This window comes from Rhododendron vialii, chromosome 13a (assembly GCF_030253575.1).
Source record: "Rhododendron vialii isolate Sample 1 chromosome 13a, ASM3025357v1".
In the NCBI taxonomy this organism is placed as follows: Eukaryota; Viridiplantae; Streptophyta; class Magnoliopsida; order Ericales; family Ericaceae; genus Rhododendron; species Rhododendron vialii.
Window position 1 is genome coordinate 21,511,602 of NC_080569.1, and position 106,640 is coordinate 21,618,241.

General features: G+C 38.1%; 8 protein-coding genes, 1 long non-coding RNA gene, 2 other non-coding genes and 1 pseudogene across 15 annotated transcripts; 6 read left to right on the forward strand and 6 right to left on the reverse strand.

The window, feature by feature from the left end:
- Nucleotides 1-7,005: 7,005 nt before the first annotated feature.
- On the forward strand, nucleotides 7,006-20,283 carry LOC131315207 (phosphatidate cytidylyltransferase 1-like). Of its 2 annotated transcripts, none has more exons than XM_058344331.1 (13): nucleotides 7,006-7,166; nucleotides 7,268-7,312; nucleotides 9,563-9,704; nucleotides 10,061-10,314; nucleotides 10,757-10,908; nucleotides 11,163-11,304; nucleotides 12,243-12,399; nucleotides 13,144-13,191; nucleotides 13,297-13,383; nucleotides 17,078-17,206; nucleotides 17,321-17,377; nucleotides 19,606-19,689; nucleotides 19,799-20,283. In XM_058344331.1, exons 3-13 carry the CDS (start codon nucleotides 9,633-9,635, stop codon nucleotides 19,886-19,888), a joined length of 1,272 nt encoding a protein of 423 aa, XP_058200314.1. In that variant the 5' UTR covers nucleotides 7,006-7,166; nucleotides 7,268-7,312; nucleotides 9,563-9,632; the 3' UTR covers nucleotides 19,889-20,283. The 2 variants fall into 2 exon arrangements, with proteins under 2 accessions (XP_058200314.1, XP_058200316.1); XM_058344333.1 differs by having other exon boundaries at nucleotides 7,020-7,096.
- A 1,818-nt stretch (nucleotides 20,284-22,101) lies between these two features.
- Nucleotides 22,102-27,887, reverse strand: LOC131315211 (alkaline ceramidase). Of its 3 annotated transcripts, XM_058344343.1 has the most exons (4): nucleotides 27,698-27,855; nucleotides 25,926-25,983; nucleotides 25,443-25,792; nucleotides 22,102-22,930 (listed from the first exon to the last, which is right to left on the reverse strand). In XM_058344343.1, the coding sequence occupies exons 3-4, from the start codon at nucleotides 25,694-25,696 to the stop codon at nucleotides 22,417-22,419; spliced, it is 768 nt and encodes a 255-aa protein (XP_058200326.1). In that variant the 5' UTR covers nucleotides 25,697-25,792; nucleotides 25,926-25,983; nucleotides 27,698-27,855; the 3' UTR covers nucleotides 22,102-22,416. The 3 variants fall into 3 exon arrangements, with proteins under 3 accessions (XP_058200326.1, XP_058200325.1, XP_058200327.1); XM_058344342.1 differs by lacking the exon at nucleotides 25,926-25,983 and having other exon boundaries at nucleotides 27,698-27,887; XM_058344344.1 differs by lacking the exon at nucleotides 25,926-25,983 and having other exon boundaries at nucleotides 25,443-25,806; nucleotides 27,698-27,856.
- An 11,233-nt stretch (nucleotides 27,888-39,120) lies between these two features.
- LOC131315212 (uncharacterized) lies at nucleotides 39,121-41,099 on the forward strand. Its single transcript, XM_058344345.1, has 2 exons — nucleotides 39,121-39,717; nucleotides 40,405-41,099. The coding sequence occupies exons 1-2, from the start codon at nucleotides 39,330-39,332 to the stop codon at nucleotides 40,917-40,919; spliced, it is 903 nt and encodes a 300-aa protein (XP_058200328.1). The 5' UTR covers nucleotides 39,121-39,329; the 3' UTR covers nucleotides 40,920-41,099.
- A 696-nt stretch (nucleotides 41,100-41,795) lies between these two features.
- On the reverse strand, nucleotides 41,796-41,982 carry LOC131315383 (U2 spliceosomal RNA; annotated as a pseudogene).
- Nucleotides 41,983-44,411: 2,429 nt separating this feature from the next.
- LOC131315394 (U2 spliceosomal RNA) lies at nucleotides 44,412-44,607 on the reverse strand. The gene has a single exon (XR_009196728.1). It is a non-coding gene; the product is annotated as a U2 spliceosomal RNA (small nuclear RNA).
- Nucleotides 44,608-46,833: 2,226 nt separating this feature from the next.
- On the reverse strand, nucleotides 46,834-46,931 carry LOC131315445 (small nucleolar RNA snoR109). The gene has a single exon (XR_009196771.1). It is a non-coding gene; the product is annotated as a small nucleolar RNA snoR109 (small nucleolar RNA).
- Nucleotides 46,932-54,562: 7,631 nt separating this feature from the next.
- On the reverse strand, nucleotides 54,563-63,385 carry LOC131315213 (mitochondrial pyruvate carrier 4-like). The gene is made up of 5 exons (XM_058344346.1): nucleotides 63,103-63,385; nucleotides 61,592-61,690; nucleotides 57,919-57,971; nucleotides 55,068-55,141; nucleotides 54,563-54,807 (listed from the first exon to the last, which is right to left on the reverse strand). Exons 1-5 carry the CDS (start codon nucleotides 63,155-63,157, stop codon nucleotides 54,762-54,764), a joined length of 327 nt encoding a protein of 108 aa, XP_058200329.1. The 5' UTR covers nucleotides 63,158-63,385; the 3' UTR covers nucleotides 54,563-54,761.
- A 1,352-nt stretch (nucleotides 63,386-64,737) lies between these two features.
- LOC131315214 (mediator of RNA polymerase II transcription subunit 11) lies at nucleotides 64,738-71,298 on the forward strand. Its single transcript, XM_058344347.1, has 3 exons — nucleotides 64,738-64,954; nucleotides 65,085-65,201; nucleotides 70,652-71,298. Exons 1-3 carry the CDS (start codon nucleotides 64,901-64,903, stop codon nucleotides 70,826-70,828), a joined length of 348 nt encoding a protein of 115 aa, XP_058200330.1. The 5' UTR covers nucleotides 64,738-64,900; the 3' UTR covers nucleotides 70,829-71,298.
- A 2,500-nt stretch (nucleotides 71,299-73,798) lies between these two features.
- On the forward strand, nucleotides 73,799-83,541 carry LOC131315215 (carboxylesterase SOBER1-like). Its single transcript, XM_058344348.1, has 6 exons — nucleotides 73,799-74,153; nucleotides 81,592-81,644; nucleotides 82,150-82,273; nucleotides 82,383-82,504; nucleotides 83,104-83,211; nucleotides 83,312-83,541. The coding sequence occupies exons 1-6, from the start codon at nucleotides 73,850-73,852 to the stop codon at nucleotides 83,399-83,401; spliced, it is 801 nt and encodes a 266-aa protein (XP_058200331.1). The 5' UTR covers nucleotides 73,799-73,849; the 3' UTR covers nucleotides 83,402-83,541.
- A 5,235-nt stretch (nucleotides 83,542-88,776) lies between these two features.
- On the forward strand, nucleotides 88,777-89,672 carry LOC131315217 (uncharacterized). Its single transcript, XM_058344349.1, has one exon. It carries the CDS (start codon nucleotides 88,865-88,867, stop codon nucleotides 89,465-89,467), a length of 603 nt encoding a protein of 200 aa, XP_058200332.1. The 5' UTR covers nucleotides 88,777-88,864; the 3' UTR covers nucleotides 89,468-89,672.
- Nucleotides 89,673-92,863: 3,191 nt separating this feature from the next.
- LOC131315218 (uncharacterized) lies at nucleotides 92,864-95,401 on the forward strand. Its single transcript, XR_009196631.1, has 3 exons — nucleotides 92,864-93,070; nucleotides 93,344-94,444; nucleotides 94,714-95,401. It is a non-coding gene; the product is annotated as an uncharacterized LOC131315218 (long non-coding RNA).
- Nucleotides 95,402-96,962: 1,561 nt separating this feature from the next.
- On the reverse strand, nucleotides 96,963-101,721 carry LOC131315219 (putative F-box/LRR-repeat protein At5g02930). 2 transcript variants are annotated; one of them, XM_058344351.1, is made up of 4 exons: nucleotides 101,201-101,721; nucleotides 99,591-100,084; nucleotides 98,029-98,205; nucleotides 96,963-97,882 (listed from the first exon to the last, which is right to left on the reverse strand). In XM_058344351.1, exons 2-4 carry the CDS (start codon nucleotides 99,774-99,776, stop codon nucleotides 97,772-97,774), a joined length of 474 nt encoding a protein of 157 aa, XP_058200334.1. In that variant the 5' UTR covers nucleotides 99,777-100,084; nucleotides 101,201-101,721; the 3' UTR covers nucleotides 96,963-97,771. The 2 variants fall into 2 exon arrangements, with proteins under 2 accessions (XP_058200334.1, XP_058200333.1); XM_058344350.1 differs by lacking the exon at nucleotides 99,591-100,084 and having other exon boundaries at nucleotides 101,201-101,720.
- Between the last annotated feature and the right edge of the window lie 4,919 nt (nucleotides 101,722-106,640).

Consider the following 106,640-nt stretch of genomic DNA (forward strand, 5'->3'; position numbering starts at 1 on the left):
AAAACGAAAAAAACAAAGATGAACTAGAGATGAAGGGAGGGTAAAAACAAAAATAGAGATTAAGAGAGACAAGGTATTAACATGCTTTTGAAATCATGCAAGATTAGATCTTTTATGGGGGTTTTTCATCTTGAATACATGCATTTGTGCGTTTTTAAAAAGTTCAATTGTGCCTCCGAAATGTCAAAGTCCAATTTTCGATGTCCGTCTTAGGCTCTCAAAATGTTAGGGCCAATCTTGCATGAGCTTTGTGTACTGATGATCACCCACTGTGTACATATATTTATATGTGTGCACGCATATTGATTTGATACTCGTAATCACATGATTTCTTGAATTTTGTCATTCAAAATCCACTGGATTTTTCGTACCAAACATGGAATTAGGTTCCGATTTCTCTTTGGGACTGATTATTTTATCAGAAAGTCTACTGGTACAGACAAAAAATCTGTACCAGTGGGTATAAATCCCTTTTTGGGTAGAGCTGGGCAACGGATACGAGACACGATAACACGACACGAACCGGACACGAAGTTAGCGGGTTAGGGTTGAACATTTCTGACACGAAAATGACACGACTCGAGAACACGAATTCTAAAAGGGTTGGTTTCGGGTTAAACACGTGAGACACAAAATTGACACGATTAACACGGTTACTAATCTGTGTCACCCATTAACACAAACGTATATACATAATATATGGTATATCTGTAATTCTATATAGAGTTGGGCAACAGACACGATAACACGGCACGAACCGGACACGAAGTTAACGGGTTAGGGTTGAGCATTTCTGACACGAAATACGAAAATGACACGACTCGAGAAACACGAATTCTAAATGGGTTGGGTTCGGGTTGGGTGATTTATGACACGAACCCGACTAACACGATACGAACACGACCCGACACGACCTATTACCCAGGTCTAATTTTGGGTCTAAAAAAAATGATCGGAGTCGCTCATTTTGTTTAAAATACTTTGCTTATGGTCCCTACAAAAAATAAGATTAATCCAATATCGGTAAGAGTATTTACGAAACATCCAAACTTTACTCTAGAATTCAATAGAGCAAAGTTTGGATGTTTCGTAAATACTTTTATCGATACCGGATTAAGCTTATTTTTTGTAGGGACCATAAGTAAAGTATTTTAAACAAAATGAGCGACTCCGATCATTTTTTTGGGACCCAAAATGGAACAAAAAAGGAATTTGTACCCACTGGTACAGATTTTTTGTCTGTACCAGTAGCACAATTTATGCAAGTCAAAACACAGTTTTCTTCACTTTCAAGTTTGGTCACATACTCACGTGTCTAATCCTGTAAATCCAATCGCCCATCAACCAATTGGGATAATTCAGTTGGCTAGAAATCCTAGCCGCCGCCGCCGTCGCTCGGGGGAGGAGGTTTCCGCCCCCCTCTCCTCCTCCTCCCCCCTTTTCGTCCCCCCTCCTCGCCTCGTTGTCTCTCGCCGTTTGGTTCTCGTGCTCATAGTTTGGGGCGTTCATTTCGTTGGTCTAGCTTGGTTCCCCCTTGCAACCGGTGGTGTCCAAGAGTCCGATGGCCCGTACGGCAGTTTCAGATCTATTCTGCTCGGGGTTGTCGACATGGTAATAAGGTGTGCGGTTGGGCCGGGGTGGGTTTCTTTTTCTTCTGGTCTTAGTTTGCCGGCGTCAATTTGGTAGTCTTCTGGTCTAGGTTCCTTTAGATCTGGCCTATGCTGGTCTGGGTTTCCCCCAGGTTCGGCGGTTTAGGTGGTGGGCGTAATAAGGTAGTTAGGGTTTGGTGGGTGGTCGGAGTGAGGAATGCGATGGTCGATGGTTGTGTCAGTGGTGCTTCTTGGGGGTTTCCGGTAGTGGTAGTAGCAGTGGCACCGTTGTTTGGAGTGTTCTGGTAGCAGCTCGGGCCCTGTTTGTTTACCGACGTTGTTTCCTTGTTCTGGGCTGTCAACAACAGTTTTAGGCGCGAAGCAGTGTTTGATCTCCGGCAAGGGATTAGATTTCTTTTTTCGCTCGTGTGTTGTTTGTTGTTTTGATTACATTTGTTATTATTGTGTACTGGTTTGTACTGGGATTTCATTTGATTTCTCTTTGCCTAGTCCCGGATGGGATTCTCATATCGGCACGTAGTGTTGATTTGCTTTTGCAGGGTGTTCTATAATCCCGAAGTAGGTAGTTTGGTGCATTCCTGTATTTTGCGAAGTAATCTTTGCCTTCGGGCTTGAATGAATTGACTGATTCAAAAACAAAAAAAAAAAAAAGGTTGGCCAGGACTCTTGCGTTTCACTAGAAGGTTAGGAGGTCGAGTCTCCCTACCTGCGTGTGGGTGTTCTTCCCTTACAACGTTTTTCCTTTATTTCGTTGTCTCTACCCTGTATGGGCTTGTTTATTATATTGGTTCAATTGTTGAACTTGGTTGTCTCGTAAACTCTCACAATTGATGTAGTGTTTCAAGTTTGTACTTTGTACTTCATATCTAATGTAAAATGATCTCTTCTATTGATTGACAAAAAAAATAATCCAATCACCCATTCTTTCTTGTGTTGTTGCTTTGGAATAGGCCTACCAATGACTGAATTCGATCCGGAAAATCCGATAACATCAATCCGATAATCTGGTAATCCAAATACAGATTGGATCGGATTAAATCCATTGTCAATCCGATCCAAACTTTTATTTTTTTAATTTTTAATTTTTAAAAAAAACTGTAAATTTTTTATTTTGAAAAAAAAAATGTTTAAGAAGTTGTATTTTTATTTTAAATTTTTTTTGGAAAATATATATTTATTTTTGCTAAATTTGAAGTAAAAAAGTTTTCGGATCCGATTCGGATTTTCGGATTCGGATTCGGGTTCGAATTACCACTATCGAATTCAAGTCTTATCGGATTCCATTTAACGGATCGAATCCGGTTCATTGACTTTGAAATTCGAATAACGGGTCACAAAAGGTTAACTACTGTATTTCACCTGTTACTACTAATAATTAAGTCACGGTGTCAGTATGTTTCGAAAACTTCTGAGATTTCAAGATCATCAATAAAACGCTCTCTCTGTTCCTCGAGGATTTCTAGGGACCTTTCTCTTTTATACAAGAGAAAAAAAAAAAAAAGTAGTCCACTTAAAAGTCGCGGCCATTTAGTTGGACCAATCGGCCGAGAATCACCGGTTACCTCTCCTGAGCTATAATATAAGTTCAGTGATTTAGAACGAACTAGACTGCGGTACCATTCTCTAAAAATCCAATAATCCTCCCAAGTGCTTTTGAATTCCCCTTATTCTTCTGAGTTTTTAATACGGCTTTGAATACCTATTTCGTAGAGGTTAGGTATTCATAGTGGCTGTGTTTGGATTATGGAGATGTAAAACCTCTTATAAATTTAAAGAGAAAAAAAGTGATTACTGAGTGAGCACAGCCGGGTGATGGGCTGTCAAGGGATCTTTCCAACTATACATTGCTGCAAGAGCCAGAGCCACACAACTCACAATTATGTGTGATAGGGAAGGACACTAAAGTACCACGTGCCAGTGCTCGATGAGTAATTGATAATTTTCCTATTACCCCGCGGAATGGAGTAGCATAGGGTTGGGCAAGTGGGCAACCTTTCTTTGTGTAACGTCACAGACTCGCATGCCATTGAACGTGGGCACTAGTAATGGTGTACAATGTTGATTGTGTAGGATAGGGTCTGAATGTGACAAGACAAATATCTGTGCTAGATAGGTTAGGATAATCAATGGAAAGGGGATGAGAAGAGTGATATAGAAAGGTAAAGAAGAGAGCAGCGGTGAACAGTAGGGATAAGGCAATGGGGTCCTTAATCTAAGATCTTTAAGAGGAAAGACAATAGGGCACTAATTAGGGAATGTTCTCCCCTTGGAAATCAGTGCTCACCAACTTTCTTTCTCTGGGACCGTGCCAATGTTGGTCTCTTGGGCTACCTCTCCTTTTCTGAGGATTTGCAGGACCGCGCACCTTATCAGGCATTGCGATCCTTTAGATATCGCGGAGGTAGCGCAGGGTTACCTACACGGCACTCATCGTGTCGTGTCAGCCTTGCGCCACGTGGTGAGTTAGGGTTGGTTGGTCAAAGAGTCAACCCCACGACGGTGACTACACATGTCACTCGTTGGTTAGTTGGTCAACAAGTCAAGTAGTCAAGTCGTCACGCTCATTGACTTTTCCTACAGATTTCAACTGTTTTTCTCTTGTATACTGTTTCCACTAACAAAAAACACTAAAAAATTAACGCATTCTACTATCTTGTTTTCAATAACAAAAAAAAAATTCAACATTTTACCATCTCGTTTTCACTAACAAAAAAGTTGTCAAAAAAATTATTTTTGCTACAATAACTCTACTCACAAATCTATCAACAACTTATTCATTACCGGAAATAACTTGGCATTTCTCAACAACTTATTCACTACTAAAAACACTTAACAACTTCTCAACCACAAATGAAAATCTATAAATTTTTCACTACCGAAAACACCTTAAAAGAGAAAAGAAAATCTTGATTATAGCGTTCGGTAGCACACAATGTCCTTTTCCACTACATGGTTTGATCCCATTGCGGCCTGGAGTAGTCGAGTAGGGTTCATTACTCACATTGGTGTTCTTCTGGAACCTTTTTTCCTATGAAATCTTGCATATAGAAATTTTGTGTCCCCCACTGCCTAACCCAAAAAGAAAAAGGGTTGCTCTACCCTATGCTAACTGCCTAACACATTTGAGCATAGTAATGGGAATTTTCAAAATTTTTGTATACTAGCCCACAAGCCAGGGTAACCCCACATTTGGAGAAATTACTAGTTGAGCTAGGAATTTCTCGTGCCAACAACCAAATGAATTTAGGACGAGTTCACGCTATTAACTAAATGGTATTTTAGGGATTGTGAGTTAATTTTTTTTTGATTATTCAAGATAACTCATTCCGTCTAACTAAATGGTAGTTTTGGTATCATTAGGGGAAACAAATGGTATTTTTTGCCTTAGCTTGAAGATTAAAAAAAAAATGTTGCATGAACTCACCATTTTGTTAGTATTTAAGCACCATTACTGTATTACTATAGTTTTAATCTTAGGGTCACTGAAAGTTTTCGCATTTGTTAATTTATGGCCTGATAATGTATGTGTGAGTATATAAGTTGACCCGCACGCATACCAAATTATAGAAAACAAATGTAAAATTCTTCCACTTGAAATCTTTAACCAGTTATAAACTGATCCTTATTGGTTAATGTTGTTTGGCTAATTGATTGTTTGGCAAGCACAAGCGCATTGAAAGAGAAACAAGAGAGATTCCAAGGGTGTGATGCTGGCAAAGCACCTAAACAAAGAGACCTCGCTTGGTTGATTCCAAAAGAAACGGATCCTCATCAGTGTCGCCCGGTCAAGTACGTAGCCACATCTATTGAAAATTTGAAACACTTTAGTTCAAAAAAAATTTAATCTCAAATCATAAACTCTTTTTATCTCCTATTTGTCGTCTCAACTTTCAGAAATGCAAGCGAGCGCAGAGTAAGAAAGTTTAGGGTGTGTTCCACTAACTAAAATAAGTACTTATTTTTTGAATTAAATGTAATATATTATGAGAGAATGACATGTCTCTTAAAGCGAAAAATAAGTATTTAAAATATAAGAACATGAGCGGACTCTAAGAATAAAAAAATAAAAAAAGAGTGCAAACAGACTATCTAAAATAAATAAATTAATATTTTAATTAAAGAGAGCTAAAATAGATTGCCTTATTGGAGTGGTCTTTATAAAATAAATAAATTGCCACAAAATTTTAATATTGGGTAGCCATTTGAAGGGCAACACCGTGCTGTCCTGCGAGTGGGTCCGCTCCGGTCTCACTTCGATTGATTGAAAATGTTCTCTTTGTAGAGCTCGTCGATTATAATTTGAAAATAATCGGTTTCAATGGGTTTGATCTAATATTTCGGATCCATTCTTTCAAGATAAATATGTTTTGTTCAGGCATTTCGTGATATCCGATCGAGCTCGAGCTGATTTTTTGCTTGTTTATTCTACTCGACAAACTCTACAAAGTGAACGTCTTAGATCAATCGGAGTATAATCGAAGCAAATCCCACTTGGCGGGACAGTACGGTGTTACCCTTTTGAGGAGGCTTCACGCACCCAGATCCCCATTTTACTTTTCATTATTGTACATGTCCATATAGAAGTAATAACATTTTGAGCTTCACATTTTAGAATTAAGTTACTATAAAAGTTACTCCCAATAAAACACATGTAACACATGAGGTTGGACCAATGGGTTTGTAGCACAGTTGGTAACTCTTGGCTCTTTCTTGTGGGAGACTAAGGTTCGAGCCCTGCTGCAGGCGGTTTGTAGGTTTAGGGCTACTGATAGCTTCTGAACTCCTGTGGACTAACTCACAAATTTTCCCTACTGACCCTTGCTAATGTATACAATATTAAAAAAAAAGAAGGAAGGTTGGGCCCGCCTGGTTATCTCATGTTTCACATCTTATTTATTTTTAGTCTTATATTCGTTGCCGTGAGTGTTGATTAGACACTCGCCTTTTGAGGTGACATATCATACATTTTTAAATTCATAGATCTTATTTGATGTTACTTAAGAAACTCCTCTCAATTAGTACAAATATTTGATTACGACAAGCATTGTTATACACATACACATTTCTTATTCTTAATCACATGAATATATAAAATCAATAACAAACTTAAATTTTCTCACGTGTAAAAGGGTGAATTTAGGGAATAAATATTTGTTTCCTTCAAATTAATTATGTTACTTCATGCCACCATGTTCTATTTATTGGAATCACTAGTTTGACAATATGGTGCAATATAATTGATTTGAAAAAATAAATATTTACACTACCAGTATATATAATTTATTTTCTATTGTTTTATAGTATGAGAATATGGAAAATAAATCGATTTGAAATAAAAGTAGGGTAAAATTATATTCCGAAATGATATTCTATCACCGATGAGACTTTCAAAAGATTTTCCAAAATGGAATATATTCGTCTAAATAGGATTTCTCCAGGGAATCAGTAACTAGACTCTTCTCCTTTTGCCTCTTCTCTCCATCTTCGTAATTATTCGCCTCTCTCTCTCTCTCTCTCTCTCTAAAGTGTGCGCCCTCCTGAGTTCGACCGAAGCTGGTCTGTCTCTCTCTATTTATACCTCTGTAAATGTCTACTTACACAATTTCTATGCTATACATCGATTTGTGTGTAAATGCTGTTGTGGTTTCAATCTTCAGGTTACGAATTAGGGGAAGCGAGGCTGCAGCAGTTCAGATTTGACTGTAAGAACGCTTTGGCTCCTCACATTCAAGTTTTAATTTAGCTTTCGGATGTGTTTATAAGTTATCCGCTTCAAATGTTAATTTCGAGATTCATTTTGTGTCACGTCCATTTGCAAAATTATATATTTAGTGTCGGAAATTGTCTTTTGTGCTCCTTTCGAATTAAGATTGTGATTGAACTTGTGATTTTGTAGTATAATGTGAGCAAACCTAAAAAACAGCCAAGCAGGTACTACCCTACGCCAAACAAACCTAAGCCTTGTGTTCCAATTGATTGGGATATAAATGAATCATTTTTCACTGGTCCGCTTTATTAGATTATTAACCTCAACTCGTCTAAAAGCTTAAGCTGTTAGAGGGAGTGGCAACTTTATTATTTATATTCTCAACACGCCCCCTCACGTGTAGCTATTTTCTCCATCATAAGCGGGCTAAACACATGCAAATATTTAATCAATTAGGTAGGCGGTAAGGTTTGAACACTTGCCAGCTCTGATACCATATTAGATTGTTAACTACCAACTCTTCTAAAAGCTTAAGCTATTAGAGAGAGGGGCAACTTTATTATTTATGTTATCAACACGCTTTGTTAATGGATATAGGTTCAGTTGAATATAAGGAGTAGTGTTACTTGTAATGGAAATGCTAAGGTAGGTTATGTATGTCACGTGCTTGATATTAGTTCTCAGAATATGGGATTTTGTTACTGAATATGGAGAAATGGGAGTTGGATATCTTATCCTCTATTGCACTTTGATTGTTGATATCACTGATTTATTCGAGTGAAGAGTGTGGAGTTAGCCTTGTGGATGCTCAAGATCATCACTTGCAAATGAATTTCATTGGCTAACAATAGGGAGCTTCCAACATTTGATTTCTAGTTCTTCCTAAGCTGTCATCTTCTCCTATAGGTGTTTTTTCCTGCCTTTCGAGAGGAATTAATCCTTGATAAGATGCATTAAGGCTTCCGTAAGAATGAATTGAATTAGCCAAAGTTAGGCTAATTGCTTGAAGTTCTTGAATCTGTATCTTGTTTGCTGATGCTCAGTGTTTTGCAAAAAGAAATGGCTTTGGTGACATTGGTGTCCATTACAATGGATAATCCTAATAGTTTTCTTAGAATTGATAGTAGGTTTCAATAAAATGTGGAGTTATATTCTTCATGTGATTTGGCCACATTTTACACCGGGAATGGGACGTGACGACATGGCTTAGATTCTTTTGCGCTTTATGTAGTGATTTGGAACTTTGGCCTTAGGTCAGCATCGAATGCTATACTCACTTGAACTGCTTGCTATTTTTCATCAAATCTCACTCAAGGGGTGCTGAGTTGGAATCCCATTCTAACTAAGGATCGTTATGGTTCCTGAGGATCCAGCTACAGGAGAACCAGGAACGGAGAGCTTTCCCCCCCTTTCCGCCCGACTCTTTGGTCTTAAGAACGTTGGTTTTAAGAATGAGTGATTGCCCTTCTCTGACCCTTACTGCCCAACCTGAGAGCGGAATGCAGTAAGTAACTAACTGACATCATTCGGTTGAAGAAGAGGGCTCACTGCATTTAAGATAGGACTGGGAGACATCGTTTATTGCGGTTCATGTGTGGCTGCTCGCTCTTAAGTTTCTAGATAGCCAGTCTTTTCTTAACACGACAACTCACTACTGGGTATCACAGCCTCATGGGTTCCATAGAGCCCCTCATGAAAGACAAAACCATCTCTTCCACTTCCTACTATCTGGTCTGAACCTTTTGCCTTTTGGTAAGCTCTACATGATCAGCAACAATAACTGCGTGCATACTATTCAGAAAAGGGGAGAAACATTATGTCCTATATGTCTTCTCTAAATCAGTAAGCGAAAATTGTGAAATGAGTTATAGTCCTTAGTTATCTCCAGTTTCTTTCGCGCTTGCACCGCCTGTGGGACATTGTTGCGTGCTTTTTTAGGGGAATGATTCCCCTGCTACTTTTTTCTCAGCTGCTGTTATCTCCTCCATACAAAATTTGTGATAAGTTGCACCTCTGGTGTCCACATTAAGTGTGGGTCTACAATTACTTGAATTTATACTGTTTGCTCTTTGCTACTTGCCATGTAAAGTTGGGTTCTATAAAAGAGAGGAATTCCTCGATGGCGTTGAGCATTATCATCTGCTTTACATGACCTTTTTTCCCAGTAAAAGTATGTATTTATGCTTTGTAGACAGAATATCATCTGCCTTCTTCATGTTTATCATAGATTGTCTTGATGTTTCAGGGCCTCTGCGTGTAGAATTTCTCTATGCTTGTGTTTGTTGTCAATTGAGAAAAAGTTAAATCAAAGAGCCATGCAGAAGGATCATGGCAATGCCCCAGCAACACCTACTGGACGGCTTCGGCACCGTAGACGCTCAACTGAGGTAGGTTAGCTGCAGTGTTTGTTTATTTTTGGCAATCTCTTATGTAGAACTGCAGTTGTGCTAATTGGTAACAGATACCTATTAGATATTATTGCTGCCTCACTGGTTTACCTTGTGAAACTTGAGTACTAGCACTTTCCTCAACAACTCACATACATCATTGTTGGTGCTTGAGGCCTCATGAAGCCATCAGCATGGTTTTTTTGAACTTACTGAGTGTGAATGGCAGTTTATCATAGTACTTTTTTTTGTACCTTCTAGGATAAGAAGATGCAGAAACTCTTGAAAATTGTGTATTGGTTCTTCTGAATGCTAGATTTATTGTTTTCTTTTTCTGTTTCCTCTTTTGCGTTCAGGTTCTTCCAGACGTTGGCAAAGAAAATGGAAGTTCTTTACTTGTTAATGATCAAAACAAATACAGATCAATGCTAACTCGCATATATTCATCAATTTGGATGATTGGGGGCTTCGTACTTATACTATACCTGGGTCATCTCTATATTTGGGCCATGGTGGTGGTTATCCAAATTTTTATGGCAAGAGAGCTGTTCAGTCTTCTCAGGAAATCCCATGAAGATAGACAGCTACCAGGATTTCGGCAAATGAATTGGTATGTAAAACCATATTGTTGTCATATTTAACTGTAAACAGAAGGTTTTTCTGTAGAACTGGGAAAGCTACTCTTGAAGAAAGCTCATTAGTTGAATGCCAACGAATGGGCTGTTCTTAATTCTAAGGTGGATCAGTCATGCCTTATGCAGCTTTGTCTATCTTCTTTAGAAAATCTAATGTTTGGGTAGTTTATGCCTTAGTTCTTATCTTTGTCACAAATATACCATGGCTAGCAAACATGATGTGGAGATCTGATATCTGTGTAATAACGTTTTTTTTTTCTTTTTTTTCTTCTCTAAGTGGATTCTTGTCTTCTTGGTTTTTTTTTTCCTTTAAGTGGGCAACTTGTCCTTGTCTGACCTGTTTTTGGGGTCTCCCCAACGTCCACTAAAGTTCTATCATGGTCTTCGTTCTGTTCAACTTCGACTTCTTGTTTTCAGGCACTTTTTCTTTACCGCCGTGCTGTTCGTATATGGCCGTTTTCTCAACCAACAGCTTGTCAACACTGTTACTTCTGGCCAACCCTTATATCAGCTTGTGAGCACTTTTATCAAGTATCACATGGTTACCTGCTATTTCTTGTATATTGCAGGTGAGTTTATGATTATAATTATCTCCTGCAATGAATTGGAGTCGTCTTTGCATTAAGCTTTCTCTTTTAGAACAGTATCTGGATTATAGCTAATGTCAATTATTTTAACTCAAATGTGCATTCCTTTATGCATGGATTTTCATCCATGTCTGGTGTTTTATTCATGTATGCTTGATTGTTATGTTACTGATTCATTGCTCTTAGTATACTGCAGCCCTGACATATCATTTGCAATGCCTTGCTACTGAACACAGGTTTTATGTGGTTCATTCTTACGCTAAAGAAGAAGATGTACAAGTATCAATTTGGCCAATATGCGTGGACACACATGATTCTAATTGTGGTGTTCACACAATCCTCCTTCACCGTCGCCAACATTTTCGAGGGGATTTTCTGGTAACACATGTTTCAAATCATGGTTTTGGAATTAATCGTACTCAAAACATGCAAACCGTCTCTATTGTTGGTCTATGACTCTATTGTTATTTATACTGTCAACTCTCCATATAAAAGACATTAGGGGGGCTTCTTTACGCTCCTTTACATGTTCTTGTTATGATGAGTCACCATGATAAAAAAGAAAATCGGAGCAATCGCACAAATACTAAGGATTTACGTGGTTCAGCACTTCAGCTTGAAGCCTAATCCATTTCACAAAGATCGGCACCGGGGAATTAACAATGGTAGAGGAGAATGTAATTAGCTGGCAACATCCCTAACTCCCACCCTCAAACTCTAGAGCCCCTAAATACCCCTTATGTAGGAAAACCATATGATAAGGGTCAGGTTGGAAGGCACCGCCTCGCTATTTGCCCACTAATCTGGGTGGAGAATGAGCCACGAACATAATGTAGGTAGAATTCTGAGACACCACTGCTAGCTGGTCTTCTGGTCTTTCTGGCTTTATATAACCATGGGAGTAGCAAAATGATCATCCTTGTTCTGTGCACTGTCGGGTCAGACGTGAGGAGTTTTGTTATTAGGGTAACGCATGCAAACAAACAAAAGGGAAAAAGGGAACAAAAAGAATTGTAAAAACGGAGGACTAGGAACTTTTGGGAATCTTCTTTGACTGTGAAATGAGGCAATAACAACAGTCATGTTTGTCCCCTTGGAATTTTGGTAATTATTAGCACTATATTTCAATTGCTTTGGTGTTTGTCATGAGTTATGCACCATACCTGCTTGTAATTCAATTTGAATTCTTTGTGTGACCTCAAGGTTTTTGTATTTTATGTTGTTTCTTTATTTCTTCTTTCATGTCCTCCACTTTTTCAATATGAATGTATTAAACTTGAATGTGAATTGATCAAGAACATTTGCTTTTAACACAGGTTCCTCCTGCCAGCATCACTTATTGTTATCAATGATTGTGCTGCTTATTTCTTTGGATTCTTCTTTGGGAGAACCCCTTTGATCAAGTTATCTCCAAAGAAAACTTGGGAGGGTTTCATTGGAGCGTCCGTTACAACTATTATCTCCGCATTTGTGGTGAGCATTTTTGTATGTTCCGTTGGAGTTGACAATGAGAATTGAGAAGCACTTTATTTTCCAATTTACATGATAGTGCGTGGTACTCCTTGAAGGTACACTGCCCTTGAGTATTTTTGGAGGATGGTTGTAAATTCTATTGGGTTCTATTAGAGCTTGTCTCACAGCGGTTGATTATCTCCTCCAAGAATAGGTTTTAAGTTGGATGCTTCAACATGATATCACTGATAGGCTCGGTGATTTTTAGACATTACTTGATTGATTGTCCCTTTGTTTGTGCCTTAAGTGCACCTTATTTCGCATATGCGGAAAAGTGTCGGAGCTTGTCCCACATTGGTTATATATCGCCTCCAAAACTAGTATGTGAACCTGGGCAGCCTCTACATTCACTGGCAATTGATGATGAGTTCGATGCTTTAACATTTCCAACTCTCATATGATAAACCTAATCTTAAATTTCTCTCTGGAAAAAATAAAAAAAGAAGGCACTGCATTGCATTGGTCTCACGGATATTGTGCTAGTACTGAAGTCTAACCTTAAATAATGTGCTACTGTGTTGCTTGTTAGTATAGCAGTCACAATTGATTAATGTAGAATCTTTTATATATACACACTTTAGCGCTTGTATTTTCACTGATTAACTAAGGGCATACTCACTTGATGATATATGTCAAATAAGAGTCATTCGTTGTACTTGTGCTTTTGGGATTTCCCATATGTGAATGATGTGTAATTTTTGACAGCTTGCGAATGTCCTGGGCCGCTATGAGTGGTTAACATGTCCGAGGAAGGTAAACTCTATAATTTAGTATTTTAGCATTTTTTCTTTTACTATAAAGCTCTGTGTCCAAATTGAAAGAAACTTCTCTATTCATGCATTCTGATAATTCATACAGGATTTGTCAACTGGTTGGCTTCATTGTGATCCTGGTCCATTGTTTAAACCCGAGTACTTCACTTTACCAGCATGGATTCCAAAATGGGTAAGTGGACATGAATTTATACGAACTCGAGCCCAAAAGATCTTCGTTGACTGATATTTTAGTTGATTTCTGGCTCTAGTTGACAGTACACTTTTAATCATTGTGAATTAACTGGTAAAAGTGGTGTTTTTGTCGTTTAGAGTTTGCTTTAAACATCTAATAGTGATTGTTGACTTGAAGCATTTTCTAGGAACTCCAAGTACAACTATAGTAAGAAATTGGGATCATTGTCTTCTTTTTATTGATTTTTGTTTATTTTGCTTGTTAGAATAGGAATTTTGTAAAAGAACAGAGGCAAAGAACATTAGGAGCGTTGAATGCTTCTTTACCGGCTATAGTAAGAAAACTGAGCCGCTGAGCTCCAAGTTCCAATTCTAACATGTCTCCAGCTAATGTAGAATGGTTCCCCCAAAACTCAGTCCATGCATCGCCTGGTTTAAGAGCAACAGTCTGATATATATGCTATGCCAGGCGGCAATGGGCAACTTCCATATATGGTTTGAAACAAGATTTCCTTCCATTTCAAGCTCAAACAGTCAATAAATTGGTCCAATATTCCATAATGTGGCATTTATCAAGAATCCGTTGAACCCTTGTTCTTTTGAAAAGCTATGACAAATGAGCAAATAATGTGAGATTCAACCACCCTATTGCAGAACACATAGCTACCTCGGGAGCGTAATGTTATCTTGCAGAGCTGACCTAAAATAACCAGCCATAAGGTAATAGGGCATTTCAGCATTGATGTTTGAAACCGTAGCAGATGGAATGACTTTGATAGATGCATTCCGGGAACTATTCAAATTAGGCGAACGATCTTGTCTTGTCACTCTTACTAAGGGTCATCTGATTAGTCATGAACTAGTTCTGCCGAGTTTTAGGCAGGCTGAGAATTGTCATGTGACTCATTATCACAAGCTTCTTTATCAGGTCCCTCATTGCAGGTTTCTCTATCTGTGATTCATTGATATGCTTGGAAAAGGATGCAAACGAGAAAGAGCTGTGCAGTCCCTACCAATGGATCGGTAGGTTCCAACTTAGGTCCCGATGCCCCGGGGGAGAGTACGTGTCGCACTGTTGGACTTCTATTTTGGATCTCTTAGGACACCTGCCAAACTTGGGTATGGACTATGGATAGATCCAGGAGGTGTACTTTGTTTATCTATATTTGAGCATATCCATGTTCTGGGGAAAAAAAAATTACAATAGATCCAGCAGTTTAGGCACCTGCAATTCGTTAACTGGCAAACTACTTGGTGATATGTGGGATAAACCACCGAATTGGTTTTATTCCTTGCGATACAATTTTGAACTGACCTGCCAACCTAGGAGAATAATTTAGAATGAAACTTAGTGATCATGTTGTTGTACATTGAGAATGAAACTTAGTGAATATACTGTTGCACATCTGTGCATAACTGACGTAGAGTATATGATGTTGGATAGCTATAAGTCTTTTCTAACTCAGAAATCTGTTTAAATTTCCCAACCGTGGATGAAATGTGAATTAGGACCGCTTTGTAATAAAAGGAGAATTGCTTAAACCGAGAACATTATCATTACAGGCAAGATTGACTCTGATGCACGCAATGGAGATATCATTAAAATGGAGCTAAAGGTGATGAACAGTAAGATTCTGATAATACTTTTTAGAATCTAAAGATGTTTTCTGAGAGTCATTGGGAAATGATCAGGCTGTAGAGAATGGTAGTCATTCCACCTCATCCTGTTCATTGCTTGGAAAGGCTGTTAGTGAACATGGTATCAGGGGTTGCAATCTGCCCGGAGAGGTTGTGGACCCTACCCACCCTGCTTCTGATGTGATGGGTATGGGAGACATGGACTTGGGGTTTTGAGGGGTTTGGGAGTTAACAAATGTATGATGACTCATTCTGGAGAAGGCTGGTTATGGCCAATCGTGAATTGCCGTAAATGTACTTATCTAGGAGGGCTCTGACGTAGGAAACCCCCCTATGTGCGTCTACAGATGTTTGATAGGGGATGATGTTTCTTCTAGGATTTGCCTCTTCATAATTTCTGCATGGATGATTTGTGGCATCTTTCAGTGGCCGTAGAAGTTGTAAGGTTTTTTTTGGCAATAATGATAAATATGTTATGTATCACAGCACTAGCTAAATATTTAGTTCCAAGTTTCATGTGCTATTTGAAGAATACATTACAACTAAAGAATGCATTACAAATGTCTTGTGAATTTTCACTTTGTCCTGTCTTACGGTTGGGTCATCACACTGTTGGGACAGATCTTGAGGGAGTTTTAAGTACTGAGGCTGGGCTTGATATGGGGATTCCAATCAAACCTCCACCCTGTTGCTGATGTGGTATAGAACAGGATTTTGAATTTTGTTCATAGTTCTCTCATCTCTGTAGTTTATTTCTCATATGCCATTTGACAAAGCATATAAGTTTTCAGCAGTAATCTTGTTATGTCTTGTTAATTGTTACTCTATTGGAAGCCACACTTCTTCTCAAAGCATAAAGTTTTCCTCCCTTCACTCCCCTTCACATTTTCCGGTGCTAATGTATACTATGAAGGGAGGAGATTTTTTATCAAAGCATTTAAGCTTTCGTGTTGGGGCTGGCAGGGGAGTGTGGGGATAGATTTAGAGGGTGATGCTTGGTGTGGGGCTTTAAACAAGAAATCTGCTGAGAGGACGGAGAACTAATTTGGAGGAGGATCTAGTTGGCTAGGTTTCTAGTTATGGAGTAGGTCCTATCCAGTGCCGGATGCAGTATACAAATAGTAAGGGGCACCGCCCCCACTTTACTTTCCAATAATTTCAGTTTTACCCCTAAATAATGAAGGTCATGATAATTTGTATTCCGAAAATTAGACACATTTTCCCTTCTAGATCACTTACATCCCCTAGTATCTTTTTCAAGTTTCCAAAAAAGTTTGTCCTAACTTATCTGTTTTACCTAAAGACCAGTTACATATATTGTAGCAAATTTTACGTTTTAAGTTCATTTCTTTTATATGATGGTTGGTTACTATAAGTAAAAGTTTATGGCTACGCCACTGGTCCTATCAGTGTATTTAGTTGGACGGTGTCAAGGAAGTTGCTGATCTGATGACAGGGAGACGGTGACGAGAACTCCATCGCTCTTTCCTAGGTTAACGGTCAATGTACCTCGACTTACTTGAGCTTCAAAGCATTGAGTCTATATAAGTATTTACATTTTCGTGCTTGGTCAGCTTCTTGGGATGCTGAGGAAAAGTCCTCATGGCTTGGTATCATATGTTGGGGAGGACAAGAGAGTTTCGTTATATATACGGCATGGGGATGGGATCCACTGGTATTTCTTTCCGAGGTTGCTTGGATGGTGCTAAAATGATGGATAATTTGTTCGCTTTGTGGGATCAAGGTTAGGAGTGCTGTGAGGGAAAATCTCGACAGTGGCTGCTAGTGCTATGCAGTGGCAGCTGGCAAAGGAATATAAGATATTTTTTAGTGTTGGAGGTTTCAGCTCATAAGCCGTTGGGAGTTTGGCTGTCCTCATGGTATTCTTGGCTTTTGTATGCTTGTCTTTTCATTGGACAATTGGAGTTATTTTTTCATGCATTCCTCTGTTGAGCTTCCTTCTCCATACTACCTGTAAAATTATTTTCTCTCTTTTGTAACTTAAAGTTACTTATGGCAACCGAGGGTTTAGCATTTATCATTTTCCTCTGCAGTTTCCTTGGAGAGAAGTTCAGATTTTGCCCGTTCAATGGCATGCAATTTGGCTTGGTCTTTTCGCATCAATAATTGCACCTTTTGGAGGTTTTTTTGCAAGTGGTTTTAAGAGAGCTTTTAAGATTAAGGTAAGTCTTTCTTTCGATACTATACATATCTAAGGTACCCCTGTGTGGTGTAGACTATAGATACCATTAAAGCACAGATGTCGATTCATTTTGGCCTTTTCTTTCTTGTTTCAGGATTTTGGTGATAGTATTCCTGGGCATGGTGGAATTACAGATAGAATGGATTGCCAGGTAAGCTGTATAAAAATGTTAGATTCTGTGCCTTTTGAGGATTAAGTGTAATGCAAGACGAAAAAGAAGAAAGAAAAGAAAAGCAGGGGGGAAAAGAAATACATGGCTTTTATTTCTCGAGTCGAGGATGAACAAAAACATAAATGTAACCAGTACAAAAGGGGAAGTTATTTTCCTTGGGCTGAAAAGAGTTAACAAGAATAAAGCACAATGAAATTCACAATATTTGCTTCTCAAGTCCAACTAAAGGGACAGGATGGAGTCTCATTATTGTAACCTCAATTTCAATTACTCCTTTTCCTAGAATAATATGACCAATGCGCATGCTTCACATTTGCTACTTCTAGTTGGTAAGATATTGTGCTGCTCAATCAATGTTCCAGCTATGAAAGAATGCCAAATTGTTCCTTTTTGATCACCCTGTGAACTTTTTTTGCCGTGTCCATGAGATCCTTTGCTTCATACATGCGGCTATCCTATGTTGTTCCGGGGTTGTGATAGGATCGCTGCTCCCACAATTTTCCAATTATGAAGGAACACATGAGAATTAGCGCCATTAGTTTTCATTGTCAAGGTTATGCAGTGGGTTTGTGGTACTTGAGTTTCAAAACTTTGTTGTATCTGTATACGCTTGATGAGTTTCAAAACTTTGTGGTACTTGAGTTTTCTTCAACATGAATCAGGGGAATGAGAAATACATTGAATTTTAAATAAATTTGACTGACGTGGACGATTGAGGGTGAGTTAAGTAGTTAACTGGTTGTCTAGTTCTTAGAGATGTTTGGTCGGCAGTTAGAGGTCAGGTGATGGAACGAGCACCTTGAACTTGGAGATCTCTCAACCCTATCTAACACCATTGCCAGAGGTCTCTTGAAGAATCATGTGGTTGCCTGAGTGCCTTTTTGTCACCCTCACCAACCACCATGGTCCCTAGGCTATGCTCTCGACCTTGGGTGGCATGAGAGCACTAGGGTACCATTAGAGATGACATTTGAGATGTGAATTTGAGTTTGAGTCGTAGGAGGGATGCACTTGGTGGAGGGTCAATCCATTTGGTTATGGGTACTGTAATTGGAAATTTTGAATAGGCAACATGCTCAAGTAGAGATTTGCTCATTGAGTGGGCAAGTGTATTTGGAGATGCCTCCAAGTCCAAGGTCATCCCTGAATCAAGGCCAAGGCACCACTTAATTTAGCTACAACTTTTGTACAGACAGACACGCTAGTGTCACTTAAATGAGTTGTCAGTATCATGCATGTCATTGATAACAGGAGGTGATGTACTTCTCTAGGTAAAGCCAGGACATGTCTTTCTGATTGTCCCAGAGCGCCTATCACTTGAGGCTTAGGCGTCGCTTAAGGGAGCCTCGTCCAATGTGACTAGACCCTGGAGTGCTAAGAAGCACAGTCCCATTACTGACCTTGTGTATACTCATTCGGTTGGGCACGTTCAATACATGTGTCATCCATACATGTGTCAGGTGCATCTAGGGTGTGTGGGAAATGATAGGGACATACTATACTCTTTGGGGACACGCTAGAGACATGTGAAGAAGCCAGAATGCAATTTTAATAGGTCATAGAAGGTTCAAAATTGCACTAGATGATTAGTTCTGGAATACTTTTTTGTGAGATTTTTTTAATCTTGATGTATGTTACTGTGTTAGTACCTAATAATGATGTCTTCCCGGTTGATATTTGTGAATGTAAATAGATGCCAGTGACATATGGTATATATTATTGCATGTTCAGTGTGTGCCCAAAGTCTCCGTGTTCCAATTTGGAAGAGATTACTGTTTGTGCTGTGTTCCGTGCCCCGTGTTCCTAATAGTGCGCGCAAGGCACATTGTGGTTGTTGATTGGCCCACTGGTTCTCTCCTGAGAATGGCACATAGCTTCCAACTTTCAAGTTCATGAAAGATGATGACGAGGTATCCTTATTAGAGACCTGAACCCATGTACCCTGGACCGTAAAACTTCTTTCCAGAGTTAGATTGGGTGGCTTGGCCTCCATTTTGTGCCAAAAACATTTATCATGAGAATGAAATGGCACTACTACTGGCATAAAATGTTGGTTGAATTAGTGTACATTTAGGTTTGTCTAGTGCCTTTTTAATCTCTTTTTATGAGAATGTTGTTGAACTGGTATCTAAAGCACATGTCAATGGAGTCAGTAATGTACATATTTTTTTCCCTAGTGCTGTGCTAAGTTTAGCCTATTTGTGCAGATGGTGATGGCAGTTTTCGCATACATCTATCATCAGTCATTTATTGCGCCACAAAGTTTATCAGTTGATAGGATTTTGGACCAGGTAAGATTGTCTACTCCCATGTTCATTTGCTCATGGAAGTAGTGTTTCTGTTCGGATTCAATCTATAAGTATAAACACGGAGTTCCATCGTGTTATTTCTATGATGTAGATAATGATGAACCTTACATTTGAGGAGCAACAAGCATTGTTCACGAAGCTTGGGCAGATCATCCAGCGTAGGCTGCTTGAAGAGTCTTGATTAAATCCACAAGAACTGCACCTTCTTCTGTAATTTATGGACGTCTCTCTCCGGCATGCTGCGTACACGGAGCTGACAATGTCACAATTTCCTCATGTGCAACAAACGTTATTTAGGTTGAGGTGTCCACTGCAGTGCACATTCTGTAGTGTACGCCACACATTATGCTGTATATTTTGCCTTGGACAGTTTAATTGCACTCGATCTCTCTCGAGTTTGATTGCATGTCATGAGATTGGTAGTTATTGTTAATTTAATTTAGTCGATGCTTATGCTGATTCAATCCAAATCCCTGCGTGGAAGGGTATTGTATTTCTTTTTTTGAGGACGTGGGATTCACAAGATGTACAGGAAAGCCAATTGGATCAATAAGGATTAGTTTTTGATGTTTGAAATCTACTGAATTGATCAAGTACTCTCCCAGTCCAATTGCATCTGGCGTTTTTTGTTTGCTGATGAATGACATCTGGAATGAAACTTAAGACACCCTTTTTTTTTTAATCTTCGTTTGGTCAATTGAAGTAGTCCTTAGTCCTACGTTTACTCACATAATCCTTCAAAATGGACTTTGCTCGCGCACTCAATCCTCGCTCTGTCCTTGCACTCTCAATTCTAACACTTGCGAATTTTAGTTGCTTGCAATGTTTTTGAAACATGCTTTCATGCTCTTGCTCCATCCGTGCATTATGTGACTTAGGTTGTATGTCAATTTGAGCTACCAAGTTAACAAGTGTCCACTGTACAATTACAACGATGAATATTTCTTTCATCCACCAGCGATGATAAACTTCAATATCAAGCTTCACTCGCGATAAACAAGTTACATTATTCAAGGATGATATAGCCAACTGCTAGGAGCTCACCCTCGTGTGTTCCGGGCAAAACAAAAAGAAATCAGCGAGCGCAAAATTAAAAATTAAAAATTTGGGGAAAATGAAGGCCCATGACATGTTTTGATAATTAATATCCGTCAATGACATGCTGAGAACATTTATTAATGCTGAAAATGTCCTTGACGGGTATTAATTATCAAAACATGTTCTTGGCCGTCATTTTCCCTAAAAATTTCATTATGCCTACTGATGTAGTGCCAAAAAAAAATAAAAATAAATGATCGCACTTATTTTGAATCCCAAGTCACCAATTTCATGTCACGGTGCCATTAGAATTACGGAAACACTGCCGACACAGATTTTTTGTGGAGCTCATTTTTGGGTCCCACACAAATAAACCGATCTGTTCATTAATTTTAAAATATTTTTTTGAGTAACCCCGTAAAAAATCAGCTCACTAGGATACATGTAAGTACTTGATCCAATCTCACAACTTTGATTTCATATGGAATTCTAAATGAAAAGTTGTGAGATTGGATCAAGTATTTACATGTATCCCAGTGAGCTGATTTTCAACGGACTCCCTCAAAAAATATTTTAAAATTAATGAACGAATCGGATCATTTGTGTGGGACCCAAAACTGGATCCTACAAAAAATCTGTGCACAAATCTGTGCATTATTGCCTGTGTCATTAGCACGGTTCTTAGAATTAGAATAAATACATTTGAAGCACGTCTTTATAAAATACCTACAGATCCCTGTGGACATTACCCCTTCCTTGCTGCTGTGCAAGTGCTCATTGGATTACGGCTAGGGAGAACTGACAACTTCAGATTTGCAATATGAACCCAACTCAAGAAGGTATCAATAATCAATAGTCTCGTAACGGCTGGTTCAGATACCTGAGTTATCAAAAGAAAATTTCAAAAAAGGCATCAATTCAAGAAAATGTAGCATGGATTGGAGATACGGGCTGAGAGCCTGAGGGCGAGTTACCAAAAGAAAATTTCAAAAAGGCATAAATTCAAGAAAATGTAGCATGGATTTGGAGATACGGGCTGAGAGCCTGGGAGCCATATTAACCGGTCCCATAAATTAAATAAAACCCTTTATGTATTTTGTAATAACTGCGAAAACCTGCAAATAAATCTTCACAATCCCTGTGGAATAAGTTTTCCCATCACCTCAGAGAAGGCAGTCAACACGCCCAGCACCATTGAAATCCAACACGCTTGGAACCCTCAACGAGTTAAAAGGCAGGGATGAAGTGCATCCATGAGCTCCAATACAAGACATATCAAACACATGAACCCCAAAACAGGCTTCAGATGCAACAACAGAATTTGCAAATAAACTTCTAATGTAAAATCCGTAACACTAAACCGAACACTATCAAATTAATAGGAACTCCTGCTGGTTCAGGTTCCATAACAAATTCAAGGTAGCTTTTTCGTCCGTCTTCTCTAAAATCCCAAATCCAAAAAAAAAAAAACTAACAAAACAAATTTCACTATCCTAATACCGCCAAAACAAGCATATAAGATATGGTACAATGCACGGTACTTCCACACCCGCACATGGGAAAAAATATGTGGTCCAAACTAACCACATCAATAAACGTAATTGGAAATTCATCTCAACATGAAAATGAAAAAAGTTGATTGTCTGCTAGCTTTTTTGCCCCGAAAACGTCTCACTGGGATTTTGGTTTCTTGATCTTCACATAAGGAAGGACCCCCATGAGATGGACAATCTTTGGGTTCCATCCCCGTTGCTGAGCGCGGCAAAACATCAAGAATGTGTTTGCAAAGTAAGAGTTAAAACCCATTAAGACATGCCACAAGGCATGGCCCTGTGGGTTGAAGGGCCCACTTGATATCTCCTTGCACATTAAACGATCAAACAGCCAACACAAACTACCAACAAATAGGGTAGCCGCATACAACTTTGCAACCCGCTTAGCAGAGACATCTTGAGTGTAGATATAATACTTGTACATCCTGGGGATGCATAGGAGGCACAAGATTATGTAGTGAACCTGGAATCCAATGCGAAAACGGATCTGGGAATGGGCAACAGCAAAAGCGGCACCATAGAGAAAAAGGAAGGTGGGCATCGTACTGCGATAGTGCCAATCTGGGGAGTAGAGGATGTAAAGGTAGAGGAGCATTTCCCATACCATTGGAGTTTCATCGCTTTGTTGTTGCCTGTGAAAAAATTTGAATATCACACTCCGGTGTAAATGAACGTCAAACATAACTAATCAGATTAGAGTAACAAAGAATAATTATTTTTATGAAGTTAGACAAATGTGGTGCCACCTTCCAAAAACGAAACAAATGTTGAGCATTTGTGCAGACACAACGGTTTCATTCACCCAGCTGTTTCAAGGCTTTACTAAACTAATGATGACAGAGGTCCATGAAAGGTGCAAAAGGAATGAAAAGCACAAACACAGAAAGAAGGTGCAAAAGGAATGAAAAAGCACAAACACAGAAAGCCTAGTAATGATTTTAATGCAACTACTGTGACTTCTATACCAAACTTCACAGCATATTATTACTATAAAACAATCCACATTAGCTGAAGCCTACAGGCATGGACACGCCTTGATCAGCCTAATGTTTGTGAAAAGTAACCCACAAGCACAAGATAACAATGGTTCGAGTGCAGAATATTAGCACCACTGTCAAGAATACTTGGTTCAATGAAACTACATTTCCGCCCTCACTTCTATCCAACATCATCACAACAAAGTGTAATGGTTGCAATATGCTATTTACATTAGCGAATGGGATGTATCAAAAAATTTACTTTTTATTTTAATTCTTTGAGAGAATCTACCAAAATTCATGATCACAAAAAAAAAAAAAAAAGTGTATATGATATATATACGGGGCGGTTCCGGGGACCCTTAAAAAAACCCCCCAAAGTTCCGGATCGAATTTTGATGATCCAAGCCGCTCAATGTAATCAGAACGTGATTTTAAGGGTGCCCGTGAGAAATCAGCAAAAAATATGACCGGAAAAGGCTTCATCCGAACAGTTTTTTATTGAACTTTATTAAATGGTTCAATAAAAAACTAATCAAATCAAGCCCTTCCAGGTTAGTTTTTTTGCCAGTTATTCGCGAGCACCCTTAAAATCACGTTCTGAACACATTGAGCGGCTCGGATCATCAAAATTTGATCGGGAACTATGAGATTAAGATTTGGCCGGATCAAATTTTGATGATCCAAGCCGCTTAATGTAATCAGAACGTGATTTTAAGAGTGCCCATAAGAAATCAGCAAAAAAAATGACCGGGAAGGGTTTCATCCGAACAGTTTTTTATTGAACTTTTCAATAAAAAACTGCTCAAATCAAGCCCTCCCCGGTTACTTTTTTTGTTAGTTTCTCGCGAGCACCCTTAAATCACGTTCTGAACATATTAAGCGGCTGAGATTAAGATTTGGAAGGTTTTTTTATATCTATATCGGGGCGGTTCCGGGGACACCCAAAAAAACACCTCATAGTTTCCGATCAAATTTTGATGATCCGAGCCGCTCAATGTGATCAGAATGTGATTTTAAGAGTACCTGCGAGAAATCAGTAAAAAAAATGACCAGAAAGGGCTTAATCCGAATAGTTTCGAACAATTTTTTATTGAACGGTTCAAATAAAAACTGCTCAAATCAAGCCTTTCCTAGTCATTTTTTTGCTAAATACTCACGGGTACCCTTATAATCACATTCTGCACACATTGAACGGTTTGGATCATCAAAATTTGATCGGGAACTATGAGATTGAGATTTGGGGTGTTTTTTTAGGTGTTTTTTTAAACCGTCCCATATATATATATATATATAAGAGAGAGAGAGAGAGAGAGAGAGTTAGGTTCCGGTGAGGGATCCCTCATTTTATTAAAATGCGGGACTCCCCTTCCTGATTGAATTTCGATGATCCGAGCCGCACAAAGTTATTAGAACGTGATTTTAAGGGTCCCCGTGAGAAATCAGCAAAAAAAATGACCGGGAAGGGCTTCATCCGAGCAGTTTTTATTGAACGGTTCAAAAAAAACTGCTCGGATGATGCCCTTCCCGGTCATTTTTTTTGGTGATTTCTCGCGAGGACCCTTAAAATTACGTTCTGCACACATTGAACGGTTCGGATTTTCAAAATTTGATCGGGATATGAAAGTCCCTCATTTTTAAAATGAGGGATCCCTCACTTGAAAATTCCTCTCTCTCTATATATATATATACACACACACACACACACACACACAAATTCAGCTTCTCAAGCGAAGCCTCTTGTGACGCAGTGTTCTGCAACTATCTCCACAGAATGCACAAGTTGAGAGGGATACGAAATCCTAGTATATATCAAAAACCACAATTCACGCACCTCTCAAAATATATTTTCAATACTAAACCATACAATTTCAAAAAAATATTTGTCACTTCAAAGCCTCGTTGTAATGAGAATGACAAACATATTAAAATCGCAATGTGCAGGAGGACGAATTTGGCGTAAAACGAGTCCCCAACAGACACTAATGAAACTAGAAAGTAAGCGTGCCAAGGTTTTTTTTTATTGAGTATTCATGATGTAAGAGCTGGTCACACTCCAACACCTTTCAGAGAATCAAAAAAAAGGGGGAAAAGGAATTATGACAAGAAATCAGTTCCATGGAAAAAAAAAAAAAAAAGCCAATGACAATGACAGAAAGATACTTACACATGCTGCAATGTGGCATGGAATAACATGCTCCCAATGGCTAGTATCATATTTGATATGTGAAGAACAGTAAATCTCTTCTCAAAACGTTGTCTTAAGGCATTTATTAAGCCTATTAGTGCCAAAAGAATGCATGGGATATTGGATATAGTGTTGTAGAATTCTGCAATGTAGGAAGAGTAGACGTAATTAGTTTCACACCACTCGGTGGTGGACGTGACAGGACCCCAGAAGCTTGACATTCCATCTGCCATTCTCCTAAATAAATACAGCCCAACTGTGAAGTATATTCAACCACCTCCCTTGTGTTACAATGTGGCAGTATTCGCAGAAACCAATGATTTGTGTACCTGCATTAAATATGCTAAATTTTATCAAGCCAACTAAGGAAGAAGAAAAATGGAACAACACATTTACATATTGCTCTTCAAAAAACATATTCAATATTGGCAGGCAGGTAGGAAATAATCATTGAAAACATACTTGATATTGGCACGTTGAAACCTGAAAATTTTCAGCCCAGAGGCGAATGCCTGTAGACCTGATGATTAAGGAACATTCCTCTGATTAAACTAATCAGATTACCAAAAAACGGTAATAGGAGGAACATTCCTCATATTACCAACGAGGAAATATCTAGATTACCAAAAAATAGTTCAATAGTAGTATTCTTGCACCTCAGTAGGAGGTCGATAATCAATTCTTTCTTCCTGCATGAAGGCTTTGTCTCTTTATTTAGAGTTTTATTTGTGATAGTTGGACTTATTATAGTGCTTATGAAAGATTGAATGATTTTCTCATTGTTTGAAATATCTAGATTGATGTAATTGTCATGAACTTATCACTAATGATCAAAAAAGAAGAAGGTAGACAGTGAACCTGAATATAATGATTTAACAAATTACACTTGTACAATAGAGTCACAGATGTTGGAACCTATGTTAAGTACATGTAATAAAAAGTCAAACATGAAACAATTAGGAAAACAACTTGGCCATTGGCCAGCAGACCGTAATCACCACATCTGTTTCAATCCCATAATCTTAAGAGAGGAAGCGCCGAAAACTATCATTCAAGTGCATTTTCTTCATCACCACCTAACACTCGGCTAAAATAAAGTTCATTGTTTCTAGACAATTTGTCTTTTTAGATATTTTCCCTTGACATTATTGTAAATAATCCATGAAATCAGAAGTTGGTGTCATGTAAAACATTAACCAGCATAAGGCATTTCCTCCAAAATTCTACTCAATCAGAGCTACACAATATATATGTGGAAACGTAAATAATGAATGGCTCGACCTCGCAAAAGGTTAACTTTATCACTTGACCTGATTTCTGAGAACCGAACCATAAAATCCCAACCAAAGGTCTCCAAAATAAAGAGTGCCTCTATATGAAGCAAGAGCATAAATTGCTAAGAACCTGAAGCAAGGATTTCACTCAACTAATGAACGTGAAACTCTGGAAGTATCCATCTCGGTTATAATCAAACAAAAGCTCAATCACATTGCCGTAAGAACAACACCCCAAGCGGGCCCAGCCATTACCCATGGAATCACGAAGCTACGATTTCTACCCACAATCCCATCTAAGCCCCTTTTAACATACGGGAAATGCGGACCACAAAGAACCCTCTGCCCATGGTTGTTATCTCTGGCGATTTTCGCAATCAAAATTTTACGGCACAATTCGCATTATTTCTTTCCTCTTTCAAGGCATACATTCCTCAACATCCACTCCTGTGAAACTCCTCTTATTTCACCTAATACGCCGCAACCTCAGTTTGACGAAAAAAGAGACTGTCCCATTCAATACGAAATACCTCAAGTTTAAAGAGAAAGAGCATCAGGTAATGCTACCAATCCTCCTGCACCACATTAACCGCACTAAACCTATCCTTAACAGAAAATTAGAAACAAATTCTACGTTCATTTCCCCGTATCAAAAAACCTTTATGTCAATCAACTATAAGAAAATAAATTTTGTCCTTTGAACCCTAAATCCACTAATAATAAATAAACTCTGGTCAGGTACAAATTAAACAGAAAGAACCACTTCGAGACCCAACCATTTGCGTTCAAAAATTAATGGAGATTCGTTCACGTAACATCCAAATATAGAAATCAGATCAAAGTCCGTATGATATGAACAATATACACACATGTATGAGACAATAATCGAAATGGTTAGAGAATAAAAGAAACCCTAGGGAATGCACAGAAGAGCCATAGATCACGTAGAGAGAAAGATACCTTTCGTAGCGTAAGAGCAAGCATTCTTCGTCGTCGTCTTCTCTCTCTCTCTCTCTCTCTCTCTCTCTCAAGAACAATCGATCGAGAAAGGCATAGCACAGGGTGGATGACGGAGACTCCTGTTTCGACAATCGAGGCGATGACTGGTCTTTTTTTTCCCTTTTCCTTTTGCGATTTCACTGAAAGGGTAAAAGTACACGGCTCTCCTTTGAGTTTCGAATAATTACAGAAACCTCCTGTTGGGATTATGAAATCACAGTACTCCTCCGTCCCTGAATAAATATTCCGACTACAAACCTAGATTTATAAAAAAAATGCATTTTTTCGTTTAAAAAATCAAACTTTTTTCACACATCGATATGTATCGGTGAATTCTTTCAAGTTGTGAAAAATATTTAAATTTTTTAATAAAAATATATATTACATCTTTTTAAAGGCCGAAATTTGCCGGCCAAACATTTATTTAGGATAGATTCAAAGGCATCTTCTGTTTCCAAGATTCGCTAGCGAATGGTTGCAACAGTGTCTATTTATTTTCACTTTTTAACCCGTCAAATTTCCCGTGTTAGTCAAAATACACCAACCCACTATCATTCCATAATATGACACCACGAGAAAGGGAATGGGGTTCATTCCATGATATTTTGAAGTGTTCAGGTACTCCAAAAACGCGTACCTCAACTAAGGAAGGGGACGGAGCTGTGTAAAGGTGTGCGCTCCGAGTTATTAAATTGTGCATTCGACGGCATGGATCTCATTTCGATAATAAATGACTCTCAATCGTTGATTGCATTCGAACCGTCAGATACACGATCTAATAGCTCGGAGGTGCGCAGCACGGTGATGCACACACCATTATACAGAACCAGCTCCAATTCCCTCAACTAATATCTGACAAAATTAATCTTATTGTTTTATATTAAGGGTCCATTTAAAGTTGGAGCAAAGTTTCGTATATATGAATTGGCTCCGTAAAGGTTTATAACACTTGGAGAAAAAACACTCGATTTATGAAGAAAGTCCTGCTTGGAGCACAAACGGAATTTCGGAAGATTCTTTTACACAAGGCATTTTCAGTCAATTGTTTAAATGAGAGACAAGAGGTCGATAAACACGCGATGGATGTGCAGATTTGCTTGACCCATCGATTATAACTGATCGAAGATTCCTGAAATATGAACATATGGCAGGAATCAAACTTTGTGTTGGTGCTGTGTAGAGCCTCAGAGTTGTTAAATCGTGCATCCGACGGCTCAGATCTCATCTCGACAACCAACGATCGAGAATCGCTCATTGCCGAGATGAGATCTGAGCTATCGGATGCACGATCCGACGGCTCGAAGGTGCGCAGCACGGTACTGCGCACACCACTGCATTGCACCATCCCCTAATTCGGCAGGAATCAGTTTAAAACTTTTGAGGATACTATTAAAATTTTAAAAAATTGAGGGGTATAGAACTATATTTAAGAAACAGAACGACGATTGAAGTACGCAAGTATCGTGAGCAGATCACTAATTGAAATTTAGCACAACTCACCAATTGAAAGCGAGTTGATCAATGTAGCACAATATTCTGCCGCGTCAACATCAATGGGAAGATTGCCTCTCACGAAATTTACAGAGAAAAGAAATGAAGAGAATATTGCATGTAGAAAAAGTATCACGCGTGACTTACCCAAAAAAACAAAACAGAAAGTCTAGCCTTAGCGCGCACCTTGTACCGCACGCCGTGTAAGGTTCACTCTAGGTCTTATAAAATTACAAAAAAATATTTATAAAATTTTAAAAATAATGCTTTATGGGGCACAATAATTTTTGCAACAACATGCGGTAAAACAACTTTTTATCGGGTGGGTATTTTTCTTGTTAAAATCCAATCAATAATGAGGCCAGACCACATGCGCATGCCATATATATTATTCGCATAAGTGTCCTATGCATGTTTCTTTAGTTGATTTTTTACATACAAGAAATTGTAGATACACAAATAACACATAGTTTCATCATTAACGTATGAAAAATCACGACTACGATCAGGACTTCAGCATGCTAATTAGTTCATAATTATGGGAACGAATATAGTACATTAACTTGATTCATTAGATTGGACAAAGTCCCAAACACCCTCGTCGATGAAGTTTAATCACCACACGGCCCTGTTCGATTTGAATTTTGAGGGAGATTTAATTTTGAGAGTAATGAGTGGAGAGATAGATTTTTTAGGGCGATGATGCCATCATCCATTTTTCCTTTAATCTTTATAACAACTAGAGGCCGGGGCACACGCGATGCGTGTGTAAGTCGGATTTTCACAACGTTTGTGAAAATTTGATCAAACAATAAATGGGAAGCATTTTTACAAAAACGTTGTGAAAATCCGACTTGCACATGCATCGCATGTGCTCCGGCCTCTAGTATTTGTTATTAGCAAATACGCACGTCATGTAGAAAAGGCATCATTCCAAAGTAAGAACAGGTTCAGCAATTTAAAGATTGTACACTGATGTTTTGCCTTCATTAAAAGCACAAACAATGCAACCGTTAAAAGCATAAACACCATATTGTCTTACAACAGTAATCAATTATGTAAAAAACAGAGCCGAAAGATACCAAATAGTAGATAATCACTTATAACTCCATAAGTGATTATTTGCGGAATAAAGAAAGTGTTCATATGTCAAAGAGCAGTAAGCTGAAAACAAATTTTGACAGAATAACACATTAATACAAACACCTGGTAGTCAATAGAGAGAAAGAGAGAGTACCCTTAATTTCAAAAATCTCTTCACCGCAGGTATGAACTTCCGAATCTAAAATAGGAATAAGAACATCCCGAAGGTCTAAGTAAAACAAAAAAAGGCTTAATTGCAAGAACACCCCTTAAACTATTACTGTTTGGCAACTTCACTCCCTTAAGTTTAAATTCAAGCAACTTCACCTCCTAACTATCAAATTCGAGCAACTACACCCCCTCCCCCATTTTCCGTTAAAAAAATGGATGGAGACCAACAAAATTACGTAGGTACCCTTTTTTTTAAAAAAAATACATTGATATCTCCTCTCTCTTTTCCTTCGATTATTTTCATCTTTTCTTCTCTCTCTTCTCTTCTGCGTCTATCTCTCTCCCTCCTCTCTCACAGAGATGGAAACCCAAACCCACCTAACGTAGTTCTGCTCTCTTCCATCCAGACATCTCCTCCAGATGACGCAGACGCCGACGCACAACGCCGACGCCGACGCCAACCTAATTCCCTAGAGAACGACGACGACGACCTGATTCTTCCCCATCTGTAAGTCCCCTGTTAAGTTAAGTTGGTTTAAGGCAAAAAAAATTGGGTGTTTTGATGTTTATTGTTGTTTATTGACATGCATAAGGGCTAAAAAATTATTTATTGTTGTTTCTTGTTTTCGAATTTAATAAGCCCTAAATTTCTGAGATTTAGGGCTAAAAAATTGAATGTTTTGATGTTTATTGATATGCATCCGGGTAAAAAATTATTTATTGTTTTATGTTATTTTTGAATTTAATAAGCTCTAAATTTTCAAGATATCAATAACAAAATAAAAAAAAATAGATTTCCCTTACAAATCCGCAAGTCTGAGAGATTTGGCGTGAAAGAATCGGGGATTTGGGGATTAGGAATTACGGCTAATATAGTAAATTAGGGCTTACAAAAGTCATATTCAATTGTGGGTTTTAAAAATTCCTGTCTTTTAATAGTAGAATATTGTTGTTAATATAGTAAAGTAGGGTTTAAAAAAGTTGTATTCAGTTAAGGGATTAAAAAAATTCTTGTGTTGTAGTAGTAGAGTAAAATATTGTTGTTCATGGTTGGGATTAAACAGCTACTGACCATTTTCTGCTTGTGTATTGAGCTTTTTTGTAGGCATTTAGAGTTTCACTTTGTTCTCAGAAAAGAAAAAACAAATCCAATGCCATTATGGGCTATAACAATTCTTGGTTAGGATTTTTAGAAAGGAAAAGGGAAACAGTTATTGAATATTTTTCTTCTCATTGTTATTGAGCTATTGTAATCATTTTACTATCTATGATTCTTGGAATATAAGCAATAGTAGAGGAATGGTTTTAGTAGTCAAGTTCCAGATTCCAAAACTAACTTTCATATTGATTGAATTCTATCCCCTTGGCCGTGTTTTCTTTCTAACTTACACCCTCCATTTTTTTCTTTTTCGTTTCTCTAATGGGAATTCCGCAACGATAATTATTTTTTTTCTTAGTTTTTTTCACGATCAAAAGGTTACAAGTCCTTTTCATGGTAGGCAATATTACAAGCCATATTATGAGCCTCACATGCAATTATATCTCTCCTGTTATTAATCTAAGTTAATTGTTGCAGAGAAACCATGGTGGAGCTCAAGTGTACATTGTTCATACGCGTAGGTGGTAGACTAGTAAGGGGTTCGCAGTCTAAATACTTGAATGGGGTTATTGTAGAAACAAAGGTAGATCCAGATTCCTTCAGCATTTGTCAATTGATGGATATAATTAGGCGAATGGGGTATGGACTAACATATAGTAATGGAGTAACAAAACATGTAACTGTGTTTTATAAATTTTCAATGCATGACATGAATGATGGATTAGTTAACTTGACTTCTCATTATGACATGGTTGAAATGTTTGGAGGTATAGGTCAGAGTGAACCAGTGACAACATCTAAAGCCCCAAAGGTTGGTGTGCCATTACCACGGGTATGAATGGGTGGAATAGTTTACAAATTTAGTAGTAGTATTATGTATGAATGAAAATTTGAAAAGGTGCATGTGCATGTACATGTGTGTAGATGTAGGGATGGATGAGATCGACAAGGATAGGGAGTGCTATTTTTTGGAGTCATCCAGCAGGGTCATCTGCAGCATCTTGTGGGAGTGGTAGTACCACTAGCAGTGCAACAATGCCAAGCACTGGCCCCAGACAGTTATCCCAATGAGAATCATCAACCCTAACCAGTACCCAGAAGTCTAACACTTGAAAACCAAATTTAGTAGTATTTTGGAACCTTATTGACTTGTTAGTAGTCTTTTGGAACCTTTATCTTAGTTTGGCAACAGTAGTTGTAACCTTATGTTGACTTATTTGAAAGTACTCATTTAGTATCTACAAATGACACTTCTCTTTTTAATGTAATGAATGGGTACTATGTATTGATCTTTTGTGGGTATTTTTTGTTGACAATCTGTTATGTTTTGGAATCAATGGAATTGTGTCCTTCATTATTTCTGGGGTGCTTTATGGGAATTATGGGCTGAATGTTTTTGATCAATGGAATTGTGTCCTTCATTTGTTCTGAAAATACATTGTGTAATCTGAAAATACATTTGTATAATATGCAAGCTTTGGAGCTTATAAAGAGTAGGGTTTGGTGGTTACAAACACCAAGGTTGTGGTGTTCAAAAAATATAGCTTTTTTAGCTTCAAAACTGCAGGGCATTGTGGTTCATAAAGGATACGGGGTCGGATACGTATAGTTTTTGAAAGGAGACTCTATGAATCGTAAGATACGAATCCCGAATTGTAGGATTTTGACCACCACGGACTGCATAGTACTTTGTAGGCCAAGTTACTCCTTTAGGGGCCTAATGTATAGTGTATGGTTTTCCTAACCAAGCTTTACATGCAATGGTATGGGAATGTGGGAGGCCAATGGCTGAATTACCAAAAAGTAGTATTTTGTTTTAAATTTTTAGTTTGATGTGGTTGAAAAATCTAAGTGAAAAATCAAAAAAAATGGATATTGGGGAGAGAAATGGATGCACGTTACTCGGCGTGCGGATAGTCTTGGTCCGTAGAGCATCAATGGGAATGTGGAACCCTTGTGCCATTGATTGCAGTACGATTGGTGTATAATTTTATAAGTTGCAATGGTAGAATTTGTTGCTTTCAAACAATAAGTATCTAGTTATGGTTTGAATCATCATAGTAGTTTTTTGCAAATTTGGATATATAACTTCATCATTTGGCATGAGTCTATGACTGTTACAGTGTTTCGGAAGGGGTGCTCCAAAATAGAAATTGCCAAGGGATATAAATCTAGGTTGAGTTGACACTTAACACCTAATTGGTAAATATCTTATTGTGCTTAAAAAGAGCAGGTTTTGTTCATGCTTGGATAGTGTAAATATCTTATTTGCATCATTTGGAGTTGTTGGCGTACTTAGGATATGATCCAAGTCCGAGTCTCCATTTATTTTTCGAGCTTAGGGAACCGGATGATTGGAGGGGTGTTGGAAATTGTGTTTTAAATTTTGTGAGGTGGTTTGGGAGTGTTATGGATGTGTTAGAAATGGTTGGAAATGGATCCGGGGGATGCAGAGTAAGAACCATTTTCTACCCAGTTGCTACCCGTAGTGCCAAAAAAGCCCTACCCGGAGCCAGAGATCAGAATCTGTGCAATGTTAAAAATTTGGACAGTTACCTGTAGCCCAAAAAAGGCCCCACCCATAGCCGCTGGAAAATTTTGAAGAAAAAAAAAAACCACGATCCACTCCACTATATAAAAGGAGGGAGGAGGAGGACAAGGTTGAGATCTCGCGGAGGTGTTGAGTGGAGGTAGTGCTGGTGGTGTGGGGTGGTGTGGTGAGAGGGGGTAATTCTGTGGTAGAAGGAGGAGCATAAATGGGTTTAAGGTTTAGGATTTTTCTGGTGATGGGTGTGGAGGTGGGTGTGGAGGAGAGGAGAGAGAGATCATGTACGCAGAGATAGAGAGAGAGAAAGAAAGAAAGTTTTATCTGGTGTAGGAGAGTTTTTATAAAGGGTGTAAAAGGACATTTTTGTAAGTTGATTTACTTTTCCATCCAATTTTGAACTTTCCATCCAAATTTCATAACAGAATTGGACGGAAAAATGGGGGAGGGAGTGAAGTTGCTCAAATTTGATAGTTAGAGGGGTGAAGTTGCTTGAATTTAAACTTAAGGGGGTGAAGTTGCCAAAAAATGATAGTTTAGGGGGTGTTCTTGCAATTAAGCCAAAAAAAATCTACAAAACCTATACTGAAACCGAATTTGAAATAGGAAATAAGAACATCCTGAAGGTCTAAGTAGAACAAAAAAATTTGCAAAACCCATACTCAAAATCTACACAATCTGTAGGAAGGCAGTGAGACATGAACCTGATGGTTCATACATTGAATCGAACAATAGGGGTGCTTATCGATTGAGGCAACGATGGTGGTTTGCGGTGGTGACACGAAACTGAAATCAGCTGCAACAGAAGTAGCAGAGGTGACTTTAGTCGGGATTTATGGGAGAATTGCAAACCAATTTCTGTCCCCCGCAATAACTTTCAGCAGCAATTGGAAGACGAAAGTAGCAGATTTAAGAAGGAGAAAGGGAGGAGTGAAGGAGGAGTTGATGGAGACAGAGGGGGGTGGTGCGGTGATTGGTCTATGAAAGAGAGAGGGAAGAGTGAAGAGAGGAAGTCATAGGTGTTGAGAAAGAGTGAGTGAGAGAGAGGGGTGGGGTGTGGGGAGCGGTTGAGGGAGAGAGAGAGAGAGAGAGAGAGAGAGAGAGAGAGAGAGAGAGAGAGAGAGAGAGAGAGAGAGAGAGAGAGAGAGAGAGAGAGAGAGGGGCCGGACGGTAGTGTGAGAGGGGGAGAAGGTGCTGGTCGTCGGTCGTGGATGAGAAGGGCTTTTTTTTTTTTTTAAGAAAAAAAGGCTGTGAAGGAGTAATAACTGTTTTAGGTGGTTTTTTTGTGCTTAAATGTCCAAAATATCCTCACAATTAACTGTTGTGTGTTTTTTTTTTAAGATGATATTTTTGGGAAAGAGAAATACATGACAGGGGAGATATCAAAATGGTGTTCTTCTTTTATATATCAGAATAGATAGATAGATATCAAAGATTATAATTTTTTTTTTGCTTTTCAAAAAGAAATGCAGGTATTCCTTACCAATTTGCGCGCACTTTAAATTAATCCTTACGGTCCTTCTAGGCTCTAGTTTTTGGAGGCGGGGGGGCTGCTGCAGCAGCATGCTTCTGTCCCGGGTTTCTGGGCCCACTCCGGTCTCGCTCCGATGATCGAAAACGTTCACTTTGTAGAGCTCGTCGAGTAGAATAACTATGCAAAAAATCAACTTAATTGCATATCATTAAGTGTCTGATCGGAGCCCATATAACTCTCACTCCATGGGTTACAGTAGATTTGATCCAGTGTTTCGGATCCATTCTTTTTAAGATAAAAAGGTTTCGATCAGGTACTTAATGATATCCAATTAAACTGATTTTTTGCATAGTTATTTTATTCGACGAGCTCTACAAAGTGAACGTTTTCGATCATCGAAGCGAGACCGGAGTGGGCCCGAAAATCCAAAACAGCAGCACGCAGTAGCCCCCCGCCTCCCTAGTTTTTATACATTCACACATGGGATTGGAATGACCCCAAGAGTTGTAGGTTTGGATAATCGAACCCTAGACCATAGACCATGAGTTACGTTCAATGAATGTAGACACATTGTAGGTTGAATGAACTTCGCCGCATTACTGTTCTATATACTCATGAATTAACTGCGTCTATTCGCAACGTCCACCGACATGGAAAATATCCAACCTGTTATCTCTTTTTCACGCAGAAGCCACGTCGAAATGCAATCGTGAAACCTCCCTTGAATCTAGTCATCAGGAGTGTATAATAGTACTACTGAAAGGGAAGTCCAAGACAGGCCCGCCAAGGCTCCATTCGGCTAAATAAGTTTATTTATTTATTTTTATTTTTATTTTTTTGTATTTGTTAATTTTTTGAGATTATTATATCATCATGACGAGAGGAATTTAAAAAGTAAAAAATTAGGATCGAAATTCATTTTTTTTGAATAAAAAGGAAAAAATTGGCTTATTGGTTTATTTTTGTCTTTATGCAAAAAAATTAGGTTTCGATCGTAATTTTTCACTTTTTAGATTCCTCTTATCATGACGATGCAATAATTTCTAAAAAATTGATGAAAAATTAACAAATAAAAAAAAATTGAATAAGAACAAAAAATAAGACAGTTGGCTTATTTAGCCGAATGGGGCCCGATGGCGCTTTCAAAGTCAATGTTGATGGGGCATCTAATATATGGAAGTCCAAGACAGGCTGCGGCTGGAGGGGTTGTTCGTGATGACGATGGGAATTGGATTAGCGGAATTGGGTTAGCGGTTTTGCTTGCAGAATTGGTAATGTGGATGTTTTTAGGGCTGAACATTGGGGTATTTGGAGAGGTCTCGAACTTATGTGGGATATGAGGCTACGTCATGTTGTGTTAGAAATGGATTCGCAAGTGGCACTTTGGGTAATTTTGGACTAGCATCCCTCTGATCCTAATTACAACTTGATTATGTTGAAATGAGCTACGAAATATGGGCTGGACGTGTGAGTTAAGCTTTGGTTGGAGAAAAGCTAATGGTTGCGCTCATAATCTAGCAAGATTGGGTCTTCAGTTAGATTGATGAGAACAAGTGTTTGATCAAGCCTCATCAACAGTGACGAAGGCTTTGCGCAATGATCGTGATGGTCTTGGAGTTCATCGAGCTACTACGCAAGTGTTTTTGTTTTTTAGGGCCGGCCTAAGCCCTCTTATGTACCAAAAAAGAAAAAAGAGAAAAAAAGTAGACAGAAAAAGATTTTGCTAAAATGAGGAGCATTCCCATGTGACGAATTGCAAATTCTTTTAGTGGATTTGTATTCTCTCCGGTCTAATTTTTGAATTTGATGGAATAGTTCAAATTTGAACCATGCAACAGTAATTTGGACCATACATTTGATAAGAGTCTCCGAGGAAAATCAAATAATTGATTGCAACAATGGAAAATTCAGATCTAAACTTCTAGTCTAAATTAATTAAAGACATCAAATTCCTTTCTTTATTAAAGCATACTCCTAGCTTGCTAGAGAAGTAAACATAATGTCTCATTAATTTCCTTATAAGAATCCAATTTGCAAAATCCCGGTTACAAAATAAAGTATCAAATCTCTTTTGAATCAATTAAGTTAAATTTTCAACATTTGATGAGATCATGAATGTCAAGTTTTCAAAAAAAGTGAGCATGAGAAAGCAATAACTGCTTAACAATGAGATCGCATGTTTGAGTTTTCACGGAGGCGAATCATTCCAAATTTTAAGGTCATTGGAGGTTATGCCAAGTCATTACCTTCATGGTCCAGAATTGATCGAGGTGCGCGTAAACTGGTCCAGACATCTAGTTATAAAAAAAAAAAAAAACTCTAATGGTAATAGAATTTGGTTATTTTGAGGCCATGGATTATAAAATAGCTAGCACTCTAGCAAACTCCACAGTACCCCTCCGTCCAAAAAGTATGATAATTTTTGAAATTTTTATCATTTTTCATTACTTATATTTTCAATCTATAATTTTTTTATGAGTTTGAAAATTTTGTATAATAGAACTAACCAAGAATTTTCAAACAAAATTCATATTACATTTTTTTTGAGATCCATATTGAAAGATATAAGGAATTGAAATTGATACGAATATCAAAAATTGTCATCCAATTTGGGATGAAAGGAGTACAATATAATTTCGGTCTTGCTATTGTCAGCTCACTGAGCTGACGACAAGTATACTAGAAATATGTGTTTTTCTTGTCTTCTAATTTTTAGAGCAAATCTTGTTTATAGAGCAGCTGTAAACAAATATTTACGGAGCTCAATCTCGGTCATCCAAAAGTGTTTTGGATGGTCCGGGTTTTGAAAAAACTATTCGCGCAAATAGTATTTTTAAAATCCGAATCATTAATTATCGAAATAGATGACTGAGATTACACGGCTCCGTAAATGGTCTGTTTGCAATTGCTCCGAAAATAAGTCTCCCTCTAATTTTTATGGAAAATCCTATGTGTAACGACCATTTTTGGACCAAAACCGTACCGACGGCCGCGCGCAGCCGTCTCCGGCCACCGGACGGCCGATCCAAGCCGTCCAAAAATTTTTAAAAAAAAAACCGAGGGGCCTTGCGCGGGAATCAAAGTCATCCGATGTGTGTAGGGTGCTTGATCTAAACACCCTATTTTTCGTGTATATATGTATACACGAAAAATAGGGTGTTTAGATCAAGCACCCTACACACATCGGATGACGTTGATTCCCGCGCGGAGCCCCTCGGTTTTTTTTTTTTTAAACTTTTGGACGGCTCGGATCGGCCGTCCGGTGGGCGGAGACGGCCGCGCGCGGCCGTCGATACGGTTTCGGTCCAAAATGGTCGGTGTATATAGCAGTACTCTTCAATTTTTATTACCCCAATGAAAGTTGAAACAAAAACCAACGATTTTCCGTTTGACCAAAAAAAAGAAACAAAAACCAACAAAAACCGAACGTATTACCTAAACGAGGGAAGATTCATCGACGCATCCCGAAAGAGATAGTCCTGAATCTAGATTAATAATTAGTTTAGTTTACACTAAATGCGTATATATATCGTCCTTTACCTTCGACATGATGTCTTCATTCTCTCTCTACCCCATTAATGGTTCTCTTCATTTTCTCTCTGTGAACACATCCTATCGCCATAATCACGACATCTGTGTGCAATTATATAATATAATATCGACCTCTATTGGAATATCACAAACAAACTTGTTCTGGGTCATCGTCATCATCTCGATCACTTCACTGTAAATGGCGAAATTCAAGAGGGTGGCGGAGGCGTTCGACGAGGCGGCCGCTAAGGCGCGGCGGCTCTGCGGCGGGGATCAGTATTCGCCGCCGGAGACGGCGGAGGATCTGTCGGATCTGGTGAAGTCGTTTATGGAGAGAGGAGAGGAGGGAGGTTTGGGTGAGGAGAGAGAAGGGAATAGTATCGGATCTGAATCGGATGGGGATTGCAGTGATTGGGAGTTGAGAGATGAGTTGAGTGCATTGTTGGGATGTGGAGATGATGATCAAGTGAAGAGAAATATTCGTGAGGAGGTGGAAAAAGCGTGTGGAGGCGTCGGAAATGGTCTGACGTCACCGGGGTTTAAACGTCGGGTTGTGGCTCGGTTGCGGGACAGAGGTTTTGACGCCGGTGAGTCTCTCCCTCTCCCTTCCGATATTTGTTTTTTATTTTGTAACTCCATCTTACATTATATTAGGTGAGTTCTCGTGTATGTGTAGGTCTTATCCCATATGAGATTATCCCATATGAGAGAATCGTTATGAACATATAAATTAAATTTGCACATTAGTTGTATGCAGTGTATCGGCGGCTATGCAGCGGTTTTTCAGCCATGTAATGCCTTTACACTCTTGTACATCCGATTTTTTGACAGCTTCATGGCTGCTATGTGGTTAGATGCTAGTTTTTTTTTTTTTTTTTTTTTTTAAATTCACGATTGCTACACCCTAATTCCTGTTACATATCAATTGATATCTTCGTTATTGCTTTTTGAAACCTTGGGTTACGAATAACCGTTGTAATACTTACTTGATTTGACTTATTAGTTTAGGGATGAAAATCTTGCCAAAACCTCAAAATTTTGATGCTTTTTTTTTTTACACCATCGTATCGTCTTCATTTATCTTGTTGTTTTGGCTGTAATCTATATTCTATTTTCAAAATAAAAACAAATTGGGATAAAGAAAAATGCTCCATACCAAGAGTGATTGGCAATGCAAATAAAATAATGTAAAAATCAAGAAGCTGTACATTTGAACTAGCAATTTTGTGCGACAATTTAAAAAAAAAAAATACTAATTAACGTTGAATGTACAGGTCTCTGCAAATCAAAATGGGACAGAATCGGCCGGTTCCCATCAGGGTCACACGAGTACATGGACGTTACCGTATCCGGAACCCGCTACATAATCGAGTTTTCCCTCTCAGACGAATTTTCCATAGCCCGGGCAACGGAGTGCTTCTCTTCACTCCTACAACTTGTTCCTCCAATTTTTGTGGGAAAAGTGGAAGAGCTCAAACAAGTGGTGAGACTACTGTGCAATGCCATCAAAGTCTCTATGAGGAGCATGGACATGCACGTGCCCCCTTGGAGGCGGTTCGGGTACATGAAAGCCAAATGGTTTGGTTCTGATTTTGAAAGGACAACCGGTAAAGTCACGGTTGAAATGAGTTCGGGTCCTGGGTCAGACTTGGGTAGACAGAGATCGGTTGGGTTTGGGCCGGTGCCGTTGGCTTTTTCGTATCACTGCAGGGAGGATTTCGCAAGTAAGGTTGGTCTGAAAGTGGGGCAGCTAGCCGTGGCATTTGATGGCGCCAACATACTCCTGTAAATAAAATGATAAATGGGTTTGGGTCGATATTGGCACCACTGCTGGCGGTTATATTGGTAAATGATGAGTAGTTTATGTGAGGTCGCAAAAAGACTCTTTTTTGTTTAAATTCTTGGTTGGAAGCCCAGAAAATCAAGGTTTCTGGATGCATTTGTTTAGTAGGTACTAGTTGAGTTTTGTGTGGATCGGCCAAGACCCTATAACATCTTGGGGAGCGAATTGGTGGGTCTCAAATATGTAAATATTGACTTCCTAGAATACATGCTTTAATACTCTTTTACATTGAATCTTAAAACGTTGTTTCAAATCTCTCCGCTTCTCTAGTGCGTCTTAGAAAATAGACTGCCATTGTCAAGGAATGTTTATGCGAATTCGGCTTAAGTTCCGCTAAGGGTTTTTTGGAATTTTTGAAAATTTTCTTGTTTTGTCTTTATTCAAAAATTTTGCCTTTTTGGGCTTTATCTTTGATATTTCAAAAAATATTTGGGTAAATGTCATAATTTTTTACTTTTTTGATTTATCGACGAATTAATAATCCATAAAAGTTAGATGCGAAACTAACGAATGCGAAAAAAATCAAATAAAGACAATAAGAAAAAACCCAAAAATCTCTGCGGAAGTTAATGTAAGAATAGTGAAACGAAGGAAAAGCACACATTACGCCATGTTTGACCCGATTTAGTTGGACTAATATACTTCCACAAACAGTGTCAAAAAAAACTTCTGGTTTTTTATGGACTCCGTCGCAATGAAATGTGTTGGACCTCGGATATTGAAATCTTGCTGTTTGTTTGAAGATAACCTTTGAGGAAAAATTGATTGACATTCAAAATGCCAAGCCAACAGCACTGCTAGAAGAATTTAGAACTGATTTTGGTGGGGTGCACCAAGCCAAGACAGTAGTGCAACGTCAAGGCAACGCTTGAAAGACCCCAATAGCAAGCTACTGTGATGGATCCTCCCTTTAGAAAAATTCATTTAATATCGTGTGAGCCGATGGCTCACGTATCAGATATTAAACTAATACTACACTTGATCTTAGCCAAAAGGCCTAGAAAAGTATGATTCCATATGCTGCTTTAGCTCACTTTTCCTTTCGGGGATCAGTGTGGGATTAAGGCATTAATCTAGCTTTGCAACAAATAAAACCCAGTTATTTCACAGCTTTGAATCCCTTGGGATTGAACAGTTGAATTGTTAACAAAGACGTCTAAAATAATCTAAATGAGAGCCCAACAATAATTGTTAGACTAACAGATTTCTCTTCATTTACCGAACGTTTAATTAATTAATTAATTGACGAATTTCTGAGGCAATCTGTTTATACGAAAGGGGGGGGAAAATGTTTCTCCTACTTGGCTTTAAATGGTGAACGCTACTGAATTTTTGGTTAGAATTATGATAGTTTTTTCCTCAAAAACTTTAAAATTACGTAAGTCGTCTGCCCAATATCGTTTTGAATAATCCAACACCCTTCTAACCAATAATTCTGAGTAAAATACTACTCTCTCCGTTCCTAAATAAGTGTTCGATGCGCAAAACTAAGTCTTCAAAAAGATGCATTTGTTTTATTAAAAAAATTAATTTTTTTTTCACAAATCAATAGATAGCAATGAGTTTTATTAGATTGTGAAAAAAAATTAAATTTTTTAATAAAAAATAGGCATGTTTTGTAAAACATAATTTTGTGCGCCGGACACTTATTTAGGGACAGAGGGAGTATCATTTTTTACAGTACTATTTTTCTTGTGAAATTGGTAGGGTCGTTCTTGAAGTTATCTTAGTATTTTTTTTTTCTGATAACTCAGGTGTCCGGGTCAGTTTTCGCGTGCCTCGATTAATCCTGAAAAATCAATCACACCACCCACTTGTGGGGGTCCCAATTTAAATTGGAGCAAAGCTCTGCATGGACTGACCGCAAAAAAATTAATAGCACCTAAGAGATTTTGAACTTGAGACCTTAGGAGGGAGCAAACTCACAAGTCCCCAAGTCTTTGACCACCAAGCTAACCCTTGGGGTTATCTTAGTAAATAGATTGATGAAAATATATGTAATCTTTTGCTAGTATCTTTACAATTTGTATTGATAAAATTAGTATCGCCTTTCATAAGTTAGAATTTTTATAGATTTTCGCCCATTCAATCTTACACATAAAGGATTCAAAATTTGAATAAAAAATTTGAAGATTAGATCAAGCATCTACACATATCGGATCGAGCTGATTTCTCGCGGTGCCACACAAAAAATTATTTTATTGACTCAGATTATCCGTGCGGGACCCGGAGTAGGCCCCTTGTAATATCGGACTATGGAAAAAGGTTGAGAGAATCATTATCTCCCAAACATGAGTTAAAGGGAGGAGAAAAGTATAAAGTATCTGAGAGAGATAACATATGTGGCCGGGTTAATAGTGTGAAAGGGAAAGGGGAAAAGACCAGAAAAAAAGGAGAAAGTCTTCAGTGCCGAGCGGGCACGGACAGCTGGTGCCGAACACGCATCTCGGCCGTCCAAACGTATTTTGAACGGCCCAGATCTGTTTGGGCTTGAGGGGTCGAAAAAAAGAGAAGAAAGTTTGGTTCAAGTTTTCTTTTGTCTTTTGTGTTTATATGTTCTTTTTTTTAAAACATGTAGCAAGTGGGTTAATTAATTTTGTCTCTTGGTCGAGAAACTAAAACAATGAGGTACCACTTGAACTTGATCCATCTCCCCTGCTCACACTATGTTGTTTGAAATCATTTTGCTCCTTCAAATATTGGAATTTGCTTCCACCCTTGTAATTATCACCAGATTTGCCAACTTGACTAACTACTAGCAAATAGCAATCGTCTTACTGAAAATATAGTCAATTTAACTCCTTTCATTTAATTTTTACCATTCAACAAATCTGTTTTTTTTTTTTTTTAACAAAATTCAACAAATCTGTTTAGTAGGTAGTTGTTTGTTTACATCCAAGGCTTGGGTCCCCCGCCCCCCCAACTTATCCAGGATACCTTGAGCTTTCTTGATTATTAATAACTTTTTCCTTAATAAACGAACCGAGCAACTCGCAAGCTCTCCTCAATTCGTTGACGCTCAACTCAACTAGTTTAAAGAGGCTCGTTTAAAGGAGACTTGGCTCATTCAAAGAAGCTCGTTAATAGCACCTAATAGATTTTGGACCTGAGACCTTAGGAGGGAGCAAACTCATAACTCCCAAGCCTTTGACCACCAAGCCAACCCTTAGGGTTAAGTTATCTTAGTAAATAGATTGATGAAAATATATGTAATCTTTTGCTAGTATCTTTACAATTTGTATTTATAAAATTAGTATCGCCTTTCATAAGTTAGAATTTTTATAGATTTTCGCCCATTCAATCTTACCCAGGATACCCTGACCTTCGTAACTTCGTTCTAAATCATTTTAAGGCTGAGTCTATGATTAACAGATGAGAACATGCATTTTGGTGGAGAGTTCCCCGAAGAACCAACTAAAATTTTTTGTACTGATTTGGGTGGGGTGCGCTGAGCTAAGGCAATAGTGCAACGCCAAGACGACGCTTGAAAGACTCCAATAGCAAGATATTGTGATGAGCCCTCCCCTAAAAAATTAATTTAATATCATGTGAGCCAATGGCTCACGTATCAGATATTCAACTGATAAAAACAAATACTACACTTGATCTTAGACAAAAAGGCCGAGAAAGGTATGAATTGAGAAGCTGCCAGGGTTGGGATTTTATATTCTGTCTTTTGCCCACTTTGCATATTGATAACCGATGGGAGATAAAAGCAATGCCCTGTTCAGCATCTGCTTGTAAAGCACTCTCCAGGGTCTAGTTTTTCCCCCAAAACCTGCAACCAGAATTCTTCAGACCATGACTCTTCCAACTTCCGTCATTAGATATCCCGGTGATCCAATACAATTGGTGTAGACATGTTTAGATTATCTTCTTGTCCGAGCGAGTGGCTCTAGGATATTTCTACTGATCATCGAAAAAGTCCGAAAGTCTACAATGAACAAGTGCCCCTAGTACTTAGTAAAGCCAAATCGTGATGATGTGGTTGAATTGGTTATTAACCATTGAATTGTTGCTTTTGTGAGAAGTGAATTCAAAATCGAAAAAACTCTTCGCTCAAGCTGTACCGAGCTGAGCTTAAAAAAAGAAAAAACAGCAATTGAAAAGCAGAACAAAATCATCCATAACCATGAGCAGTGTACTGTAAACACCATATGACCCACATCTTCTTTCCATGGAGTATGATTGCATATGCAAGTTTCATTACATCAATTAACACTAGAATATTCATACAGAAGTCAGATTAAACTTGTAAGACATGGAAAATCATTAACAGGAAATCATCAACTTTCGAAACGAGAAGGCAAGCTGTGATCACATAAAGACATGTTCAAGTGATGGCTCCATTTATCGATGGCCAAGACGACAGAGCCATCCATTTTGTTTGGAAACTTGACACCTTCAAGGCTTAGAAGTGTTCCCACAAATTTCTACTTTCCAGAACTTTGATCCATTTTGCCACACAAATTAAGGTTCACACTTCTACTAGCAAATAAGTCCCCAATGGTAATTCAAGAGTGGCAACATCCGAAACAAAAGAACATGCTCAAGCTCCTCCTCAGTCACCATGAGCTTAATAAATCACTGAGTTTGAGGAAGCACTCCTTAAGACACTCCCAGACCCATAGACTCTTTCTGTCAAAGGTAGAAGAGCCTCATAATCTCATATTTCCGTCTTAACTTCATCAACCATCGTCAAATTTGTTGGCATTTCCTTTACTGATCTGTCTCCCTTTCTTATTTTTGGATCTCATCTTTTTCTCCTCGATCTGGTTAAATATCAAGCACATTATTTTTTCTTGATTTTTTTCTTTTTGCACTAGTATCAACAACGTCTCACTTCAACGTTGTAACAGTTCAAACACCGTTACAGTTCTCACTCAGTGAGTTGCACAGAGTACATCTTTCATAGCTAGAACTTAGAAGCCCTGTACATATTTCCATCTTAACTTTCGCACTTCTTTCATAGGTAGAACTTAGAAGCCTCGCCAAGTTGGTTCGTTACATCCGTTATTGATCTTTGTGTCTCCTTGATCCGGTTAACATCAAAAGGTTTATTTTTCTTGATTCTTATCCCTTTGCACTCGTATCGATACCATATCCCGTCAAAGTTCGAACATTGTTGCAGTTCTAAAATAGAGATTTGCACAGAGCTTTATCTTTCAGTCAAAATCGATGAGCAACAAAACACCAACCCAGAATCTAAAAGTAGACTCCAAATACTACTTTGCAAGTTTATTGTCTTTTCAGAGGAAGAAAGCATTTCAACGAAATTGTTACTCCTTTTCCCACGGCCAAAGCCACTCTCTTATGCAGTGGTTAAGTTTCAATTTATGCTTAGTTGCATAATTTCCAGCAGAAAACTTCCTCACTTCACAAGAACCCCCTGCAAAGGGGCCGATCCGGTAGTTCATCTCGGCAATCGACGAATCGGATCTTTGCCAAACAATTGACGGATCAAATTTGTATGCGCTCAAAATCAATCCAAACCGTCGGTGCCAAGATGAACGGCCGGCTTGGCACCACTTTACAGGGATGCCGCTCGGCAGCATTCCCTGACACAAAAAAAATACGAAATCGGTTCCATTACTACTACTAAAAGATTTAATAAATGAGTGGGAGAAATGTAGGCACCAATAGACGCAAACTGCTTGGAGGAAATAGAGCAGCATGCCTGGACGGTGACTCCACTAGTGTTTTCATGTAAGAGAAGGTTGTTTTGAGAAAAAGGCTATGCTAATTTTTCCCTCTTTTCCCCTTCTCATCACATGCTTATACACGGACATATATGTATGCTTATAACCAACAATTTCAAAGAAAAGCTGTAATAAGTATAGATTAGAGAGAGGGAGAGGGGAAATGTGAGAAGCTCGGTAAGCAGATTTGTCGACGGGAATAAACGACAAGCGGCCAGTAAAACTTCTCAATCTGTATGTATGGATATAGCTACAGCCGTTTTGGCAAATCAAGATCGAGGGTATTGACAATTAGTCCAACCCTCCCCTTGGTACATGTAGCCTTCTGAGTTTGAGTCGAATAATTAACCAGAAATCAAATCACCATTACAGAAAATACTACTTTTCACAAACCAAGAGGGAGATAACAGTATGAGAGAGAGAGAGAGAGAGAGAGCCGTTTGTTGAACTCAGCCAAGATGAAATGAATTGGGGGAGGCGACCACCTATAAACCCAATAATTAGGGTTTGCTATAGGGGGTAAAATACGCTTTATACCCCTGTACTGCTATTTGGTGTCACTTTATACACTTTAGTTTTGATGTGGACAATCCAACTCTCATATAATCCTTCAATTGGACCCTTCACCTCCTGCTCCCAATCATCCCTTTACATCCTCACTCCCAATTCTCAATCTCGCAAATTATAATACAGTAGTTTTGATTGTTCCTTCAGCTACCATAACCGTTAAAACTTAAAATGAGTGTCTATGGTGTCAATTTTGTGATTTTTCATAGAAATTATAAATAAAAACTCACCTTGAAACCTATTAAAAGATGAGATAACCCGTTGGAGTTATTGATGAACTTGGAACGTGCTAAAAATGTCCTTCATATTTTTTTTAAGGAAAAAATCTCAATATACTGTGTGTTTGTTGCAGATTTTAAATACTGCTTACCACTTTTTTCAAATTAAGAATTCGTGATAGTGAATTTACTACAAGGTTTTTTGTTTATAACTTATGAAGTAAAATACGAGTAGCTTAATAAAACCGAGAGAGAATATTAAAACATAAGGCTTTGAATGTTTTGTTCTAATTATAAATCAACTTTTCTTTGAAAAAAATGAGTTTTACTTTTTGCCTTTAAGTAAGCTGCAAAAATAAGTCACGTACTCATGTAGTTGTGAATAATTATATTTTTTTTCCAGTAGAAAAATGTAAGTGCAATTACGATATCCGTCACCTCCACAAAGGATTACTGTCACATCATGACACACCACTGTCTATACAGGTGAATCATAGTAGATACATGCCACTGGCATACTTTTCCTCCCATGCCCAAAACAGTTTTCCCCATTATAGTTTGTAACAAAGAGTACCATGTTTTGAAATTGCCAAAAATATGTAAGAACAGTTAACAGGTAGTTCTGTTACAACAGGTAAATCAATTTGAGGTTCATGAACGGCAATAGGTAGTCAAGTAGATTATACTCTAGAACATTACTTATACCGGTAGAAACGTACATTTGTGACATAAATTTTGTTCTCATAGCAGAAAAACAGGCATTAAAAAAGTGGACATAAACATCGATTTATCGTTGTTTTCCCCTGGTTTCTCAGTGATACACAGATATCTTCCTATCAAAATTCAAAACCCATTCACAACCACGGCAGAAGCCTTCCTACAGCCCATGACCTTCAAAACTTGTAGATCCTCAACCCTGACAATAGCAAAAACAAGTCATCTAAACTTCAATCAATGTGGCAGTAATGCATTCTAGCTACAAGCCAAAATAATATCTTTTAGAAATTCAAATATAGATACTTAAGAATTAACCATTTATATAATAAAATAGAACTGTGTTTAAATCTAAAAGATAACCAACGCTCTAGATTTATCCTCATACTTACATAAATCTCTACCCTTCATCCTATAAAAGGCATTTTGGTAAATACCTAATCCATCCAAGGGCTATCATAAATGGCATTTTAGTAAAATTTTAGCGGCACCATCTCACTCTCCCTCTGTCTCCCTCAGGCCCCGTTTCAGAAACCTTCTTAAAAAATAAGCAGTTTATTTCACATTTTCAAACTCAAAAATAATATATATGAAAAATATTTTTTTAATTTTTTTTGCATCGTATAAAAGATCTCAATGAGATGTTTGAAACAAGATCCATATTGCATATTTTTACATTTCAAGAAGTCCATAATTTTTGAACTTGAAATTGCCTTCTTAAAAAATAAGGACTTTTTTCCTATTTTGGAATGGGGCCTCAGTCTTCCTCTCTCTCGCGGCTCTCTCTTCAATCGACCCACCGCATCCCTCTCTCCCCTCCCTCTGTCGACTCCCTCTCTCTCCCTCCGACCAAACCCTAAGTCCCCGTGGGACCTCTCGGCATCGACGGCAGATGATTAGTTCCACTTCAGTCAAGATCAGTAGGCCATTCTGGCGACGAAGCTTCGACAACACCAGATCAGCAACGGCGGAGGGAGTTGTCTAGCAGCGGCAGCGGCCAAGTTGTCATTGCTTCAACAGCAGTTGCTGTTTCAGCCCAGAGGTGTTGCCGGGGGGGTTTTCAGTGATTCGAATCAGAGTGATTGCACCAAACGGAGCAAGTACTACGATTATTTCTTCTCTCATCATCATTTATGGAGTTCAAATCAACACCAATAACAATAACTCTATAAAAGGCGAGAGGTACATATATATTTAATGCCATCACACAGTTTCTTCTTTTTGTGATTGGTTCTCTAAAACAGCTAACGAAAATCTCGATTGCTTTATTACTTAGATGTAAATCTGCCGGTTTCGTTACCAGTTCCGTGTAAATCTGTCGGTTTCGATATTTTGAGTGACTTCGATTAATATATTTCGTGAATTGACTTGCGTATGGACTGATAAATTAGGCCTTGAATTGTTATTCTTGTTTTGTCAATGAAGGTGTTTAGTTCGAGAATAGGAACCGTAAGGGGGAGTGAGGGAAATTAACCATTGATTCGCCCACCCCTTGAGCGTCGTACTTGAAAACTCTAAGTGAACAGAGCCTAGGTTCTTTTATGATGGTGGCCACTTAGCTCTTCAATCACACATTAAAAGGGTAAGAAAAAAGAAAGAAAGAAGTACATGGTTGTGTCATGGAATGGAAATTTAGTGGAATTACTTAGTTGGAGTTTTGGAAAAATCGTAAATGGACTGATTCGAACCATTGTTTTCCCCTTTTACGTGAGTAGCATCTATTATTGCCATTTTTTGCAACATGTACAGATTTGGACATCCTTTCTTTTTTCTTTGTTTCATTTATAGATTATTATTATTATTTTTTTTTTTTTTTTTTTTTTGGGGCGGGGGGGGGGGGGGAATGGGAAGGAAAAAAGGCTCTGAGTCGAGTGAGCAAGTCCAGATTGTTTTGGTTCCTTTTGTATAAATCATATGGTCTTACACAATTTATGAAATTATACAGTGTTTTTGGCTCAAATGGTTGTATGCAGAATGATGCAATTGCAGAAAATTATTGTATCATATTCATAACGTAGCTAAATGTCTTGTTTCTATCAGTCCGTCTAACTTCTTAATTATTGGCGTTTGATTCAGGCATTGTTTGCTTGAAGGTTTCATTTCATGATCTCAAGTTTACGACATCAATATTAGACTCGGTAACAAGTTTACATAGAGGATGGAGGTCGACGAAGGACCTTAGCTTTCTCTTCATTTTGAAGTGCGGGAGGGCAAATTGTTGTATGAAGGTAAAAAGTTTACGAATATACTAAGGTAATGAACAAGTAGATACAACTGCACTTCTTAATATGAAATCCTTTTTTGATCCAAAACATTTGAAGGATGGAGCTTCCTTTGTTTAGTTGATTGATGGATCTTAAAACTTATTTCTATTCATTGTTTCTTTGTTTAGTTGATACGTTGTTTTATTTAATTTCTCAAATTAGCACTCCTAATGATGTTCTACGTGTATTTAACCCCTCCTGTGTTCCTCCCCCCCCCCCCCCCCTCCTAAAAAAAAAAAATACAAAATAATAATAATAATAATAATAATAAACAAAACTGCACTTCTTGATATGAAATCCTTTTTTTGATCCAAAACATTTCAAGGATGGAGCTTCCTTTGTTTAGTTGATTGATGGATCTTAAAACTTATTTCTGTTCATTGTTTCTTTGTTTAGTTGATACGCTGTTTTATTTAATGGCTCAAATTAGCACTCCTAATGATGTTCTATGCATATTTAACCCCTCATGTGTTTCCACTGTGTCCCCCCCCCCAACACACACACACACAACAACAACAAAAAATCTAATGGACACACCACATGATTTCCCCAGTGTGTCGGACACGGATACACTGTTTATTTAATGCCACATGAAGCCTATAATTTTGCTCTTAATTTGTTTCCAAAATGGTAGAACGATAATCTCCTTATGAGGTTCTTTGTGGCTTGAATCCTTTTTATGTAGGATATATTCTTGATGATATCAAAACAAAAATATTCTTGATGATGGGGTACGAGGGTTCTCTGATATGAGCAGAAGATGAATCCGATTTTAAAGTGAACAATATTTATGGTGATTGCTCTTTATGAACTTTTGATTTAACGTGAATGATGCAATCGATAAAAAATGAATAGAAAGAGGGAATTAATGCAAATCCGATGGCCATCTTCCACTTTTGTGGGTAGTAGTTGGATGGGGGTGGGTGATGGGGTTCTTTTCACATGTCAGGGATAGATTCTTTGGTGGTTGGCTTCAAAATGGAGGGAGAGGAATGAGTGGACTTTCTCTAATTGCATACTTTGTTTGTTCTTTGCCTTCTATAATTTAAGCCTTGATCTGCTCTGATTTGTTTGATCAAATTGGCTACAAATGTGGTTTATTACGTACGATTTATTACTGGGCATATAGATTGGTAGGAGGTGGGATTATACAACTAACAACTATTTGCTTTAATAGGTGATACCAGCGGCTTACCTGGAGTGTTTTGCAAAATCAAATTTGCAAAACTGTAATCCGTTATCCAGCTACGTACCTGGGCATAATTTAAGCCTTGATCTTCTCTTTCCTGCTATATTCTCTAGCAAAATCAAAGGTGCGAGGTAAGAACCTATAATCCCTTATCCAGTTAGCACCCTTTTTCTTTTTCTTTTGGTCAACACATTACACAGATATTTTTTTGTTCAGATATAGTTGGGTTATAGGTGCTGAAATCCATGTTCCAAAGTGCTGAAGTTGATATAAAAGCTGGATGGTTTGAGTTTATGTGCAACTAGGGTTCAAAAATTTTGTTTTTCTCTACACACCACTAAACCCCAGGGGAGTTTACTCGACCCATTCCCCAATCTCCCACACTGGTCAAGTAAGTGTGCGACTCCGTATGAGGACCTCCTTACCTTCTGCCCTCTCTCCGTTCACACGGTTCTCAAAGCAGAGGAGGAAGGGTGGGTAGCAGGTACCACGAGCCCAAAGTTTTGTAAATAAAACATAGGCTTAGTAATGTGGGTTCTCTATGAATATTTGAATGGATCGACACTGAACGAGGGAGAGGGATATGAAGCTCCTTCAAGTAATTTTGGTTCTTTGTGTTTTCTTTTGTGCGATGGAAGTATGACTAACCTATGAGGTGAATGTTCTTCTCAGTAGCTAAGGGTTCTCCTTTTGCTTTCTACATCACTAAGTAGGTCAAGTCAGCGTGCTGTTGTAGAAGTTTCCACATTGTCTAGCATTTTCTATTACTATAATTGAAAACAAAATGATGTCACTAAGCTCTCGATAATGCTATCCATTTTTATCATCTCGACTTTATTTACCTATGAACTTGACTTACGAAGTTGAGGACCCCCAAGATAAATAATTCTATTCTCTAACCTCTTTTGGCACTATTCGAGGAAATTTTTTCTTGCAAAATCTATATTCGCTGGTGTTGTTTTTTAATCCTGGAATCATACAGCTGGATAAGGGAGCACATGTAGCTTTGTGGGCTGAAAGGATAAAAGGATCATGCAGCGATGATCAGTTAAAGTAAAGTATGTCAATTGTGAACTTTAGTATAAGGGTATTTGGCTTGATGTATGACCTTTAAGTTGTATGAACGATAATACATCTATCGCATATGCAGTTGCCTATCATCGAAATAAATTTTGTTGTGCTTTGGAGCATTGTGCATGGTATTGCTTATCAGGTCAAGTTTTGAATTTATGGGTTTTAAGTTGAATGCACGATTATACATCTTTTGTCACCTATAAAAAAAATACATCTTTTCTTTATTTTTGTTAGGCTTACTCTAGCTCTGAATAAAACACTTTAAGATTGGTTATTTGAAATAGGGCGGCTTTGGTGAAGAAGTTCAAATTTTTTGAAAGCTTGGTGTTTGCAAGAGGATGACTTCGGTGAAGTCTCCTATATTTGCTGACGTCACGATCTAGCTCACAACACGGCTTTACTCTTTCTTTTTTTGGTACTCTATGTGTGGGCAACCTTTTAAATTGCATTTTGCTTAGCTTAAAAGAAAACTTTGATGGAGTTAAATTGGATTCGTGGGATAGAATTGGATAGTGTCCTTTGTTGATGTTGTCAATTGAGACTATATTACATTTAAGGCACGGGCATTCGCTAGTTTTTAATAGACACGAACTGTCTACGCTACATTAACACTAAACTAGGTCATAGGCACAATTCGTCTCATCTTTAAACATGGCTTATTTTAACTCACTATATATTTGGTAGCGTGAAAACAATTGTAAAACCATTGTATTTATAATTACAGAAAATAAATACAACATACACCAAATATTGCAATGAGATTTATTGGAAACAAAAGGTCTGGATTATACATTCCCCACATTGAATTGATCTAATCACAAAATCTATATAATAAGGGAGAACGGTTTTTGAATCTTATCTCTCTATAAATCATAACCATTGATTTGCTCTATAGACCCTACGGCTCTCCCTCTCTCTCAAACAATAACAATTACACAATAGCCACTAATTAGATCTCACATTCAAAATTCATATCTCACTCTCTCCTCCTCCTCCTCCTCCTCCTCCTCTCTCTCTCTCTCTCTCTCTCTCTCTCTCTCTCTCTCTCTCTCTCTCTCACACACACACACACACACACACACATCTTCTTCTAGCTCTCCACTCCCCCCTCGCCTGATTTTCTTTAAGAACAAATACTCCCTTTAGATCAGTTTTGGTCACAAATTCAATCAATGACTCCTCATCCTCCTCTCTCTCTCTCTCTGTTATTTCAATCATGAAGCAAGTCTATTTTAGGCTCTCTCCCTCTCTCTCTTGAATACACACATGCCCAAAGGCAGCCAATTCGAAACCAGATTAACTCCATTTTTTTTCTCAGTTTAAATAGCTATTTCGATTGCAAAGCTCCCAGATTGTCCAATCTATAACAAGATTGTCTACCTTTGGGTCGAGGTTTGATTTTGCAATGATTCCCTTCCCGCTACCCACCCCCCCCTTCCCCCCCCCCCCCCCCCCCCCCCTCCCTAAAAATAAATAAATTAATAATAATAATAACCAAATGTTCCATATTTTCTCTGTGTGTATGCTATTTTGAAATTTTGAACGACCCCTCGGTATTACATAAACAGGTTGATACTTTGTTCACGGTTACAATATTGATTTGCATGTGTGCTGATTGTTCGATCAGCGTCTTCAGGCACGAGCATGTGCTAATTTAATTTTAAAAAAAAATTCCTGTATAGATCAATTTCGTTGGCGGAGGTGGTCAATAGTTTCATAATTTATTTTAGTTGGGATCAAAATGCATTGGCGGGGGCCCCTCTTTTTGGGCCCTAGGTCTTGCCCTTGGGCCGGGCCTCGTTCTGAAACGTAATAGAAAATTGCATGGTACTAGATTGATCTGGTTTGGTTGCATATGAGCCACTTCGAACAAAAGTAAACTCATTATTTTGATAAAATTGTCAACCAAGCAAAAACATTTATCCCTTGCTTTACCAGCAGAATTACAATCTGGATACAGAGTCACAATTTCATCGTATTGACAAAGTCAAAGATGGATGATGAACCACAGGGCAAACACTCGTATGTCCTGCAGATATCCGTCATCCTGGAGATTTCCGTCATCATTCTTTGGCAACGACAACTTGTTCTTCAGAAAAATAGTCACGCCTGAAATTTTCAGAAGAAACAAAAATGCATCACAGATATGCAACACTGACCACAATTACAGAATTTTCATTCATTACACCCAAAACTACCAATATACTGATTAAAACAGAGAGCAGATTTCCCTTCCCTCCAATGCCTATATATATCAGTGCATGGATATAATGTATGACTGTACTTAAAAACGAATAAGTGAATGGATATAATTGTCATTGCCAAAATTCAACACTTGATCGAGTAAACATAAATTCAAGCTGACTTACTGAAGTTTTCGTGAAAGTTGGTAAAGGCCTGTCCCAGCCATTGCAACATTTACGCTAAAAAGGTTCCAATTCTTCTGCAGTTCAGAATCAACGATAATCAAGAGTTAACCAACAAGTAACAATAGTCAGACATATTACCAAAGAAATCCCATCAATCTAAATCAAGAAGTAGTATAGAGGCAAGAATCTTTCTTAAAAGGTAAAAGGTAAAGCGTGAGAAGAAAAAGAACGAGTCGTTCACCACAGTTTCAATTTATGTAATGGGCAAGGGATACGATTCATGATGGAGTCAGTGTCATGTGTTTCAAGTCTCTGGTTTAGGTAAATATCTCATGCATTACCTGACTAATATGCTGGTGAAGACTTGCAGTCTTGCACATGCATTAAAAAAGTACATAGCATATGGATTGTTTTGCCACTGGATGAATTTGACACTTGGACAAAAGCTCTCATTGAAAAGACTCATCCTAGTCCGTTAAGATAGGTATGCGTTAACAAATGGAAACAAAAGCACTGCATGCTTCCAATTCTCCAAGTTTCTTCCCATACATAATTCATGTAGTACTACATTGGCATGCAAGGGAGAACCTACGAATCTACAATATTGGTCGCAAGGACCTCCCAATCTCCCATAGTAATAAAAGCAGAAGGAATGCCCTTAGATTAAGTAGGGAAAAGAGAAAGCAGAACAGATCCAAGGCAGATAACATCATATGGTCGAAGGTTGGCTACATAATACCTCACTTTGTTTGGTTGAGCTTTTAGAAAGTTATTTTTGAGAGTTGGAGTGGTAATGAGTGGAGAGAGATAGAGAGAAAGATTTATTGAAAATTGTGCCGAGAGTTGAAAGTTACTCTCAAAAAGGGCAACCAAACACAGCGTTGAAACTTCTGAAGTTGTTGGCTTGTCGCCACCCTTTTATCAGCATTCTCAACCCCCCCCCCCCCCCCCCCCCAGGATGCTAAAAGAATGTCCATCCAATAGAGGCTACAACTTCTACCATTGCCAAAGCTATGTCCATATAAGTCTTTCTCTTGGCTCCTTCAAGACTCTGCAAATGTGACAAAAGTACTGGTGCTTGGAAGTAGGGAAAAGAGTCTATATAACTCAATGGTCTTCTTGGAAACAACTGCAAAACTCATCTGATGACAGGTACCAGAATAACAACCATCACTGGCTAATTCAAGTTGATGCTCAGGGAAGACTTTTCTCAGCAATGAACTCGACGGGACGAGAGGGATCAATGTAAGTTACATCGATGAAGTTACTTGGCCAATATGCTGGCATCTAAGTATTTCCTCCAGGGAGGTTGCATAGAAATCCAGGCTCAATTATTACCCATTAATATGCATAACCACCCCATAGGATACTGACCCAACTTGAAGAGTTCATCATTTTACTAGAAGGTGGACAATTTCTTCTCCCGAATTAAGAATATACAGAGGAAAGCATCAGGTGAAATCTGACCCACGGATCTGCAGTGATGAAATTTCAACATGTGTTAGATTTAGACCAACTAGTTTCAGCGACTTTGAAACTAGCAATGATATAGTGGAAAAAATAGATGACCAGTGGTTGTGCAAGCTGTTTAGTGGAGGAGAGGGAGAGTGGGAAAATTAATAGATTACGGTAAGTTTTGTGAGCTTCCTACACAGAAACAAAGGGGAGAAATACATAAGGTAAGCTGATTTCTGAACCTGACTAAACCAGGTCAAGGGGAAACAAGTTAAGCTATTAGTCTTTCAGTAAACAAGAGAGCCGAAGATTTTTTAACAACTATGTCATACATGTCCAATACAAACTTGTGCTATATAATAGTTAAATGTTTATCAGAAGCAGAGAAAAAAATCTCTAGATGTAAAAAGTGCCACGAATGACAAGGTATCAAAGATTGCAACAAAGTTTCCAATTAAAATGCCTATATAATAGTTAAATGTTTATCAGAAGCAGAGAAAAAAATCTCTAGATGTAAAAAGTGCCATGAATGACAAGGTACGTATCAAAGATTGCAACAAAGTTTTCAATTAAAATGCCTATATAATAGTTAAATGTTTATCAGAAGCAGAGAAAAAAATCTCTAGATGTAAAAAGTGCCATGAATGACAAGGTATCAAAGATTGCAACAAAATTTTCAATTAAAATGCCATTTACAAATGTAGAGAACTGCAACCAAGCTGTCAAGATTAGGTACATTGAGGTTTTCCCTTGTAAATATTGCCAGAAATGATATCATTTACGGAAACAAAAAGCTGATACTGGGAATGTTCTCCACTATGTCTACTCGTGTATTCTGCTAACATATCGCAAGAGCATGTCCATAAATTTGAACTGAAGTATGTTGAATTTCTTCAGTTAGTTAAGACTCTCATATTTTCAATCTGAAACAAAAGAATAATGGGCTTTTTTCAGCTTATATGTGGAAAATTGATGTGTTTCAACATGCTTCAACTTCTAAAGAACTTTGAGCTATGTCAGCATGCATGAGAAAGTAGAACATATACAGTAGAGAACATACTTTATCCAATTCTTGTTTCCCTGAGTAATACCTTTTGCAGCAATATTTGCAAGGGAAAACATCAAGTGTTTCCCAATCTTGACAACTCGGTTTCAGTATTTAAGAATAGCATTTTAATTGGAAGCTTAGTTGCAATCTATCTTCCAATTAACAATCCCTGGTGATACCTTGTCATGAAAGGCCATATAGCAAATTGCTACATAATGTTATTCTGGATAGAATAATATAGCAATATTGGCATAAGGAGTATTAAATTGAACTAACGAAACAAAGCCACTGAGTCCTGCTGTAGTATCTAAAACATCAGAAAGCACTTTGCAAATAACCAAAACATACCGGCGTGATTACAGTACTGTAGCGGGACCAGATAATTCCAGTGGCTGTGACCGCTGTCACAAGATGGAACGGACAAGAAAGATATAAAGTAACTTCAGCACTAAATTGTAGCAGAAAGAACTAGTGTATGGTACAACTATTACTAGGTTAGATGAATGCAGGTACACAGCAACACCATCAAAATACATGTATGAATGGGTGTGCATCTGTGTTTGTGTGTGTGAGAGAGAGAGAGAGACGAGGAAAAATCATTCAATGCCCCTGGGGCACCGCGGCGCACACCCTGCACAAAGAAATATTATAAATCCTTCTCGCAGGTGGATAGGCTACTAGAGTCCTCCACAAACTTCACACTTTTCAAATCCCTAGGGGCTAGATGGTGCCGTAGACAGAACTAGGAGAGAGAGAGACTACTAATTGATATATGAGAGAAAATACAACTGATGTATTTTCTATTGTAGGCTACGGGTATATATAGATGAGAAAAGTAGAGATATAAGACTAACTTATCTCTATCACTTAGGTAGTTTGAGTCCCTGTAGGACTCATCTCCTTAAGTGGTTGAATCCACTTAATATTTATCATCTAAAGTTGTAAGTTGTAGAGTTCACTTAGAACTTATTACATATTTAAAATACATAATAAATACAACTGAATATTATCCCATGTGGACGCACCCACGGACCCGTGCCCCAGGGGCATGGAATAATTAAGAGAGAGAGAGAGAGAGATGAAAGAATAAGTGTCACGACCCAGCCCGACGAGACATGGGTCAATGACCGACCAATGAGATTAAGTCACCCTAGGTCTAAAGTTGTGAACAGTTAAGAGAAGATTTATTTAAAACCCCTTCATACTAGTTGCCAAAGGACTTAAGATTTGCGATTTAAAATGTGGCATTTTTTTTTTTTTTGAAGTTACTAACTTTCATATCGCAAACTATCCAGAGTTCTAGCGTGCGGATGCAAAAAGTCATACGAGTACATAGATTACACAGCTTAAGTCGTCATAGACCGGGACAAACCGGCTAACAAAAACTATCCTATATAACAGATCTTAATGACAACGGCACATATGAGCATATATACATCAAAAGAACTTCAACTTTAGGCGAAGATTAGTCCATCTACTGCTGTTGACCTGAAAAGAGTTATTTTGAAAATTCATAAGCTAAAGCTCGTGTGAAACATGACACATCGAATTCAAAGTTTAACTTGAAAAACTTCTTGAGAAACAACAAGTTCTTTCTTCCATCCTTGTTATGTCATGGATTGATCAAACCAAATTAAATCGGTAAAATGAAATTTTATCATTTCTAGCTTTAAGTAGAAAACCTTCAAGATATTCAAGACATCAGATTATCCTCTCTGTTCGTCGATTTCATGCATCTTCCATGAACAAGTTTCAATCAGAAATCTAGAGGAGCTACCTCTACATGAAAGGGAATGACGTCAAACCATCAGGATATCTGATCAATATCCTCCAACCTTATTACTCCAATTCCACTTTGTCTTTTTACCGTCCTCAAGTAGGGACACATGTTCAGATGCATCGACAAGAAAATTATATATTCCTTTTCATCATTATGTCATAAGAAATTCCTTTTTCATTATAACATGCAAAGGCGATTTAGGCATTAAAACAAAGTATGACAAAGATAGTGCATGTTTCACCTCTCGTCCTGCCGATGCAGCTAAGGCTAGACGTATCCTACTGGTTCACCCTCGCACACCCGAACCTAAACATAAAGTAAGACCAAAGTCAAACATCGACCAACTAAGATGTTAAAAGCCAAAAGAGAGAGAAATTAGTCAATAGAATAAGTATAGAAACATAATTACCTCTCAAAGAGTAAAATAGTCTATTAACCTTTAATATAGGAGACTCAAACTATTTTAATCAACTTAAAATTTAAATTAATGAAAATCTGATCCAAAAGTAAAAATTCAAAGAAAATTAACATAAAAGATTAACTTCACCGGTTAGTACAAGAAAGTGGTAGTTTAGGCACAAAATGGCCTTAAGGGCAGAATAGTAATTTAAACTCTTTTTTTTTTTTTTTTTTTTGTAAATACTTTGGTACATGTCACACTATGTCAAATCTTGTGCATGCATGATTTTTGGATAATAGAAAACTTATTCAGTCGATAGGAGGTGTCGGGGTTCGTTCTTGGTATCAAACGTCCATTTATCACCAAACGATGCACCCGACTTAAGTAATCAACTTAAAAATTCAAAATACAACTCAATATAAAGAAAAGAATAAGACATGCAAAGTCACAAGAAATTTATATACATATAATAAAATGCTAGACTAGTTTTAAACCGACAGCATAACGGCTTAACCAAAAGTAATATCATAATTTATTTGAGACTAAAAACTAAAATTTAGGTTCTGATCTTAAAAGTAAATGTTCAATTAATTCATAAAAATTCGGAGAAAAATTAGTTCATAATGCAAAATTTCACAAAAATGACTACAAACTACTCAAAATAGGAGAAATTGCCACCTTTTAACAAAAAGAGCATAACTCACTCATTTTTAATTCAATCAAAGTAATACTAGATCCCAAAGTTAACTAATCCATAGATGCAAGTCTAGAAAAAATAATATAGTGACTCTCTTTACAAAACAAAAGCATAAATCTCAAAACAAAAGGGAAATTTCCAGATTCGTCCTACACTGGACAGCTTGCAGAAAAAAATTCATAACTAATTCATTTTAAATCCGTTTCAGTTGATTTCAGTGGCTAAATCTTCCCAACAAAAAGATCTACAACTTACTTGAAGAAACCCAGTAACAATTCGTAGCTTAAAAGAGTCAAAAATGGCAGAAACTGAAGCTCAGAAAATCTGTCCTAGAATCAGGACATGTCTTAGCATCCCTTTTGGCTTGCATGCAAACCAAATCAGCTAAGATTCAACAAAATAAGATAAAAACAGAAGAGAAACTGTACCTAAGCTCTCTCTCTCTCACTCTCGGATCTCTCTCTCTCTCTCTATATATGTGTTTTGTTTTGGTTTGAAAAAGAACAACACAAGTCAAGCAAGTCAAGCCTATTTATAGGCAAGGGAGAAGTTGGTGGACTGAGACAAGTGTCCTTGATTTGGACATTTGTTGACTCATCCATGCCACCGGTCCATGCAAAAGATGAAGAAAAAACTCGGTGTGTAGGCGCGCGCGCCTACGAAAACTGTCCGGAATTCGATCTCAGAAAAATACCAAATTCGTACCATAGACTAATTAGAAAATTTTAAGAATCGTCCGACTCTCGAAATTCTAAGGAAAAATCCAAAACTTCGAAATTTTAATCCAGCAGGCCTCTCGACTTTGAAACGTGCCTGCGGCCTAATTCGTAGTCGATACGCAATATCAGCCAGAATCGGGCGACGTTCTACCTCCGATACTGAATCCCTGAACTAGTTCAATTTAAATCGTTTGAAAATCACCTCTAGGCTATCCGCAAGGTTGCCTGGAAGGTACCGTCGAATCGTCAAGACAAGTCATTTCTATGACCCTTAAGTCAACGAGTGACCGAAATCTTCTTAAAAAGACTAATAAAATGACTAACTTATTCATTATACCATAATACCTAATCATAATCGTGTTATCTAGGTGAGAGTCCTTACAATAAGTGTGCTTGAATTTTCAAAATCATCAAATATTCAATACCTATTTGCTGAGGATATGAAAGTTTCTCTGGTGGTTTGGCAAAGTCAACAATATTTGCGATGCTGATGCCCCACTTAAAAGTTGGTGCCCAAAAGTGAACTGTCACAACAGAGAGTTATATGAACATAAATTCAATGACTCACGAACTCTAATCAACTTCAGATACATAAAAGCATAAGCCTTAAACAATGGTTAAACTGAAGAAACCATTATGCTTTCTTTTTCCGAAGGCCATAACTATTAATGATTTAACGTTGTGCTGTAGAAACCATCATGCAACCATTGAGTCACATATAAAACATCTTTACCAACCATTTGAGTTGAGTCATCATTTCATCATTTGCCACATTTCCTTTCTTTTTTTTTGAAAATGTCACTCTACACATTTCCAGTTCAAATACTGTTTTTCCTGCCCCCCTTATCATATTACTCGCATTAACCGTTTCTTAAACTGTTGTTGCCTACAAGAAACCATCCTCCCTCTCACATTGACTTATTTTTTCCCATCACTTAGGATATTCATATTAACTTCTTGAGCATCTCCAGCCCTTAATCACTTGTTTTAATTTTTTAATTTGATACCATTCACTCCAATGGCTAACCCATTTTTTTACTCAAAAATTGTATTAAAAATTAAAAAATACTAGTATTATTTCCTTAGCTCCTCTTTGTTGACGACGGCAACAATCCTTCTCCGTTGATGACGATGACGATCTCGTCCAAAGGTTCCACAATCGATTGATCTCGTCAAACAAATCGATCAATCTCATCACACAAAGATCGATCTCCAGAATCATCTATATTCACACACCTTTTGTACACAGTATCCACCCCAAACCTTCTACGCCATTGGAGGTTCCTCTACCACCATGAGCAAGTAGCACGGGTTCAACGACTGCCACCACCACCACCAGCAACCAAGAACCAGCCGTGGTAAATTTGGTATAGGGATTAGGTCTCCTTGATTTGGGTAAAGAAAAATAGGGGGTAAAACTCAATTTTGTATGGCTTTGGTTCAAGGGCCGGAGTTGGATTTTGGGGGTATTTTCTCAGATTTTGAAATGGGTTCGGGGTATGAGTAAGGGCCGTAGATGCTTATGAATATCCCCTTTACTCTACTTGCTTGCTTTATCTTATAAAAATCCAAATTTCCAAACAAAAATGATATCTATTCCCAGGTTTTGACAATGACCAAATCCCAAACCTGAATAAACAGAACACAACTTGGTCGCAAACTACTATCTGTATTCATCCAATTGTTCAAGTTTAACATCAAAACCTTATTACAGCAGGGGCGGAGATTACAATGAAAACCCATATTCGATTACATTAGGTCCAGTTAAAGAGCAAATATTGCAGTCTTTAATGGTTCTTTTAGGTGTGAAGGTCAACTGTATCAAATACCAACAAAATTCTACATAAGCTAAGAACAAATATGCGACAAAATATGTAAAAGGAAAGAGCAATTAGGTGGATTGAAAGGGGCGAGAATTGAGTTGAAAAAATCTCACTGGTTTTGGGGCCTGCTGGGTGGTTCCAAAGCGCTTGAAGCTTCAATGTCGCCATAATCTCTCTCTCTCTCTCTGACCGATGAAAATGGGGCAGTGTCGATTGACCACGAATTGCTGCTTTGTCTTTTTTAGGTTTTCCAATCAAATTTTCTCTAATAAAAATTCAACTTTGGTAGCCGGCAATAAAAATTCAACTTTGGTAGCCGGCAAAGGCAGGGAGGGGACTTGGGGACTTTTGAGTACAGTGCTCGTAAATTATTAGTCTGTAATAATGATAGTACATAAACTAGGCTTTGTAGACTAGGCTTATAAAGTCCTGATTGAATAGTGTTTTGTCAAGTAATTGGCGTAGCACCAATTATATGTAGTACTATTCCTTGATGTCATGCATGACGCATCTGATTGCCTCCTTACGCCTATAAAAGGAAAACATCCCCTCTGTAATTCATTCATGCCGTTGAGAAGATAAAATCTCTGAGACATACGGTCATACGAGCCTACTAGTCTAGGCTTATAAAGTCCACGATTGAATAGTGTTTTGTCAGGTAATTGGCGTAGCACCAATTATATGTAATACTATTTCTTGATGTCATGCATGACGCATCTGGTTGCTTCCTTACGCCTATAAAAGGAGAGCATCCCCTCTGTAATTCATCCATGCCGTTGAGAAGATAAAATCTCTGAGACATACGGTCATACGAGCCTACTAGTCGAGGGTGTTCCACGTTTAGAAAAAGTTCTTTTTTTTTTGGTCCAAAAAGAAGGTTGGTTCCAGATCTGGAGCCTTCCGTTGTTTTAAAATTCATTTGACCAAAACGACGTCGTTTTTGTCTTTGGTCCCACGGTCCCTTAGTGAAATGACAATATTGTCCTTGCCCCATTTTATCTCCTTGGGCTTCCAGTGTACGGCCAAAATAGAAGCAAATCTGCAGTGTGCAATGTGCATTCTTGGGCTCCTTCAACCGAAACATGCGATCGACCTCGATCTTGAGCATCTTCTGTATCTCCCCTCTCTCGACCAGCTCCTTCATACCGGCCTCCATCGCCAAATCCCTCTCTCTCAGCATCTTCTCCGTCTCCTCTTTGTCCAATCTCATCCGCTCGAGCTTTAGGCGGATCACGCTGAGCTCCTCCGCCAGTGACACGTCAATGGACTCGATCTTTGTAGGAGTGGTGGCGTAGCCATGTGACGATTGTTGTTATTCTCCTTGTTCGAATCGTCGATTAGCGAGATCTCGATCCACGTCTCTGGCTTCGGTTTATTGGGAATTACTAATTGGTGGTGGGTGCGAGGATTGGCTTGGATATTTCTGGATTGGAGTGGTTTGCAGCCGCTTTTACCTGGGTGTGAGTACTGTTTAGGGGAGAGTACTGAGCTTTCAACATTTCTGCTTGGGCCTGGAGAGAGAGGGAGAGAGAGAGTCTGGGTCTGCTGCGTCAACGAAGAAGGAAAAATGAGGGAGGGCGTCTAGGAGATTTAGTTGGTAGGAGGGGCAATATGGTCATTACAGCAATAATTATTTTAAAAAAGAACAAATGTTTAAGGGAAAGTGGAGCGGAGGTTCTGTTTTGGTACTGTTCATTACGCGAAAAAGTGCTTTAGCAAACGGAAGCAAAACTGGAACACCATAGATCCTCCGGCCAATCCCCATCCAGTGCGATCAATTAACCAATCAAAACATGCCGCGTCACTGAAGTATTCAACAGGAAACGACGTCGTTAGCCCACCTGCATAGGGCCAGCTAGAGTTGAACACAAACCTTCACCCAGAAAGGGTTTCAGAGTGAGACGACACTCCATGGATTCACAAAGCCAAAACACTTCCCTGCAACGACTCCAAAATGTTGAAAAGGTATAAGTATTCCCAATTTCTTCTTCCAATTTAGTTTTAAAAACTCAGAAAGAATCACGCATTTGTCGTATCAGGGTTTTGTGTTGTGTTGGGTAAAGTCATATTCGCGATTTGTTATGGATTTTTACAGACAATTGTTAGGGTTTTGGAACTGGCTGGAGGAGTGACCGACGAACTTTCAAACCCTAGCGGTCCCAGGAAGGATTTGGTCAACAAACACTGCGCCGAGTTCATGCAATCAATCAAGGTATAGATTTGTTTTTAAAAACAAGTTCAATGTAGCAGTTTGGAAAGAAATGTTTAGTTGTAGTTGGAAGTAAATCTTACTAGGAATCTTATTTGTTCTTCTTCTGCCAAGCTAGTCTGCTTGTGCTCTTAGTTACGAATTTCAGATTCCTATTTGGCTTCAGTTACCTGTATAAGATTGGTACTTGCGAATACTATTGATCTGAAGATGGAAGATTGTTTGCGCTGAATTGCCTTCTTCTGTAGCCTTTTTTTTGGGTGATAAAGATGCGATATTCTATTAAATAAATGAAATGTTTGCGATTAGGAAAGGCATAACTAGACTAGGGATCGCTTCCTTCCATACGTATTTGGGTTGCCCAATTCTCCATGAGAGACCTAGTAAACAGGCCTTTCGGTGCTTGGTTGATAAGGTTTCTAGAAAGTTAGCTGGTTAGAAAGGTAAATGCTTACTGTTGGCTGGTTGCAGCACTCTTATTAAATCCGTGAATTCGGCTATCCCTTGTTACATTGGTCAGTCCTTTGTTTTTCTTAAATCCATCACCAATAGTCTGGATGGGATTAATCGCATTTTCTTGTGGGGTTCTAACGCTGAGAAAAGAAAGCTCTACGCTGTGGGTTGGGACAAAGTGACTAGACCTAAGCACTTGGTGGTTTTGGCCTTTTGGGTATTCGGTTTCCTGGGGCTGCTAATGAAGTGGCTTTTGCTAATCTTAATTGACGGGTTAATAGGGAGAGTGAGCCCTTATAGGGTTTTGAAAGATAAGTATCGGGATTTTTCTGGAAAAAAACACAAACCTTCTCCTATTTGGCGTATCCTTTGAAGAGGGTATGGCCTGTATCACCAAGGTTTACATGTCTCTATTACAGGGGGTAGAAATACCTCCTTTTGGTTTGACAATTGGTTAGGTATTGGCCCTCTGCGTAACATCATTGCTGGCCCCCTTAATGTTTTGGCCTGCTCCCTCTCTGTTTGGGATGTTTGGGCTTTGGGTGTTTGGAATTTGGATGTTTCTGGTATGGTTTTCCAAGAACTCTTATTCTAGGTCAAACCCTTCAATGGTTTAATGATACCTGATGTGAAAGTTTGGAACTCGTCCAGTGGTCTTTTTCTAGTAAGTCGGCTTATCGGCTCATTTGTAGCGATACATGCACTCCTCCTTTTGATAATTGGAGCGGGATTTGGAAAGTCCCTACGATTCCTAGAGTTTCCCACTTCCTAGCTACTAAGGATTATCTCTGCTTTAGACATATTGCCACTGATAATGTCTGCTGTATTTGCTCTGATATGATTGAATCTACTCTTCATGTCTTATGCGATTGCCCGAATGCCCTGCTATTCTGGCATTCCCTCTCCATATCAGATTTTTTCCCTAATATTTTCTCTACCACTGTCCCTTTCCATTCTTGGCTTCACCATCACTGCAAATCTATTGCCTTTCACTCTTCTGGTGTCCCATGGTCTTGTCTTTTTCCTTTTGCTTGTTTGGCTATCTGGTGTAATAGGAACCGACTCCTATTCCGTGAGAATTCATTACCTAATTCGTTGGTCTCAGGTCCCATTCTTGATAAACCTTTTTCAAGTCATTAGGAGTGGCTGGCGCGGTGGAATGGCACTTCATTTGCTTCCCTACTCGTAGATTGTCTAGTGCTAATCACATTAGAGTGGGCTGGAAACCCCCTTCAATGGGGAGTTTTAAGCTGAATACAGATGGTGCTGTAGGGGAATCAGGTAATTCAGCAGCCGGGGGCATTATCCGTGACTGGAATGGTCTTTGCATTCGAGGGTTCCAACGGAATATGGGAATGGTATAAGTTCTAGGCTTCTAGCTGCTAGTTATGGGCTCTTAGGGATGGTTTACAACTGGGAGTGGATTTAAACACTCAAAGCATTGATGTTGAACTGTTGAAGTGGATGCATTAGCACTTATCCATCTGGTGAAAGAGCAGAATTGTGATCACATCCATTGAATAGCTTATCTCTGATTGCAGATTTCTACTTCAGAAATTCCCGGCAGCATCTATAAACCATGTGTTCCGCAAAGCAAACTATTGCCCAGATGGATTAGCAAAGGATGCATTAAGCATGGCAGTAGGATTTACTAGTTTCAGTTCAATTTCTGGTGTTATTTTAGTTCATTTCTGTAATGACTATGTAGGGGTCTCATACCCCAGAACTTTGTTTGTACTATGCATCTCCAGTTTACCACAAAAAGAAATAAAATAAGGTCCATCTAGGCACTGTTTTACCACCCCAAGTCATCTTACACCAGTCCTTAATTGGGTATCTATGTCGAATAAGAGCCTCTAGGGATGGCAAAGGGTAGTGTTTCGCCATACCCTGACACGACCCTAAAAATACCACCCCGCCCGGACCTCAACCAGGTAATGTGTGGGTAACCCCGTTCCCCTGTCGGTTTTAAACCTGCCCGTAAATTATAGAAAGTGGAAAAAAATTGTTTGACTTAGAAGCAAATGGGAGAAAATGTGTTAATATATAGGGTGGTATTTTAGAAATAAGGGTGAAAATACAAGGGTAAATATATGGTTTATATTCTAAACAATCCCGGGGCGGGGTAACATCATCCCGAACCCCAATCGAAAACATATCGGGGGTTTTAATTCCCCCCGAACCCAACCCAGTACCCAAAATTTTGACGGGAGGCCCCGATGGGGCAGAGTTGGGGTGGGCGGGACCAATTGCCTAGCCTAATGGCTCTAACATTATCCCAGGCAGAACAAACAGTAAGTTTTCCACCGCAATGAGGCAACCACCATATCTTCCTTACTAGTTTCACGCAGTAGAATAGATGGAGTTTGGGCAATGATGTCTCGAATAGTCTATAAGTATGGATGTAATCTTTCTTTCCAACACAGAGTTGATTAATGAATTGAGTTTACAAGGCTGAGGCCATTGGTTTGGGCTGCGGTCCTTCCTTGCAGAAACCACCTAATCCTGCAGAGGTTGAAACACTTCTATCTCTCTTTCTCTCTCTTCTTCTTCTCATTCTTTCATTTCTTCTTCTTGCGCACTTATCCAAGTAATATTCTTAGTTCCCCACCCAAAACCACCGCGATTCTTATTGTAGGCTACCACTCTGAGTGTCCTAAAACCGTCCTACATCATGCACCCACTTTATCCTCAAGTGTCAGCCTTCACACACAAGGCCTACAAAAGTCTCATCATAGTAGCTTTGTGTATGTTGCACTCTTTAATTCTTCTAAAACCTAGTCCTCCTTCGTCCTTTGGGCTGCAGATTTGGTCCCAACTGATTTTGGCCCCAGTGTGCTTCAAAGCTGAACCTGACGAAAGGAAAGCCATAAGAGTGTTCTCCACATCCTTTACCCTTACCCTTACGTAGACCTATCGATGCACTAACGACATCTAAAGCTGGGAAATCAACCTTGTAATTACCCCCCATTTCGTCCATTTTGTCCGTTCTAGAGTTTCTAGGAGTAGGTGAAAACCTCTGGATACAAAAACCAGCTGTATATATGTGTTCACCATCATTAGGGCTTGCATCTTTTTGTTTATTCATGCATTTGTGGTTTCCTAGTCAATTTGTATATAGCTTGTCTGAGTGATCTCATTGTGTCTTAAACACTTGGTGCTTGTTGGATGCCATTATGACTTACTAAGATTTTTGGCATGCTGATTTTGGATTATCATACTCTATGAAGCACCGACACTCCTAACTACTTGTTGCATCCGTGTCGGAGACTTCGGCGATACGCAACACTTCGGGGTCACGTATAGGCAATGTTTTGAAAACCGGACCGGTGAGCAAACCAGAATAGGGACCGGGCAGATAGGTCACCGGTTCAACCATGGTCGAACCGGAATCGAACTGTGATGTCATAATATGTCAAAAATATAATATATTAAAAATATATAATTAAAATGAGCATATAAAAAATAAATGTACAGAAAAAATATAGGTATTCTTTATTATTTAGAGTGAAAAGATGAGGAGTTGAGTTAATGCATTCTGGATATGTTTTGCTCCAATCCCACATCGGTGAGATGGAGAACTAGTAAAGACTTTTGGTCTATAAATGCTTCACAAGGCCGAGACATAATTACGCAGAGGACGTGGGGTCATTTATGCTTCACACGCACCAGCTGCACCACTGAAGTGAGGCAGTGATGCTAAAAGATTTAGTTCAAAAAAAATTCAGTTCGGTTCATTGAACCCGCTCCCGGTTCTCTGGGTTGGCGGTTCAACCTCTCGGTTTGAACGGTTCTCAATTTAGGGGCCGGTTCTCAGAACAAAGCGGTTTTGGGGTTCATCCGAACCGGAGCAAGGTCCGGTTGACGGGTCAACCGGTCGAACCAGCCAGTCTGGCCCAGTTTTTTAAACATTTCGAATAAGACATGCCATGTGGCGTGTCCAATAAATCTAATTATTTTTAAGCAGGGGACATTTTGGACACCTATGTCTCAACTTGGACATGGATGGAAATATGACAGGAATCAATTAAATATTGAAGGCTTGTTTTGGGGTTATGATATGAAAAAAGTACGAATAAGTTCATTTTGACCTAATAAAACCCTCGTTTAACTTTTATAAGAAAGGAAACAATAACAATTGTCGAAATTAACTCGATTTGGATCTAATAAAACCCTCCACACTCCGGCGACATGCGACAAGCTGGGGACACATATGGGACAAGCCACGTGGTTTGTCCAAATAAATCTAATTATTTTTAAGTAGGGGACATACTGGGACACCCATGTTAAACTTGGACAGTTGGACACGGATGGAAATATGACACGAATCAATTCCTAATATTGAAACTTTGAAAGCTTGTTTTGGGGTTATGATATGAAAATAGTACGAATAAGTTTATTTTGACCTAATAAAGCCCTCGTTTAGCTTGTATATTTAAAAGGAAGTAATAATAACTGTCAAAATTAACTGGATTTTGATCTAATAAAACCCTCAACACTCTAGTGACACACGACACGCCGGGGACACGTATGGGACACGCCACATGGTGTGTCCAATAAATCGAATTACTTTTAAATAAGGGATATATTGGGACACCCGTGTCTAAACTTTGACACAAATTGAAATATGACAGGAATCAATTCATGTTGAAAGCTTATTTTGGGGTTATGATATGAAAAAAGTACGAATAAGTCAATTTTGACCTGGTAAAACCCTCGTTTAACTTGTGTATTTAGAAAGCAAACAAAAACAACTAGAAAAATACGATTAGTTTTAGTTGTTTCCGGATAGAATGTTCATCCGATTAAGTACTAACAACTAAATATCTATCCGAATTTGTATACATGTTTTTATCCGTGTTCGTCTCCCCATTTATTTAGAATTGCCGTGTCCGTGTCCGTTTTCGTGTTTGTGTTTGTATCCGTGCTTCTTAGATCATACTGCTAGTTATGTTGGAGACCTAAACAAGTGGAAACTGTGTTTTTATGCGTGAAATCAGGACATCCAAGTGACACTGCGTGAAGAAATCAAAAGTGCATGTGAATACCGGCCTTTTGAGAAGTGTGATTACATTGCAAGAATCTCGAATGAGATCTGTTGTGAGAAACTGGAATATGTTATTTCAGAGTTGGATGGGATGAAGAAAACCATTGATGAACATCACAGTGCTTCTTGAAGCCACATTTCATTGCAACCATGAGTCGACTTGCTCAAGATTGTTGCCTCCCCTAGCTGATTACAGATGTTGAATCTTCTCTTCTCTTTTTGGACATGATATGGGGTTTTCTTGTCTACAAAATTTGATCATTCCATAATTTTCAATACTCTCACCATGTCCGTTTTTGCAGATTTGGTTAAGGAACAAGGGAAAAACTGGAATGTGGTTCATTGTCTCCAAAATCTTGAAATTTGCCTGTGAATTCCATTGTTGCTTTTTCTGTGGTAGATATGAGGATGAACATTAGGTCGCTCATGATGTTCATAGTTTGAAACCAGACTTACCAGTTATAGGATGGATCTGGTATTCTAAGCAATTCTTTGCCTATCAAAGAAACCAAATGCTTTATAGTCCTGCACTTCTACTAAACATTTCAGCGAATGGAGATGATATATTGTCGAATTTTACAGATGCTTGCTTTTGTAGCTTGTCTGATCTCTCTAAATGACACAGTTGCCTTGGAATAGGCTACCCAGTTTCTACCACCTTTTGTCGTCCGCTAATATTCTTCTCCGTATTTTTTGAACTTTCACATGAACAACAGAATCAGATCTGCTTCCATAAGGAAAATGTAAAATGATAACTGGGTGGTGATAGGTTTTCGTAATAGCCACTTGGTCATGTGATAATTTTTGCTTCCCTTTTATTTTCTGTTGGCTATTCACTGTTGTTTCTCCTTGATGGATATTAAAGTTGATTAGGAAAGAGCAGAAGTCCAAGAGCATTAAAATGACGTTTATATTCTATGATGTGTTCTTTTCTAGTGAAAGAAAGCAATAATGAAAAGCCATAACAAATGGAGTACTTCACTCTGGGAAGCTTTATTACTGGCAATACGTTTTGAAGACATGAACAAAATGGATTAGTTTCAGAGAGTTTCTTCTACAAAAATTGGAAGGCATCTTCCTTGAAGCTTTAGTCTAATGGCAGTTATTTTTCTTTTAAAATGGCATTTAAATTGCCATTCAATTAGACTTGAATTATGCATTCATTAACTGCTGTTTTCAAATTAAAAATATACCGATGGCCTAAATGACCCAAGTCATAGTCCGGCCTCCTGTACATGGTGTACGGAGTTAGTCATCACATTAGTGGATTCAGAAATTCCTTTATGAACAAATGGCAGATCCAGGAGTTCGATAAGACGTGGCCTATTAAGGGATCCAAAATGATCTTGAGTTTTGGAGTGATCTCTCATGGTAAAAAGAAAGACTTTCTTTAAGGGATCTAAAATGAAATTCTCAAAAATTATTGTAAAAAATTAGAACACAGAATTTAATCACAAATCAAAATACATGTAAAAAATGGAAAATGATTTGTACACTCCCATCCATTTTATCCATTGGTACTTCCCTTTTGGATTTACTTACGCGGAAGTATCGATTTGCCCTTCATATAGGAAAAGTGATTCAAGAGGAAAGGCTAATTTAGTAATTTCACATTATAGAAGACAGAAAAGGAGGTGTCAATGGATAAAAGGAGAGTGAAAATTTAATTGTGAGATTACTCAACAGTTCAGGTAGCTGAAAAACTACAGGGTCTTTTTTGTTTCTCATGAGAAAATAAATGAAATAGAGGGTATCGGATCGCTTTTCCACCATTTCTCCTAAAACCAATTGGTGGTAGGAAAGGTTTCAATTAAGTCTTTTATGGCATTCGACATTGCACTCGCAAGCCTGTCTGTTTTTAGAGCGGTCGCAGGGAGTGGCATTGTGTAACCAAATCCATGAGGGCACTCCGGGCCCAACAGAGGTGAATAGTTTTCTCTCTTGATTGGATAGTTAAAGAGGTGAGAGATGGTGAGAATCAAGAAACCCTTATGGGACCTTTTTTGTTTCTAACCAAAAGTGGTGAAATTTGGTGAGAAGAGAAAGTGGAAGTTTTATCTCAATGAGACAGTGAGAAAACCTACTCCTTTATTATATTTTCTAATCATTAAGGCTCCGTTTCGCTAAGAACTTTTAGGATTTTTTCTTGCTTTGTCTTTTTATTAATTTATTTATGGTGTTTTTGTTTTCTTGCTTTGTCTTTATTTGACTTTTAAAAGTTATATCCAAATCGACTTTTTTAACTTTTGTTTTTTTTTAAAAAGTTGTTATCTCCCAAAATATTTGGGTAAAAGTAAAAATAAAAATTTACTTTCCCGATTCATTTGAACGGAACGAATCAATAATCCATAAAAAATTGACACAAAATTTTCAAAGACAGGAAAAAATTGAATAAGGACAAAGTGCTAAAAGAAAAAGTGCTTAGCTGAACGGGGTCTAACAAAAATTAGGGGTGTACACGGTCTAGATTGGTCCGGTTCTCTAAAAAACCAGTAACCGGACCATTTCTAAAGGTTTTAGAAATTTGAGAATCAGAACCTAACTAATATATGCATGGAACCTAACCAGAACCAAACCGCAAGACCGGTCCGATTTTGGTTCGGTTCCGGTTCTATCCAATAAGCATCCAAACACTTATTCACAAAATATAAACTCATAAAATTAAAAAAAATAGAAAGATAATCTTTTGGAATAGAAAATGAAGAAAGAAAATAAAAGCTTTCCTAATAAATGAAATTTCACTTTTAAATAAATTAAGTTTAGCAATGAAAAGATTAACCTACCAAATTCAAATATATAGTATTTAATTACACACATATGTATATCTATATTTATCTTAGTTTTAAACGGTTCAGTTCGGTTCTAATCATGGTTCATTAATTGAGAACCAGTAACTAAATCAAAATTAACGGTTCTTATTTTTTTGAAACCATAACCTGACCGTAGAACCGAACCAAATAGAACGGTTCGATTTGAATCGGACCGGTTTTACAGTTTGGAAGGTTTCTTGAACACTCCAAACAGAAACCACACCCATTTCTTTTCATTCTCACCCAAGTAGGCCCCAAAGGGTTGTTAAGTCTTTTCACACCTCTCTTTCCAATTCACCGAAACTCATAGAACAAAATACAAGCGACGGGGGAACCCAGAGATGAAGTCGTCGTCCCCTTCCCTATTACTACTACTCGCCAAACCAATTGCTGTGATAGCCGTCACCGTCGGCAGCACCGTTGTCTTTGTACTACTACTCTCTCAACCCCAAAACCCGCCTTCACCTTCAACTCCTCCTTCTCTATCGCAAGACTCGATGGCTCGAAGCTTCGTTCTGTGGCTTCACGGGTTGGGCGACTCCGGTCCAGCCAACGAACCCATCAAGACCCTATTCACTTCTCCCGAGTTCAGAAACACCCGTTGGTCCTTCCCTTCTGCTCCTTCCCAGCCCGTCACTTGCAACAGTAAGCCTAACTTCATTTGATCTTCTGGATATACGCATTTATGTGTGCTTTATCATATGTGTTGCGATTTGAGTCCATGAGATGGGTTTCGATTGTGTTTTGTATCTGGTTCCTGTTGTGGAAAAAGGGGATTTGATCATTTGCAGGGTCGGCTTTACTATCAGATGAGGGGTTCAAGCGAACCTTCTGGGTTTAAAAAAAGTACTAAAATTTTGGATTTTTAATATATAATTTGGAATTTTTTAATATTGTCTGCACTGGGTTGTTAGTACGTACTAGGATTGCTCATGGTCCAGATCCGATTCCGATAATCTAATCCTAATCCGCGGTTCACGGTTCTTAGATTGATAATAAAAAGTATATTTCATTAGAAACGTATTTATTGTTACTTGCAAGGTCGCGGAAGAGACTAGTTGTGTGTAAGTATGTAGGTGTTTTCAAATTGGGAAACGTATCGCGTATTGTAAAATACGTTAACAAAGCTAATATACAATAAAATAATAGGTATACGTAGTTACAATCTAAGAATCTGTTGTATATATGCAAAATAGGTTTTTAGTATTAAAAAATTCCAAAGTCTCCCAGGTAGGGTTTATCACATTGAGACTTTCTGGTGCCTAGGTCAAGGGAAGAAAAGAAGAACCCTTATCTGATTTTTGCAAAAATGTGATCAAAACATGTCCTTTTTTTTTTTTTTTGATAAGTAAAGAGTTCAAAAGGCAATAGTGGAGGACGAGATCAAAATACGTCTTTCCTCTATTCGAGATATGAGTTTTGTTTTTTTGTTTTTAAATAGTTTGGATACCGCCATAATTAGATCAAATGATTTATTTGATAATTAGATCAAATGATTTATTTGATTCAGGACGCATTTAGAGTTACGCTTCTTAAAATATGGTATGAATTTTTCTCAATAAGGAATTGTAGGATACATTCCAAATTGGGATACACGAATATATCGTAAGATACGTTATCGTATCGTAAGACTTCTATACAAAAAGGATATGGGGTGCAATACTTATTGTATTTGGAAGGAGACGATACAAATCGTAGGATACGTATCCCGTATCATAGGATTTTAACAACCATGCCAGTTAATATTATACACGCAGACAAAATATGGTTGTGTTTATACCCGTTTTTGGCACCATGGCCATTTAATTATTTATTTAATTAAATTGGGCCAGGATCATATGTTTGTTGGATTAAAAGTTTATTGGGCTGTGGTTTGTAATATGCTTGAGCCCAATTACTTGTTCAAAGACAAATCACAACCCATAGAAGATGGGGCCTATTTCGGACGTGGATACAGCCTAAAAATCTAGGAGGCAATTATTTCTCCTCCATTCATTTCAAAGGCCATTGACTGAGTCTAATGGCCCCATGTCAAAACATTTGCACGAAAAGAGGAAGTGGGGCAGCTATTCAATCAACCCATGATCAAGTTCAACCTCTGCAAGCTACCTGTAACTGCCGTAGTGGAGAGTTAATTTAGGAACATGGGACACTTGGCAGCTTGTGGTGAAGGCCGGAGAAACCATTCAGACCTGGACCACCTTGTTGGTTGTCTATAAATACTAGTTTCAACGAGGAAAAAAGGGTACAACACCAATTAAGCCCAGTGCTTCAAAAACTTTCCTACTTTCAGCAAAGTAGACATATCCGGATACCTTGTACTCAACCCCATTCAACTTCAAGTAGTTTGGATTTTACTTGTACCCACAACTTTATTATTCTGCTATAATAAAGTCTACGTTTTACGTTCCATTTCCTATACGACTAGGAAATTCTAAGTCCACAACCGTGTGGCAAATCACGAACCAACTTGTGATCTTTACCCTTTGGATCACACGCAATCGCTTTACGAATTAGAAGTCAAGATTCACGGCAATCTTCATTCGAAGTTAGGCGCTACAAGTCTTGGCATGCCTACACTCTATGAACCAACGCTTGCAAACGTATTCGCGCCTTGCACAGCGTACGTGTGTCAAAAACGAGAGTTTTCATTGGCACGCTAGGTCTGAATGGTTTCTCCGGCCTTCATCACAAGTTGTCAAGTGTCCCATATTCCTAAATTAACTCCCCACTACGGCAGTTACGAGCAGCTTGCAGAGGTTGAACTTGATCATGGGTTGATTGAATAACTGCCCCACTTCCTCTTTCCGTGCAAATGTTTTGACATGGGGCCATTTGACTCAGTCAATGGCCTTTGAAATGGATGGAGGAGAAATAACTGCCTCATAGATTTTTGGGCTGTATCCACATCCAAAAAAAGCTCCATCTTCTATGGGTTGTGATTTGTCTTTGAACAAGTTATTGGGCCCAAGCATATTACAAAACCACGGCCCAGTAAACTTTTAATCTAACAAACATATGATCCTAGCCCAATTTAATTAAATAAATAATTAAATGGCCCTTCATTGCTAGCCCGATCTGTGGTGCCACATTGCCACCCCCCACCCAATACGCCTTGATTATTTTAAGATAAAGGCGTGGAAGACACTTTAGTTTTTTGGCATTCCAAACAAACCTTAACGCTTCGTATAATCAAATTTTAGGCCCCAAACACGGCCTAACATCTTTTCCTTTTTCAAATTGGCCATGTAATGAGATCTTTGCATGGGGATATTATCTCTAAAGGCAGACTCCATTCTCCTTGGGACTCCAAAGCTTTCTGAAGATTCCTTCCACAGTCCATTATTCCTTTTTCGGGCCTATGTAACACGTGTAACCCTTTCTCAGAGTCCCATTCTGTTCCATTGCACAGAAAATAACCCATCTCTCTCGGGATAAAAATCAAATTTCAAAAAAGGAAGAGGAGGTGGTTCATATCCCAAGATTTTTTAACTTGCTACCCATCATTAGCATACTTTAAATACCCACTTCTCTTTCTTCCTTCATCACTTTTCCTTTTCCTCTTAGAGCCAAGAAAACCCTAAACTGCCATTTTTCAAACTTCAAACAATGGCGTCGTTCAGAGCTAAATGTATTGTCAAGAGCCAAACAACCCTTTCTATTGAAATCAAACGCATCCTTAAGTCTGAAAACCTCTCCATTAACTCCGAGATCTTGATTGATCGATCCCAGCAACGGTCATCCGTGATCAAGATAGGATTAGGGCCTTCTTTCCATGGTGATTTCCCGGAACATCTCCTTCCCTTCTACCCTCTCGCAGAAGAGGCCTTGCCATTCGACTACATAACTCCCGATTGGACTGTGTACCCCAAGGACATACCAAATCGGCTTTGGCACAAGCTTGACAAGCAATGTGTTCAATGGGTTAACCAAGTTGCAGCCGTGAAAGGAGGACTGTGGAAAGATGTAGGAATCTATGAAGCCATCATGCTCAGCCGCCATCTCATCGACATGGACAAGGCCCTATTCATGGCCGCGGCCCAGTTCTGGTCTGTATCTTCCAACGCCTTTCATTTTCGTGTAGGTATGATGGGCATTACTGTTCAAGATGTTTCTTTTCTCACAGGCCTTCGCCCACATGGGGTAAGGGCCGACTGCTTTATGTCTCAAAAAACTCCATCTTTCACATATCCTGAATTGGTCCAACTTGCTTTCTCTAACTTTTTGAACTATTTTGCCGGCAAAGAGGGAGAGGAAGTCACTGAGGAAGAACATGTGGCTCTTCTCATTTATTGGTTGAACAAATGTGTGTTTTGTTTGTCTTCCAATAGGATCACCAAAGAGTTTACCGATATAGCCAAGACCTTAGCTTCGGGCCAGAAATTAGCCCTAGCTCCATTAGTCCTCACACATTTGTATCGTGGTATGCAAGATTGTTAACCAATAAGTTTGTTTTTGCTCCTAGCCCCCTTTGGATTGTTGCTCTCTAGCTCTGGTCATATTTCCCATCTTTGGCCCCTAAAATGAACAAAATTCCCACTCACGCGTGTTACGGCCGTCACTATGCAGGCCAAGAACTGTAGCAGCATGACTTTGATTTCTGATTCAATTACTTTTACTGCGACCTAACCACATTAGGCAAGGGCTATATTCGATTTGAAAGAGATATTGGGCCCTTGTGGTTGAAAACCCCAACCGCGGATCCCATTTTTGGCAAGGGCTAGCAATGAAGGGCCATTTAATTATTTATTTAATTAAATTGGGCCAGGATCATATGTTGGATTAAAAGTTTATTGGGCCGTGGTTTTGTAATATGCTTGGGTCCAATTACTTGTTCAAAGACAAATCACAACCCATAGAAGATGGGGCCTATTTCGGACGTGGATACAGCCCAAAATCAGGAGGCAGTTATATCTCCTCCATTCATTTCAAAGACCATTGACTGAGTCAAATGGCCCCATGTCAAAACATTTGCATGAAAAGAGGAAGTGGGGCAGTTATTCCATCAACCCATGATCAAGTTCAACCTCTACAAGCTGCTTGTAACTGTTGTAGTGGGGAGTTAATTTAGGAACATGGGACACTTGGCAGCTTGTGGTGAAAGCCGAAGAAACCATTCAGACCTGGACCAGCTTGTTGGTTGTCTATAAATACTAGTTTCAACGAGGAAAAAAGGATCCAGCACCAATTAAGCCCAGCGCTTCAAAAACTTTCCTACTTTCAGCAAAGTAGATATATCCGAGTACCTTGTACTCAACCCCATTCAACTTACTTCACGTAATTTGGATTTTACTTTTACTTGTACCCACAAGTCCACAACTTTATTATTCCGATATAATAAAGTCTACGTATTACGTTCTATTTCCTATACGACTTGGAAATTCTAAGTCCACAACCGTGTGGCAAATCACGAACCAACTTGTGATCTTTACCCTTTGGATCACACACAATCGCTTTACGGGTTAGAAGTCAAGGTTCACTGCAATCTTCATCCAAAGTTAGGTGCTACAAGTCTTGGTATGCCCGCACTCTATCAACCAACGCTTGCAAACGCATTCGCGCCTTGCATGGCCTACTTGTGTCAAAAACGAGAGTTTTCAGGTTGATAACTTGAAATTTTAGGGATTTTTTTCCTCAAATATATAGCAATTTTAAGAATTTTTTTCCCATGCAAGGGACTTGCAGGGGCAATCCCATAGAACATTTAAGTTATTCTGCAAAACTAGTATATTATGTGGGAATATTTGGAGTTGTGCAGGGGCCGTCTTATCTGAACCCCTCTGGTATGGGAAATATGCTTGCTTCACATGTATTTCCCGAATGTAGGGTTCCTACAGACGCGTTGTTCAAAGCTTCATCGCTTTCATTCATAGGGACAAAGGAAAGAAAGCGTAATTCAATTCAGAATAACTTCTTGCTCCGGTTTGCCGGCCTATAAGATCTCTGAGATTGACCGGCCAGCTGGGTTGGTTTGGCTATTCTTTTCTATTGAAAAGGAGTCAGCTAGGTATAGGCTAATTGGTAACGATTGAAGAGGACAAATTGGCTTACGATAGGTTAGCGCCCTTTCTCCTTTTAAGAAAGGGTAAGCTTTTCAGCCGTAGCTTGCTGGGTTTTCCTTAAGAAAAGTCAAAAGTGGTGGGGCTACAAAACACAAGCTAGAGAGAGTACTTTAAAAGCAATGGTATACGAATTCTTGGGTCCAAGTAACATTGCAAAGGCATAATGATAGTTGGGTAGTCAATATAGAGCAATTCCGGAGTTGTGCAATTCACATTTCCAGGCAAATAGGGGGCGGCAACTAAAGAGGTAGCGAGACTGACCACTGTTGGTCATATTTCTCTTTATCAAGAAATCGAAGAAGCCATAAAAGTCGGGCCTTTCAATTAATCTTTCTCTCGTACTAGTACCTAACTCCGCTTGGTCAGCCTGAAAAGAAGCCGACAACCCCTTGTGTGCGCCTCTATCACCTGTGTTCCCTTTATAACAGTAATAAATGATATATGAGATTGTGTTTCATATCTGGTTCGTGTGGTGGAAAGAATGATATTGATCATTTGGGTTGTGTTGTTGGAGAATATAATTATTGATTTTGTTGTTTTTTCCTCGTGGTGTGTAGGGCATACTACTCCCTTGTGGATTTGGAATAACTTATTGTTTTTATAGACGAGGAAATTCTGCGTTGGGTGCTAATAGGCTTTCTTTTTATGATTGTGATTTGCGCTAATGTAGTTGGATGTTTTGGAAGTATTAAAAACAAATTTCAATATGGGGGAAGAATTACAAGATCTAGTAATTCACTTCATGGCACTTCCTAGGACTTTTCATGTCGCGCAGGGGAGAAGGATCATATGCTACTTGTTGATGAGGAGTCCCAACCAAGAAAATGACCGAAATCACAGTGAGTCCAAGATCTACAACAGAGAACACCACTAGTCCCATAGTGCATTTGTTGAGATCAAATAGTTTTCTTTACACTACTGTGAGGTTGTGATTCCAATCTGAGTCCTCGCTTGAGCCTCTGGTCCGGAGATCCTACTAGCCTAGCTCCGTTGTCCTGACCTGCACCGGTGACGCCCATCAATAGTGCCCAAACCGGTCGGAGTCGACTGGCAAGGCACTCTGATGGTTAAGTAAGCAAGTGAAAGAGGAGAGGAAAGTACAGAGCGTTTAGAGTGAGTGAAAATGGCGTACCCCTTCAAATTGATCCTCCTCCTTTATATAGTACTCCAAGACTTGCTCTCCAAGTAAGCGCGTGACCATCACGCTCGGTAACCTCTCCAGCCAATGTCACAACTGACATATTGGATAAGGCAGTTATTGCCCATGTGCATGAGCTTTCATCCGCATGTGCTCGTGCCCAACTCGTGCGGTAACCGTTTGGCTAACGTCACAACTGACGTATAGAGTAAGGCGGCTAGGTGCACCTAGGTGAGCTGGCACATATGAGTTTGGCCGAACCTCAAGTGTCTGAACCATACAGAGTGTCGATACCGTTGAGTCAATAGGTTGGACTTGCTTGTCCAAGCTTGGATAGTACCAATCCCCATTGGCCGAACCTCATTTACTCGGTCCGGGGTTCAGCTTGAACTAATAGATCAAGAGGTTGAACCCAACCATTGGCCGAGCATAGTGAACTGTCCGAACCATCTCATTCGGCCCACTACAACTATCTATGAGAGAAATAGCCAACGGGAACAAGAAATTCTAGTTTAGAAAAACAAAGCCAATGTGTTCCAAATACTTCCAATTATCCAATTGTAGTGATCAACTTGCCTTGGTTGATCTTGCATCATGATGTACCTTCCTTCGAACACGAGTGCCAGGCAGTTTGATTACGTTATTTTTGGCTCTTTGTACCCTTGAGTTTTCATCTCAATCAGCTTATCCAATGCAAGGATAAAGACACTTCTTGGGTGATCCATCCAACAACAAGGCATTCGTATAGTCAACAACATTGAGCCTTTAAAAAAAAAAATATAGTCGACAGCATTGAGTCGGAATGCTTAGTTTCCTAGTGAATACATTCTATTCTCTCTTTTTATGCAATTCCAGACCATGTACTTATCCGTTTCTTTTGCAGATGGTGCTGTGATGCCCTCGTGGTTTGATCTTCATGAAATACCAATTACGGCTGTAAGTTACGCTTATTTTTTCCCCCAGAAAAAGTAGCCTTTTTTATCCTTCTTGTGGATTAACTTTTGGGGGCATCTTCCCATAAGTTGGATTAGATTTGCATGTCAGTGGGTTGGGAAATGAGACATCAGTCATGGGAACGATGTCAACCCTTAAGTGTATGTATGGTGGGGAAATATATGTTATAGTGATTTCCTTGATACTTGTATGAGTTGGAATGTCTACTCAGTATCCTTCCCCTTTCATCTCTTGTTGATTTGAAATTTATTTCAAACTGAGATTTATTTTTGTATGACTGACTCTGACTAGGCTTTGTGATGGTGCTTAAACAGATTTCTTGGTTCTCGAATATAGTTTACAGTTGCTCACTACGTATACAGTTCCATTCAATTTTGCTAAATCACTTATGACATGGTGAACACATGGAAGGTGTTTGTGAGATAACGTGGTATTGTAACAGTGCCCTTCGATTAACTAGCTGTGCTGGATTTCGAAAATGTATCAGGTTTCTCCAAATGATGAAAATGGTGTCCTTAAAGCAGTTCGGAACGTGCATAACATTATAGACAAGGAGATAACTGCTGGCACAAATCCTGACAATATATTTGTATGTGGATTTAGTCAAGGAGGTCTCTCTCTCTCTCTCTCTCTCTCAGGGCGCTCGTGTGCCTGAAAGAGTTTCTGCATGCTTGTTTTGATTCCTGCAGGTAATTAGTGAATAGTAATCATGTTTTGCAGGGGCCTTGACCTTAGCAAGTGTTTTGCTATACCCAAGAACTATAGGAGGAGGTGCAGTTTTCAGTGGATGGGTTCCTTTTAATTCCTCTATAATAGAGCAAATCCCGCCAGATGCAAAAAAGGTAGTTTCCTTTTAACGCCGTCTCAATCTTTCTTTGACAATCTCCCCTGCACTTTGATGAATGTGCTTTTCACCTGCATTGGTTGGGCTCCATTATGTTAGTTATTGTAACCAACTAAGTCGAGAGTCTCAATCAATTTGGGTCGGTGCATGAATTAGTTTTCTCCATTGAGCTCTGTCGAGGCCCATGATGGAAACTATAATGCCAAGCAAAAAAGATAATGTTAACTATAATAGAAGTTCTGCTCTCATTTTCTACTTTAGCAGCTTTATTGAGCTCTTACATCTCCAATACCACTGTTCAATTAAGTTAGAGCTCGTTGTATCTGCTAATTCTCCGGGTTGTTACATCAATATGACCCCCCTACTATCTTAGTTTATGTTCTCCTAGAGTAGTCTTTGTAATTGTTGATATGTTCTGCAGCTATGCCATTATTTAAGGACTAATAAGGTTAATTGGGTATCTTGTGTTTAAATCCGCATGAATCTCCTTTGGATGTAGTTGTTACATAATATTGATCATAGTGAGGACTATGCAATTGCTTTTACTTTACCTCTACGGATGGTTTTAATGACTTTGAGTTGTCAACAAACACGCAGACGCCTTTTTTGTGGTCTCATGGTATGGATGACAGAACAGTATTTTTTGAAGCTGGACAAGCGGGTCCACCTTTCCTCGAACGAGCAGTCATAAGTTGCGAATTTAAGGTACTACTTGTCACACTTTCATCAAATAACCTCGTGATTTACTGATTCATGCAATACAGCTCCAGAAGAAATTGATGTTTACTCGACTATGAATCCACAGGCTTATCCAGGTCTTGGCCACTCAATAAGCACCGACGAGCTACGTTACTTGGAAACGTGGATCAAGGCCCGTTTGAGGAGCTCTTCCTGAAGCTCCTTCGAGTATATAATGATTGTTTGCATGTTACCGTGTTCTTGGGGTTTCTGCCTTGATACATGGAGATGCTAGTAAATTTAGTTGTGGTACTCGATCATGTGGAACGTGTTTCAAATGAATTTTATTAACACCAAGCAGATTCTTTCTTCTATAAATCAATAATAATTCTAAGTACCCCGAAAATGCCTCAAAAAAGAAAAATCAATGGTTCAGATTCATTGTGATGTGCATTTAAACCTCTTTCTTTTCGTTTTTTTGATAAGGTGCATCTAAACCATTGATTTCTCTTTTTAGGGTAATTTGTCGGGTACGTAGCTTTGCTCAATTTCAAGTCAAGTCAAATTTGAAATGACACGGATACATTGAGTATTTATATAGTGTTCTTGAGACATTGGCACGTGTACTTCAATTGCCTCGGCCACCACACCTATAAATATGAGTATGAAAAGACTTTAGATACAAAATAAAGAATTTTCGTCAGTAAACTTTTTAACTTCTTTGCACCAAACTAAAAATCTCAATTACTATAGTTATTTATATTGGTGCATTTTCCTTTTTAAAATTCTGCACAAAAGTATCTTAATTTTTTATTCGAAAATGACACCGTCTTTTTTGTGGAAATTTAAAAAGAAAGAGAGGGAGTAGTTAATTTTGGACCTTAGATAAAAGTATGTGTGGTGATTGGTGTTGGGCCCAGGAGCATCAATAATTCTTAGTAAATCTGTTGGGCTGGCTAGATGGGAGCATCCCAACATCCCTTGAATGGTACTCTATCAGTTTTTTTTTTTTTTTCTTTCTTTTCCCTTGAAGAGGAATGATTTATCAGTCTCTATATAAAACTTATAGTTTGCACTAAATCACATAATGCGCGTGCATGAGAGGGAATTGGAGCATTAAAACGGTGTTCAATAAAGGAGCAAGAAGTCCTACTTGAGGGTTATGTGACTTAAGGTCTGCACAAGAACAAAATAAAAAATACATGCCACAATCTTAACCAAAACAAACATCGAATATTTCTTCTTCCACTATTTCTATATCTCGTACGCTTCACACAAATTTTATATCTTCTCTGATTATCTCTGGGCAACCAAACGAGCCATTAAAAGATATTTCTTTGGTGCGATCCTTGTTTTGTATAATCAAAAAACCCCAAGTTAATCAACATTTGTTGCGAACTAGCATAATTTCACCCTTAGGTATTCAATTATAACAAAATTATTGTTATTTCTCGATTTCTTACTCAAGCTCTAGTCACTTTCTCAAACAAAGTATAGCAGAATATAATCTCACATCCATGGTTTTTTCGAATTCTAATCTAGAGAAGGAAGCAAAGAACTCGTTAGTTTTCCAAGTTATGTTAAACCTCCTTAGTTAATTTGGGGGGGGGGGGGGGGGGTGGGGTGTTTGGACACCTTTGATTTGCATCCTGCATTGTGTAGAAATGCAATTTCTGGGTGTTGGCCCACATATTCTAAACTGCATTTTTTCAAAATGCTTGAACTTGAGAATGCATTATCCAAAAATCAGTCATCGAGAAGCTTTTTGAATTCTGATTATACTTCACTCACAAAACTCTTCTACCAAATCTATTATGCACATATTGACAATCCAAATCATCATAATCAAAATAATCTATATTCCACAATCCAAAAACCTAAAAAATAATTGGCTACAAACACTCCCTTCTAACACTTGTGTGAGATTCTTTCAAGTAACAGGGGTTAGGGACGATGAAATTCCAACCACCCTTTTAGATGAGTAATTATTCAGGAGTATAACCCCCCCTCACACACACACACACACAACGTATCATGTACTCATATACTCCCGGAAGTATTGAAATAATTTTCCCTTTTAGATTATGATTTTTCAATTATGGCCTAACTTTAATGTACAAAATAATCTCACAAAATAATTTGTACAGAATTTGACTTATTTGACATTCCATTTTTTAATACCATCTTAATAAGCTTGTCACCAAGATATTCTATTAGGGAAGGCTCATAAGAGCATCTCGAGCCTTTACTCAATTTTTTTATCCAAATTTTAGTAAAAATATCCATAAAATTTTCTTTGATATCAAACCTAGCAATCAACAAAAGCAAATCTAACCAAAAAAATTTAATAAATAGTTCATCGCATGTATAATTGGAAATTGGAGACATAAAATAGGCTTCTAAAATTTTGAATAAAAATTCGAGTCTCCCTTGATTTGGGTAAAATTTTGAACAAACTCGAATTGATGTGTGTTTGAGTCCAATACTGGGGAGAAATTTAGGAGATTTTACTCAGATTTTGTTTATGTGTTGGAAAAAAAAGGGGATGCTAAACTTACCAACTTGATCCTGAGTAAGAGTAGTTGGTTACTCTATACTTAATTTAAACCAAACGAGCTTAGTGAGAGTATAGTTGGTTATTCAAGTTTAATTTAAAGTTTCAATAAATTTAAAAGTTGGTTCAAGCTTTAGAAGTTGAGTTTGTTGTAAACAACATAAGTTTATTTAATCCGATAGCATATTTGTGATTTAAAAATTAAAGAAGCTTCAAGATTTGTTCAATCGTTTATTTATGCAATAAATAGATTTCAAATGAGGCAAACGATGAACGAATTAAGCCTGATTCTTTTAATTCTTCAATAAGTCAATCTCCTTATTATGATGCCGCGTATGCTTATTCCTATTTTATGATGATATGGATTTAACTGAGATTGTTACTTAAGTAATGATGCAACAAGATTTTATGATCGTTTCCGAATAAACTCCTTTCCTTTCATAGTCTTAGGTTCTTAAAAGTCATGTCATTTATTGGATCAAAAATTAAGATACTTTTGCGCATAATTATTTGATTTTTTTTACACCAATTTAAAGATCTTCATTAGTTCTTTAAATTAGTAAAAAAAAAAAATGATGAAAAGTGCTCTATTTTGTTTTCTGAAAAACAAAAAATATTATGAGACGTAGGGCTTGTTTGGGTACCTTCCTTGTTTAATGTTAACGAATGAGCAAATAAGATGGTCTGCCAATGGTTATTGCTTGTTGCTTATTTGCTTCACCCACAACTACTATAAAATCACTAAACAAATACTAAGTAAATAAGATAGGGATAGCCAAACGTCCATTGTTGAAATATTAGAGCATGTCCAACTCACTTGATAATTTTTTATTTTATTTTATGCATTTTGATTTGAAGAGTCGTGTAGATATAATATCCTCCAGCCTATAACTAGTGAGCATTTTTCTCTAATTTGTCAATCATTTCATTTTGGATATGGTATTTCTCTTCATCATTCAATTTGACATAAAAAGGGTTAATTTTCAAGCTACAAAAAAAAAAAAGGTCTTAAAAATAAACTAATACACAAGTAAAAAAAGATTGTGGGACATTTAGAAAATAGATATGTTTAAAAGATGGGCTAGAGTTGCTCCTAGTTGAATAAACCAAACATACTTCGGCTTATGGTGGGTGTGGAACTATGCCTTCAAATGATTCTAGCCAAACTTTTTAAGTACTTGAGCTCAATTCCTCCAGAATTAAGTGACCTCAAGCTCGTTAGTGTTTATGAAATTCAAGATCGAATCAAACAAATATAAATGAGCCGAATTCGAGTTCAAACTTTAGCTCTCTAAGAAAGATTTGACAGAGTTTTAATTACTACGCCTATGTAAACTAAAATAGAATCTTATAAATCTATATTTTTTGTTTTTGCGAACTTACAAATATTTGTTTTTGGGAACCTGGAACTGAAGGATAGAGACTAATCATTAATTTAGTTGGGTAGGTCCCGCAATATCACGATATTGTACTACTGCACCAATGCAGTACTACTGGAGTACTACCAATACCAATCAACCGAGAAGTTTTTGGGTGTCGGACGGGTACTACACACGTGGTATTCATCGGCAATCTCAACCGTCCAGACATATTTTGGATGGTTCAGATTTATTCTCTATTTGACCCCTCACCCGACCACTCTATCTACTCTTTTTCTCTTTCTAAAATTCAAGACTGTCCAAAACACGTTTGGACGATGTGATACCCGCTCGGCACCCAAAAATTCCTGTGTATTGAGCCTACAATATTTTCAGCAAAAGTACCGCATCTCGCGTGAATTTCCCCATGCTCCTCGAAGGGAAAGGCAAGCTGCTATAGCTACATACATACACATATAGCACGTACATACGGATTATGAACCCCTCTCGGGTTCCAAAAAAATTATTTGAGCCATTCATTTTGTTCAAATTTTTTTTGTTTATCGTCCCTATAGGAATCCAACTCAATCTGATATCGGTAAAGACGTTTACGAAATATCCAACTTTACTTTAGAATTCAGGCTTAAACCAAATTGAATCGAACTAAACTGAACTGAACTATACATTTTGGTCCCAATTGTGGATTAATGGTTCGGAGACCATTTCAAAAATTAGAAAAATTGTAAGATATGATTCGATCAACGGATTTTTGTTTTGGATAATGTATTAGTTTTGTGTAAATCAAAACTTAAGGGGGTAAAGTGTTGCTCTACTCAAATGGGCAAAAAAAGAATACGTGTATACAGAGTAATTTGCTGGCCTAAATGCTTTGATGTTGGAATCTGAAAGTTGGTTGATGTTGGAATCTCAAATTAGGAATTTGGTTGATGCATAATACAAGAATTTGTTGCCGTTTTCCTTTTTTGACTTTTTGGTTGTTGTTTGCTAGTGGAATTTATATATAATCCCTGGATAAAAAACACAATTGAACCGTCACTAACAGACTGGTTCGGAATCGGATCGTAGGATTTTTGGTTCAGACACAGATTCTATTTTCTTAGAATGATTGTGACTTGTGGTTCGGTCCTTGGATTCCTACGAATCTGAACCGTACGCAGCCTAGTAGTACCAACTCCTCTGCGACATCTCTCCCCCCAACAAATGGCCCAAAACTGAACTGGACTGAATGAAAGGGAAACTGGACTAGATCGCAAGGGGGAAGATCTAGTCTAGTTTCACTTTCATTCAGGCCAGTCCAGTTTTAGGCCATTTGTGGGCCCTTTCTTGGGCTATAACAATCATCGGAACCGTTCATTTTTTAAAGCTCACCGAGAACATTTATCACGTCGAAAATCACATTGATTGAATAAGCTGTTATGATTTTTAAATGCACTAAGTTTGTAAAAAAATAAGTATGCAACACTAGATTGCAACCCATGTAACACAATTATATTTAGCTAAATAAATTTCGAAATCATCTTAAATGATATCTGATAGACGTGATTTTTCAAAGTGGTTAATGTTTTGGACAAACTCTAAAAAATGAATAATTTTGATTATTGTTATGGATCCAAAAGAGGTCCACAAATGACCCAAAACTGGACCGGATTGGACGAAAGATAAACTAGACTGGATCTCAGTCCGCATAAAGTCCCTTTTCTCAGTCTCTCAGCCTCTCTCGGCTGAACTCAACTCATAGCCATCAGAGATGAAGAAGCTCTACAGAAAAGGCAAGGTCCACCCATCGCAGCCGCTCATCTCCGACCACCTAACCTTTCTACCGGCCACTATCTTGACTCTCGCGGCCATGCTCTCACCAGTGGACAGAGAAGTATTGGCCTACCTCATCTCCTCCTCCTCCTCCAACTTTTCCGTGAATCAGAACAAAACCCAAAAGACTAACACCACAACAAACACCACTAGTACTGGAGGTAGTGGAAAAGGTGGGGACCACCCGCCGTCGTTCAACTGCAACTGTTTCAGGTGCTACACGAGTTACTGGGTCAGGTGGGACTCGTCGCCGAACCGCCAACTCATTCACGAAATCATCGATGCTTTCGAAGACGGGGTAGCCCAGAGCAAGAGATCAGAGAAGAGTAAGAAAGAGAGGCGTAGGAGGGGGTTTAATGGGTCGGGTCATGAGCCGAATCGGTCCCGGGTGAGTTCAAGCAAGGACGAGTCATGTTTAATGGAGTTGACTAGCGGCAGTGGTGGTGGAGGAGGTGGAGATGAAGTAGAGGAGGGGTCAGTGAGGAAGTTGATGAGTTTTATTGGGGAGAGGTTATGGAGTGTTTGGACCTTGGGGAATTAAAGGAAATATGATGAAGTGAAAAAAAAAGGTTGGTTTATTTCCTTTTTTTTTTTTGGGTTTTAGTTCTCTGTTTTGGGGTATTGATCTTTTCTGCCCCAAGTTCACAGAACAAATCTTTCTTCCATCTTCCTTGGATTTGTAAATTACTCCTTTTAAGTATGGAAAAAAAAAAGGGTACTAATTGAATGGTTACTAGTACTAATTACTTGTCCAAACCTATATAGTATCAACTACTATCAAGTGTTGATTTTCTGCAAACAAATGTGTACGTACATTTATCCAGTTCAAAAGGCTGATGGAATGAAAATAAATATTCTCAACTTTGGCCTCCACATTTTGGGTTAGTAGAGTTAAAGACTAGATACAATCATACAGATGTAAATTATATGTTCTCAATTTATTAACAACAGATTCTGTCAATGTCTGAATTTAGCAGCAGAATTTGCTCTCCAACGGCACCTTTTTTTTTTTTTTTTTTTGCCTTAAAATTTGTTTAGACTCTTAGGTGGACCATATTGTCCCCTTAGTATCTACATGGTTATGATGGTTACTAGTGAAAATTCAGCACTTATGAACACACATAATCGAGCATCTTTCCTTTCTTTTGCCTTTTGTGGAATCAGTAGAAGTGGAAATGGGAGAAGAAGCTCAAGCTCAAAGTAACAAGGCTCGAATAGAATGTACTAAATCCAAAATGACGTGGTTGCATTTGCATCTACGAAACGGTTAGCTCATCATCAAAGAAAAAAAGAAGTTGGATTATTTTAGCTTTGAACGCCTCATATTTGCAAAATTATTCTTTTCAATAGTCAAGTCCATCCTTTTTTTAGAATGTGTTAAGTTGATCAATCCCTATAGTGAGGCTCGCGGAGGACTTTCAATAAGAGGACAAATTAAAAACCTATCTCCATTTTGGATTATTTTAGCTTGAAACGCCTCATATTTGCAAAATTATTCTTTTCAATAGTCAAGTTGAAATATCCGTCCTTTTTTTTTTTAGAATGTGTAAAGTTGATCAATCCCTGTAATGAGGCGCACGGAGGACTTTCAATATGAGGAGAGAAATTACAAACCTACCTCCGTTTTGCCGTAGACCCCATCCTCTCTCTCTCTCTCTCTCTCTCTCTCTCTCTCTCTCTCTCTCTCTCTCTCTCTCTCTCTCTCTCTCTCTCTCCTATTTTGGCAATTACCCAAAATGCAAAGAAGATTGAATTATTTTCCAGTTTCAATGATGAGCAGAAAATGATTCTTGTGAAGAAGTTGTGCCCTTGAAATTTTAGGCTACTTGGAACCATAAGTAAAACTACGCCGGTTTCTTCTCTTTTTTTTTTTTGGTTGATGGTTTTGGATGGTGGTATGGTTTTTTGGATGATGATTGTGGATGGGTAGTATGATAATTGGTTATTATGCATTTGAACATTGTTAAGAAATGGCATTATATATGCAATTAATGTTTGAACTTAGTTCTTCCATCATTTAAATCCAACTGCCTGAGAAAATATGTAATTGTTGAATTTCAATTTTATTACCCAAGAACTTTTTTATTGTCGAGTTTGAATTCTTTTGCGGGATTTTATGAATTCTTTCTGTTATCGATTATGTTAAAATAAGCTAAAAGGGCAATTCACACCAACCAATGACTTCTTGGTTATTCTAAAGATAAGATAATTTGGGGTCAAAATAGTCATTGTAGTGTTTAATTACACTTAGTAAACAATTTGTCCTAAACGAATCATACATGGGATTGGAATAGAAATTGAGGAATAAAACAACAGCGTTGCTGCAGGTACATACAATCATTTATATCCAGTGCGTACATACGCATTTTGGTCCTATCTCGGGTCCTATAAAAAAGATCTAAACCGGCCGCCTGAATTTTAAAGCAAAGTTAGATGTTTTGTAAACATTTTTACCTATATTGTGTTGAGTTTATTTTTTACAAGGACCGTAAATAAACTATTTTGAATAAAATGAGCGGCTCGAATCTTTTTATAGAACCCGAAACGGATCCAAAATGCGTATGTACGCACTCTATGTACATGATTGTATGTACCTGTAGACTTATTGATAAAACAATACCTGGACAAATTAAGTGTCCAAAGTCTTCCACTCTCAGGACTGTTAATTACATGCTTAAATCAAAAGCAGCAGAATTATTAGTATACGGAGTATTTGTTTGAGTAATTTGTGGGCCCTTGTCTTTACTTTTTGTCCATTTTTCTTGGAACAATCTATCTGCAGCTTAGTTTATGCTGGGCCACTAATAAATCTAATGAGTCCTGGCACTGGTACAGATGGGTACCAAACCGAAAATGCACCAACGGCTGCACCGGACATTATCTAGCCACCTGACGGCCTATCCGAGCAGTCCAAAAATTCTATAAAAGAAAAACTGAATGGGTCAACGCGGGAATCAATAGTATCCAATGTGTGTAGAATGCTTGATTTAAACACCTTATTTTTCGTGTATATATATATATATATATATATACACAAAAAATAAGGTGTTTAAATCAAGCATCCTACACACATCGGATGTTGTTGATTCAGGCGTTGGCCCCCTCGTTTTTTTTATAAAAAAAATTGGACGGCTTGGATCGGCCGTCCAGTAGCTGGAGACGGCACGGCGAGACCGTCGATACAGTTTCTCTACGGAAACCGTCGATACCTATAGGATTTCTGCTAATAAAATATGATGCAGAGGGGACAAGCAGCCGAACTCTCGGTAATACTGTGCTCCTCAATGCATAGTATTCTAACTCCATGCCCATTTACACTTTCTTTCTTTCTTTCTCATTTGATAGCTATCTAGCCTCTTTATAAGAGAGAAATGAGAAAGGGGTAACGGTAAAGTAGCATACAAATGTGACATGCTCAAAGGATATCAACCACCACACCAAATACTCGAGCTTTTAGTGAGAATCAAACCCTAACTTTCTATATGGAAAACGTAAGAAAGTGTCGTTGCGCTACAATCCCATTGTCACGGATTCACACTTATTCAACCATTTTTCACACATCAACGTCCACGTGTCACCAGAGGGGTCCCACAAAGACCTTTGATTACGGTATCAATTGCTCTACTTTTAACCAAAAATTATTGGAGCTGGTGATTAAAAAGATACTTCATCCGTCCCAGTTTATTTGTCTCAGTTCTATTCTAACTGGATTAGAAAACTAGTTATATCTTTAAAGTGGTAATGAATTTTATATTCAATATGGATCTTGTTCGATAGATTTCGATTTGTTCTATAATTCAATGTTTTCAAAATCATCTAAAACACGATAAATTATAAGATATAATTAATTGAAATGTGACACAAACTCCTAAAAATGACAAGTAAATTGGGACGGAGAGAGTACTACTTAATACTGTAGTACTTGATTACTGTACTATATGCGCTGGGAATTAGTGCCATCGTAGAAGAATATTTCAGTGATGTAGGTTTCTCTTTTTTGGATGACAATATCTCATAGGTTTCACCTACTCTGTCCCTCGCATGTGCGTAACGAATCATCACATCCGTTTTTACGGTTTACAGCGCATCTCCAGTAGTACGGAGTATTTGACAATAAAGCAGCAAAAAAGTGGAGTGTTAAAGAGTAGTACTCCCTCCGTCCCTTTTTAAATATCCTGCTTCGTAATTCCAACTTATTAAAAAGACATCATCATTATATCTTTCACATCAACTTTTTCCTCCACTTTTCCTACTTACCCATCATCATTACACTTTTACTCACTTACTTTTTAAAAAGAAATCTACTTTTAGGGATAAAATAGACAATACACCAATTTTTACCCACTAACTTTACAAAATGGACACTTATTAAGGGACAGCCCAAAATGAAATACTGGACTCTAAAAAAGGGACGGAGGGAGTATAAAATATTGAAAGTGATTGTGAACGGTGTATGTAGGAGTATAGTTACAGAATGCGTTAAATAGTGCGATCTCGTGTTTTGTCTCATTTTCTCTCTTTCCTCCTTCCTCTTCCACACACACAAAATTACTGTTTGCTCTTGGAGTACCGTTACACTACGTGGTGCTCTAAGTACCTCTACGATCACACATTTACGTGGGGCTCAGGAATAAGTTTATGAACCGCACGTAAATGTATGGTGGTATGGGCCCCTAGCGGTACTCCAATAATACTGAATAATCACTCCTTCCACAAACTTTTCGGGCCTCGTTCCGCTAGTTTTTTTTATATTTTTAAGTTCTTATTTTTTGTTTTACGAGACATGTCATTCTCTCACAATATGTTACTTTTAATTCAAAAAATAAGTAAATAAGTACTTCCTCCGTCCCTATTTAAATGTCCACTACAGTTTTGGTTCATTTTTACCGGCTTATATTTCTCGACGTATATATTACAATGACTATTTCGACCCCAAATTGTCTTTAGGATAACCAAGACAAGAAGTCATTGGTTGTTGTGAATTGCCCTTGTAGTCATTGGTTGATGTGATTCCGTTCCGGTTCGTTATCAATTTTTCTCCTCTTTTTTTGGTTATCTTTTTTGGTGTCCCTTGTGTGGAATTTCTCTCCATTTGCGGGGCTTCTATCACCCTGTATGGGTGTTTTTGGTTGTTTTTTGTAATGCTTCGTCTGTTTGGAGCGATGTGTTTAGTTGAAGTTTGATGTAATTTTTTGCCTAAATTCCCTCCCGTTTGGTTTCTTGATCCTTTATTTAGGGATGAAATTTTCTCTTAATGTATTGTTTCTTGGATTTATAATATTATCTATTATCGTTTTGGGGAAAAAAATACCATAAAGAATTCATAAAATTCTCCCAAAAAATTCAAACTCGACAATATTACATAATGCCATTTTTTAGTTAGCGGAACACGGCATTGTAAGAAATTACTTTTTCGTCGTCGTCAGAACCATTTCTAACACCTCCCATATTTATTTTTTACTTTTTGAGAAATAGTTTTAAAAAAAGAACTTTTTGTCGAAACGGTGAAAATCCCTTTGTAGTACTCCCTCCATCCCTTTTTTAGAGTTCGGTATTCCATTTTGGGTTGTCCCTTAATAAGTGTCCATTTTGTAAAGTTAATGGGTAAAAATTGGTGCATTGTCTATTTTGTCCCTAAAAGTAGATTTCTTTTTGAAAAGTGAGTAGAAGTGTAATGATGATGGGTAAGTAATGAAAGTGAAAGAAAAAATTGATGTGAAAGGTATAATGATGATGTCTTTTTAATAAGTTGGAGTTACGAAACAGGACATTTAAAAAGAGATAGAGGGAGCAATAAATAAATATGCAATAAAGTTCTTTTTTCTTATTATTTCTCAAAAACTACTTTAATCCATATTTTTTTTCTATTTACGGAAATTACTTCCCTTTTTTTACTTCCAAATTTTACCTTTTCCCGTCTCTCTCCCTTTTCTTTTAGAAATTCGACCTCATACCACAGTTTACCACTAATCAATCCCACAACCAACCGCCAAAATCCTAACCCCAATTTCAGAAATTCGAAATTATAGCCTTAATGCCCTCATTTCGAATCCTCAAACCACAAAACTCGGTTTCAAAATCAAAAGCCCTAAAATTACAAATTGGAATCAATGGAAACCAAAACCCTTACCTCGGTTGTAATTCACCACACTGATACCAGACACCACCACCTCCACAACTGTCCAAAAATCACACGAAGAAGATAGGGGACTTTTGGATCACGTAATGGTCCATAATTACTGGACCATTACGTTTGGTACAGGTCCTATTTTAAGAAAATTGTTTTTACCTAATTATCCCTTATTTGTCGAGCCATTTTCTTTGGTGTTCCCACTGTTCCTATCCTATCTCGCCCCACTTGAGAAATTTTTCGGTACCGGGTGGGTACCACGTGGTGTTCGAGTAGCCCATCCGGGTCGTACAAAAGTGTGTTGGACGGCCCAAACTGAAATCCTCTCTCTCCTCTCACCCCACCACTCTCTCTTCTCTTTCTCTCTCCAAATCCGAGCCGTTCAAAATCGAAATGGACGTCCCGAACGCGATGAGCGAGCACCACGTGGTACCCACCGGGCACTGAAAAATTTCTCACCCCACTTTCCCATTCATCATTGTTCAAAACAAGGGAAAAGAAAGGAAAAGGGAAACCGAAATGGTAAGTCCTGTCCCGTCCTCCCGTCGGTTGCTTCCTATTCCAGCGAACGGAAATCCTAGAAGCAAGACCCCATTCCGATTCCGAGTCATCTCTCTCCTCTCTCCAGCCGGAAGCCTTGATATACGGCGAAAACAATTTGACTATTGTTATTAACTTGTAGTTCATCTAATTTAGGCTCGGTTTGGAATTTGGGGATGGAAAGAGAGAATAATGTAGAGGAAAATTAGATAGAAAGTGAAGAAGAAATTAGAGAGAAAATTGAACTATTTTTTGAACTTTTCCTTCTCTTTCTCTAAAAACCAAACAATGGAAAATTCTTTTTAAATTTTTTCCCTTCTTTTCCATTTTTTTCTCCAAGTTTCAAACGATCCTCGAGTTTCAGTTTTCCTTAGTTAACCACCTACAAGTTATGCAATATATTCACTATTCAGTATAATCCGACCGTTATTAGTAAAATTGATCAATAAACAACATTAAAATCTCCACCAACCTTTGGAGGAAATTCTTCTGAGATCATTCCATAGAGCCAATCTATCAGACGTCATAGTACACTAGGCAAAACAAAAGTAGCATTACAGCTTTTAGGCCACAGTTTGATGAACTTGCTAAGTATTTGTTTCTCCGACGGTGAATGAGAGAAATCATGCTTCCAATATATCCAACGACACTGTTATTATTACTACAAGGACCATCAAAATCAACATTGTACGGTACTCCTCCAGATGGTTAATAATACTCTACAAATCTGTGATTCAATCTAACTTGGGTCATATTCACCCACGACACCATGCAATGCCTCCAACCCCTCGACAACAAAGTCCGGTGTCAAACTGTCAACAAGTTGGATAGATCAAGTGGCTGGTCAACACTAGCACTTTGGGAAATATGCTTTCTAGGATATGAAATATGTTTGCTAGGTGAATATCTGACAATATCTGACAAAACACGTTGGGCAAAGTCCCAGATTGTATCCAAGTCTCGAGAGTCCGATAGGGTAATCTAACATAGCAATTTAGGTTACGGACCACCGTCTCATGTATAGGGGATCCTGTGGGTGTATAGTTTGGCCTAGCAATTCGGGCTGAGTTTTGAAGGTGATCCCCTACACCTTGATAAACCCACTCAAACAAAAGCATATTCACGTCTTTGCTCACATTTATTTTCAGAGATTCAAGCTAATTTGGATGTTCCAAGATCTTCTTTCCACAATCTAGCCTATGGGAGTTCTTATGAGAACTAAGTGGAGCTCCCATGAACAACACAACCATTTTTTTTTTTTTTACTTCCATTAGGCAAATTGTTGCCTCTTTAACTTAAACCTCCATTGAGACAAGAATGGAGAAAGGAAGAGGTGGCCGTAAATCAAATGGTGACAAATGGAAGGTAGTTTGGAAAAGAGTGGATCACAAAGCAAACACAATGATAATTCAACAGGATCATATATATACAAATGGTAACATTGATTGCAGGCTTGCAGCATTAACATGTTTGCTAGTCCCAATTCAGTGCAATGCTATGCTGTCTATACAGGAAGATTGTGCTTAGATCAGTAGGATAATTTTTGAACATCGAGTAGAGCTTCTTCTGAATTAGAGAAATGATTCCTATCAAGCCAAACCATCTCGGTATGAAAACACTAGGAAAAACAATCAAGCCCATCAAAGCAAGGAAAGGGAGGCAGCCCCTTGCCACCTCAGTTTACGTTTTAGCTATTGATACACGTATGTGTCTAAGTGTCGGATTCATCTAATTTTATGTTGTCATCTAAAGGACTAGGGGACACGCCAAAACGTCCATATTCCCAAGTATTTTTCTTTTATATTTCTTATATAAATGGTGCCTACAAAATGTTTCAAAGCATTTCTTGCTTAATATAGCAGCTATATACACAATTTATGGCACTTATGGATTATAAAACATGCTTTCTAGGCTGCTGGGTGAATATTTAGTTAAAGGCGTTGGAAACAAGCCCCATAACCATATTTGATGCTCGAGTGTCCGATTGATTTTACTTATGGAAGAGTCTATGTAACATAGCAATTTAGGTTGTGTACCTTTCTCTCGTTAGTAGAAGATTGAGTCAGTGTTCTGTTTGGCTGAGGCTTTCGAGCTGGGAGCAATTTCCTTTGCATGGCTAGGAATGACTTTTTCTGTTCTTCAAGGTATTTCTTTCTGGGCAAGTGGAGAGGTTTTCTACCTATGTTTGGTGTATTGCCGAAAAAAGAACGCTAACTTAACATCACAAACGTGATGGAGAAATAATTCAACACATAACCACTTCCACTCGCGAGAAAGGGCCTCTTCCTACAAAGAGGGCACCCAACATTTTCAGCAAACACCGAACACTAGAAACGCGTCAAGTAAGATAAAGAAAGACAACAGGACATATTATGCTCCACATAACTCGTGAAGTAATAAACAAATAAGAAAAAGATAGTGAGAAAACACACCTCATAGTATATGGAAGAGGACATGGTTGTGACTCTGAATGTCTCCAGATTAGGCGAACTTTCCCACAGGTTAGCTATCCCAGGGAGGACTGATTGGAAGATAGGAGTATCTAGCCTTAAACATTTGCACTTCAATAGGGGAGAGCGCAAACCTTTGGCTTCCATTATTGATAGTACCTAGAAGATGCAGAAGGACAAAAAAAAAATTACGACATTCAAGAAGATCATTCAGCAGATACAACAAGAAGAGTTTGTGCATATACAGACAAAAATACCATGGATTTCATAGCTTAGTTTTCAAACCATGTTTCAATCCTCAACTAGAGTAAGAGTAACCAAGCAGTACTAAGTAAGAGACTCGATAGGGATACCTAAACGGTAAACCTAATAACATGGTTGATCGTAATAAAGAGGCATGCATTCCTCCAATAAAACTCAATGTGCATAAAACCTAATGCAGGATACTGGGGACTTACAGCGTGATCTCATTCTCATTTTCAATACTGGGCAGTTCAATAAACTTCTTAACAGTAAGGTTGGTTCTAGAGTTAGTAATAGGAGAATATACTCCACATAATTGCATGCGAGTTTGCTGAGGGCAAAGGGAGTGATCTCATGTCAGCAGGAGCATGCCATTGCTAGAGGAACAACGCTAACACAAAAACATGAACAAGGCCAGTACTCTGTAGGCTGTTTTTCTCCACTCAAATGGCTCGAAATCCATATCTGGTTGACCGAAATGAGTTGGTTATATTATATAGGGAAAGAAGTATGATATAGCTGACCACTAGAATATTGATCAAGTCAATTACTTACCAAACCTAACAAAGTTGAGCTTCGAGTCCCAATCAATTTGGCTACCTTACTACGTTTTCTCCATTGAGGTCTGCTGAGGAAATATATCCCGTGATATCCAAAAAGCCTAGATCCATTTGAACTATCGCCTCTAAAGTCAAAATTGGTCTATCCCTTAGTGCCATTATTTAACGTAACCATATCACTCCTCCAAACTACTACATTGGCTGAACTACGATAGACGAGCCAAACCACCATAATCTATTATGGGGATAAACATATACACATCTTTCAAGTCGGCTTGGGTACCATATAAACATCTGCTTTTCCACTTTGCTCCAAGACCATGAAAACATTTTGCAGCAGAAGAAAGACAACCAGAAAGGCCAAAAACAAGAAAACCAACATTTTCACAAACTTATGCAAGTTACCAATAGGACTCCTTTGTGTGCACTAATTGTGCTACAAACTAATGTTATATATTACTGCATATATTAACAGAACTATGCACAAACTTTGCTGGCTTGAAATGCAATAGAGGTATTTCTTAGTAAAATAACAACTCAATTCTTGAAATACCTAACAAATATTCCAAGTTTCCAACACAAAGAAATTGAGCACTTCTCCATCAAGGTTTAAACTCAACTAGCAAGCTTAGTCACATTACTCATTTTCTATAAACTATAAAGGAAATGCTACCGTGAACATACAAGAAAGCCTCTGTGTATAGCTCAATTAAACAAGGACAGGACTGTGAAAAGACCAACCTGTATAGCCCAAGTACCTAAAGTAATGTTCTTCACATGAACAAGGCTCTCGAGAAGTCCCCTTAAAAAGTTTTGAATACTTTCATAACCATCCTCGGGGTCAAGGTCACTATCATCTTCACTGTCTTCACCGGGCCTTATCAACTTAAAATTGAGTGTGGCATCAACCAGAGACGATACATACATCAAGCAGCCGACAAGTAGTCCTCCCTAAACATCCTAAAATCTGCAACGACTGAAGATTAGGAGCTGAAATTTCCAACTCAGAGCCGACACGATAACTTTCAAAGCCCCAAATTTCTCTCAAGATCAATTCTTTCAAAGCTGAATGACTAACATGCATACAATCGAAACCATAGAAGCAGTAAATTTCCAAAAACTCCAATACGGGACTACCCGCTAGTATCTTCCGAATCACAGCATCACTCAACTCCACATAGCCAATCGACAATTTAGTTAGCGAATTCCAGGCAACAACTCCTTTGGGCACGACGCTGCACAAACAAAAGCACAACGCCTTGAATGATGGATTTGTAAACAAGCGCTGTGGCAACTCATAACGACATTCGTCATCCATAAAATTATCTATGTCCTCGAACTGAAGGTGAAGCTCCTCCGTCCCCTTCCCTACCGCAAAGCGAGTCCAGAAACTAAGGCTGTGTTCCACAACCCAAATAAGAACTTATTTTTTGTTGAATAAAAAGGCTTGTTCCCCAAAAAATAAGAAGGAGGTGCTTATTTTTTAGAATTTATATAGGAACCAATGGGCGCCGGAGAGGGAAATCGTATCAGCGGCCGCGCCCGGCCTTCTCCGGCCACCGGACGGCCGATCCGAGCCGTCCAAAAATTCTAAAAAAAAAAACCGAGGGGGCCATCGCGGGAATGAACGGCATCCGAGGTGTGTAGGGTGCTTGATCCGAGCACCCCTTTTCCGTGTATATGTGATCATCATATATACACGGAAAAAAGGTGCTTGGATCAAGCACCCTACACACCTCGGATGCCGTTGATTCCCGCAGTAGCCCCCTCGGTTTTTTTTTTAAGAATTTTTGGACGGCTGGGATCGGCCGTCCGATGGTCGGAAACGGCCCGGCGCGGCCGCTGGTACGATTTCCCTCTGCCGGCGCCCATTATCATAGCAACAGTCTTATTTTTTGTATAAGGCAACTTCAAGCTCAAAAATCATGTGTTTACGCAAATAATTTTCCTATCACTATGGATCTTGTTTGATAGATCCCATTGAGATCTTTAATACGATGCAAAAAAAATTGATTTTTTTTTTCATTTACACGATTTTTGAGTTTGAAAATGTGAAAGAAACTTTTTATTTGGATTTTGTGGAATGACCATTCTTATTTTTTATTGAGAAGTGGCAAAATAAGTACTTATTTTTTTAAGAAGGTTTCGGAACGGGGCCTAACATTGGGTTCAAAATCCGGCAAACAAGAATAATCGCAATCAACCCGGAATCTCTTGAGCTTAGAACAGTTGCTAAGAATTAGGGTTTTGTTTACAAAGGTAACAAAGTCAGCAAAGTCATCGTAACAACAGGAACGGAAGTGGAGAGATGGGAGGTAAGTCCATAGGAATTGCCACCGTTTCGACAGTACCTGGGTTTTGATGGCGTCTTCAACCGGTACGAAGGAGAGAAGGTGAGCGAGTACAGAGTCAGGCAACTCAGAGATTCGATCAACGGTGGTGGTTATCTTTCTACAACGCCGTTTCGGAGAGGGTTCATCGGACAAGCGACCGCTGGGTCCATGAACTGGGGTCGAGTCGTTGTCGCTTAGTCGACCGATGTGGTCGGAATCGTGGCTGCGACTGTAGCCGGAGTCGTTGTCATCGCTTTCGACATTGTCGTCGTCGGAATCGTGGCTACGACTACTGTAACCTGAATCACTACCGCTTTCGGTGCTTCGGGTCGACATGGCTTTCAACTTTTCAGCAGAGGAATTTGGAGAACGAGCTTCTCTTCGTTAGCTTCCTTCACTGTACACCTGTTCCGTTTAGGGTTCATAGCAAGGTTTTTGGGTAGCGGAGATCGTTCTTTTTGTCGGAGGAAATTGGATACCGGTAGTTTTTGGGAATTTATGCTCTGTTCGGAACTTGATGCGGAAAGGGAAATGTTAACGTCAAAACTGTTTTTATTGGTGTCAAAATTTTTAGTACACAAAAAATTTGTATTATGTACAATATACAATCTATATAATATGACAGTGTGGTTTTTGAATTCCTAAATTGTCTTCTACTAGTGCATGCCCGTGCCTGAAGGCACAGCGCAACACATTTTGGTCATGCGCTTGGCGATAGGGGAGAGAGCAAGGGAAAGTGATGTGCTGGTCTTGTAATGATCTGATCACATTTTTACCTAGAGAAAGGGATGTGCGGGTCATATAGTGATCTGATCAAACAATACATTTCAAATGAAAGAGGAACAAAATTCACAACAAATAAACTCCAAAATGAAATACTTTTTAAGATACATATATTATCATGGAACAACTTTTAAAATTTTTAAATTCACTTTGCCATATCCTTGGCATGTCCCCCAGTAAAAATATTTAAACCTAATGGATAACTTATGTGGCGTGTCCATACATGCCTCCACGTGTCGCGCATCCTTGTAGTGTCGGAACACAAAGTCTATCCAAAGTCAATGAAAATGGATCGTAAAGAATTAATTCACTCTCCACTATTTTCACAATCTCAAACATGCATTTTAACAAACACAAAGTGGGCATCTTTAAAAGACACATATGTTAACTGAGGACAAAAAATATAAAGGGTAGAAATACAAATAACAAAGTCAACTTAGATAAAAAAAAATTGCCATCTTCATTACATGAAAAACCCATATTTTACCAAGCCTAACTAACGCACAAAATCTTCAAAATCTACCAAGCATAACCAAGCACAAAATCTACCAAGCCAAACTAACCCATCGTGTGGCCATGACATGACCAATATTTTTTGTTAGGTATCCAAAAACTAAACCGTACAATTTGGAAGCAACATCTGCCAACAATTTTCGAAGTTCAAAACCAAACGAAAATCCAAATTGAAAAACTTCATTAGCCATGTATTAGCATAAATCAAACTCCCAATCAAAGGCCGTATATTAGCAAAAATAACACTCCCAATCAAAGGCTGTGTATTAGCAGTGAGAAATCAAATTCCCAATGTCACATAACTTCCACAAATTTCCAATTTCGGAAAACCAAAGTGCGAAATTGAAGATGAGGGGAGTGTTATCGGAGAGGGAGAACCAAATTGATTTCATGGATATGGAGAAGATGCGTACAAAGATTGAGGCGATCAATCTCTAACTGATTGGTGGACGTTGAGCTTTTCTTCGTGCACTGAGGAGTGGGTTTTGCTGAGAGAGAGAGAAAGAGAAAGAGAGAGTATGGGTAACTATGGAGGAAGAGAGGTATTTGGGAGAAGAGGAAACACGATGGAGAAGAGGAAAACGCTTGGTAGATAGGGGTGAGGCTTGGAAATAGGTTGAAATCAATGAGTCAATCCAACAGCTGTAATCTATTGAAAATGCGATTCGACGGTTTCAAAGATGCTTATGTTTGTATGAGTAGATAAAAAACAGCTCTGTTTTATAATATAGATATTTTGGACCCTAAGATCGGTACACATTTTTTCGACGGCTGAGATTACAAGGTAGACGGGCTAACGCTATATTTGGAAATAATGATACAATTATAATTCCTACCTTCTATCTAGCTAGCCGAAAATATGGAAAGGATGATATAATGATTTTGGAAAGTCATCACCTAAACGGTTTAGGCGAAACCTATATGGGTATTTCCACGCGCGGGATTTTGGAAACGGCAATTAGTTGTATATGTATTCCATTGATTGGCCAATGGATTTTGGAAACGGCAATTAGCTGTATATGTATTCCATTGATTTTGGACATGGCAATTTTTTTTTTTTGAAAATTGTCAATTTCATATCAGAGCCGGGAGGCAATACAGATTCCATCAAATGATACAAAAATGAACCAAAACTATCAAGACTTCGACACAAGCACCCCTTGCAGAAGCAAGACCGACGAAATTGTCAATACAGATTCCATTATTTCCATTGATTTAACTGTATATGTATTCCATTGATTGGCCAATGTAATTAATTAATCAAATTTGCTTTGAATGTTTGAAATAATTCTTTTAGGTTAATAAATACGTAATTTATGGGATAATTGTCTCAAAACTGGAATTTTTTTTGAAGGAATCCTTTTAATTAAGGCATGATTTGTATTTTGTGGAATGAATGAAACCTAATAAAACATTTACGGTAGAAATGAGTAAGTTGACCTTTCTAATTTCTTTTTACATAACAGCCAAAACAAAAAAAATCTTTTACGTTAATTTAGATCCCAATTAAGATTTTCAAATTTAAAGTTTAAAAAACATCACATTTATGGACATTAAAACGCAAGTATTCTTTAATTCTCTTGATTGCATTTCTCGGTATCAATTTTTCAGCAAACTCCCTGTAAGTGTTTGAGTTTTTTTTTCTTCAAAGCCATTAGATTTCAATGTAGAATCATTGTTGTCCAACATTTCAACGTTTGGTTCTCTCATATATTGGATCACTTTCCTAATCATTCACATCCACTTATTTGAAGTTTTCTTCTGTTTTGTTCTTCTCATATTTTGATTTTTGACAATTGAGTTGGTGGGTGTGTAATGGTTTTGAACAGGCTACATTTGGTCATCAATGGCTATTTTTTCCACTTTATTGGATAGCATTATTTTTTCCACTTTTGGTTTTGTTGATGTGGTTTTGATCAACTTCTGTTCCGTGGAGTTTTGATCCTGAAGGTGGCACCATGACACATCTACGACTTTAGTGGTAAGCACAAATTAAATTATTGCATATTGTATTGCTAATTCCTTCAACTTTTCTTCTTCTTCTTCTTCCTCTTCTTCTTCTTTATGAAAATGACTTTTGGTTCATTTTGGGTTTCAATTCATGAGAAAATGGTACCGATGATTAACGGTTGTTTTACTTATCTTTTATTATTTTTGCATTGGTCTCGATAGGTTTAGTCGGAACCCTAATTGTTTGTTTGATTTTTTTGGAAGAAACTTGCATGTATCGAACTCTTAAAATATAAAATGCAACAGCCCAATAAAATCATTAATTTGGACATGCAAGAAAACAAATAAGACTAATTACGTAATTAATTTAGAGCTGACATTTTTACTACTATTCTCACTAAATTTGTGATCTGCTGTAAAACTAAATAAAAAGTAATGACAAACAAAGAAGCTTTCATGCCAATGATATTTAAAAGGTGTATTAGTTGGGAGTTATCCTTGGAGTTAAAAGGATCAAGTTTTATCAAAATGTGGAAGAATTGGTGGATTCATTTTTAAAGAAAATTTCATAACGAGAATTCTAGCTCATTACTAGAAGGAGAATAAATTATATACACCTGCGGTGCAAGCATTTATTTTCTCCAAATCAATTACATTGCGCCATATCGTCAAAACAATGGTTCCAATTAATAGAACATGACGTCATGGCGCAATGTAATTAATTTGAAGAAAATAAATGTTTACACCCTCGGTGTAAATAATTTAATCTCTACTAGAAGATAACTCACATGTTCTCATGCTTAGTTAAAGAGAAATGCTAAGTGTAAAGAAAATTTACCCGGAAATGACCCCGAAAAAGCAAATCAATGGTACAGATTCACTTTGAATTGTATCTGTACCATTGATTTGTCCATTCGGGGAAATTTCCGGGTAGATTTTCTTTGTACGTAGCACTCCTCTTAGTTAAATTTATTGTGTCTGTCAATTTGCAGGATGAATCATGAGATGTTTTGATCCTATTAATGGCACAACAATAATGACAGCCGGTCCTTCTTATAAAACAACAGGAAATGGAACACCAAAAAAAATAAACACATCGTGTTAGCTCGACATCATTGTGTTGAGGCTAAATTTGATGAAATAAATTTCATTAGCGCTATCATGTATGTAGACAGTAGATATGTACGGTAGATTTTCTACTAAGAGGATCATAGGCACCCTAAGAGTTCATTGTACAATTAATACCATTGTCCTGTGCATGACATTGATTTTAATTATGATTTTCTTTCTGAGAATAGCACAAGAAATTGGTTCGGGGTGGTTCGGAACCGACCCAGACCAAAAAAACAATGGACCGAAATTGGTTCGGGGTGGTTCGGGAACTAATTTTGGTCCAATCGATTTTTTTGGTCTTGCGTTAAGATTGAGATGACGGCTGAGATTTGTTGTTATTGTTGTTTTTTTTTTTTGGGATTTAAGATGGGCGTATTATATATGTTTAAGTTGGTGTACTAAACATATACTCCCTCCGTCCCAAATTGGATGTCAATTTTTGATATCTGTGCCAATTTCAATTACTTATATCTTTCAATATGGATCTCAAAATTTATGCAATATGGATCTTGTTTGATAATTCTTGATTAATTCTATTATACAAAGTTTTCAAACTCATAAAAAATATTATAGATTGAAAAATATAAGCGATGAAAAATAACAGAAGTTTCAAAAATTGTCATCCATTTTGGGACGGAGGGAGTATAATATATCATCCCTTAAACAAATGATTGGGCGTACTAACTAAGCTTTTGTTGACCTATCATTCTTTTTTAGGATTATGATCGAGAAGCCTAGAAGCTCAAAAGGATAAATATGCTTGAAGATTTTTAGTCTTGACATGTTTCATGTTCTCTTTTTAGATGTCTCCTCGAGGCACGCATTTTCATTAATGTATATCATTTTTTTATTTTCATCAGTGTTTTGGATGGTATTTTTTTGATTTAATCAAAATTTATGTGCTTGAGTTTGTTCTATGCGTCTTAGTTGGTTAAATTTGTTGTTCAGTTTTAATTTGCGTATGCTGAATGTTCGAGTCGTGCCTTCAGGCACGGGCATTTGCTAGTACTTTTATACATTAGAGTTTTAACACAAAAAAATAATTTTGACATTATCAATACCCAAAAAGGAAATTAAAAGAGAACATAGAGGGAAAGTT

What these genes read in the sequence shown, in the direction of transcription:
- LOC131315207 (XM_058344331.1), top strand. Translation starts at nt 9,633, where the DNA reads ATGCAGAAGGATCATGGCAATGCCCCAGCAACACCTACTGGACGGCTT. An exon ending in ATTTTCGAGGGGATTTTCTG is followed by an intron (nt 11,305 to 12,242) that starts GTAACACATGTT and finishes CTTTTAACACAG; the next exon opens with GTTCCTCCTGCCAGCATCAC. An exon ending in AGAGAGCTTTTAAGATTAAG is followed by an intron (nt 17,207 to 17,320) that starts GTAAGTCTTTCT and finishes TTCTTGTTTCAG; the next exon opens with GATTTTGGTGATAGTATTCC.
- LOC131315211 (XM_058344342.1), bottom strand. Translation starts at nt 25,696, where the DNA reads ATGGCAGATGGAATGTCAAGCTTCTGGGGTCCTGTCACGTCCACCACC. An exon ending in CATGCCACATTGCAGCATGT is followed by an intron (nt 22,931 to 25,442) that starts GTAAGTATCTTT and finishes ATTTTTTCACAG; the next exon opens with GCAACAACAAAGCGATGAAA.
- LOC131315212 (XM_058344345.1), top strand. Translation starts at nt 39,330, where the DNA reads ATGGCGAAATTCAAGAGGGTGGCGGAGGCGTTCGACGAGGCGGCCGCT. An exon ending in GGACAGAGGTTTTGACGCCG is followed by an intron (nt 39,718 to 40,404) that starts GTGAGTCTCTCC and finishes TTGAATGTACAG; the next exon opens with GTCTCTGCAAATCAAAATGG.
- LOC131315213 (XM_058344346.1), bottom strand. Translation starts at nt 63,157, where the DNA reads ATGGCGACATTGAAGCTTCAAGCGCTTTGGAACCACCCAGCAGGCCCC. An exon ending in CCCAGCAGGCCCCAAAACCA is followed by an intron (nt 61,691 to 63,102) that starts GTGAGATTTTTT and finishes CTGTTGTGACAG; the next exon opens with TTCACTTTTGGGCACCAACT. An exon ending in ACAGTACTGTAATCACGCCG is followed by an intron (nt 55,142 to 57,918) that starts GTATGTTTTGGT and finishes TCTGAACTGCAG; the next exon opens with AAGAATTGGAACCTTTTTAG.
- LOC131315214 (XM_058344347.1), top strand. Translation starts at nt 64,901, where the DNA reads ATGGATTCACAAAGCCAAAACACTTCCCTGCAACGACTCCAAAATGTT. An exon ending in GACTCCAAAATGTTGAAAAG is followed by an intron (nt 64,955 to 65,084) that starts GTATAAGTATTC and finishes GGATTTTTACAG; the next exon opens with ACAATTGTTAGGGTTTTGGA. An exon ending in AGTTCATGCAATCAATCAAG is followed by an intron (nt 65,202 to 70,651) that starts GTATAGATTTGT and finishes GCGTGAAATCAG; the next exon opens with GACATCCAAGTGACACTGCG.
- LOC131315215 (XM_058344348.1), top strand. Translation starts at nt 73,850, where the DNA reads ATGAAGTCGTCGTCCCCTTCCCTATTACTACTACTCGCCAAACCAATT. An exon ending in ATGAAATACCAATTACGGCT is followed by an intron (nt 81,645 to 82,149) that starts GTAAGTTACGCT and finishes AAAATGTATCAG; the next exon opens with GTTTCTCCAAATGATGAAAA. An exon ending in TCATAAGTTGCGAATTTAAG is followed by an intron (nt 83,212 to 83,311) that starts GTACTACTTGTC and finishes ATGAATCCACAG; the next exon opens with GCTTATCCAGGTCTTGGCCA.
- LOC131315217 (XM_058344349.1), top strand. Translation starts at nt 88,865, where the DNA reads ATGAAGAAGCTCTACAGAAAAGGCAAGGTCCACCCATCGCAGCCGCTC.
- LOC131315219 (XM_058344350.1), bottom strand. Translation starts at nt 101,518, where the DNA reads ATGTCGACCCGAAGCACCGAAAGCGGTAGTGATTCAGGTTACAGTAGT. An exon ending in AAGACGCCATCAAAACCCAG is followed by an intron (nt 98,206 to 101,200) that starts GTACTGTCGAAA and finishes TGCATCTTCTAG; the next exon opens with GTACTATCAATAATGGAAGC. An exon ending in CCTCTTCCATATACTATGAG is followed by an intron (nt 97,883 to 98,028) that starts GTGTGTTTTCTC and finishes CCCTCTTTGTAG; the next exon opens with GAAGAGGCCCTTTCTCGCGA.